Consider the following 137,200-nt stretch of genomic DNA (forward strand, 5'->3'; position numbering starts at 1 on the left):
CCATGCTGGGGGTGAGCAGCACCCAGCCCTTGAGCCCTGCCACATGCTTGCTTGCACGTGGGTTTAACGAGGGTGACAAACAGCCCCTGCCTGCTTGCATTTGCCTTTGGGAGAGCAGGCATGTGCGTAGAGCTGTGCAGGACCTGAAGAGAGAGGTGGAACAGGGCTAGGGCAATTTGCGCCTTGCTCCTGCTGCCCCCTCCCGCACAGTCCCGTCCCTCTCCCTGCCCACCCAGCAGAATTTATCCCTCGCCCTGGGAGAGATCCAGGCACCGGATCCCTGGATCCCATGGAGATGTGGTGATGGAGGTGTCCCCTTGCCATGGTGCCTCCCTCTCGTCCTCCCTGCCTGGGGGCTTTCCGAGAGCCAGAAGCCACCAGAGCCCCCTGTGCTGGCAGCAGGGTGCACGGGGACAGCCCCATTTCCAAGGTGCTGGGAGTGGGGCAGGACCCTGAGAAGGCAAATCAGGGCTGTGAGCCCTTCTCCATCGTATCTGGACACCGAAGGGCCTGGGGCACGTTCTGCTCCTCGCCCACTGCTCCTCTCCCAGCACAAAGCACGCAGGATGGCTGTGGAAAAGACCAGAAATGCAAAGTCAAGGCTTCCGAGCCTCCTTCCTCTGTTCGGGAATAGGAACACCAGGGTTGGCGCGAGCTGCTCCTGCCTGACCCCGGAGCACACACAGCAGTGGGGACGTCCCCTCTGATGTCCCCCCCCCCCCAGCCCACAGAGATGTGCGGGGCCCCGCTATTTCCATCCGCTGCGTGTGCGTGAGTCACTCATTTGTCTCTCTTTGATATTAAACCGTGCCAGCACCGAGGGGGGGGGGGAGCAAGCAGCAGCAAAGGATTTAAAATAAAGCTCTCCCTGCAGGCAGGAGGAGGGGCAGGACGCAGCCCACAGACCCCCTCCAGCCCAGCCCCAGCCCTGCCAACCTCCTTTCTCCAGGCACCACCGTCCCCAACACGCTCCAGTCCCCTCCCAAAGGGACGGCCGGGGTGGGGGACCCCCGCTTGGCAAGAGCTGACTCTGCCCCCGCGTCCGAGCATGCCCCAAGCAGCATTTCTACATTTTCTATGCCAACGAGGAGATTTTCCCCATGCACCTCATCCCCCTGCAAAATGCTGGCGGCAGGGAGGCTGTGAGCAAAGCCACACGTTGGCACCCATGCATGCGTGGGCGTGGGTGTGTGTGCGTGCCACCCTCGTGCCTGCAAGTGTGAATTTGCAGGTGAAACATCCCTGAGGATGCACACAGACACTGTGTGTGCGATGGCAGCACCAGGCCCTGCCAGCCCCAGCTCTGGCTGGACCCGAGGGGTTCAGGTCCTCCTCCTCCTCCTTCCAGCTCCTGCCCCAGGGGAAGGTGTCTGTCCTTCCCCCAGGTACGGCTGTGGTGACCCCAGAGAAAAGCGTCACCTCCAGCATCTTTCCTGCTCCCCTTTAGGCAGTTTTTTTCCCAAGTCCCACAGCCTCACGCTGTGCAACAGGTCATGGACCCGTTCAGGATTGGATCTAGGTGTCCCCCGACAGGTTCCCTGGGAGGCACCATGGGGCGAGGAGAGCAGGGGGTGGTGGGACCTGGGCTCTGTGCCCACCTCCCTTGCTGTGCCAGGAGCAGAGCCAAGCCCTCGTGGCTGGATCAATGCAGCGATGCAGGCTGCAGCAAGCAGCTCTCTGCACTGGGAGCCCCAAAAAACCCCAGCAGTGCCAGTGTGGGGCCAGGCATGAGGCAGCTCCACGCATGGCCCCCACACTCGGTGCACGACTGGCCAGCATCCCTGGAGATGGGAGCATGAGTTCAGGGCATGCCCACAGCCCCGGTAACCAGCCTGCATCCCGCAGCACCCCCACGACACTCCTAATCGCCGTAATCCTTTGAAACAAAATATTAATCCCGCCGAGCTCGGCAGAGCAGCGCGGGGTGGCTGCACCATGCGATGGCTGAGCGGTGCTTCTAATCCGGCACAAAACACTCTAATCCCGGCCCAAGTCCCCCTGCCCCCCCCCCCCGCCAGCACATCTGCAACCGATCGGTGCTGTGGGGCAGTGCTGTGGGGCTGGGACCCCCGCGTGGGAGGGGGGTCCCCATGCTGCAAGCGGGATATAGGGTCTGGGGGCATCAGAGCAGCCATGGCTTGTGGCCAGGGTCGTGCTGGGCTCCTGCCCGCCCCATCGATCGCCTTCAGCAATATTTAAAGCTCCCGTTTAATTTCCAAATGGAGAGGAGTGCCTTCCACTCAGCTGCCTGGCTGCGAGCGCTTCCAGGTCTGCAGGGCTACGACGCCTGCACCGCGGGGAGGATGCGGAGCCGGGGGCCAAGGGGCCTGGACCCAACTCCCCGGGATGAGGCTGCTCGGAGCAGGGCGTGAGCGCAGTGCTGGAGCCGCAGAGCCCGGGGTGGCCGAGCCACGCATGCCTGGCTGCCTGCCTGCGGGGCCATTTCAGTGCACGGGCAGGCTCTGTGAGCCGGAATTGCCTCCTGCTCCCCACCAGCCGGGAGGAAACGAGTCCTCTGGGGGCTTCGCGCCCTCCCCTTGCAATGCTTGTCAGAGTCATCGCAGCACCGGGCGGCTGCAGCCCCCCAGCAGCGCCCACGTCTCCCCAGGGCGTAGTGGCTGGTCCCAAAGCCCTGCGTCCTGTGCAGCTAGGGGTGTCTGCTGTCGCTTTGGGGGCCCTGTCCCTACCCATCTGCAGCAGAAATTTGCATCACCCAATCTGGAATGAGGCAAGAAGAGCTCCCCAGGGAGCAGTCCTCGCACCCCGCTCCGTAATTCACTCTGACCAACGTGATTCAGCCCCTGTTCGTGTAAATCTGTTCCCCTAATAGCCTCCGAAGCCCGTGGACGCAGTTAAAATAGCGGCTGAAATATTTATTGAGTCAATTTTCAACTAACATAAACTCTGTGCTTACTAAGTGAAAAAAAAATAATAATAATTAAAAAAAACCAAAACACTCTCCTTTTCCGTGAGAAATGCGAGCAGAGCTCCGCAGCCGGCTGCCCCACGGCTGCCCCACACCCGGGGCCGTGGGGCGATGCGGCAGCAGGGGGGGTGCCGTGCCCCCCGCCTTGTGCCCGGCTGCATCTGCTCCTCGCACAAGGCAGCTTTGTTCCCCGCCCTGGCTTTCGGACCCCGGCGCTGCAAACCCCGTGCCGTGCATCCTGCTGCGGCTGCTGGCTGCGCCCAGGATCCGTCCCTGCGCTGGAGCCTTTGTCTCCGGCGGAGGGGAGATTTGCAATGGAAATGGAGTGGTTGCTATTTGAATATCCCCAGCAAAAGAGCCATTAGCGCTAATAACAGCTTTCAGCGCGGTGCAGAGGGCACTCCCCAGCCGCAGCACTTTGCAGCCCCGTTTCCCAGCACCAGCACCTTCCCGCAGCGCTGCCCCACATCCCTGCCCCACGGCCACGTCCTGGCGGTGGCTGTGGGCAGGTGGCACTGCCCCTGTCCCCTCCGCCTGCTGTCCCCATGGGAAGGTGCCCGGGGGGCTCCGGGTTGTGTGGCCCACCCTGCACCGGGTCCCCTGGGCACGGAGGGTGGGATGAGCTGAGTGGAGGGACCCCCACCGGGACCCCCACCCACCCCGTGAGACCCACGGAGCCGGGGACATCATCCCCCCCATGCCAGGGGGTGGCAGAGGAGCGGGTGGGGAGGTTTCCAGGTGAGAACCACGAGCCTGGAGCTGAGCTTTTGGAGCGGGGCAGGGAGCGGACGGGGCCGCGTGCGCTGCGGGCGTGCAGCGTGCAGGGCCGGGGTATTTTTATCCCGTGCTTGATGGATCGGTGCACGGCTTCGCTGCTGCCAGATGATTTTCCACCGGTTCCATCACATAGCAATTTAAGGTTAGTCCTGACTGCCAGAATGAGTCAAAAGCTTTTAAAAAGCCTATAAAACGGGCATCTATCTCGCCCTGGTTTTATTCTGCTGCTTTGTTTATCGCTGAGGTCACCGGCTCGTGCCTCGGGGAGGGATCCAGGTCGTGGGTGGTGGTGGCGTGTGGCGAGGGGACGCTCCCGGCTGGGTCGTGCAGGGGCTGGGGCACCTCTGCTGTGGGTGCTCGTGGCACTGGCTGCATGCCCGGGGACGGGGGCCCTGCTTTTGGAGAGCAGCGATGCTGAAAGGTTGTGAGCCGCAGAGAGCTGCAGGAGCCGGGATTGGAGGCAGGGAGAGGAGGCTGAGAAGGGTTTAAGGGAGCAGGAGGCTTGGCTGGAGGATGCTGGAGATGCTCTGCCCTTGGGTTTTGGGAGGTGCAGGGTAGTTTTTTTCTCCCCCAAAGCAGCCCTGGGTCTGCTGTCAGGTCGGGTGCTGGTGGGATGCCCCCTGGGGGCACCCTGAGGGTGCACAGAGGCTCAGGGATGCTCACTGTGCTCCACGCACCTTCAGGCAGTGGTTTAGGCTCAGCATGGCCAGAGAACAGCCTGCAGTCCTGTGCCAGCTCTCCCTCTCTCCATTTCCTCCTTCCAGGTGTAATCCCACAGGTTTCCCAGTGCAGCATCTCTGTAACTGCCCTCATACATCCCCAGACTTCATCCTCTGCCTCCCTCTTACTGGCGGGGGCACAGCATCCCCTGACATGGCAAGTACCCGGCTCTGTCCCCCTGCTGCCAGCATTTTGGGGAGGAAACAGCAGCTCCAAGCCTGGTTCATGCAGAGAGGCCAGGCTATATATAAGTGCATGGGCGAGCTCACACACCCATCCGGGCTTGGCTGTGCCCGTGCCAAGCCAGGCTGGGGTTTGGGAGCTATTTTTAAGGCAGCTGATTTGGGGATCTGGCCGGCGGAGAGGATCATGCAGGGTCAGTGCCACTTAACGGGAGCAGAGTGTGGTCTGGGGAGGGGATGGAGCAGGCTGACGGGCAGGATCCTCACCGCTGGCATTGCTGGGGTTTGCAGGGGATCCCAGCTCACTGCTGTTGAAATCCAGCCCAGCCCCAGTCCCGCTGTGACCCCTCCAAGGGGGGCACAGCACCTGCACACTGCCTCCCGCAGCACCCAAACCCTCCACAGGATGCGCGCAAAATGCTTGCGAGCCTCTACCCCCTCCTTGAGCGTGTGAGCGGCCCCGAGGGAAAAATGCGTGAGAAATCACCAGCCCTCAGTCACTTGCAAAAGCAAATCTGCACAAGATTACCTCAAAAAAGCACCGAAGCTTGAAAAAACACTGGGGAGAGGGTGGCGGAGTGGGGCAGGGCGCTGGTGCCTGCTGGGTGCGAGCAGGGGGCTCCCCAATTCCTGCAGCACAGGGAAGGAATGGGCAATGGGATGCTGGAGCATCCGGACCACAATTTGGGGTAAAGAATAGGGTTAATCATCCTGCAGGATGACCTCCAAGCTCCAGGAAAGGATGGGGGCTGCCTGGTACCCCGAGGTTTAGGGCTGAGCACTGCCCGGGTCCCCCCGGATCCTCACAGTGCCCGAGTGGCAGCGAGCCCCGGGAGCCGGGAGCGGCGCCGTGTCCACCCATTTGTCTGTAATTAAAAGTTGTGTGTAGAGATTTCCTGTGACACGTCCCGCGAGTCCAGCTGCAGACACGGCGCCGCCGAAACCAGGAGATGCTAATGAGTGCTTGTGCATATTAAATACCTTGTTTACACGCAGACAACAGCCGGTGTAGCTGGGGGAGGCAGAGGAGGTGGCTGCGATCTTCACGCCTGCTTCCTGCCCCTGCAGCCTTCTGCTGAGCCGGCGTTTGGCTGGGAACCGGCTGCTGGGATGGCCCAGGGCTGCTGGCAGTGCTGCCACTGCCCCAGCTCGCCCCGTGTTTTGGATCCATCCCTTGTCATCGTCTTCTTCTCGGTGGCGGGTGGCTGAGGCAGGGTGCTCCGTGGTGCTGGATCTGGGGCAACGAGGGGGCAGGGGGCTCAGCACAGCCCCTCGCTGCCCTGTCTGCAGGGACCACTGCAGAGATGGGCAGGAGGGTGCTGGGGTTCCAGAGGAGTGGGAGATTTGCTTGCTCCCACCACCCTGAAACCTCATCTTTGGCTCTGCCACCTTCAGGAGCACACCTCGCCGCCCCACACGTGCCCGCACACGTGCTGCTCGCCGTCCTTGCCCAGAGATATCCCAGACCCTGCAGGACACGTCCCGGGAGGACAGCCCGGGCTGAGTGATGGATGTGAGCACCGTGGAAGTGTTTCTTCCTCCAGTTTCCTCCAGGGACAGGTGAGCACCAGTGCCGGGAGCTGCAGACCTGGCACCGATGCTGCCTGCAGGGGAAAGCTGAGCCTGGTGTCCTTAGGGACAGGACCCCAGGGATGGGGCTGCAGGTCCCAATTCCCCAGGCACCTCCAGGGCTGGTGCCTGCCCTCGTTCCCAGTAATCCCTGGAGCAACTCCTCGGAGTGTGGTCCCCTGACACAAGCAAGCGAAGCGGGGGCAAAGCACACTAAGGATGCAGCCGATGCCTCCAGGGGAGGGAGATGCAGGAGCAGCAGGGCTGTGGGGCTGGGATAACACGTGGGGGCTGCAGAGGCATCCCCGGTGCTCTCCATGGCACTTCCACCCCACAGAGAGGCCCCGTTACCTCCCATCACTGCTTCCCCCATGTGTCTGACACCTGGCAGGGGCTTGCATCCTCACCCACTCCCCTGTGAGCTCTTTCCCTCCTCCTGCAGGCACACACCCCTATGAACAGCCCCCACGGAGCTCCCTAGGGTGTCACCAAGCCCACGGGGCAGCAAGGAGCCAAGTGCCACCCAGTGCTCACCCAGGTGCCAGGGCGATGCCTTCCCCTGGCACCCCCTGCGATGGTCCCACCAGGGGGACCCCCCAGCTTGCCCCCCCGGCCGTGCCCTCCCACCCCCAGCCCACCCAGGCCTCGCTTTGTACCAAGTTGCCACTCGCGAGCGCTTTAAATGTTAATGACGACGTTTCAGATTTGTAGTGGAAACTAATTAAAATTGTTATTGTTAGCGGGTTTGAATTGCCCAGGTGTGAATCATTATCCTCATTAAAATAATCAGGGAGACGGGGATGTGACAGGAGAGCAGATGGATGAGAAGCAGCCGGAGCCAGCGCCCCGGGTGGCTGGGGAGCCCTGGTGCCCATGGGGAGCGGGGGGACCCCTGCCCAGGGGGCACCAGCACCCAGGGGCTGTGAGCAGGGCGCTGTGGGACACGCGGGTGTCCGTCCCTCCCACCAAAAGTCCCCTTCCCAACTGGCCATAGCACTGCTCACCACCAGTTATGGGATGGAGAGGCCAGGAGAGGGCCTGCCCTGATGGGTGGTGGCACAGCCCCGTGTCCTGAGCATGTCCCCAAGCACGGACCAGGCTGTGGCTGGTGCTCCCGGATGGACCTGCCCCACTGCAGGATGGTGTCTGTGCCCCCCATGTGTGGGGCAGAGCCATGGAAGCACCACCACACTGGTGTAGTGATGGAGCCTGGGGAGGTGACAGTCCCCTGGGTGGTGGCACCGTCACGGGAGCACCAGCACCGCTCCATCCCAGCCCCAGGAGAGGAGCGGGCGCTGGGTGCCCTGCCCATGCTGCCGGCCGTGGGAAGCAGCGGGGGGCTCCTCGCCCAGCCCCGCTGGAGCCAGCCGGGGCCGCCGTGCGCCCCGGGGGCTGATCCTGCCCCGGGTGGACCCGCGCCGTGCAGCTGCCCGGTCCCCGCCGCCCGTCTGCAGGGAACAAGGGCCCCTTTCTAAGGGATGAATGGGCTCAGTGTGCTTGGCCCCCCTTCTCCCACCCCAGCAGACCCCCAGCCCTGGGGCGGATGGCCGGGGTCAGCGTGCCCTGTGGCAGGGCAGCTATTTGGGGAAAGAGCTCGGCCGATGCTCAAGGTCGCCTTTGTGGCCTGCGCCCCAGGGCAGGGGCTCCCCAGGGGACGGCGGTGACACCAAAGGGAGGAGTGATGGCACGCGGCCAGCGCGGGGGCCTCTTGCCACCCCTTGTTCCCTCCAGCCATGCAGAGATGCTCGTGGTGGTCCCAGCAGAACGGCAGCACTGGGGGCTGCTGGTGGCCACTGGCCACGGGCGGCTGTGGGGACGCGCTGGCCAGGTGGCACTCAAGGCTCATTTGTCCGATGATGTTTTCATCTATTGACAAATCTATTATTGATGATCCACTCTCCTGCACTTGGCAGAGCGCTGTCCATGCTCCGATCGTATCCATCAAGCAAAGCTCTGCCGGGCTCTGTCATCGCTGCTGAATTAATTATCCCCAGATTGTTTTTTCATAAATATTTGACAAGCACTAACAATGCAAGGCGTGAAGCCCCCTGGTACTTCTGCGGCTCCAAATTGCCCCTAAACGTGGTGGTCACCGCCCACCCTGCCCCCACTGGGGGCCCTCTGCTCCTCCAAGGGCACAAAGGAGGTGTGAACGGGGCACAGCACCCAGACCCACCTCATCCGTGCATCAAAAGCAACCTGAAACAACAAGGACAGCAAACTGTCCCCACGGGGAAGGACAGGAGCTGGGTGGGAAGGGGATGCCCTGTGGGTGACCCTGGAAAAGCACCAGGGCACGGGCTGGGGGCAGGAGGGTGAAGCTGCAGGTGGGGCACGGGACAGGGAGGGGCAGCCCCAATCTGGCGCTAGGAGTTATCAGACAATTAAAGATGTGATAAATTTAGCCATTGGAACAGGAAATTGGCAATAATGCAGAAATGAGAGGAAGCAGTTGAGCTAACTGCTGGGCACTCTACAAAATTGGCTATAAAAAAGAAGGACTGCCATAAATATAAGGGCAGCCCGGAGAGGACACTGCTGGTAATGAAACCCCCACTCCTGATGCGGGAAGCAGGGAGACGCGGAGCTGGGGGCTCCTGGATCTCAGCTCTTGGCTCCTCAGGGCGCACAGCCCGGCGGCGGTGATGGAAAGCCAGGAGCAGAGTGCAGGGCTAGCTCACTCCTGCTCTGAGCTGGTGGTGTCAGAGCAAGAAAAGCTTAAAACCTTTTAAAAACCCACCCACCGTGCTATGGGTGCTGACCAGAGCGACGGCACGGGCTGCGTGGGGGAGCCCCCAGGAACGGGACCCGGTGCATGCCGGCGAAACGCCAGAGTGGGGCCGGGACAGGCAGCAGGATAACGGCTGGGCTAATTGCCTGGGACTGCATCGCATCAAAGGAGCGTGTAATAGACGCAGGGCTGGGGTCAGGAGAGTGCAGCCGGGGAAATTTGCTGCCGGGGGCAGAGCCCAGCCAGCAGAGGACTGGGGGAGCTCCGGCACCGCCCCTGTGGGGGCTTCGTGGAGAAAACAGAGGGGTGAGGGTGGCTGGGGCCACGGCCAGCCCATCCAGGGCAAGGCACACAGCAAAATTCCAGCTGCAGGAGGAAACAATACCATCTGCTTCACGTCCAGGAGTCGTGTCAGCAGCTGCGGAGAGGAACGGGATGGAGGAGTGGCGAGGGTGGGCAGGGGAAAGTGGGAACGCATGGGGAGAAGTGGCTGCCCGCTGCCCTGGGGTGCCCTGCTGATTGCAGGCTGCGGCTCCTGCTCATAGAGGGGGCTTCTCCAGACCTGGCTCTGCCTCGTGCAGAGGTGAAGAAGGAAAAGCTGCACTGCAGCACGCACCCAGCCCACCCAAACAGCCGCCCCCATGCCCTAGGGCAGCCAAGCCCAGCAGTCCCCCTGCAGGAATCCCTCCTGCTCCATCCCCAGGAGAAGCTGGTACCACCACCAGTGCCCCAGGCTGCTGCACCGCCTGCATGGGCATGGTCCCACTCAGTCCTGGGGGCCCTGCAAAGCCCCTGGGGTCCCCTTGGGACGGCAGGGAGCAGTGGATGATGTCTCTGGCTCGCTGGCAGCCCCCACGCACCCCTCCACCAGCTGGCCCAGCTGCCTGGGCACCAATGGGTAATCCATCTGCTGAACACGCTACAGGCCATTAGCTTTAACTAGAGGGAGTAGCGGGGAGAATCATTAAAGAGAAAGTTCACAAAGCAATTAATAAAGCACCTCATTAGGTCTCCTTCCCATATGAGCACGCAGCTCCTGCTACAGGCTGCTGCAGGGCTCGCGCTCCTGCTCCCCACGAGGAGACACCCGATGGCTGGGCGCTGGGGGGGACACGGTTTTCCCTCATCCAGGCTCCATGCAGGACACCTCCCTGTGGCCAGGGCACACCAAGGGGACACGGTGGTGCACCACAGCTGCGTGATGGGGCTGGTGACCCCATGTGGGACTGGTGTTAGCCCAAGTGCACCCCTGCTGGGACTGAGGGTTGGTCTCGGGGCTTCATTCCAACTCCAGTGGTGCTCTGGATCCCCTCCAGCTCCCTTTGTGCTTCACCACACGTGTCCCTTCGGGGAAGGTCTTCTACACTTTCCAGGAGATGCAGAGGAGACTGAGGATTTGGGGATTTGCCACCCGGAGCCTCCTGCAGCACTGAGGTCTCCAGCGTTGGTTCCTGCTGACCCCAGGCTGTGCTGGTGGGCAGCTGGAGCTGGTGGCCCCCTGCAGGGCTCTGTGGCCAGCCTGGGCCACTGCAGGGCATGGGGTCTGCTTGCAGAGGCCGGGTCTGTCCCTGCTCTTCAGACTGTGTCCCTCAGCTTCCCAAGGTCCCTTCGCTCTCCTCTCCCAGCCACAGCAGGCGCCCAGGCCCTGCTCCCAGAGGTGTCCGCATGGCCCCCGGGGGGACATGGCTTGGAAGCACCACGGGAGCTGGTGCCAGCTCCAGCTGCTCTTTTTGCTCCACTCGGCTGCTCATTGTCAGGTTTCCTGCATCCTCCCTCACCCCTGAAACTCTCCGAGGCCAGTGCCATGGGGCTGGGTGCTGCCCATCCTGGTACCAAAGCTGCGCTTCAGGGCAAGAACTGGAGCCCATCTGAGCTGGGAAATGTCCCAGGCAAGAGGGAAGGTGAGCTTCTCTTGGAGAAGTGGCACAGAAAGCCTCAATGGTACTGGAGGTGGATGGCTGTGGGAAGGGAAGAAGGGAATGGTGAATATTGGCATCCCTCTGCAGCTGCAGGCTGCACTATGGGTGCATCCAGTGAGGAGTGGAGTGGGGCAGAGAGGAGATGAGACCCAGCAGGGGGATATTCAGGTGGTCCTGTACCAGAGATGGGATCTCTGTGGGCAGCAGGATGGGCAGGGGGCACATCTACCTGCTGCTGGGGGCCTTGCTGCTGCAGGGCACACTGGGGCCCTCCTGCACCAAGAGATGCTGGAGCACCTGGGCAGGGCAGCAAGGAAGCAGCAGTAGATTTCACATCCAAATCAGGCTCCTTCACTGCCTAATCTCAGCCTGTACAAGTGGCTTAACCCATAGGACCCACTCCAAATCCTTCTGTCCTCCCCCTGATCCTACCTAACCCCAGTTTTCCCCCCTTGATAATCCCAGACTTAGTGGGATCACAGGGTTGCTCTGCCAACTGCACAAACCCAGACCCTCAGCTGCTCTGCGGGTACCCAGATGGGAAGGGATGCAGGTGAAGGACCTTACAGCTCTCACCCTGCTCCCCAGCACTGCCCCAGTCCTGCTGCTTCTGTCCTTTCTGCCCTGTGCCCAAGCATAAGGCACACTCTGCTCTTCCAGCCGTGCCCTGCAGGACCTGCACAGCACCCTGGCTTCACAGCCTCTTGCTTCTCAGCCTGCTTCACCCGTGGGCACTGCCATGGGATGCCCTGACCCCAAGCAACGCTCTCACCCCTCTCCATCCCCTTCCCTGCTCCCACCCCAGGGTTTGTGGGGTGACAGGGGTGTGTGCTGCATGCCGTGACACGCTGCAAAACCCCTGGCTGGCTCACCAACACCCCTCTCCTGCAGGGCAGCCTACCTGGGGTGGCCACTCTGTACAACCCCCTCTGAGCAGTGAAGCCCCTGCCTGCCGGGAATTTACCACTCACAGCCACTCTGAAGGTGTTTCCTTCACATCCTCTGTTTGCCTCTATTTTTCATCCCCTCGTTCCCTCTGACATTTTTCACCCAAGAGCTTTTTGGCTTTGGAAATCAGGGCAGAGCACACAGCATCCCCACAGCACCGTGCCCGGCAGCGGCAGAGCCCCCAGCAGCGGCTGCGGGAGCAGGGTGGGCTCGGCTCCGCTCTCGCGTGGGGCTTTCCTTCATCTCCCCCGCACCAGCCTCCCGACTAATGACGTTTGTCTAATTAGAAACATGCCCGATTGTTTCACGCAGTAGGAGAACGGGCTGTTTGGCAACGCCGATGCGTATCGCAGCGATGAGGGGTGTGCAGAGCCCTGAAACAGATGAGATTTAGATGAGAGAGAAAGATTATATTCAGGTGCGCTGCTCTGTCAGAGAGCCTTTGATTTGGTGGATTGTGTAGCATGAAAGGCCAGGCTTGTTACAGCCTTTGTGTGACTAAGAGTAGGATATTAAAGTTTGATGCACTGCTCTGGGAGACGCTACGTGATGGATAGAGAAGCCTTGCCAGGCATTGTAGGAGCTGTGTAGGGCCCTTAGGATCTTTGGGGGCTGTTTGTTATATATTTCCTTGCCTAATGGCTTGCGCGTGAGCAGAGAGCTAAGGTCGGAGCTGGGACTGCTGGCGTGACCTTGGCATACGATTTTCATACGCAGGAACATTCGGCTCCGCGCAGCGAGCGGCTCCTCATGAATTGCATGCGGTGACCCTGGGTGTCAGCGAGCAGCCTCACTCATTTCATTCCTTGCACTTTGGAGAGAGTGATGGCTCCTGCTACGGGGAGGTTTTCTCTGCCTGGGATCCTGGTGGGTGGGAAGGCTGCTCGGAGGGCCCTGCTGCTCCCTCGGGTCTTCCTCCAGTTCCCTGTGGTGGCACCAGGCTGAGCCTTGGCCATGTGCAGGGCAGAGCCTCCCTCATCCTCCTGGTGAGCTCTGGGGGGGAGTGCACAGGGCTGGGTTTGCAACAGCCCACCTCAACCTGCTGCTGATGGTGTGGCACGTCTCCCCTTCTGCCACCTGTGGGTGGGGGGACAGATGGAGCAGGACCGGGTGACCGCCTCTCGACTCCCCAGGCCCTTGGTCCTGTGTTCCCCAACAAGGGGCTGGGGAGCTCCTGGTGTGGAAGCCACCTGAGGCTTCCCAAGTGATGTATCCTGGCCAAGTGTGCACCCAGCACAGCCAGAGAAGACTCCTGCACCAGGCTGGGGGGCTCAGAGCCTGCTGGGCAGGGCGTCCTCCCCAGAGCTGCCTGGCTCACATCCCTGGAGCATCCCATGGGTGTTCTTGCAGGTTTCTGCTTCTGCTTGAACGATGGCGTCGAGCTCCAAGCCTTTTCTCCAGCCACTCAGCAGTGCAGAGCAGTGGATGAGTGCATCTCCTGCACGTGTGCCCCCTGCCAGCTCCAATCCTGCCCAGCACCGGGCACTGGGGCACTGGGTGATCCCTGGGGAGCTCAGGACTGCTGGCTACAGAGCTCGGGCAGCCAGGAAGCAGGGAGGCAACGATCCATCCCTGCTGCCCAGCCGTGTCACCTTCCCTAGGACTGAGCTTTCCATTCGTGCGTTAACCTTTTCTGGTGACTCGCGGTGCCTCCGTTAAACAACGATCTGCCTGCAACATGACAGTGATTTGTTTAAAGAGCCCACACTTGTCCTTGTTAGCGCTCACTCGGCGCGCTGACAGTCCTGTCAAAAGCCTCTGTGCTTTTCTCAGTTCTCTCCCTCATTTGCTCCTGTCACCATGGGGAAGCATCCAGATAACAACGGCCCTGGTGGCATTTGAGCAGCTCGGGGGCCTTGGCTCAGCTCCTGCCCTGGTCTCACTCTGCATGGCCAGATCCTGGGGACGGCCAGGGGAAGGAGCAGGCTCTGATTCCCTTCGAGCTGGAGATTTGGGCATTAGACAGCCCAAATTTGGTTTCCCAGCTAAAAAAGAAGGGCGAGGAGCCTGGGAGCCACCAGCAGATGGCTGTGCAGAAAGGGGACTCTGCTGTCACCAGATCTGGCTGCCAGGCTTCAACCTGCAGGTAGCCAGTGTGGGGCGAGCACTAGCCACACAGAGACCCCCGGTGCCTCCCCACCCCGCTCCTCTGCCTGCATCAGGGGCTGGCTCATGTCCACCGAGCTGCAGGGAGGCGGCTGGCCCAGAGAAGCCCATTTCCCAGAGATAATGTTACGTTTCCAGAGTGCATGTAGACAAACACGGCCAAATGTTCCCCTCCCTGAAGCCATCAAAGCACCAATGACTCCGTAATATTTAATGGCTTGTTTTGCTCCCTAAATGATACAATGAAAAGGATTATTAATGTTAATAGCGTTCTTATCATATTTTAATAGCATCATGTATAACCGAAATGTCATCTCAGCACATATTTCTCTTGCTCTCACCCAGGGCGCGGAGCAATCACACTCCAGAGATGCGGCGAAGGAAGAGACATCGGGCAACAGGGTGGGAAGGGGGGCCGGGGCCCACGGTGAGCTCAGCTCGGCTGAACGGAGAGGGGATGCAAAGCCAGGCAAAGAGCTGCGCCACGACAGCAGGAGAGGGACGAGAAACCAAAGGGCTGCGAGGGGAGACAGACAGGGGAAGGATGCATGGGATGGGCAGAGGATACAGGGGATGGACAAAGGAAGGATGTGTGGGATGAACAAGATGAAGATGCAGGTGATGAGAAGGGGAAGGATGCAGGAGATGGATGAGGTGAGGATGCACCAGGCGGCTCCGTCCAGGCCCCATGCTGCCCGCACACAAGGTGTGGAGATGCCCTCAGCCCTGCAGGAGGAGGTGCAGCCGATGCCCCTGGGTCCCCCGAGAGCTGCCAACCATGCTCCCACCACCACTTCTTTCCTTGACATATCGGGCTCCACCAAGAACAGCTGTCAGCAAAGTACTCCAATTTTCAGCATATCGTTTTACAGTCCAGTGAGCATTTCCTTTTTTTTTTTTTTTTCCTTCTTCTTCTTTTTTTTTTTTTTTTTCTTTTCCCAGTCCAATCCATCTGAAAGGTTAGTGTACCTAGGCTGAAAACCCGCATCTTTCATATGGGGTTGGGTTGCCCTCATTCCCTGCGGTGGCCGCAGGCTGGGCACACAGGGGCTGCTTTGAGCCCTTTGGAGGAGCCGAGCACAAGGACGGTGCCATTTCATCTTCCCTCATCCCAACACAAGCCCCTGCATTTCCACAAAGGAATCACAAAGAGAAGACCCAGAAAGGTTCATGGCACATCCTCAGCTTGCCAAATCAAGTGGCAGCAGCTTTGTGCCTGTAAAGGCTTTTCAGGAGGACACGGGCACAGCCCACAGCCGGGCACAACCTACGGCAGGGTCCTGGCTGCAGCCACCAGCACCTGCACACCCACGCTCACTGCCCATCCTCCCCCCAAGCATGGGGGCACTGCCTGGGCACAGACACATCTGCAGCTGCCCGGGGGCCTGGAGACCTCCCCCCAGATGTGTCCGCACGCCTGCGCACACATCCATGGCACCCCTCCCCGAGCCAGCCTGCCTGCACGCTGCGAGATGAAAGGGGGCAGCTCGGCTCTGACCTGCTCATATTTCACTAAAATGTTATTTTAACACTTAAAAGGGTAGAAAATACCATCGGCAGCTCTTCATTTATCAGATCGATGCGCGGGGAGCAGGGCACGCATGCTCTCCACATTAATGAGCCCGGAGCTGGCTGCAGCTTCCCGGCAGTGCCCTGGCACTCTGCGGAGGGGTGGGTGCTGCGTCCCAGGGGGCAGAGCTGTTTCCTTCCCTCTCCAGAACATTCTGGGTGCTCAGCAATGTCCCGTGGTGGCCTGAGGGAGATGGGAGGACAAAGCCAGCAGGAGATCAGCGATGGTGGAGACTTGATGGAGGACCCCAGCCCATCAGGAGAGGGGAACAATAGCATCCTGGTGTCCCCATTCTGCTCCCCAGGTCACGGGTGATTGCTGGAGCCAGGGATGCTTGCACAGAGCTTCTGCATCTCTGTGTGGGAAGCCAACAGCTCTCCTTCCCATTTGGAAGTATCCTAACAGCCAGGGGACCCCACACTTGATCCTTCTGCACCCCCGAGCACTGTACAGAACCTCCTTCAGGACAGGGTCACCTTCTCTCCTCCTTTCCCTGTTCCTTGTGGCACCACCTCCCTGTGTTCCATGTGGATACATGGGGAAGGGCAGAGGTAGGGCTGGTCTGCAGGACGTGGTGATGTGGTGAATGCTCAGCGAGGATCCAAAGCTGCCACATGGACACCGTCCTGCAGACAGCAACGATGCGAGGCTGTGCTCTTCTCCAGACAGCTGCAGGGGTGGGGATGCACACAGGATGCTCATCCTGCCCGGCAAAGCCACAGCCACATCAGGGACTCTGCCCCCAGGGTGGGAATCATTGCAGCAGTGCAGTCTGTGCCTTCTCTGGGAAGTCTTTGCTGATGGACTTACTGGTCCCTCAGTGTTGGCAAGGCATCCGACAATCCTCGAAGCAGAGGGCAGAGGACAATTATAAAATATTACAACAGGAAGCGTGGGGGAACCACAGGGACCAGTGTGAGGTTTGCTTGTTTAACACCTTCGTTAATAATCTTGGCAGAGAGAGTAAACAGAAGAACAAACTACCAGGGACGTGCAGGTACTTTCCAGGGTGAAAGCAATATTTTCCTGGGGTTGTTTCTCAGGGCCTGCAGGGTCCTTGTGCAAATGGTTTCAGGTCCAAAGGTCTCAGAGCTTTAGGGCAATGGTTTTACCCATCGCTCCTTCTTCTCTGACCCAGGAGATGCCCCATACACAGGCAGGTGGGGACGTCCCCATGGAGTCCTGCGCAGGGACAGGGGCACCAGGACCACTGAGCATTTGCACAGAAACTCTGGGAGGTGCCACATCTTGCCTGCTGGCACAGGGGACACGGGCTGAGGCATCAAATACAGAGACACCGCTTTGTGTGAGATGTCCTGCAATGCCTTCAGTGGCTGATGGGTCTCAGGGGACCTTTCTAGGCCGGGTCTTGAAGCATCCCATGACAGAACAAAGCCGAATCACTCCTGAACTGACTGCTGACATAATGTGCGGTATGGCTAGTGGCATATGAAATGTGCTCTCACAGTTTAGCTGAAAAATAATCAGAAAAATAATCAGGAGTTTCTTGCAGAAAGCTAGGGAAAAATGATTTAAAAACAGAAGCAAGAGCTGTATTACCAACCAGTGCTTGCTGCAATAGCAAGATGAACAGCTCTCCTTAACAACACCTTCCTGAAATTTGCAGATGAAACTGAATTGGAGAAGAGATCCAAATGCCAAGGAGGGGAGCGGACACACGAGCGGGTCCCGCTGAGCCCGCGGGCAGGCGGAGGCTGGAAGAACACAGCTGTGCCATTTGGGAGAAAATGATCCGAATCGGGCTGCGAGCCACCAGGAGGGAGAGTCCCGTGAGGCTGAGCGAGGCACGGCACGGGGTCTGCCACATCCGACATTTTCAGAGCAAAATATTGCTGGAAAATCCTTGCCCAGACCAAAATCCAGCCTCTGCCCCGTGTCGGAGGTGCAGGACATGGGTGAGCACCACCGTGGCATCCCCTCTCCCCCTGAGGCGAGCACAGAGGAGACCTGGCACAGCTCGGAGACGATCCGTGCTGTGGCTGTGCCGCATGCTCCGTGGGCATATGGCAAGCCATTCACTAAATAAAAAAATTAAATTACCCGAGACTATAAAACAGTCAATTTAGAGTGATATCCTGACTGTAATAGGGCAATAGCATTTTATTTACTGCTGTGACAGCGATCCTGCAAAGGAGAGCAGGTTTCGGGGGGTGGCACGGGCACCCCCAGCATGGGAGCGATGCTGTCCCTGCCAGGAGTGGCCCCAGGCTGGTGGCTCCCGTGGTGGCTGTGCCTGCCCTGGCCCCGCTGCTCGCTCAGGGGCTCCCCGCGGGCTCCCCCGTCTGCGCCACGCGGAGCATTAATGCCACATTAGCCTAATGGGCAGCTTTCTCATTTCCAGGTTCCACATCCTCATTTCCAGGGCGCGGATAAGATGTTTGCGCCACGGACGGCATCTTCTGTCAGCATGAAATCCCTCTCGTTGTTGGAGTGTGGAAAATGGAAGAATGCTTTGTAATCTGGTTACACGTAGCCTGCACATCTCAGGTCTCATACATTTTTGTAGCTGCTGATAGAAATGGGTCGAATCCTTGCCTGTATCGGAGGGATAGGAGGCCCGGGATGTTTACACCCCCTCCTTTCTCCAGGAGTGATGTGTCTGTAGGGCAGAGGACAAGGATAGGTGCCCCCTGAATGCTGGTGTAGCCCAGGGGGGCTGCAGAAGAGCTGTCCCCATCAGTGTCACACTTTCTGGCCTCCCGGCACACTTTGTGTGTGGCCTGGGAGGGGACAGGAGGGATGTGCCAGTTCTGCAATGCTGCTGGTGGAAACTTAGCCCAGGAGAAGTGACCAGGCACCTGGTCACACCAAGTGCCCTCACTGAGCCGTGTCCCCAGGCACCATGTCCACAAATCCCTCACACACCTCCAGGGTGGGGACCCCACCAGTGCCCCAGGCAGTCCATCCCAGTGCTCAGCCACCCTCTGCGGGACCAAGTTCTGCCTGAGGCCCGCTCTGGGCCTCCCCTGGTGCAGGCTGGGGGGTTCCCAGAGGAGCAGCCAGCTTGGATGAAGCCGTCTCCATCACCAACCCCCTGCCCATGCTGCTGCCCCAGCGTTTCAGGGCTGACGCAGGGCACTGCCTCTTGCCTTGCACTCACCTAAGATGGGCTGGAAAAATCCTCATGGAAGACTGTTAGTGGCTATTATAGCTTTCTTTCAAGCTGCCCTATTTATTTAATCCTACAGAGCAGATCCAAGCCAAGCTCCCATTGACATCTACTCCTGGAGAGGAGCTGGTTTGGTGCTTCAGTGGCGGGGAGAACCCCTATTTCCACCTCACCCTAGGCCACATGTTCCTGCCCCGTCATTCTTCATCACCACCACCATGGCCTTCATGATCTTGATAGTTTTTCCAACCTAGATGATTCTCAGTGCCCTGCTGAGCGTTTCCCACAGGGAGAGATGCTCCATCCTCCAGCCTGTTGTGATCAGAGCCTGTCCATGGCAGTTCTGCAGCACAGCCAAGGCAGGAGGCTCCTGTCTGCCTTCCCCTGGCTCCTGGCTCCTCCAGGAAGGGGACGGAGGGGGCCAAGGGCTGGGCATCTGTTTTGTGGTCCCATCTCCCTCCCCTGGGGACCCTGCCCTGGCCGAGGTGCACAGGGCCATGTCCAGCCTCAGGAACATGCCCGGTGGTCTTTTCTGGGCAGTTTCATGGTGCTGTGTGTGCTCGAGCCTGGGCATGGCTGCAGGGGTGCATCCTTGGCAAATCCTTGGCAAAATGCTGGGTTTTGAGCTCACCCATCCTCTGGAGAAGCTTTGAGAGTGGCTCCGGGGTGTTGCTCCCTTGCAGAGCAGATGAAGGGTGTGGGTCCCCGCGGGGATGGCGGCTCTGTGCCCTCCCAGGGACAACTTGTCTGGGACCTGGCGCTCACCCAGCAGCTCTCCTGCAAGGCTGCTGCCACCTGCGGCGGTTTGATCTGCCAAACAGCTCAGGAATTGCAGACTTAATCTGCTGTAATCTCCTCGGCGCGATTTGTCCCTTCAAAATAATGCCGTGTTTTGATGGGCTCGTGACAAGGGCATTTAATCCCACAAGAGGAGCCTTACTCTCTCTTGACCGGTGTCCCTCTCACGTCAACATCTTCAAGGCACCGAGCAAGGCCTCCAGCAACGCTGCTGCACTGAGGGACTGGTACCTGCAGGACTGGGGTTCAGGTTGGGGTTAGGGTTAGGGTTCAGGTTAGGGTTAGTGTTAGGGTTAGGGTTCAGGTTAGGGTTAGAGCTAGGGTTAGGGCTAGGGTGCAGATGGGATCCCTTCTCCCTGCCTGCACACACAGCAGGAGCCAGAGTTGTTGCTGATGAACTTCTAGGAGCCTCCTCACTGCAGAGCTGATGTTTGCGTTGGTTTATTTATTTATCGATCTGCTCCCTTCCCATGTAAAGGGAAAAAAAAAGATGGAAGAAAAAAAAAAAAGAAAAAAAAAAAAAAGAAAAGAAACCCAAAGAGAGGGAGATGAAGAAGGAGGAGGGGGTGGGAGGTCGGAGAGATGAGCGCCAGCTCAATCCCAGCTGCTGGGCTTTAATCAAAGGTTTCTATAAAAGGGAGACCAAATCTTTTCAGACATGTCCCTCGCCCTTTTGTCTGAAGCTCTGCCCCCCGTTGGCCAGCAGCATAGACCAAACGTCTGTCCCTGGAGGCCAGGTGCCCTTCAGACAGCGATGCAGGCTGCGGAGCTCCACAGAGAGAGGGGCGAGCTCCCTACGAGTGGGTCTCACAGAGTGCTGCCCCAGCGGGGTTTGATGGTGTGGCTGGCGACTGCACGCCCACGTTTGCCAAGCTGGCTGGCCGGGGAGGAAACGCGGCAGTGCCGCCTCTGCTCCATTGCAGATGGATTTCAGTGCACCCTCTGCGAAGGAGCTGATGGCCTGGACATCTTTGGGCCTGGACAGCCCCTGCTCTGGGAACACCTTGCTCCGTCCCATCAGGGACCCCAGCCCCACAGGGCAATGGGTGCCCCCACAACCCCAGCTCCAGCTCTTTCATGTGCTGCTGAGGGCCTTGTTGGCAGACGGGGTCAACCCTACAACACCCCGAGAGCACCCCCAACCCCCTTGCTGTTGATTTTAGGATGCTGAAGCTCCACTGGGATGCCCCTGACACCTCCTGCCACCCGGTGGGATGCTCCGAACCCCATCACCCCCTCCACGGGGATGTGGTGGCTACACATCCCCAGCGTGCCTCCAGGCTGCAGCCCCAAGGGTGGTCATCCCCAGCAGGGGAACGGGGACAGTCCTGCCAAACATCCCATGAGCAGCAGAATGCCAGCACACTCTGCTGCTCATGGGCTCGGTTTCTCCCCTCGTAGGCACTGGGGACCCTGGGTATGGGACAGAGGATGCCGAGTGTCCCTGCAGCAGCGGGTGGCCGTGTCCCCAGCCCCAGCGTGGCCGCCGTGTCGCTCGGCTCCTCGCTGGTGATCTGCACCGCCGAGCTGGGAGCTGGGAAGGAAGTATTTGTGAAATTAATTAAGACAACAGAGGCCCGAAGAAAGGGAAAGTTAATTAGTCACGGCAATCAGTTAGATTTGATCCAAAAGAACAAACAAAGAGTTAGAAGCGTGTCACTGGCGGGCTGCTTCTCTGGAAAAGGGATTACGCGGAGATTTCCACCGAAGGGAATGGCTTTGTACTGCTGCTCCTTATGTAATTGGGGATTTAAAAGCGGCACAAAGAGTCATTACCACAAAATTTCTTTGTATGGGAAAAAAAAAAAAAAAAAAGTTGACATTTACGAAGCACAGGAGGGAGCAGCCAAAGAAGAGGAATCAATGGGAGAGGGGCTGCAGGGTGTGATGCTGGGGGCCGGGCAGTGCCAGGGGCCTGCAGTGCAGCCCGGCTTTTCTGCTGCCCTGGGCTCTGCTCCCTGCTCCGCACTGCCCACCAGGATGCCTGCTGGTGCTCACATCAGGCTGCCTGGGGCTCAGGTCACCACCTGGATCCACAAGGGGTCGAAGAAGACATCGTGCTGCCCATGGGGCTGTCACAAATGTGGGGTGTCCCCAGGCCACACAAGGCACAAACGTGTGCACTGAGACATCAGTGCTGTGATGGTGTCCCACATCCTCGCCATGCCCACATGCCTGTCCTGGGTACCTGGGTCCCCCTTGTGATCATGGGCACTCCTCCAGAGCTTGTGGTTCCCAAACCCATTATAAACCTCCCACCACCCTCCTGGGCTCGGCAGAGTCACAGAATCACCAAACCACGGGGTGGATGAAGCTGGGACCCCTCTGGCCCCTGCTGGTCCAAGCCCAGCTCGAGCAGGTGCCCAGGACCACGTCCAGCTGGGATTGCAGCTCTCCAAGGAAGAGACCCCACAGCCTTGGGCATCCTGTGCCAGGGCTCCACCACACAGTCACAGAACGTTAGGGACTGGGAGAGACCTTGAAAGATCACCTGGTGCAATTTCCCTGCTGCAGCAGGAACACCTCGATCAGGTCACACAGGAACACATCCAGGCGGGTTTGGGATGTCTCCAGAGAAGGACACTCTACAACCCCTCTGGGCAGCCTGTCCCAGTGCTCCGACACGCTCACCATGAAAATGTTTCTTCTCATATTTAAGCAGAACCCCCTATATTGCAGCTTGCACCCACTGCCCCTTATCCTACCATTAGGTGTCACCGAGAAGAGCCTGGCTCCATCCTCCTGACACTCACCCTTTACATATTTATAAGCATCAATGTCACCCCTCGGTCTCCTCCAGGCTAAAGACACCCAGCTCCCTCAGGCTCCTGTAATGGAGCCTTTCCACCCATCCCACTGCCTCTGGGCCCCTTCCTCCTGCCATGGTGAGGCTCAGGCTCCTTTCCCAAAGCACCTCACACCCTACACCCCATGTCCCCAGGAATCCCAGTATTGCCTGCCCAGCAGAACATCGCCCGGGCTCCAAACCCCATTTTTTGCAGGAAGAACCAAGCCCCAGGCTCCCAGCTCTTTGCTCAGGGCTCAGACAGTGTTTCCGGATGTCATTAGGGAAGCTGCTCATTAGTTTGTGAGCTGGGAAGCTTCTGACGCTGGCTCTGGAAGAGCAGAGGGTGCGCTTTCTCCAGGTCCCTCTCACAAATGCACTCAGCTTCCCTGCTTTGATATCTGCTCCCGTCTAGACGGCCCCAAAATCAAAGGTCTGGAAGACAGGGAACGTGGTGAAGGTTGGATTGCTCAGAGCCACCGGTCCCACAGCACTCTGCAGGAGGCTGGGCAGTGCTGGGACCCAGCAGGATCCAGCACGGGGCTGCAAGGGTGCTGGGAGATGCTGGGAGGATGCTGGGAGGATACTGGCATAATGCTGGGATGATGCTTGGAGGATGCTCGGAGTATACTGGGAAGATACTGGGAGATGTTGGGAGGATTCAGGGAGGATGCTGGGAAGATATTTGGGGGATGCTAGGAAGATGTGCAGATGATGCTGGGAGGATGCTTGGAGTACACTGGGAGGATGCCAGCATGACAGTGGGAGAATACTGGGAGGATGCTGGGAAGTTGCTAGGAGGACACTGGGATTTGTGGGGAGGATGCCAGGATAATGCTGGGAGATGCTGGGAGGATACTGGGATGACACAAAAAGGATATTGGGGAGACACTAGGAGGATACTGGGGTGATGCTGGGAGGATACTGGGGTGACAGTGGAAGGACACTGGGATGATGCTGGGAGATGCAGGGAGGATGTTGGAGGAGTCTGCCCATTCCTCAGCCAGCAATGCCCACCCTGCTGTGCTGTGCTGGCCCCGTGTCCCTGTCACAGTGACACTCACAGGGACACCCTTGAGCCTGGGTGCCACTGGGTACTCATTTTTGGAGGTGATCACGGGTTTTAATTAATCAGGTTTTAATTAATCGGGTTCGAAAGCCCTCACAGCTCCTCGGGGATGGGGACGGCAAGGCAGGCCGGGTGTGGGGACACGTCACCAGGTGCTGCTGAGCCGAGCTGCGGGTGTGAAAATCTGTCTGGAGGCTGGAGAGCGAGGCCGGATCCTGTCGGCGAGGGGCAGGGACGCGATGGGCTGTCAGCTCTGCTCCTCGCTGCTTTGCTTACTGACCGTGACCGGCAGCGGGCGAGGGTGGGCTCCGCGCCGCCCGGTTCGGAGCAGGCTTGGTTTGTTTGCAGCCCTCAGGCTCATGAAAAATGCAGCCGCCCATCGCCTCGTACATGGAATTGGTTTTAGCTCTGAATTCGCAGGTTTGGTGCCAAGAGAGGCCAGATCCATCCTCAGACAGCTCTGGGTGGAGATGGGTCCCCCCTGGCTGATTTTGGTCCCCCTCCATCTCCTGTCCTCCCATCCTCTGCACTGCCCAGACCTGCCAGGGCCACCGGAGGGGATGCAGGGGTCAAAGCTCCTGCCTTGTCCCTTCTCCAGCCCCGTCCTGGGCAGGGATGTGTGAAGGAGAGCTCATAAATGACACAAAAAGGGATGGGAAGCACTTCCCACCGCTGTGCCAGTGCTGCCACACGTGGACACGCACACACCTGATGTCACCTTGTGCTGCCACCCGCCTCCACCCCACACCCTGGTGTTTTGGGAAAGGGCTGGCAGTATTCCCTGTGGCTCCTGGAGGATGCGGGATGTGGGATGAGGGATGTGGGGTGAGGGATGTGGGGTGAGGGATGCAGGATGCAAGGTGCAGGATGTGGGTTGTGGGGTGCAGGGAGTGGGATGCAGGATGTGGGATGAGGGATGCAGGATGAGGGATGCAGGGAGTGGGATGCAGGGAGTGGGATGCAGAATGAGGGGTGCAGGGCAAGGTGCAGGCTGTAGGTTTCAGGATGTGGAGCGTGAGATGCTGAAGCCTCCTGAGAGGGTTTTCGGGCAGTGCTTGCTAGAGGAAGTTGCAGTGCTCAGAGCTCTGCAGCCTGGGGAGCCTGGAAAGAAATGAATGGATTTGCAAAAGGCAAGAGGGAAAAAAAAAAAAAAAAAAAAAAGCAGGTTGAAGAGAGTATAGAGGGGATCTGACAGTAACCACAGGCAACAGGGAGCTGGAGGGGCCAGAGGAGGGGGACGACCTGTGCAGGGGCAGCCAGTAGTGGAAGGCAAAGCTTTCTGCACCAGGCCTGGCCCGGGGCAGGCAGCCATAAGCGGCTGGGCAGGGGGATGCTGTCCCCAGCAGCTATGGGGACACCTGGAAGCTGGCCCCCTGGGCAGAGAATCTGTCCTGGAGCATCCCTGGAGGTGCTGGGGACACCCACAGCCCATGTGGTCCCAAGCCTGAACATGGGTGGGGTGGTGCCCTGCACTTCTGTGGTGGCACGGTGTGTCCCTGCTCCTCCTGCTGGGGACAGCCACCCCCAGTGAGACCCTAAGCCTGGTAAATGTCCTCGAGCTGTGTTGGTAGGACAGGCTGAGCTTCCTTCTGGTGAGCTATGGGGCACCCTGCATGCTCAGGGGCCCACCGAGGTGGGGTGGGATGCGATGATGGGAGGGCAGAAAGCAGTGCTCGGTGCTCAGAGCAGAAGGGACAGCGGTGTGGTGTGGCACAGTCCCCGTCCCCATGTGCCCTAGGACTGGAGGCAGTCCTCAGATGATGGTTCAGGAGGTGGCACGGGCTGACAGGTCACTCTCCAGGGGTTTTGGGGCAATCCCAACACCATCAGCATCCCCCAGGTGCAGCGATGGCACGGCACCACAGTCCCAGCTCGGTGATGGGGAATAAGCGAGCTCTGAGCTGCCCACACCTCTCTCTCCACCTGTTTTGGTGCACCAGCAGCAGCACCACATCTCCTCAGAATGTGACTGAGGCCGTGGTTCAGTGCTGGGACTCAACAGGTCAGGCTGATGGTTGGACTTCATGATCCTGGTCTTTTCCAGCCTATGTGGCTCTGTGATTCCGTGGTTCTTAATGCTTCTTGCACCGAAGGACAGCAGGAGGGGACTGGTGTCCTGCCAACACCTTACACCCACAGGGGCCGTGGATTCATCAGTCAATGTCCTCAATCAACCAAAATCTGGGTGCAGGGCGGTGAGGCCGCCGTCAGCCCGACGTTGGCAGGCGAGGAGGAATCGATCGCTGAGCGCCGAGGCTGCGGCCGCCTCGTGGCAGGGCTGGCAGCGAGCGGGCCACTTCCCCAAAGCTGAGAACAATTACCAGCTGAATCAGCTGGAAGAGCACATTTAAGCTGAAAAAAATTTGAATCATAATTCCGAGCGGCGGAGAATACTTTACCAAAGAGACAATCCCTCAATCAGGAGAGCAGGGGCCTGTTAAGGAAAGCGGGCGGCAGCAGACAAAAGTGAGCCCAGCTGTAGGCAATGAAAGCGGCGACGTGCGGCGATGGGGAGCGGAGGCGATCGTCGCCCCGCCGCCGGCGGACGAAACAGCCGAGGGAGACAATGGGGAGCGGCGCCGGGCATCTGCAGCATCAGCAGGGGTGGGGGAAATGGGGCTGGGGGCCAGCTTGGTCATCCCATGGGGCCTGGGGATAACAGGGAGGCATTTTGTGTTTGGGGGATGATGTCCAAAGGGTGATCCTGGCAGCACCGCTCTGCCCCAGCCCCAGGAAACGAGGAAAGGGCAGGAGGTGAGGACAGCAAGGAATTTGGGTGTAGGACACCTGGGAAAGGAGGACGGATGAGATGGAGCAGCAGCAGCTCACGAGCTGATTTGTCACCATCCCCTTCTATCGGGGTGCCCTGACGCTTCTCCGCACGGTCCCTGCCTGCATCCTTCCCCAGGGAGGTGTTAGTGAGGGTGCCATGGCAGCAAGCTCCAAGGGGGGCATTTTGTGGGGTCCCCACCCCATGGTGACAACACTGCCAGACTCCTCTTGCATTTGGCTGACAGGGCAATGCCTGGGGAACACCATGGGCTTTTGCAGGGAGTGAAAAACAAATGACAGCCTCCGATCTGGGAGGCAGCTATGGAGCACCCAGCACGGTGCTGTGGCGGAGAGGTGCTGGTGACAACGCACTGGTCCCTGAGCGCAACTAGCAGCGCTTGGCCCAGGGCACTGCTCCCTGGTGTGTTTTTTTTCTCTCTTCCCCTCATTTCTGCTCATAAAGGTCTGAGCTTAAGTAATGAGTTTTTTCTTTTTTTTTTTTTTTTTTTTTTTTTCTGCAGGAAGATACACAAGTGTGCCAATGTAAATTGCTCCATTTGGAGGGCTAATTGCACTAAAAGGCAGCCTGATCTGTGGTTTTTCTCTATTTTACATTAGCAGCTGAGCTGTCAGATCTGAAATGGAAACTCATTTTTAAGGCTTTGCATTTACAGTGGCTTCAACAATGAAAAATGTTCCCTGACAGTAATAGAAGGCAAACCTCATTAGAGAAACTTAAACCAAAGCGGCACAGTGCTAAAGCCCTCAGGCTGCTTCCAAGCATCTTAAGAGGGAAGGAGAGCATTTTTCACATGACTCTCCCTGCCCGTGGAGTGCTCTGGCTCTTCTCCACTACTGCTGTGCCCGCAGGAGCCGTGCATCTGACACGCACAGCGCTTCGCCGGAGATGGCAAATGGCTTTTTCTCGGGGGCACGCGCTGCCGAGACGTTTCGGGGTGCGCCAAGCAGCTGCTCCGCCCAGCCCCAGGCGAGGGAATCGGCCCGGGCTGGCTGCTCGGTGCAGGGCTGCACCCAGAAAGACTCGAAAACGCAGCCGGGGTGCTTTGTGGTGCCATGCACCGGCACCAGCAGGAAGCGGGGGTGATGCTGGGGAGTGGTGGGGACCCCCAGGCCCATCTGATTCCCTTCACCCCACTGGGGGCTTCCCCAGTGTGTGGGTGTATGGGGGATTGCCATCCCCTCTCTACTCTTCCCCTCTCCTTCTGTGCTTGTGCCCCTTGCAACCATGCCCCACGCCTCCCCGTGGCTTTCCAGCAGATGCTAAATCCTGTGTGCTGCCAGTTCAAGGTAAGTCTGGCCGGGCAGGGCGTCGCTGCCAGCTTTGCCAGGGCACATTTGCATCCGCACTAATACCCAGCTGGTGATTTGTGTGGCTATTTTTAAGCCGGGAGCTCAGCTCGCTCAGTTCAGAGCTCAGCCTGCCCTGGGGTCAGGGATCAGGCCCTGCCGGGCCACACCAGGGGTGCGCAGGGCTGGAAGAGTAGGAGGATGCTCAAGGCCATGGGGTTACTGGGGCAGCAGCGGGGTCAAAGGGAAACACACCACCAGTGTGAGGTCCCAAACCTCAGCGTGGTGGGGTGGCTGTGTCCCAGGGCATGGCACAGCCCCATGGTGGGGTCAGATAGGGGTCCAGGGCACGGCATGGTCCTGTGGTGGGGTCACACAGTGTCCCCAGCACTTGGCACAGCCACCCAGCCTGACTTTGCCAGCTTTCCCTCAGCTGAAGCCCCAGACAAAGCTCAAGGGACCAGGGATTCCCTGCCACCATCCCTCCTGGTGGGCATCCCATCCCATCCCATCCCATCCCATCCCATCCCATCCCATCCCATCCCATCCCATCCCATCCCATCCCATCCCATCCCACCCCTCTCCCGGCTGTGGCCCCAAGCTGACAGCACCCACAGACCAGCGGGGCTGCGCCCACCCAGCAGGACCCAACATCCTTGGGTGCCCCCGTGGGGTGATGCCTTCGGCACTGAGCAGCCTTCCAGCATCAGCGCTCGGAATTTTTTTTTCCCTGTAGCTGTTTTCCCTTGGAAAAACACATTTCAATTTGTGCTGTAAATTTTCGACAACGGTTTCTCTCTGCGTTTTCTGGGGATTTTCACGGGAAACAATTTTGACCAGCCAAAATATTTCACTTATTTGGTTTCCAAAAATCTCCGGCTCTTTCAATTGCTTGATAAAAACCCTGACAAATGTAATCAGTCACAGTCATTCCCTGCAGAAATGTTTTCGTTTGGCCAAAAAAAAAATACAGAGAAAAGAACAAATATTCATAGCAAAATACACTTGCCTTCTGCATTATGCTGCCTACCCATCCTGGCCTGAAGGGAATTGTGCTTGGATGCAGGCGTGCTACTGGAGTACTACAGGATGCACAAGGATGAACAAGGGTGTGCAAGGATGTACAAAGATATGCAAAGATGCACAAGGGTGTGCAAGGGTGAGCAAGGACGTGCAAGGGTGTGCAAGGATGCACAAGGGTGTGCAAGGATGCACTAAGATATGCAAGGGTGCACAAGGATATGCAAGGGTGTGCAAGGACATGCAGAGATATGCAAAGATGCACAAGGAAGTGCAAGGATGCACAAGGGTGTGCAGGGATGTGCAAGGCCCCGAGCTGCACCCACCACCCTGGGGTGCTGCCACCCCATCGGGACGCGTGGGGCACGGAGAGCTGCGGTGCCCCAGCTTCCCCAGGAGGCAACTTCCCGCTGCAGGGTCTCCGTGGTGCTGGGCCTGGCATGGCCCCTATGCCTTCACCATGCCCAAGGGATGCTCGGCCCTGTGTCAGGGCTTAAAATAAACTCCCTTGGCACCTTGGGGAAAAAGGAGGCAATTTCAGTGACAGCTCTGCCTAAACGTCTCTCCCCATGCGTGGCCTTGGCAAGGTTGCTCCTGCTCAAGATTTCACGCCACCGGGAGGCTTTGCTAAGGACATCCAACACACTTTTTACCTCTCCCGTCCCCAGACACAGCTTCAGCTCAAGAGCCATGGCCACAGCCCTCTTCTCCAGGTCCCTGGGAAGAGAGATGGGAGGCAGCAACGCAGGTACTGGCAGTACAGCATTTGTGTCCAGTGCTCAGTGCCCAGGCTCTGGGATGTTCCGCTCCCTCCTCCCAGGGTGTGCAGGAGACGTCTGCCTTCCCTCCCACTCCCTTATTACTCACCAGAGCCGATCTGGGCTCCAGATGGGCCGGAGCTGCTTTTCCTTGGTTAGGGTTTGGGGGGTGAGGGGCAGCAGCATGGTGCAGCCCCCTCATGGGATCACCCCAGGGGGTCTCAGCTTGGAGAGAGTGGGGCACGGGGCTGTGCGCCCCATAGCATGCACCTCAACGTGGGTCTGCAGGAGCAGGATGGGCTGTGAGCACCCCTCGCTTTTCCTTTCTGATGTATTCCTGGAGAATTCCTCCAGGCAGCATCTCCAGGCATCTCCTGAGGGCGCCCAGCTCTCCTCGCCACCCAGACTCTGCTTTTGTTGCTGCACCTTGGAGGTTTCAGGTCTCTCAGGGTCTCATCTTTCCATCTTTCTTTCCACCTTGACTGTCCTCTTCTTCCTCACTTGATCTTTAAAGTCCCTTCCAACCTGAACCCTTCTATGGTTACACGATTCCCTGTGTCCATCCCACCCACCCATGGCTGTTGGGGCTGGCCAGGAGCCATCACCCTCTCCCTAAAGAGCCTCACCCAGGAGGGGCAGCAGGGGCACCAAAAGTCCCACCCCGGTCCACTTCCCCCCTCCTGGGTGATGCTGAGCCTGGGTGCAGAAGGAGGAGGCCAGGAGGAAGGAACCCCTCATCCTCCTGGTCCTGTCCCCATGGTGGAGAGATGTTGGGTGTGCCAGGAGCCACCCCCCGCAGCTCCCCGGATGGTGGGTGGGTGGGTGGCAATCTCGGCAGCTTGGTGGTGGCAACTTGATGAATGGGCTGTAGAATTTGGTGAGATAATTAAAGAACCTGACTCTCACAATGCACCTGATAACAAATGAGGTGTCTCTTTTCCTTTTCTGTTTTGTGCGGTGAATTGTATTTCTGAAGATTAATGGATTTACCATTTCTATCCCAACAATGGTCCCACATCCCCCTCCTCCCCATCGCTGCACAGTGCGCCCCCTGCCTCCATCCCCAAGGGGTCTCAGCCCTGATTTTTTAGGGACACAGCTCTGGCAGCCCTCGGGGCCTGGTGGCACCACACCAGGCTGGGATGAGGACGTGTCAGGGAGCAAGAGGGGGCGCACAGCTTAGGTATCCCCAGTGCAGGGTGCCTCGGCTCTTTGGTGCTGGGTGCAAGGCTGGGCGATGGAGGCAGGTATGGGTGGTGGGGAGGAGGCTTGAGAACAGCCGTTTGGAGGGTTCCTCCAGTCCCTGGCACAGCTTTGGCCTTGCAGGCACCACCTGGATGTGGCACGGCCGAGGGGTGGGAAGGATGCTGCAGCCTGTGTGTGCCCAGGGGACTGCACCATCCTCTGTGCTGGTTGATCCTTCCCATCCCGCTCAGACCTTCCTCTAGTGACAAATGCCACGAGGGGAGATGCTTGGTGAGTACCTGGAGACACGGAGCAAGCTGTTGGGACCCCAGAGCAGACGTCTCCCATCCCCAGAACCACCACAGTGTGCCCCAGCACTGCAGTGGCACCAGCTAGCCGGGCTCACCAAGGCACCGCCACCCTCTCCGGACAGCGCAGGATGACCCAAGCCATCCAAGCATCCCCAAAATGCGCTTATATATTATATAGACATTTAAATTAGGTACCTGCGCAAATCAGCAGGTCATTAATCACCCACTCGTTTAATTGGTTTTCCTGCCAAATTGGTTACAGATAAATAATTAAAGCTAAAAAGTGGGTTTGGAGGCATTCTGCTGGAAAGCCGGGTCAGGAGCTGGAAGCAAAACGCTGCGACTCGTGTGCTGCTGCAGCCCATCCCACAGCAGGCACTGGGGGTGCTGGCTGAGGGGGTGCTGGGGTCCCCGGCACATGGGACCCTCCTTGTCCCAATGTCCCCAGGAGGAGGTGCCCACTGGGGGCACAGCTCCGGAGCCGGGGGCTCTGGCAGGGCAGCGAGCAGCTCGCTGCCGCGCGCGCAGAGTGTGGGTTTTTCAGTGCACTTGGCTGCTAATCATGCATAATAATCGCATTTGCAGAACACAAATGTCACTTGGCTGAGTGCTTTAATTTACTGCCCTGTAAACACACCCTGGGGACTGCCAGGCCCATCAAACATTGACGAGGGCCCTCATTTCCCGGATGCCGTTCCCCATGTGCCCCCGTGTCGTGGAGCATTCTGCACACAGGGCATCTTCCCAGCACAATGGGTCCTGCCCCACATCCCTGCCCAGCCCTGTCAAGGGACGTGCCCTCGTGTCCCCATGTCCCTGCCCTGTCCCACACGGCACACCCCACAACTTTGGTTCCCCAGGGAAGGAGCCCTACAGAGGGCCAAGGCTTGGCTTCTGCAGCATCCCAGCACCTCTCCACCTTCGGGTCCATGAGTGCCATGGATTACAGACCACGAAGGTCTTCGAAGTGTCCTGAGGGGGCCAGGGTGCTCACATGGCAGCAGTAGGGGACAGCCCTGCCTCCCCAGCTGGCCCTCCTGGCAGCACAGGGGATTTGGGGCATTTCTTCAGGACAGAAAATCCCCTTCCTAGCGAGGCGGGCCAGGCACTGTGGCAGATTCAGTGGGACTTCAGCGGGAGGGCGAACAGGGGCAGATCAGGAGCTGAGGCTCTCAGCTCACCAGGAACTAACGAATTATGGGGATGACCTCCTGGCTGCCAGCACCAGACCTACATGCAGGCACTGTGCTCGCTGCAGCCCGGTCCCCATCCCGGTCCCAGCACCCTGCGCTGCATTCGGGCATTTCAGCCGCTTTGCCTTGTTGTTCTCGTTAGTGGCAGGCCTCAATAAGTAGTTCACGAACTCAGCCGTTTGAAGATCATCATTAATTTACTATCCTTCCTCATTTATTAATGGGCCTACTTTGTCTTGGCTCTCCAGTATTTCCTTTTCCCCTTGATATATTTGTAAAAGCCCTTCCTATTCCCCTTAGCCGCATGGCTACCACTAATGTTTGCTTTTCCTGCTGGCTTTCACATTCCTCTTCAACCTTAAGTGGCTCGGGCCTCACTGTGGGGCTGCTGCCCACCCGTGCCATGGAGCATCCCCTGGGGACGTGGGCCCCCTGCCCACAGCACCCTCCTCCCGCAGCCCTGCTGTCCCCAGGTGGGATGCGGGGGGCGAGAGCAGCCAAAACGTTTTATCCAGGGCTGCGGAGCGGGCAGGAGCACACCCGAAAAGGATGCTCGGCCTCGCTGCGCTGTTGCCAGGGCGATGGGAAGCAGAGGGCTGGGGATGCGTCTGTTTACATAGGGATCGGTGATTAATGAACGTGCAGGCGAGATAACGGAGCAGGGCCGGGAGGCGGCCGAGCTCCCTCTCCATCACAAGGTGGGCGCTGAGCGCTTTGGCTGTGGGACCCCTGCTGGCATCCCCGTGGGACAGGGGACATGTCCCATCAGCTGTCCCCGGGTGAGACCCCCCAGAAAACACCAGAGTGGGCTGGAGGGAAGGCGGGGGGTGCAGAGGTCCCCGTGCTGTGACAGCCTCCAAAGCTACCAGCTTCCACATGAGGTCCTCCTGGGCCCTGCAGCTTCCAATGGGGCGGAGATTCTCCAGGATTTGCCCAAAATCTGTACACCGATCCACAGTGCCACTGCTCACCCAGCTGGGCACCTGGCCCTTGTTCCCATCCTCTCACCCCCCTGGGGGTCCTGTGGCAGGGGGATACAGGGGGCACCCACCCTGGGGACACAGAGGTGAGTCCGTGGGGGTCCTGCTGCAGCAGGGCTTGGGCCAGGTGGAGCCAGAGGTCCCTTACCCTCAGCCACTCCATCACACTGCGATCCTCAGGAGCCCGTCAGCCACGTTGGCATCCTGGGACCACAGGCTCGTGGCCAGGGGACATCTGGGGGACATCCACCCAGGTGTGGCCAACAGGGGCTGGGGGCACCGTGCGGGGGAGCAGGGGAAGGGTTGGGGACAGGGCCCCCAGCAGCCAGGGCTGATCCGGGCAGGCTTCCATGGCCCGTTCCAGCTGCAGCCCCGTGCAGGGCAGGATCAGTGTCCCCACACCCCCAGGCAGAGCAGGATGAGTGTCCCCATGGAGGACAAGGACCAGTGTCCCCATGCCCATTGGTGCCAGAGTTCCTATATCCCCATGCAAGCCAGGATCAGAGTCCCTGAGGTGACACACGTGCATGCTGGTGGCAGGGCAGGGAGGTGACACCGGTGGCCCCCTCCAGGACGCCCCTTGCTCACTCCAGGGTCCCTGCCCGGTCACTGTTGGTGACAGCTGGGTTTGGGCTGGGGCAGCCGCGGGGCTGGGCCACCCCTCCCCATGTCCCAGGGATGGGGAAGGAGTCACAGGAGTGCTGGGGACAACGGGGACCCCGGTGGCACTGCTGTACTGGGGCACCTTCACCTGGGGAACCCAGCAGTGTGGGGCTGGGGTTTGGTCCTGCCCGTGGTGCCTGTGGCCCTGGCTGTCCCTCGGTGCCTTGTCACACAGTGCCCTGTGGTGCTCCCTCCTGTGTCACCCCACAGAGCTCCACCTCGCAGTACTTCACCTTCTCCATCCCTTGTTACCCCTCAGGGCTGCACCCTGTGGTACCCCGTGGTACCCCAAGTTCTTCATCTCATGCCTTCCACTTTCTCCATCCCACAGCACCCCCTTTTTCTCCATCCCATAGCACTGCATATTCTCCATCCCATGGCAGCCCATGTTACCCATCCCTTCATACCCCGCATTCTCCATCGCATGGTATCCCACATTCTCCATCCCACAGCACCCCCCGTTCTCTATGCCACAGCACCCTATGTTTTCCATCCCACAGCACCCCACGTTCTCCATCCCATGTCACCTCACATTATCCAGCTTTTGCCACCCCACATTCTCCATCCCATGGCACCCCATGTTCTCTATCCCATGTTACCTCATATTCTCTATCCTACAGCACCCCATGTTGTCCACTCCATGGCACCCCATGTTCTCTCTCTCACGTTCCCCCATGTTTCCCATCCCACATCACCCCATATTCTCCATCCCATGGCACCCACGTTCTCCATCCTGCAGTACCTCATGCTCTCCATCCCATGACACCCCATGTTCTCCATCCCACAGCACCCCACTGTGCCCCACAGTTCCTCGCCATGCCCCACAGCCCCACCCGATGCCCCACACCCCAGCCACGACTCCTGCACACAATGCAGCCAGCCTGAAGGACCCGTCCCCATCAGCACCTGTGTCCACCACCAGATTGACCCTCCGGCAGGGGGCTGCAATTACCTCCCGTCTCCCCCTTCATAAATATGTAGGAACAAAAGCGGCGCGCTCCGCCGAGCCCACCACCTCTCGGCGGTGACCTTTCCGAAACAATATGTGCTGCGAGGCACACTCGCGCGCCGGGCGAGCGTTGCCATGGCGAAGCAGCAATTATGGGGAAAAACTCCCCGGCAGCCCCGCACCGGTGGTGGGAACATCGCCGGGACCATCTCCGTCCTCTGCTGGTGCAGAGCATCCCTCTAGAAGGCACCAAGGGGCAGCAGGGCCACCTGCATGGGGTTGGATTTGGGGACAGCAGCGCCGAGGGGACACCTCGCACTCCTGTCCCCTCGGCACCGCTGTCCCCAAAGTGTGCCACTGTGCAGAGTTACTGAGTGCTCCCGTCAGCTATTTATTTAACCTTGTTTTGGAGGCGGGTGAATTCCCTTCGCAGCCATGCGGAGCTTTATTGCCGCTGAGCCATAAATCAGGGAGTTTCTCTCCTCCCGGATGCCGGAGGGCTGCAATTAGCGGCCTGACACCGTGCGCAGGATGCTCCGTGCCCTAAAAAAAGAGGGTAGATGGTGGGAAGAGGGATGCTGCTTGGCATGGGGCAGCCCCCTGTGCATTGGGGGGTGGAGGGGGTCTTCTCCATTTGTTTGGGTTTTATTTTTTGCAAAGCCCGGTGGGATTTTTGAGGGGGGCAGGAGATGGGTGCAGAGATGCTGCCCACAGCAGGGATGCTCACCAGGGACACAAGCGCTGCTAGTGAGGAGCCGGGGTGCAGGGAGCTGGGGCTGGAGGTTGTGTTCGACTTCAAAGCAGCGCACGGCACAAATATTTCCCCGAGCCCCACACGGAGCAGCGAGAGCCAGGCACGCACAGAGGGAGCAGGCAGAGATGAAAGCGGCTCAGCTGGAGTAAGGCCAGAGCTCACCTGTGGGCTGTGTGCATCTTGGGTGCATGTGTGCAGGGGCTGGCACTGTCACCCCATGGCTGGGGACAGCACAGAGCCATCAACACAGCCCCAAGGGGTGGCAGGACCCACATGCCAGGGGGAGAGTGCCCCAGGGACCAGCTCATGCCTACAGATTAAAAGGAATAATTCATCTGCTTTGCCTTCAGGGAGGCACATGACTGGCACGGACAGTGGGGCACCACCAGGATGGGGGCTCCTGGGACTGTCCCCAGCCCAGGTGTGGGCACAGAACCCCTAAGGGGGTGGCCCCACTGGCAGTGTGATGCTCTCACCTCCCTCCTCTCCTTGGGCTTTTGCTGTGGTTCAACCTCTCGGTATGATGTCCCCACCCCATTTGCATTGCTCTTACTGGGTACATCTCAGGCGTTTCGGTGGCTCTGGGACAAGTGAGACCAACGAGGAGCTGCCTGCCTGATGCACCCGTGCATGCTGCAGCCACACTGCTGGCATCACCTGGCTGCGGGCTCACAGGGGGCAGTGCCAGCAGTGGGGCAGTGTCTGCAGTGGGGCAGTGCCTTACAACCCCTTCCACCTTTGAAATGGGGACAAGCAAGCCTTGGGGCACCCAGGGACACCCCCTGGAGGGGTCCTGCAGGGGAGGGGGCACGGCAGGGACCCAAAACCAGTGCCAGTTCCTTGCCGCACGCTGTGGGGTCCCGCACCCTTCCTCACCCCCCCGAACAGGTTTCGCTCTCCGGCACAGCTGCCGCCTCCAGATGTTGCAGGGATGCAGGGAGGCGGGCTGCTCAGCCCACAGCTGCTCCCTGCTTCGCTTGCAATTGCTTTTGGAAACGTTGTGCGCGCTCAGCTCTTCCGAGATAATCTCTGTCCTGCAGCCGGAGATGGATCCAGGCCCGGGGCCGGGTGAGCTGCCCACACCAGAGCCCCCACACCGGGCTGGGTGGGTGCAGTGCCGGGCACCAGCCCGCTCCCTTTCTGCCCGCTCGCCCCAGCCCAGCAGCTCCTGGAAGCGTCAGTGCGTGAGCGATCTCCTTGCTCGCTCGGCGCCATCCATCAGCCCCCTGGCAAACGCCGTGCGACGCCCCCCCGCTGATTTATCCGAGGCCAACGGAGTCAGGAAAAACAGCTGGTAAATCCTTCCCCAGCAGCCGGCTGGTTATTAATGCGGCCAAGTGTGGAGGCAGCCAGCGATGTGCAGGGGCTGGCGCTGGGGAGAGGCAGGGTACGGCCCCTGCCTGCAGGGTGCAGCGGCTCCGTGGCACCGTGAGAACAAGAGAGCACCGTGATGCTGCGGGGGGCAAAGTGTCCCCTGGATGGGGGGTGACAGGGGGTGAGGTGGCTGGGGATCAGGGTGGGAAGATGGAGAAGGTCGTGGCAGGGTGCTGAGCGAGGGTGCAGAGCCCCGGCTGGACTCATGGTGCTGGATGCAGACCCCAAGCTGTGACATGGGGACGTGCAGACCCCAGGCTATGACACAGGGACACGCAGGCTGTCCCACTCCCCACAGCCCATGACACCCATTGCACCCCCCTGCCCCATGGCAGGCAGGGGGCACCCTGCGGTGCAGCCCCCTTGCCCCCCCCCCCGTGTTCCTTGTGCCCCCCTGTGCCGACACAAGGGCTGGGGAAGGGGAAGCCAAGGGGGGCCGGGAGCGGCGCCCGGGCGGCTGCGTGCCGAGCAGGTGCAGCTGGCAATCAGCTCTCTTCCCAGCCTCTTCGTTTAGTTCCTCAAGGTTATTTCGAAAATTGAATATTCAATTAATGGCAGAGTGGCTTCGCAGGGCTCTCGGTGCTCTCGTCCCCGGGGCGCAGGCACCCTTGGGGACAGCACCTGCTGTGAGGAGGAAGCGTTTCCTCCTCCTCCTTCTCCTTCTCTTTCTCCTCCTTCTTCTCCTCCTCCTCCCCTTCCTCTCCTCACCCCATCCCCTCCAAGTGAGGGGGTTGCGTGCAGGCAGCATCCCCCCACCAAGGTGTCCCCAGGTGTCCCCAGGTGGCCGCAGCAGGCCGGGACCCCCCCTGCAGTGACAGGTGGGCGCTGGCTCCCACTACGCACACGGTGATGGGCGAGCGCTGAGAGATTTATGGCCAAGAGTTGTTCGGTGTGTGCCCCCCTCCCCAAAAATCCTGCTGCGTGGGCCCTTTGCAAGGTGCTTGGCAAGGACAGGGGCCGCAGCCCCCCCCTGGCTGCCCTGCAGGTGTCCCTGCAAGGTGCCCTGGTGTGATGTCCCCATGGCTGGGTGACACCCTGGGGACAGCGCACCCCCCACAGCAGGGCTCCCTCCCATGTCCCTGGGGCCAGCAACGAGGTGTCCCAAGCCCTGGGCAAGCAGGTAGAGGGCTTTGGTTGCTCCCCTGAGGCTTAGAAATGAAGTTAGGGCAAGGGCAAGGGACAAAGCACCCAGCCCCAAGTGCACTCTGAGGTCCAGGGACAGTGGCGCCAGGGTGGCAGCCACCCCATGCAGGGACAGGGGTCTGCACAGGCATGGCCAGGGCTCAGGGTCCATGCAGGGCAATGGGGATTGTGCTGGGTGGGCACCCCTGGTGCCGTGTCACCCCCAGGCACATGTGTTGTGCTTGGGAGGGCACAGATGGGTGTCTGCTGTGGGGTCCAGGCGCTGTGCGGGCTCTGCTGGGTGCAGGATCCATCCGATGCCAGCACCCATGGGTGCACCTTCCAGCCCTGTGTGCACCCCGGGGAGCTGCTGGCAGGCTGTGCAAGCCCTGGGGCCGTGGCTGTCACCTCGTGGAGCTGCCCAGCAATCTGTGTGCCCAGTGGGCTCAGCACCATGCCCACGGCACCTCCCCGGCACGCCTTCGGCCGGTGCCAGCTCCCGGCGCTGCAGAGCGGTGGCCACGGTGCTGTAATTAGCCAGGTACAGCGGGAAGGCGCTCGCAGCCTGACAGCTCTTCTGGAGCCGAATGGGAGCCAATTAATCTAATTAAAGCGGCCACCGGCTCGTTAGCCCTGCCCAGCTTGCGGGTTCATGAAGGCTCCGCATCCTCGCACCGTGCCTACCCACGGGTGGGTGCCCACGGGCGGGTGCATCCCACGGGTCCGGGATGCCCAGGGTGCTGCAGAGGGAACGGGGACACCAAAGGGTGCCTGGGGATGCTGAGACCAGGCTGGGGGTGCCCACGGGATCCAGGTGCCCTGTGAGGATGCGGGGACATTGGGCTACGGTGACAGCAGTGCCACCCCCCGCCTTGGCACGTCCCAAGAAGGGTGGCAGCATCCTGCAAGCTAATTAGGAGGCAGGCCGAGGAGGAGGCACGCCGCACAGGTGGCTGTCAGCAGGGCGCTGGCACTCACACCGCCTAATTAGAGGCCCTGCCAACCTTTAATGAGGACAAATGAGAGGGCAGCCAGCACGGGGCTGGGCTGTGGCACCCGCACCCCGTCCCATGTGCAGCCCTGGCTCGGTGCCCTTGGGCTCAGCCTCCCGTTGTCCTCTCCTCCACCCCACAGCTGCAGCTGCCCCACGGGGCACCCCACGGCACGGGCAGTGCCACCTCTGTGCCTCAACCATGCAGCTGCACCCGGCTGCACCATGGGGCTCCGTCCCTCCTTGTGCACAGCCCCTAGCCCTCGTGTGGCTGTGCAAGCCTGCACACCTCTTCTTCCCATGTGCATCCCTTCTTCCCATGTGCATGCCTTCTGCACAAGTGCATCCCTTCTCCTCTGTCACATCCCCTCTCTGCGTGCACATTCCTTCTCCATATGAGCACGTCTTCTACCTGTGTGTGTCCTCTCTCCTCATGTGCATCCATTCTCCTTATGTGCATCCCTTCTCATATGCATCCTTTTGCCCTTTGTGCATCCCTTCTCCTCATGCACATCCCTGTTCTTCATACGCTTCCCTTCTCATTTTGTGCATCACTTCTCCACATGTGCATCCCTTCCCCACATGCACATCCCTTCTCTCCATACGCATCCCTTCTCCCTTTGTGCATCCCTTCTCCTTGTGTGCATCCCTTCTCCCCATATGTGTCCTTTCTCCCCATATGCATCCCTTCTGCTCATGTGCATCCCTTCTCCACTTGTGCATCCCTTCTCCCCGCAGGCTCCCATCATGACACAATGTCTGGGGGCAGTGCAGCCTCCCGGGAACCATCCGGACCCTGCCTGGCCATGGGGGCTCCATGCCCGGGCACCCCAGGGCCAGCTGGGCTGGGCAGGGGTCCTGCAGCCCCAGTGCCCTGCCTGCTGGATTTGGCCTGCAGGGATGATGGAGCAGATGATGCTCTTGGTCTGAGGCAGAGCAGGGTTGCCATGGAGACCAGCGATGTCATTTTAAGGAGGCGCGGAGGCGTTCGCACCCATCCGTCTGGGATGCAGCCGGTGGCGGGAGCGAGGGGAGCGCGGACAGCGGGATCCCCTTAAATCCTGGGATCCCCTTAAATCCCAGTGTGGGGACAGCTGGTACCCGCAGTGTCACCCCGTCCCCATGGGGACAGCTGGGAGCAACTGGTGGCACTGGGGCTGAGCGCCAGCCTCAGCTGGTCACAGGGGAGGGACTGCAAGTTGCAGGGATCAGCCTGTGCCCCCTCCTAAAATTTCCCCTGCTCAGGAGGGGAAAGGGGCTGGGGTGAGGTTTGGGGTGATGGTGGCAGTGCCCTGGTTTCCTTCACTGTGTAAGCTTTAATTAAACTGAGGCTTTATATATTTGCAAGCTGCAGGAGCAGTGTTGGCCTCTGCCGGAGCCCCCCTGCATTGCCACAGCTCCTTTGCACCGAGGGGGAAAGTACTGGAGGGGGGGGGATAGATGCAGCAGGACCTCCAACATGGCAAAGCAGCCCTAAATTCAGAGGCAAATAAAGGGACACACCAATGCTCCCCTTGCCCTGTGAGCAATATCAGGCTTGTGCTGATCCCTGGGGCTGGCGCTCGCTGCCTGCAGATTGCAGCAGGTCCCCTGCAGCCCCGTGGCCAGTGGCTCTGAGCTGCTGCCAGCCCTGGGGTGGAGGAGAAGCAGCACGGCCACACAGTGAGTGTGCAGATGGTGTGGGCACGCAGGCTGCAGGGGAGGTGCGAGTGTGCAGAGAGAGAGAGGCGTGAATGCACCCAGTGTTCATGCAGGGCGAGCTGCATGAGGCCCTGCTGCAGCTGCAGCAGCACCAGGAGCGTTGTGTGTGCGGCGCAAGGAGCGTGCACGCCTGCAGCACGGCGTGTGCAGTGAGCTGGCAGTCTGCCCTGCAGCCTGAAACGCGAGGTGAGTGCGTGCAGTGCGAGCTCACCGTGGGAGCTGCAAGCTGTGCAATGAGTGTATGCCATGCACGCTCACTGTGGGAAGCGTGAGCTGTGCAGTGCAACAAGGTGTGTGCATGCAGTGTGTGCAGCAGGAAGCATGAGATGTGCAGTGTGGAATGCAGTGTGAGGTGTATGCATGCAGTGTGCACAGTGCAAGGTGCAAGCTGTGCAGTGCAGAGAGGTTGTGCATGCAGTGCACACTCACTGGGAGGTGTGAGCTGTGCAATGTGATGCACAATGCAACGTGTGCGCATGCAGTGTGTGCAGCAGGAATTGAGTCGTGCAGCGTGGTGTTCAATGAAAGGTGTGTGTGTGCAGCATGCACGGTGCAGGGTATGAGCTGTGCATTGCAGTGAGGTGCATGCACACATTGTGTAGAGGAGGAGGTGTGAGCAGAGCAGTGAGGTGTGTGCATGCAGTGCGTGCAGTGGGAACTGAGTGTGGCACATGCTGCGAGGTGTGTGCATGCAGCGTGCACACTGCAATGTGCAAGCTGTGCAGTGCAGAGGTTGTGCGTGCAGTGTGTGCAGTGCAAGGTGCAACCTGTGCTGTGCAGTGAGGCGGTGCATGCAGCGTGCACAGTGCAAGGCGCATCCCGTGCAGTGCAGTGAGCATGCAGTGTGCGCGGTGCAAATTGCAAGCTGTGCAGTGCAGAGAGGCTGAGCATGCAGTGCACACGACTGGGAGGTGTGAGCTGTGTGATGCGATGCACACTGCGGGGTTTGTGCATGCAGTGTGTGCAGTGCAAGGTCCGTCCTGCCCTCAGCAGCCCCTGGGCAGCTCCAGGAGGGGCAGCAGAAGCAGCTCCTGCCCTGCCTGCCAAGACTCCCACTGATGCTCTACGACAGCAGAAAAGGGAACAAAAATTCACGTTTTCACATTTAGCTTCCTTTGTACTCAGCTAATTAGCGCCTGAGTCTGGTGATGTCATTAAAGCAGCACTAAGTCTTTATTGGGGTAATTTAATTTTCCCTTTCATATCAGGATGATTTCCTTTGTTGGGGTAGGTGCTGGGGAGGGGGAAGGGCCCGTGCAGACAATTCCTATTGTCGGGATAAATAATTCCCCTGCGGATTGACAGGGGGGCGGCGGGCTGGGGGCTGGGCGCTGTCACTCACTGGGTGCCAGCAGGAGCTGGGTGCTGTGGGGTGCTGTGAGGTTCTGTGGGGTGCTGTGGGGTGCTGTGCCTCCTCCAAACCATGCAGCCTCCAGGCTCAGGAGAATGCTGGGTCCTTTTTGGGGGTCCCCCATGCAGCATGGGAGCCGGATGGGTGGGTGATGGGGAACCCCATTTTCTGCTCACCCCCAGCACCGGATCCCCAAGGAACGGGGTCCCTGCAGCCCTCCTGCAGCCCACCCCAGTGGTCCCACTTTTCCCAAAACTCCCAAGCGAGGGGGAGAGGGGCTGCAGCGGGGGGACGTCACGCCCGGAACGCAGCCACCGGCTTGCGGGTAATTAGCAGCCGCTTCAAGAGGAGTGATGAGGAACCAGTGACAGGCGGGCGGGTTGCTATTAAAAGCTGCCACGTGTGATCTTCCCCGAGCCTGCCGGCCCCTCCTTACCTAGCACACGGGGGGGAATCAGATGCAAACCTGACATTATCGCGCCGTTCGGGGCCAGCTCTAATTGCAGGAGCCAGGGCTTGGGGGGAAGGCAGCCGGGCGATGGAGCCCTCGCCTTTGGGTGCCGAGGGGGGAGGCACGAGGCGGCTGCAGCATTTCGGTGCCCCGTGGGTCCCCGTGAGCGCAGGCACTCTCCAAAATGTTAAGGGCTTGTTTGCATCCAGCGGAAGGGAAGCGCCAGCGGAGGGCCGGCGTGCCAAGTGCTCCCGCGTGCCTTCCGGAGCCGAGGGGCCGTGAGGAGCTCATCCACGCTGGGAAGCATCCTCGAGTGGCTCCTCCACATGCTCAGCCCCTGAAATGCCTCTTTCCAGCCTCACAGGGCTTGTTTTCCCCGGTCTAAAGGCTTTCCAGGGCATCCTGGGCATCAGAGGAGGTGTGAGCATGGAGAGGGTGAGGGAGGGGGTGCATGGTGATGGGGTGGGCACTGCCCTGGCACCCACGTACCGGGGGATGCTCAGGGCAGCAGCTCCTGGTCTGGGCTCAGGGGGATCCACCAGCAGTGGGAGGTAACCTAATTGTGTCTTGGTGAGATTGGCTGCCCCCATCCCTGCTCCGGGATTTGAGAGTGAGCAATTGCAGTCTGAGCAGCGAAGGAGGGCATCGGCCCAAGGAGATGTACCTGGGGCTCCTGGTGAGCTGCCCGGGAGTGACGTGGGCTTTTCTGCAGGGCTGTGGGGCTGCCTGGTCAGAAACCTGCTCCCAGCAAGGGGATGGGAAGCTCCTTCCACACCGGGTCCCCTGCCTGTGCAGCCGTGGCTCTCGGTCAGTGAGGGACCTTCCTGCTCCTGGTGCGGGGTGGAGATGCTGCGGGAAGGCAGACACGTGTCTGGGGACATCATTGGCCCCTGCTGCTGAGGCAACCTCAGCCCAGCAGGAAAACCCCAGTGAGGGTGCTTCGGGGTGGCCAGGAACATCTCCAGGGGTTATTACCCAAAGCAGTCCCACAGGGCCCCTCTGGGGAAAGGTCTGCAGGGGCTGCCCGTGTCCTAGGGCTGGGGACAGCCACGAGGCAGCATCTCCTCACTGGGTCTGCCCTGGACCCTTTCTGCAGACCCCAAGCATTGGCAGGGTGCTGTGGTGTCCCCTGTGGATGGTGGCACCTTCTTCTTCCCCCACCTGCTGTCCACGTTGCCCTCATCACAGCCTGGAGCTTCGGGCACTCCCTTGGTTCCTGCCTGGTGCTCGGGTAGGGGCTTGGCCATGCTCTTGTCCTCGCTTTGGGGTGACCCCCTGGGGCCATCCCCCTGTTTCTGCCACCTCTCCCTCCACACTCAGCCCCCTGTTTTAATCCTGGGGCATGCACTGGGGCTGCTTTGAGGTCCCCACCCCATCATCTGAAGCCACCAACTGAAGCCTGCCTGCTGTGGAGGGGCCAGCGTGGTGGGGATGCTCCACGTGAGCTGGAGCGGAGAGCCCAGGGAAGGTGTCTCCAGCCCAGGAGGTGCTAGGGCGGGGGCCACAAGTGGAGGAGGTGACAGGGAAGTGCCCAAACTGGAGGTGATGCTTGCGGGCAGGCACCAGCTCCATCCCGAGGAGCTGGGGATGGAGCTGGGGACAGATCTCCATCCTCATCTCCTGCAGCACCTGTCCCCACGTCCCTTGCTGACCCAGGCAACCCAGACAGGGTGCCAGGAGGTGGCACTGCCACTGCACAAGGCAGGGAGAGGCACGGGGAGCCGAGCAGGGACACAGAGGGGTCCTGCCTCGGATAGAGGGGCGAGGAGCACGAGGAGAGGTCCTCAGCCCCGTGCTGCGCAGGAGATGGAGCACCAGGGGCCCTTGAGTGCCTGCAGGCAAGGAAAGGCGGGGAAAGGGGGGGGAGAGATCTTTTCATCTAAAAGGTTACATTTGTCCTACTTCCTCCCATCTCCAGCAATTAACTTGAAGGGAGACATCATTGCTAATTGAGCAGTGAAGATCAGGAGCAACAATTACGCCTTTTGACAAGAGACAGCACAAGAGGGACTGCTCCGAGGCTGAGAATGGTAGGGAACGGTTTCTATGGCAATATAACTTTCCTCTCTTCCTCTCCAGCCATAGAAATGATAAAAATGTAGATTTCTCCCTGATTAATGATTTAATGAAAATAAAGAAAATTCTTAAAAAAAATGAAAAGGGGGGGGGAAGAAAAAAAAAAACGAAAAGGAAAAATCGATAGAATGCAATGGTTAGCACGAGTCTGTGGCTGCGGGGAGAATCAATGTCCTTCTGGAGGCTGGACGCAGTGAAATCTATTACGGCAACGTGCCGAGGACTCGAGGCGGCCCCGCCGCTCGGTAATTAGGCAGCGGGCTCACACGGGGAAACGTGAGGGCTCTATTCAGATCTCTGATCAAAGGAGCTGCCCATCAAAGCGCTCCTCACACCGGCTTCTCCAGCAAACCTTCTCACTCGCTCCACGTCTCCCTTCCTTTCTCCTGCCTGCCTCCCCTCACCCCTCCCCGAAATCATTATTTTTAATGTTAATTATTCAGCCCGCTCCCTTTGCGAGGCAGCGGCGTCCCCCCGGGCGGGATGCTACACCCATGCAAGGTGCGCAGTGCGCACAGCAGGGCGTCGGTGCAGAGCCCTGCATAAGCACCCATGGCTGTGCCACGCGCTCTGCTGCCCATCTGCTCAGAGGAGCAAATTGGGGCAGTTTGGGGTAAATTTTTCCATTTCAGGAGGCAGCAGCCCTGCCGTTCCCCATCACTTGCAAGGAGCTGGTGGGGCCCCGGGACAAACATCTCCAGCCCAGGCACACGGAGGGACTTTCCCACCTCCTCAGCTCCTGTTTTATTGCCAAACCGAAGCATAAAACACACATAAACAAACCCAACGGCAAGAAATGGGTTGCTACCAAATCAACAAATTAATCTAATTACAGGGCTGATTAAATCGTAGCGGATAAACCGCCGGCTCCTTCCCAGCGCTCCTCAGCCCCGTTCGGCTCTGTCCCCGCCGCCGTGGGGACGTGGTGGCCGGGTAGCAGCCGAGGTGGGGACGTGGTGGCTGAGTGGCAGCCGTGGTGCCCGGCGGAGCAGGGGCAGCCCCCGTCACAGCCAGCTCGGCTGCAGATGTGAATGGCAAAGGCAGATGCAAAGCGCCTGATTCCCTGGGATTAAAGATGCAGCTCCAGCCTGCGAAATGTATGCGGGAGCCGTCTTTGGAGCGAGATTGCTTAAACCTAAGCCTGCTTTAGGTATTTGAGGAACAATTTTATCAGTGCTGTTTGCAGAGCTTTGCCGGGGCCGCTTGTGCTTCGCCGTGCGCCTGCACATGCCCGCACACACGTGCTCATCCCGGTGCGCTCGTGCAGCAGCTCGCACACACAACGCCCTCCCTGCCCGTGTGCAAGGCAAAAATTTCATTTACAGCTAATCTGTGGTGAGGGCTGTGAGTGCAGGACTGCAGCAAGAGCCAGGCGGGCACCAGGTGGCTGCAGGTGTTTGCTGGAGCTGGCAGGCTTCACGGCTTCGTGCCCTGGCTGCGCTCACTGCTCCCTGTGGGTGCTGAACTTCAGCTCCTGCCTCTTGTGAACCTGCAGAGGGGGTGTGGGGAGCAGCAGGTGCCTGCCAGCATGAGGTAGGGTGAGCTCCCCACGGGCTTCCACTGCGCTACAACATCTCAGAGCATCTCGGAAAACCTCGGTGCATCTCAGAGCATCTCAGTGCATGTCAGTGCGTCTTGGTGCATCTCAGTGCCAGCGTGCACGCTCAGTGGCAAAAACCTTTTAAAAAACAAGTGTTGGGTCTGGTTTCACACACCCTGGAGGGTGGCAGTGATTTCGCCGCCAGCAGCAAGTTGTTTTCCTCTTTCCAGGGCATCCTTTGTTCCTTGCCATCGGTTCTATCAGCTGTTATTCCTCTCTTGCTCTTGTCCTGGCCGTGTTGCTCTGTCCTAGGAAGAAGGGGGTCGAGCAGCAACCCCTCGTTCCCCAGTGGAGGATTATAGCAGAGTGCTGTCAAGCTCAGGAGAAGATAAGAGGAGCTGCAGAGCCTGGCACGGTGCAGAACTCCCTCCCCTCTCGGTGCTCCCTGCAGGACCTGCGTTGCCATAAGGTCAAATAATCAGCAGTGGGGCAAAGCAGAGCATCACCCACCTCAAGGGCTCGGAGGACTGGCAGGGAGCATGGGAGGTGTGAGGTGGTGCTGTCCTAACACACGAGCTCTCAGCTTGATTTTATTTTTTATTTATTTTTTTTAATTTTATTTTTTTTTAATTTATTAATAAATCAATCCTTAACCTGTCCTGGGTACAGACCAGCCCCTTGCTTGCACCCGGCTGCTGCAGCAGTTTGCAAGCTTCCTTCTGCATGCCCATGGAAACGTTCGTGTAGAGCTATATGCTGGTGTCCCTACACATACATGTGCACACGTGTGCACACGCGTGTGCATGCCCGTGTGTGCCCGCGTGAGCGCCGGGTGAGCAGTGCTGTGCAGGCAGGGGCGGGGGAGCTTGATGGAGAGGAACTGTTTTCCAGCCCGCGCTGATGTAGTGTAGCAATCAGAATAACTTCGCTGATGAATATTTAAGCCGAGTGCTGAATATTTAAAGCATTCAATTATTTTAATGGCTTCTAAGTGTGACAGCGGGAGGGGACGGGGGGCTGGCTGTCCCCGGGTCCGGCGGGCTGTGGGGCTGTGCTGTCCCTGGCGTGATGGTGGCACCGTGGTGCGGTGCCGGAGCACGGCTGTGCCGGGCCCTCCTGGCACGCCAAGCAGTGTCCCGGTGCCCTCATTCTTCCTGCATGCCAGCGCCACGCAGTGCCAGTGGCTCCTCTATGACCAGGCACTCCCTGGCCACCAGCTGCCACCTCCCCAGTGCCTGCTGCCACCTCCCCATGCCGTGGGGACAGCTCGGTGGCACAGTGCACGGCAGCCCCATGGGCACCCAAGCGACACGGGCACTCAGCTGGGTGCTGCAGCCCCCAGTCCCCGATGTCCCCTGGAACAGGAGGTGTCAGGGAGCACAGAGGAGCACTTTCCCACTGCAGCCATAAATATTCATAGTCTTCTACTAATTTTCCATGTACTTTTCTGTCACATCCAATTTTATTTTAATTTCCCTTTATAAACCTTCGCAGCTAATGCACTCTGTGCTCCCATGATTACCCCAATCAGGCGGCACTTTCAGCACAGTCCCTGCTGGCAGCTCCTGGTGGAAGCTCTGGGATGGCCACATGTCCCTGCCGCATGCACTTGTGTCCTGCGCGGGGACACGGCTGTCCCCGTCACTGCTTCTCCTGCGCCTGCACCCAGCGCGCTGATGCTGCGGGTCCTGCTCCTGCTGCTCCTTTGGGATGGGCAGGAGGGAGATCGGGACACACCGTGCAGTGGCAGCATGCTGGGCTGTGCCATCCCTGCAATGCTGTGCCGTGCTGTGCCATGCCATGCTGTGCTGTGCCATGCTCTGCTGTGCCATGCCATGCTGTGCTGTGCCGTGCTGTGCTCTGCTGTGCCATGGCATGCTCTGCTGTGCCACACTGGTCACCCAGGCTCAGAGGTGTCATCCCCGCAAGGCTGTGCCATGCTGTGCTGCGCAGGCTGCCCTAGCTCCACAGCTTCATCCTTGCTGTGCTGTGCTGTGCCGTGCCATGCCATTCAGGCTGCCCAGGCTCAGCGGTGCCACCCCTGCAGGGCTGGACCATACAGTGCCGTGCCACGCTGCCCCTTGCCCCGCCATGCCGTGCTGTGCCATGCCGTGCTGTGCAAACTGCCCAGGCTTGGTGGTGCTGTGCTTTCCAGGAGGCACTGAGAGCTGCAGGACAGCATGTGTGTGGCTGTGCATGGGCTGTACACGTGTGGCTGGCCCATGCCAGCCCATTCCAAGGCTGGTGCCTGAGCTGTGCCCTGCCTGGTCGCCACACAGCCCAGGACCCATGCTGCATGTGTCCCCTCCTGCACACCACTGGCTCCCCAGCACATCTCAGTGCCACCGCTGCTCTCACCACACCACCAGACACAGAAGCTGTGCAAAGGCTCAGCCAGCACCAGGGACACCAGGGATGTCATCGGTGTCCCACCTGCAGCATGTCAGCCTGACCAGGGGACAGATCCCCACCCCGTGTGCTGGGACAGAACACGTCCACAGAAAGTCAGGAGACACCCCCGGTGGGACAGGACACGTCCCCTCGGCAGGGTCACACAACAGCAGGCGATGGGAAGCACCGCTGGCAGAAGGAAACGGCGTGGATGAAAATTTGTTCCTTGCCATCCACGGGGACATGAATTAAGGATGCTCTGGGAGCCAGCACTGATTTCCTCCTGGGGGTCCCATGAGCCCCCCCCTCCCCGGGCAGGGCCACGCTGTCCCCCCGCTCCTGCCAGCCGCGGGAAGCCGCGCAGGCTGCGCCAGCTCACTTCTGAAGACCTCTTGATAAACATTTATAAACATTTGTAGTATTTTAAATTTCCCCTCAATAATTTATGACTAGTTATTTTATATACTTTAAAGTGGGTAATAATGTAAAATTCATAAGGCGGGAGCGCTCGGAGTGGCAGCGCGGCGTCGTGGGGCTGGGAGCGAGGCGCAGCCTTCCCCGCCTCCCGCAGCCCAGCTCCGGTGGAAACTTTGAAGGCTGCAGCAGCGGCGTCAAACAGGGATGCGGAGGTGACGAGGGGCATGGGGGCGAGGGGACAGGGCAGGCAGCGTGGAGGCTGGACCGTGGTGGGGTGGGATGAGGGAGGGATGGAGAGGAGAGGAAGCTGGGGATGGAGGGGACGGGTGGTGGGGTGAAGAGAAGGGAAGCACGGTGAGGTGCAGGAGGCTGAGCAGAAGCGGGGAGGAGGGATGTGTGCGAGGCAGTGATAACCACGGCGAGAGAGTGGGGAGAAGGAGGGACAGGGGCTGCAGCGGGGAGGGGCGAGAGCAGCTGGGAGACGAAGATAAAGCAGGAGGAGAAGGGTGCCCGGCACTGGGCACGGGGAGACGGACAGACGGACAGACGGATGTGGGGGTGGACAGGGATGAGCAGAGATTTGGGAGAGGAATCTGCAGGGCTGTGCATGGGTAGGGTGCTTGCATAGGTAGGGTGCATGCAACGGTAGGGTGCGTGCATGGGTAGGGTGTGCATGAGCAAGGTTTAGGGTCTGAGGGCACGGGGCTACTGGTGTGTGTGCAAAGTGTGACTGAGTGGCAGAGCACAGGTACAAAGTGCACAAGTGCAAGGGCAGGAACGTACACACAGGCCACAGGTGCATGAGGGAGAGATAAGCATGTGTGCAAGGGTGTGCAAGGCATGAAGAATTGTGCAAGGGCTGCGTGTGCACCCTGTGCATGAGCAGGGCAGGAATGCTCGTGCAGGGGTGCGCGTGCACGTGCTGCGGCAGTGCACGGGGTGGGCATGCACGTGCTGAACGTGCAGAGCATGAGTGCACGTGCATCTGGTGGCACCGAGGTGGCCGTGTGACGCATGGAGGTGCCCACCCCCTGTCCCCGCTGCCACCAAGGCCCTCCAAGGCAGAACCCCGGCTGCCTCAGACATCCAAAATGCCCAAGAAAAATCCATCAGGAGCTGGCAGACACAGAGAGAGCCCTGCCATAGAATGATCCCATCTTCCGTGCTATATATAGTGCTGCCTTTACCTCCACACACAGATATATATTTATGTGTTCTGCTTCAAGGAGGGTGTCAGGGAGAAGGGCAGTACGCAGGCAGGGCATGTGCAGGACAGCGGGGGAGAGGTGTGCAAGGTGTGAGTTATGGTATGAGTGTATGTGCAAAATATGAGAGCCTGTGCAAGGTGTGAGCACACACATAAGGCAGGAGGAGCGTGCAAAGCGTGGGTGCTTGTGCAAGGTGTGCGAGCTGTCTGCATGCAGGGCACAGGCAGGGCAGGTGCATGCAGGTCTGCAAGCTGTCTTTGCAGGTTTCAAGTCCGCATGCACACGAGTGTGTGCAAAGGGCCAGCAGCTGTTTGCAGGTGGGAGGGCGCTGGACCCCAAATCCCTGTCCTCCCCCACCTGCTGCCCCTGCAGCATTTTGCTCCCCATCTCCAAAAGCTTTTGCAGAAATGGGGTGTAGTGCAGGAGGTCTGGGCACCGCGTCTCCAGCAGGGACAGCAACGCCACTGCAGGACCCAGGGTTCATGAGGTGCAGTGGGAAGCAGGGAAGGGTCACCCAGGGTGCCCAGCGTGGGAAGGAGTGCTGTCAGCAAGGGGAGGATGTCTGTATTTTGATGATAATTTCCCGTGTTCGTGGCTGTCAGGTTCCTGGTTAGCAGCTCCCCCTCCGCAGAGCTGCTCCGAGGGTTTGACACCGCAATTGTTTTCTGAAGAGAACACGCGACTCCCTTCTTATGTATTCCCTTTCCCGGTGTTTGTATTTGCTTCAAAGTCTCCTCATCACCCTGTTTGGTGACAAAAACTCATGTCTGGAGATCAGGGTAATGTGTTGCTTTTCAAAGTCGGTGGAGGAGGGGGGTGGCAGACACGTGTTTTGCTGCGTTATTTACTTCCCTGCGGTGCCCACCTGCCCCCCCGGCACCCACCCTGCCCGCCGGGGTACTCATCCTCCTGCTTGGGGCACCCAGGCGCTGCTCCATGAGGATGCTGAGCCCACCCCGCTCAGAGAGACAGGAGTGCATGGGCATGCTCCAGGGAGCTGGCACCCCGGCCCCAGCTGCTGGTGTCACCTTGGATGGTGGCTGTCCCCTCCACTGTGACCCTGTGGCTGGTGAGAAAACTGGGTGGGAACTGGGGTGTGGGACACCGTGGTGTGTGCAGTTCTGGGGCTCAGCGTGTGCCCGCCGCAGCAGTGGGCAGGCATAGGGAGTGCACAGGGGTGTGCACAGCTGGGTGCGCACCCCATACAGCTGGGTGTGCACAGCTGGGTGTGCACCGTATACAGCTGGGTGTGCACCCAAGAGAACCAGGTGTGCATGGCTGGGTGTGCACGGCTGGGTATGCACTGCATTCAGCTGGGTGTGCACAGCTGGGTGTGCACGGCTGGGTGTGCACGGCTGAGTGCACACCATGACCATGACCGGGTGTGAACTGCAGCACCCGCTCGCTGTGAGCTGGAACTGGCGCGCGGGCAGCTACACTGGCACTGCCTCCCCTCCGTGTGCATGCAGTGCCACGAGCACAGGCAGTTCTCTATCTAATGGATCAATTAATTATCTCCAGAATTCACCTGCATATTGGTTTTAGATGACGGGATAGGCTAACGAGCAGATTAGGCGTGTGTGCCTTCAAGGGAAGGGACGGTGATGGGAGACGGGGGGGTGCTGGCACCAGGGTGCAGCCACAGCGGTGCAGAGGTGCTGAGCTGCAGGGGGGTGCTCCAGGAACGATGCTGAGGCAGAGGACGCTGCAGGACTGGTGGTGCTGAGGCAGAGGTGCTGCTGTGGCACAATGGGGGTGCCCCACCGCAGCATCAGCCCCCTCTTCCCCCCAGCCAGGACCTCTCGGCAGTGCCTGGTGGCTCCGAGCCCCCAGGGATGGCCCGAGGAGGTGGCTGCAGGTGTCAGCCCTGCCGCCCCGTACGGGGGCTCATTAGTGGGACAGGCTGTCACTCAGGCTGCAGCCAGCCCTGGGGACACCCCTGGGGCTGTAGGGACCCCCCGGCCACCCGCAGGCAGGTGGCTTCACACCACGGTGCTGTGGGGATGGCAGGGAGGCTGCACGCTGTCACCAATCCCCACGGGCACCCACCCGGGCAGTGCCACCCTGCAGGGACAGGGATGCAAACGGGGCAAGGCGCAGGAGGCTGCGTGTGGGCAGGGGTGTGGCAGTGCCTGCCACTGTCCCTGCCTGTCCCCATCCCCTGTCCCCAGCCCTGAGAGCACAGCAGCACCGCAGCCCCCGTGGCACTGTGGGCACGGGGTGTGACAGTCCCTGGTGACCTCCTGGTGCAGCAGGGCTGTGGACATCGGGGAGGGACAGCAGATGATGGGCTTCCATCGCTGTCACCTGCACTTTGGAAGCCAGAAAGCCACCCGACATGGTCCAGCCACCTCCCATGCCATGCCTCAGCGTGCACACATGCACATACACACCTGTGTACACACACACACACACACATACAAACACAAGCACAAACCCTGTGCTCTGCAAACCTGCATCGTTTGCACACGGTATAACTCACAAACACGCACACCCAGCGTGCACACGGATCCTGCATGCACCCAGCAGGGAGCTGCACGCACGGAGCTGTGCACACATCCTACATCCCTTGTGCACGCTGCTGGTGCACGCAGACTCACATGTGTACACATCCCTTGCTCTGGGGGCATTCGGCACCAAGATGTGCCCAGGTGCTCATACACATCACACACACACCGATACACACTTCCCTGGGAACGTGTGCTTGCACACCCAGCCTGAAGCACACAAACACACCCATGCAGTGCTCTCAGACCCATCACCTCCATCGGGCACACAGCTGCGGGTCAGGAGCACATGGACGCCCTTGAAGGGCTCACAAGGCACCAGCACATCCCAAACCACCCATATGGGGATTCTGGCCTGACCCTGCAGAGCCTGGCTCTGCTCACATCACCCCAAAACCTACCTGGGGAGGATGTGTGTGTCCCAGATGTGCAAGGATCATGTGTGAGTGTGCACAGATGTGTGCCCATCCTGCTACTGGGCTGCTGTCGCATCCCTCAAACGATTGCTCGGTGCAATGAGGGATTTGAGGACCTTTTCCCAGCTGCAGTAGTGTGAGCAGCACTACGCACAAATCTGTGTACCCACCCCTTAGGGAGAGAGGGAATTAAAAAGGGAGATGGTGTTCGCCATGCAGGGCATCCCAGGTTTCATGCAGCATCTGTCTTTATCCTCTCCTGTGAGTGGAGAATTTTTTGCTGGAAGCTTTTTTCGGAACAGCAGAGGGTGGGAACAGCCTCGGTGAGGGACCTTCCCTGGAGACCCGGGGTCCTGGGCCACTGCTAGCCTGGGTACAGGCACACTGAGCCCAGTGCGTGGAGCTTCACCCCTTCCGAGTGTAATATCAAAAAATGAAAAACCCGAGTGAGTGATGGGGCCGTAGCGAGGCAAATCAATAGTTGACACAGCCAACGACATCTCCGCTCACATTAGCACTGAATGAAGCTGTTTACTCCAACTTTCCCCGCACAAGGAGAGCCGGAGCCAGCACAGGAGCAGAAGATGGATGGCGTGCTGGGGGGCCGGGGGGATTTGTCTTGCCGTGACAGACAGCTTGCAGCAGCAGCCGTGTCCCCGTGTCCCCACCTGCCTGTGGCTGGGGAGCGGGGTGCGGGCACGGTGGAAGCAGGGCTGGCACCGTTTTGTCCTGGTTCATGTCACCAGCAGAAATCTGGGGGAAGATCAAAAGGAGCAGGGGGCTCAGGTCAAACCCAGCCTCCAAGGTCCAGCTCCTGTCCCCGGGTGCAGAACATCACCAGGACGCTGGCGCCCGGCGACACGGGTGACAAGTGGGCACAGGAGGGGGCCAGCACCCACCTCCTCCTCCTTTTAATAAAACATGAACGAGGTGCCAGCATGGATTAGATTCACTTCCCCAGTGACAGAAAATCAAAGGCTTCTCCCATCTTTTCTAGAGGCGCGTTCCTGATTGATCTGGAAGCAGCAGCTCGGTGCGAGGGAAGGAGTCTATACACACCGCAACAGCTCTTTAATTTCTTAATTTAATATCTGACACGTAAAGATTCTCATTAAGCCAGTCAATGAAGCCTGGAAATACAATTTTCGTGCAAACTGTCGCTATCATAACTTACACGAAACTTCAGCTGGTGCCCTGTAAGCGGCGTGATTAAAACCATTCATCTTCCCTGTCAGCCTCCCCGTCACCGCGACACCCGTGCCCAGCGCCGTGCCACCGCCGCACAGGGCCCATGGGTGCTGGGTCCAACGCTGCAGCCCCAGCACCCACGGGTGGGGGCCTGAGGGGCCGGATCCTGCGGGGAGGCGTCCCCAGGGTGGGAGGTGCGCAGGAGGGAGGCCTTGCCAGAGATGCTAATTAGGGAAATGAATTCCTGTTGAGTCTCAGCTCTTCTCGGCCATAGGGAAGATAAAAAGCATTGTGCTTCAGTGCTGATTAAATCCCGAAGACCGAGGCAGGGATTAGTGCCGAAGCTGCTCCTCGGGGTGTCTGCAGCACGTGCACCAAGCGAGGGGCTGGGGGACACGGGGCTCACATGGGGACATGGGCGGTGACATCGCCATCCCAACGGGCAGGGGCTGAGGAAGAGGAGGGGACCCAAGTGTGCAGCTTGGGGTTTGTTCCAGAGGGGTTCACTCTGCAGGATAGTTGGTTTGTGGGGCGCTCAGCTGCAGGTGAGGGACCTGTGGGCTGCACCCATGGTGCTGGGGCACTGCCGTGTCCCATTGCTGGTGGTGCTGTCGGGTAACACCAAGCACTGCCCCCCAGCCAAAGCTGTCCCCACATGCCTTCCCAGTGGAGACGGGGAGCATCCCTGCATCCACACCAGGTCCCTGTCTCTGCACCTGTGCTGTGTCCCCATCCCTGCACCCACACCCCGTGCCCATCCCTGCACCCGCATCACATTCCCATCCCCACCGTGCCCCAGCTCCAGCTGCAGGTTGGCTCCAAAAGCTTCCAGCCCCCATGTCCCACCACCCAGGGCACCCCAAAGGAGAGCTCCACGTCCCCAGGAGGGCACCTTGTGGGTGGCCCCAAGGGAAAGGCTCTGCAGGACGGGAGCCGCTTCCCTCGCCTTCCTCCTGCCTGTTATCTCCAGCCGTCGGAGCTGCCAGCTCCTGCCAGCGCTCGTGCAGCCTGACGCTGGTGCAGCTTGAAAGTGCCGCGTGGCGTGTTTGATGTCAGGATTACCGGCTGGCTGTATTGTAAATGCTAAAATGAAATAAGAAGATTAGAGAAGAAAAGCGCCGCTCCGCAGCGCGCGCCTGCCGATTGCCGCCCGCCGGATCCCCTGCGGGTGACGGGGGCTCAGGCGTCACGCGGCGCAGGCGGTGGGGCCACGCAAAGGGTTAAAAAGGGCCACGAGCACTGTCTTCCAGCCCAGGCAGGGGCAAAAGGCAGGAGGGAGCCTTTTGTGTGTCCCCAGAGCCCTCCACGGGGCAGGTGGGTGCTCCCCAGTTCCCCACCCGTGCAGTGGGAGCCGCTGGAGCTGGCCCCGTGCAGCACCATGCACCTGCCTCCCCCCTTCTCCAGCATCTGTTCCTGATCACGGCATCGTTTCAATCTGTTTGGGAGAACATTTCTCCCCCCGGTTCCTCGCCGGCTACCAAATGCTATTGTTTTTCTGTAGGTGTGGATGCTCGGCACCTGCCCGAATCAGCCACATGTGGGCACGAGCCTCGAGTGGGGACAGAGCCAGTGGCACCCCAAGGGGTCGGAAAAGTGAATTGGAACAACTGATGCAGCAGCTGGACTGTCTGTCCCCAAAATGCAGCGGCCTTGGGGCTCCCAGCACCGCCCCTGTTCCCTGCCCTCAGTGCCTCCGAGGTGGCAGGGCCATGGTGGTAATGAAGTCCGCAAGGGTCAGGGCTGCGGGTGTCGGGAGGCGGGGTTGTAAATGCTATTTTCTAGCTCAGTGCCCTGTAACTCTCCCCGACGACGGTTGTGCTTAAATAAAGCAAATGGTGCATTTTAATCACCTTCACCATCCCAGCCCTGCTCCCTTCCACAGGGCACAGGGCAGGAGGGGGGGACACCCAGGGGTGTCCTGCAGTGCTGCTGGGGCTGCCCATGGTGGCACTGCGGGATGGGGACAGAGGTCACCACGGTGCAGCACCCATCCCTGAGTGGCAGGGCAGTGGTGGGCTCAGTCACTGCTCTGCCAGCGATGGGAGAGGAGCCCCGGTACCCATTTGTGGCCATGTGTGTGTCTGCATGCACGCTCACGTGGGCAGGAGCATGAGTGTGCAAGTGCATGCATGTGCAGGTGCATTTATGCAAGTGTGAGTGTGTGCACAAGCAGTTGTGTGCACACAGAGATGCACGTGCACGTGTGAATCTATATACACACGTCTGCATGTGCGTGCACACTCATGAGGCACACCCATGCCTGCACGGGACACTCATGCACAGATATGTTTGCACCAAGCATGGGCGCACACATGCACAGCCTGTGTTTGCTTGTTGTGCACTCAGGTGTGCTTGCACAGCTCCCCACACCGCACGTTTGCAGCAGCCTTCAGCGCTGAAATCTCGGGGAAATTTCTCCTGGTTTTGCTGGCGGACGGGGCTGGGCGCGGGAGCAGCAGCAGCTGGCACAGCGCGCCCGCGCCGCAGATAAGTTCCTGCCACCAAGTTTCCTTCCCCTGCTCATTTTCTGATTAGCCCCTGTCTGATGCGTCGGCAGCCGCGCTGCACGGAGCTTATTCAAAGGCGGCGTAATCTTTGCAAAGCAGCAAACAGGGGGCAGGGACGCATCCAGCTCCCAGCAGTCGGAGGTAATAACTCCTCGGGGACGCGCTGACAAGCCGCCGGGAGGGCTGTGGAAATCCTTTCTGCGGCTGAGCCGAGAGGATTCTCCTGCTATCCCCTAAAGCCTGCGTGTCACCTAGTCCAATAAATGGCATTATCGGGAAGGTGGCACTTTGTTCCGGCGTATCTCGGCGCTATGTTGGCTTTGCATGAGAAAGTGAGGCTTAGGGGGTGGGGGTGAGCGGGTGGCCGAGGGAGCTGGGGATGGGGACGGCACGGAGACATCGCCCTGGGGTGGCCCTGGTTGTCCCATGTCCCTGCATCCTGCCTGGTCCTGGTGCCGCTGGGCACCATGCGGGCCAATAACTTCAAAACAACGTGGAGATTTGCAGCCAAATCCTCTCGTGAAGAGATTTAGGAGGGTGACGGAGATAATTAACCATCTCTCCCCAAGCATTGACTTGCGGCTGAAAGGGGGAAAAATAACGATGTTTTTCACACGCCTCTTAAATCACCCTGATGCCCAGCCGGGGTGTGGTGCAAACGCAGCTCAGCACAGCAGCTGTGGGGCTGGGAAAGCCGGGGTGGAGCTGAGCAGAGAAGGGATTTGGGTACAGGGGGACAGCCAGGGATGGGGACACCTCGCAGGCCACCTGCACAGGAGGAGCTGTCTGGGGAGAGACCTGCCCTGGCCCTGCATCAGCTGTAGGATGCCGAGGGGTGGCACAGAGGTGCACAGCTACTTCAGGAGGCTTGGTGACACATCACCCAGTGACCCATCTCTGCTGGGACCCGCAGCCCTGCCCATGCCAGCAGGAGGTGGACCCACCACTGTGGGTGCTGCCCTGGCTCTTTCACCAGCTGGGGACACAGGTGAAGGGGAGCTGACTCCACGAGGGGAGGAGGGCAGGGAGAGGTGTCTGAACCTTCCCCCAGCAGCCTGTGTGAGCCACCTGAACCCCAAGCAGGGGACAGTGCTCCAACAAGGCTGTCCCACCACTGTCCCCTTGTCCTGCAGTGTTTCTCCATGCCAGCCCCTGGGGACAGGGAAGTGACCCAACAGGGCTTGATACCCTGGGTGTGCTGGGCGTTATGGGGGGCAGAACGTCCCCTCCTGCCTCTCAAAACATTTCCCTGCTGCCCAAAGCCCCCAAAGTGGCAGCAGATGCCCCGCGTTGGGGCACGGAGGAGATGCCCACCGGCAGCATCCAGCTGCACGGTGACACCCAGAGCTGTCCCCGCCCTGTCCCCCCCTCCCTGGCAGGGCTCGGGGCGGCCAAGGAGGGGACCGTGGGTGGCTTCAGGCCCTGCCAGGAGCGGGGGGGACGTAGAGCAGAGCGAGGAGGAGGAGGAGGAGGAGGAGGAAGGCCGTCGGTGCTCCATCCCACCCCCTGCCTGACGGCGAAACGCAGGCGGCTCCCCCCGGCCGCGGCTCGCCCCCACCTCCCGGCCCTCCCCCGGCCTCTCCCTGTCGCTGTCACCGGTGGAGCACGCGTGACACCCAGTGGGCGACCCACGGACTGCAGGGCCGGGAGCCGGGGACGCCCCGAGCCCAGCCCCAGCCGGGGGCCGGCCCCGATCGCTCCCCGCGGCTCGGCCGCTCCGGGCGCATCCAGCCCCAGGACGGCCCCGGCACCCCCCTGGGGTCGATCCTGCGGGGACAGCCTGTGCAGGGCTTCACCGCCCTCATGGTAAAGAGTTTCTTCCTAATACCTCGTCTCAATCCCTCCTTTTTTAATTTAAAACCACCCCACTCATCCGAGCACTGCGTGTCCTGGTAAAGTCCCTCCCCAGCTCCTTGCAGCCCCCTTCACACCCCCTTGGCCCCTCTCCAGCAGCCCCGAGCAGCCCCCGAGGGCAGCGCTGTGGGGGCAGCAGGGACAGTCCCTCCCTCACCCGCTGGCCTCGCTGCTTGGGGTGCAGCCCAGGATGTGGTCGGCTTTCCGAGCTGCTCACACACACGTTGCTGGCTCGCCTTGCGCTTCTCATCCACCAGCACCCCCGGGTTGCTGGGGGCCGCTCTCAGCCCATTCCCTGCCCAGCCCACGCTCACGTTTTGGGTGGCCCCGACCCCAGCACAGCACCTTGCACTTGGCCCTGCTCAGCCTCGCGAGGTTCCCGTGGGCACACCGAAGCCCTCAGTGACCCTGCAGTGGGGCCTCACAAACCAGGGGGTGGTTTTGGTGACTTTGGTTGTGCAGCTGAGCAGCTGGGGAGCTCCTTCCAGGGGCGTTTGCCCAAGTGAGGGTGCCTCGATGCCTGCTTGGTGGCTGGGCTCAAGCTGGGTGCCGCAGGGTGAGGGCTGGGGCTGTGTTCAGCTTCCCCCTGTGGGTTGGTTGGGGACCCACGTCACCCGTGGCACAGCCCTGCAGGCGAGGCTGCACTGGGAGTGCAGCACAGGCCGAGCCTCAGCCCAGGTGGACACCAAGAAGCTCAAAATTGTGACCAACGGGGAGCTCATGGACATCGCCCAGGTGGGACAGGTAACGCCAGATTCCACCCAGAGCATGGGCAGGGTCCCAGCAAAAAGCACCGGGGACAAGGTAGCAGACAAGAGGGTGACAACTGGGGCAAGCTGTGTCCTGGGACACGGCAGGCGCGAGGCCAGCAGCACGAGGGATGGGGCTGTCCCCTGCTGGATGCCAAGGAGGGCACAGCTGGGTGCTGCATCTCCTCCTCTGTGCTCCTGCCAGCGAGCTGCTGCTGCGAAGTCAGGCTCAGAGATTGCCAGGGGATGGCAGGGACGACAGGGACGGGGACACAGGGGGCCAGGGGCAGCTCTGCCCTGAGAACCGAGCCACCCGCGTGCTGCTACCTGCTGAATAATAGAGGAGCCGGCGGGCAGCCGGAGAGAAACGTGATCCCGGAGAGCCTGGGAAGACATCTGAGCTGCTGGCAGCTGCCGTAGCACCCGCAGGGCAGGAGCCTTCCTCCCCGCCGTGCCGTGTGGCCGCAGGGCTCTGTGCATCCTCGGGGCCGTGAGGATGAGGATGGCCGCGTGAGCCGCGCGCAGGAGCTGGCTCCCCGGGCGGTGAGGCAGAAGGAGCCTCCCTCAGCTCAGCCCTCATGTCCAGGGCGGGGGAGATGGTTTATATCCCGGATGATTCCGACTTCAGCTCCTTCAGGGAGCAGTGCGAGAGCCTGGAGGGCTGGCACTGCCACTACAACAAGGCTGGCATCACCGTCTGGAGCCAGGGCCAGGAGGAAAGCCGCACCGTGCAGAAAATCAAGGTGAGCCCTCCCCTGCGTGCCCCCTGCCACACCAGCGCCCTGCTGCAGCCCACCCCAAACACCGGGGCTTGGGGGATTTGGCCCCAAAAGCACTTCTGCAGCTGGCAAGATGCTCCGTGGGCTCTCTGCCTGCCCCACGCTCTCAGCATCTGGACCAGGATGCTGCTGCAGCGTGTAAATGTGCCCGGGGCACACCCCTGTGTGCTCACCCTGCTGCTGCCCTTGCTCCAGACACATGTGGGAATGACCTTGTGGAGATGGCCTTGTCTGGAACCCCTGGGGCATGAGATGGGCAGGTCGGTGCCTCTCCCCCGGCCGTGCCATCCTGGAGCCCATTGCCTCACGTCCCACACCAGCCGAGCATCCCTGAGGGTTTCGGATGCCCCACGTGCTGTGCCGGGGACTTTGCTGCCTGCCAGGGGATGGATCTGGGATGCTGTCCCTGGGGCTGTCACACCGTGCTGCTCACACCTGTGACAGTGCTGGGTGACCCCGAGTGTATCAAGAGTGGCTGTGGGGTGAGGGAGTCCCATCACATCCTCAGTCCCACTGGTGGGAGCATCCTGTGGGGCAGCGCTCAGCTCCAGAGCACTGTTGTGGCTTTTCTGGCACAGGATCCTCACCGAGGATCAGACAGGGATGGGATCTGCCAGAGCAAGTGTGGCTGGAGCACCTGACCAAGGGGCTGACCTGGCAAGGAGGGCTTCTAGCTAGGAGCACCAGGGAAGGGTGACCACGACCTGGAGAGCTGGGAGGCACAGGGAGGTGGAGAGGAGGCACCTGAGGTAGAGGATGCTGGAGGAGCCTCTTGCACCGCTCTCCTGATCTCAGAGCGGCCGCAGCCCAGCGTGACACCAGGAGGAGGCTGCGGATGCCCCATCCCTGGGGGTGCTCAAGGCCCTGGGCAACCTGATCCAGTGGGTGGCATCCCTGCCCGTGGCAAGTGGCTGGAACAAGGTGATTTTAAGGTCCCCTCCAACCCCAAGCATTCTGTGATTCCTTGAGGAGCTGGGCATGCAGGCACATGGTGATTGCGATGCTGCTGTGGATGGGGGCCCATCATGGTCAAGGCGATGAGGAAGAGGAGGAGGAGAAGAGGCAGGGATGCAGCTCTGACATGGGACGGGTGGTGAGCCAGGGCAAGCTCCCAGGCCAGGACCGAGCAGCACACAAGCCAGCTGGGCATTCACAAGTCCACAGGACTGTGTAGGATGCACCCAAGGGTGCTAAGGGGCCTGGCTGAAGTCATGGAGACTGCAGGAGGTCCCTGATAACCAGCAAGAGGCAAACATCACATCCACAAGGGCAAGAAGGAGGCTGCAGGGCTCCATCCCCGTACAGGAGGTGAAGCACAGCCACGTGTAGGCACCCGATGGACAAGAAGGGACATGGGGACAGCAGCAGGGACTTCGGCACAGTGGTCAGGATAGGCTGGCAGGGCCCTGGCGAAGTCCAGCCCTGTTCAAACAAGCACAGCCCGGCAGAGGATGCAGCATTATAGCTCCCCTTTCCACCACTGAGCCCCATAGAGAAGGGGTCCCAGGAGGGATTGGGGGGCTGAGCATCGTCACGCCATCGCCCAGCCGGGGGCACTGCCAACAGCTCCTTAGTGCATATTTTGGTTGGGCTGCAGGAGGATGGGCAGTACGCTTTAGGGGGGGATTTTGGGGGTGCAGTGATCCCACTGGGGCACCCAGTGCTTCCAGGAGGATGTGTGGGCCCCTCCTGCAGTAGCAGGTCCGGGTGAGGACGGGCTGGGTGCTCCCACCCCACGGAGCCCCACGGGCACAGCTCCAGCCCCGCGGGGCAGGCACCTCACCCCGGGGAAAGCTGGCCCGAGATTGATGGGACCTGCCACCCGCGTTCAAAGGGCCGTCTCCCATTACACGGCGCTGCCGCGCACCTCATCAAAGATGCAAGGCCTCTAACGAGGAGCAGATGACATCTCCTTCCTCCAGCGCCAGGAGGAGCAGGGATGGGGCCATCAATAATGCACGCGCCTGCACCCGCAGGTGGCTCCGGTTGCAGCTGGACCAGCCAACAGGAGCAGCCTCAAGACCCCGTCCCCGGGGGTGGGCACGGTCCCGGGGACCCGAGGGGGACCCCAGGGGGACTTGAGGGGGGACCTGACCACCCGTCTCCCCACAGACCCGCATCTCCTGCAAGGACGTCCCCGCCGAGACGCTCTACGACGTGCTGCACGACACCGGCTACCGCAAGAAGTGGGACTCGCACGTCATCGAGACCTACGACATCGGGCGCCTGACCGCCAACGCCGACGTGGGATACTACTCCTGTGAGCAGCCCCCAGACCCCCCCCCTGCACCCCTGGGTGCCCCCCAGCCGGGCTGTAACCGGGTGTCTCCGCAGGGAAGTGCCCCAGCCCCCTGAAGAACCGGGATTTCGTCACGCTGCGCTCCTGGCTGCCCCTGGGCGATGACTACATCATCCTCAACTATAGCGTCAAGCACCCGGTGGGTGCCCGCGGCCCCGGGGCAGCCCTGGGCAGCTGCTCGGGCAGGCTCTGAAGCTTGTGGGGTCTTTTTGCAGAAATTCCCTCCCCGGAAGGATTTTGTCAGGGCCGTGTCCCTGCAGACCGGTTACCTGATCAAGGCCAACGGCACCGGCGCCTGCGTCCTCTATTATCTCACCCAGGTGGACCCCCGAGGTGAGAGCCGGGAGGGGATGCTGCGGCGTGCTCCCATGGGGATGGGTCTCCAGAGCTGAGAGCCGTGGCACTGCAGAGTGGTTGCACTGTGGGGTTGGAGTGGAAGGGACCCTAAAGCCCACCCAGTGCCACCCCTGCCATGAGCAGGGACATCTCCCACCAGCCCGGGCTGTCCCCAGCCCCATCCAGCCTGACCTCGGGCACTGCAGGGATGGGGCACCCACAGCTCCTCAGGCAGCCTGTGCCAGGGCCTCGCCTCCCTCAGAGGGAAGGATTTCCTCATTAGAGTGAATCTAAACCTATTTTCTTCCAGTTTAAAACCATTACCCCTTGTCCTATCTCTACAGGCCCTTGTACAAAGGGCCCCATCTTTCTTATAAGCCCCTTTAGGTACTGGATGGGGAACCCTCCAGGGCACGGCATGGGGCAGTAACCATCAGACCTGGGGGTCTTGGTCCAGCACCGGGCGCTGCATTTTGGCCAATGCACCCAGCAGGGATTTTGGAGGCTTGTGGCATCTCCAGCTTGGCTCCATGATGGGGCTTTGGTTCTTCCAGGGTCGCTGCCGAAGTGGGTGGTGAACCGGGTCTCGCAGTTCGTGGCACCCAAGGTAAGCAGGGCGTGGGGCCGGTGGTGGGGCCCCAAAGCAGCCATGGGACTGGGGGTACCGAGGGGCTGGTGTCCCAAACCCAGCCCAGCCCCCTGGAGAAGCAAGCGGTGGTGCGGCGCGGGGTGGCCGTGACGGGCTGGACCGGCTCTTCCCGCAGGCGATGAAGAAGATCTACAAGGCAGGGCTGAAGTACCCCGAGTGGAAGCGCAGGCACGACCCCGGATACAAGCCCTGGGTGTACCCGGAGCAGAGCACGCTGCCCAGCCTCAGCCTGGCCGAGCTCTCCCTGCAGCACGCCGACTCGCTGGAGCGCATCGACGAGACCGGGCTGACCGAGGACCACCTGAGCACCAGCGACCACGAGGCCTGACGGGCCCCCACAGCGAGGGGGGGTGGTGGGAACGTGGCACTGGTGCCCCCCAAATCCTCCGTCAGTCCTCCTGTGGGAGCCTGCAGCATGGGTGCTGGGAAGGGGGCAGGACCACCCTGGTGCCCATGCGCAGGGTGCCTGTGGAGATGTCCCCACGCAGGTGGCAGAGTGGGATGTGGGAGTGGGTGCCCCAGGGAGGCAAAAAAAAGGGGGGAGGAGACAACCTGGGGTGGGAAGGAGCTTGGTCTTGCTGCTCTGAGACCTTCTGGGTGTGCTCCTCACACTCCTGTGTGGGACCTGCCCAGGCTTGGCAGCAGCACAGGATGGGACCGTCCCTCTCTGTCCCGAGGTCCTGCCCTGCCAGCCCCACTCCAGGTCCCCCCCGGGCTCTGTGTGACCCCCATCTCCAGGAGCCCCCCAGGTCCCTTCCTGGGTGACAGGTTCACTGCCTCTAGAGTTTGCTGCTGCTGTGGTTTCTGGCACAACAATAAAGGCGTTGGTGTGTGCACAGCCACCGAGCTGCAGGACAGCGTGGGGCACCGAGCACCCCCGGGCTGCGCTGGGTGCCAGCACCCCAGGGTGCTCACCCAGCGGGTGCAGGGGCTGGGAGGGGGCAGAAAGGGGGACGCTGGGCTCTGCACATCTGGAGGGAGCAATGCTGGGCTCTGCACATCTGCACGGCCGCGGGTGGGTGTGCGTGGGCACGGGGCGGCTTCCGCCGGACAGCGGGAAGTTTGTCTGGACAGACGGCGCGGGGGGAACAAGCTGACGAGTGCTGGATTTTTCCACCCACCCGTTTGCTGCAGGATTCCTGCCTCGGAGAGGTTCCAGCCTGCTCTGTGCCGATGCAAACAGGGACGTCACTGCCAACGGGGCTGGGCCCGAGACCTGTCCCAGCAAGGTTAAGGGTAGGGGACATGGGCCAGGACGTGGTGGCCCCCATGAGGATAACCCCCAGGGCCTGCAGAGCCACCAGCCCCTGGGGTTTGGGGTCCCTCTGATCCCCCAGCCTCCCTCTGAGTGCCTCTGCCCTGTGCTCACTGTGCCTTGTGCTGCCCCTTTTGTGCTTCTCCCCATCTCATCCGGCCGCCCACCCCGGCATCCCGGACACAGATGCTCACTGCCCCCCTTTAGCCACCCCACAGCATCACCCATGTCCCCTGTGGGATAAACTCCCCTGGGTGCTGCCCTGATGGGCACCCAGACCCCGCAAGGCGCTGAGATGAAGACCACCCCGCATGGTCGCAGCCTCCCCTTGCTCCTCAGGTGTTTCTCTTCCATAACCAGGCTGCACCTTCTCCTGCGGGGGCATTTTCAGTGAATTTTCTGTGATTTCCAGCCAGCCCTCAGTAGGGGTGAGGAGCTGCTGCCTGAGCGCCAGGAGGCTGGGGGGGAGTCCCTGGTACCCAGCCCATGATGCTGCCCCAAATGTCCGGGGTGACGGTGGCACCGGGTGCACGGGGAGGACAGGAGGGGTGTTGGGGACAGGGACCCGCAGCCAGCGCCAGGCTGTGACCGAGCTCCCAGCATCAAAAGGCCTGGGGGGCCTTGTGATACCCGTGGGGCTGGGAAGGGGACACCCACAACTTTCTGGGGTGCTGGACCCCCAGCATGACATTTTCACCCCAAAAACACCTCGCTGATAGTTTCCCCAGCAAGGGGCCACATGCCAGCATCCCCCAAGCGAGGGAGGGGGCAGGCAGGGTGCCAAGAGGGAGTGTGGGGGGACCGGAGCCCCCCTGGGTGCCCTTGCTGGGATTATGGGGGCGCGGGCAGCGGGGGCTGCGGCTCCCCAGGAGAGTGCATCTGGCCGGCTCTTCCTGCCTGGCCCCAGTGCAGGGATTGGAAAGGAAACGGGAAGCTGCTGCTGGGGGAGAGATTAGTTCAGCAGCAAGCGATGTCAGCCAGCCCCACGGATGGGGGGGGGGGCGCAGGGCCCGTGCTGCCCCCGTGCACCAAAGTATCCGGTGTCCCAAATGTCACCGGGCTAGGGGAGGGTGTCGCCCTGTCCCCGGGCTCTCACGCTTTGCAGGTGACATCTCCTGAGCAGGCAGGGGGGTCCCGTCCCCACCACCCACACTGGGAGCAATGGGGCCCCCCGAGCAGGCTGCCCCCTGTCCCCCCTGCAGCAGGTCTGCGAGAGCGCTGCCTCCAGCCCCCTGTCCTGCTCCTCACCCTCCCTGCCCCTCTGCCGTGCCCCACAAAACCCCTGGGGCCGCTCAGCCCCATGCTTCCAGCTCCCCCATGGGGTAATCGCCCTGAGCCCCCCACCCTCTGCTGCTCCTGCGTGGAGGGACAGAGGGAGGGATGGAGGGATATAGGGATGTATGGAAGGAAGGAGAGGTGGCCGGGCAGCTGCACACATGGACCTTGGGGCAGTGTCATCATGGGGTTTCCTAGAGGCTGGAAGGAGCAGGCCAACATGCTGGAAGGATCCTAAATTCACTTTGATCTTAACTTCCTCCAACCCTTGCCTGCATGTTCGCTAAGCCCAGTCCCCTACCCCAGAGCTGTTTTCCCCAACCCCAGAGCTGTTTTCCACTCCTGCCCATCTTCCTCCCCCCAGGAGTGGGTGAGACCTTCCTGTTGTTGTCAGAGCCTCTAAATATAGATCCCATCAGCAGGTTGGCAGGTGCCAAAGCGATCAAGTGGAGTCCTTGAAAGCTGCACAGTAAGAGGCGGGCAGGTCGGAACCCCCCGAGGACCTGCATGTGCCCTGCCTCCACCTGGGTGCACAGGGCTGGGAGGTGCTGCGGGGTGCCGCGAGCACGGGTCGGTCCCACACAGCACTGCCCCTAGAACACGTGCCTCCAGCACTGCGGGATTGAAACCGCATCCTTTGCTGCCACCACAGCCTCCATGTGCAGCCAAGGGGCTTCTGCAATGAGGCACAGGGCACGGGGTGGGTTCGGAGGGTCCCTGAGCACCCTGAGGGTCCCTGGGTGCCCTGCCTCTGCACTCTGCCATGGGGAGGACCATGGGCACCCCCCGTGCCATCCCCAGCCCCAGAGCACCCAGTGGGGACAGGGGAGGAAGGGGGGGCTGCACCGGGGCTGTCACTGAGTTCTGCTTCTGCTTTGCAGGAGCAAGCCTGCGAGAAGGAGAAGCTGCATTTCCCCCCCTTGCAGCATGCACAGGCTCAGACAGGGTGGCTCTCGCACGCCAGGGGGGATCCCCACAACCTCCCCGCAGGAAATTCTGGAGCTGCAGGGATTAGAGGCGGCCCCGAGGTGCAGCACAGGGAGCCCCCAGGGCATGGAGCAATTATCAGCCTGGCCACAGGGCGCAGAGAAAGGCTGGAGGCAGTGAGATACCATCTCAGATAAGGGCAGGGTTGGGTAACAGCAGAGCTGGGCTAACTGTACGAGACTCTTGCAAAAAGCGTTGTGCTAGGAGCAGCCAGGTGGGTGAACGAGCAGGGTCCGTGCCGGGCAGGACCACCTGAGCCCCCCTAACCCATCCCCGTGGCCATGCCATCACCACCCCCTGGTCACAGCAGTGGGATGCAGGGTTGTACCCACAGAATCCCTTGTGGGAATCCCAGTTTTTCACCCGCCCAGTGCCCATCCACCTAAATGCCCTCAATGGCCTCGTTGTAGCCTCTTTTAGCCTGATTTGGCCAAGCTTTCCACAGCCTTCCCAGCACGCCAGTGTGGGACCGTGGTGGATGTGGCGATGCCTCCCACCACCTGCAGCACATAGGGCTGGGTGCACGCAGCAGCTTCAGGGATGTGCGGGTGCAGGGGGGCACCCAGGCTCCCCCCAGCCGTGCCATGGGAGCGGGACCCTCGCTGGGAAGAGGCAAGGGGAAGAGAGCATCGGGGGCAGCACCCAAAGGAGGGCAGAGCCTGGAGAGGGGCAGGTCAGGAGGGTGGGGACAGGGCTGGGGACCAGAGGGCTGGCCGGGAGGAGGGACCGGCAGTGGGAGGCGCAGGCTGGGTGCTGCCATCGCCGCGGGCTGAGCCCCCCGCGGCCGGCGGGGACACCTTGGCATCACCCCTGTCACCATGCTGCCACCGCGCTGGAGCCGGCCCCGCTGAGCCCAGAGGTGAGGGAGAGCCCCAGAGGGCATGGGACGGGCAGGCTTGGGGACAGGGGCTCTGCGGGAAGGGCCCATGCCCAGTGCTTGGTATGGGCTGGCGGGGATGCGGAGGGTGGCAAGGTGACAGCCGGGCTGTCCCCAAGAGCCCCCCAGCCAGCAGGGAGCCCCAAGGGGAGGTCTCAGGGCAGGAAAGAAGAGCTGGCCGCAGATCCCCCGGGGTGATACGGCCACGAGAAAGGGGGAAATTGCCCCATTTCAGCAGCAAGCTGGCAGGCAGAAGCGGGGACATCACCCTCCACCCTCCCCACCCCAGACTTTCATGTAGGTCCTACATCAACAAGCCACTTTCCTGCGGTGATGTCCCCATACCCTGCTCCCTGCGCCCATCCCGGCCACCTCCTGCTGCGTGCCTGTCACCGTCACCACGGGCTGTCACACAGCCATCCCCTTGCACCCTTATGTGTGCATTGCTCCCAGAGCACCGTGCTCCCCCCACGTGCTCCCCACGCAGCCCCTGCCCACAGTCCCACCGGCGGCAGCGGTGCCAAAGCGCCGGCGGCGGCGCAAGCAGGAGCCTGGGACGGCCGGGATACGGCCCCCGCCGGAGGGGGCAGGGGGATGCGTGGGAGAGCGCAGGCAGCAGGAAGGAAGCCTGCGCTGAACAATAGCGGGAAATGGAGGAACTGGAAAAAAAGAGCCTGTGGCAGCACACTCAGCACAGATGGTTTCGTGCGGAGCAGCGTGATTCATGGGAAAAAGGCCCTCAGCGCCCCGCGGCTCCCTCCGGCGAGGAATTTGGGGATGGGGGTCCCCGGGTGGGTGGGCACAGTGCTGGGCGCCAGCCCTGCGGCTCGCCCCGCGCAGTGCATCTCTCCCAGCCCGTGAGTCATGCTGAACTCTCCCATGCCCTCGCTGGCAGCCGGATAGATTATGGTCTGGCCCTTCCGGCAGCAGAGCCCTCCCTGAGTTGGCCGGCACCAGAGCTCGTCCCCTGGGAGGGGCCCGGCTGCTGCCCCTCTATCGCCGGCGGCAGCCCCCCTCCGACGTGCCTCATCCCTTCCCGACGAGCCCCGAGCAGCCCTGAGCTGCGGCCCCCGGCCTCGGCTCACCCGTGGTGCCCCCTGCTCGGTGCTGGCAGCCCCGGGGAGGGGCAGAGGAGAGGCTTTGGGCTGAGAAACAACAGGATGCGGTCCTGGCTTCGGGTGCTAGAGGTGAGAGGTTCTGGGCAGGGTGGCGAGGACGGGGGGGCCTCCAGGAGCATCCTCTGCGTGGGCAAGCCCCCGGCCTCCCCTCCTGCTGCCTCCTCACCTTTTCCTGCCTCCTTCCCCAGATGATGGGCTGAGCATCCGTCCCGGAGGCACCCCAGGGCCATGAGCTCGCCGTTCGGTCCTGACTCGGACATCGCAGACTGGCTGGCCACCATCCACCTGGAGAGGTACCGGGACGTTTTCAAGCAGCATGGGATCCACGTGGTCCGAGATGCCCTCACACTGGATGGCGATCACCTGCAGCAGCTCGGCATCACCGCCACCGGGCACCGCAAGAGGATCCTGAACCTGGCGCAGCAGACACGGTTGCGTGCGCAGCCCCGGGCAGGAGGCCCCCAACCCCGAGCCCCCCCGATGGGTGAGGATGCCATGAAAGCTGAGCCAGGAGCAGCCACCGATGCTTTTGGGATGCAGCAACGCGGCGCGATGCCCAGCCACGCATCATCCCTAGAGAAGGACCCATCCCCTCCCCTGGTGAAGCCCGTCCCCAAGCCCAGGACTGTTTTTTATCGCCCCAAGTCGGAGCCAGGCTCGGCACCCACACCGCCAGCACGCACCACGGCACCGGCACAGAGCCCCGATGGGGCACCCACAGCCTTCGTGGTGCTGGAGGGCTTCGTGCCAGGGGAGAGCTCCACGGACATGGAGAGCCCAGGGACAGCCACAGCCATGGGCACGGGGACATCCCGGCTGGAGGCACGGCTCCCCGCGGCCCCGGATCACGGACAAGCCCTGGATGTGTCAGAGAAACCCTTCCTGGGGGTCCCATCTGTCCCACCACGGCTCAGCCACAGGGTCGCAGTGGCCGAGCCCAGCCCTGCGAGCACCCCAGAGGGACGCCCCTCGCTGCCGGGCGCGGGGCAGGGCAGGCTGGAGATGGTGTCCAACGTCATCTATGAGGGGCTCAAGCCACCACCAGCACCCACGGAGGAATTGAGAGGGGAGAATGGTCCCCAGCACCGGGATCTTGCTCAGGAGCTGACCCCACAGGAGCTGACCCAGCTGGCCGAGAAGCCTGAGTAAGCAGATGCTTTCCTTTAGGGAGGGGAGGGGAGGCAGATCAGCCAGAACCGAGGACCCCCTACCCCACGGGACCCCAACCCTTGGGAGAATCACCCTCCCTGTGCCTTCCCCGGGCTCTGCATGGAGAGATCAGGAGGGAAACACATCCCGTGGGAAGCTGGGTCCCGGAGGGCTCATTCAGGTTTGGGGTGGAGGATGCTGCTGTCCCTCCTCGGCCCCCCAGGGCAATAGGGCTGGGGTCCCAAGCATGGTGAGGGGATGGCTGAGGGCTGGCTGGGAGCAAGGAGGGAGATGTTAGAGGGGATCAGGATGGAGGGGGTGGAAATGTATCCCCGGGAGATGCATCCTCAGTGGGGAGAAGGGAGCAGGCAGCAGGGCAGGGATGCTGCACATCCCATGGGGACAAACCCAGGCTCAGCCCTGGGCAGACGCGGCCCCCAGCCCACCAAAAAACAAGGAGGAACCCCTCCAGCTGCCATGAGCCCCCACCCGCAGCCAGAGTAACCCCTCTTCTGTTTTTCCAGCAGTCCCAGCTGGCCCACGGGGGTGCTCCCCCCTGTCCCACTGAGACCCACCGGCAAGCCAGGTAAGAGCCCCGCGCCCCCCGTGCACAGTGGGGACCCCTGGGGAGGGTGTCCCCAGGGACATGGGGACCCCCCATGTCCCATCATGCTGCATGCCCTGGATGGATGGAGCTTGCTGGGGGGTGGGGGGATCAGCTTGAGGGGGTCCACAGGGGTCCCCCAGGGTTGGCAGGTCACTGTCCTTCGTCAGGCACCGCTGATGGCCTTTCCTTCCCGTGTCCCTGCCCGCAGAGGTCGGCGAGCCGCCCATCAGCCCCTACAGTGAAACCACCTTTGTGCATGCAGCCCTGGCCCGGGAGCAGAAGGTGAGAGGGGGCAGCGGGGACAGCGTCCTTCCCCTGCCATCGCTCTGTGTCCCCCCAGACCCTGCGCACCGCGGTGGATGCAGCTGGTGGGGCCACGGTGCCTGGCTGAGCATCGCTGCTGGGCAGGGTGGGGGGCACGGGCTGAGCGCCCTGGCGGGGTGCTAGGGGGTCTGGGGCAGGGATGTGACCACTGCTTCCCCGCAGGGCACGGGCATCCCCTTGGGGCAGAGCTACGAGGCGGTGGCCGAGCTGGAGCTGGAGCGAGAAGCCCGCAGGTAGGCATGGGGGCAGCGAGGGTGCATGGGGCACCTTAAAAATACGCTTCTGAGACGTACTTTCCGTGAGTCCTGATAGCATCTCAGAAAGAGGAAGGAAAGCTGCTCTTCCCATTTCGGACGGGGAGGGTTCCTTTTCCTGTGTTGCTTACAGAGAGGGAGGGAGCTGAGCCATGGCTCTGCATCCCCCAGCTCCTGCAGCCAGCGTGTCCCTGCTGCCCCCTGCTTCGGGCTGGTGCTGCCCCGGGCTGGGCACGTGGTGTGCCTCGAACTTGGGCTGCGGTCAGCCCCAGCACTGCAGGCATGTGGGCTGCAGGGGGGAACTGAAAATACCTGGGAACGGGCTGAAGAAAAAGACCGAAATCCCCGACCTCCTCTGGAGCTGCAGCGCAGGGCCGGGCGCTGGTCGTGGTCTCTGCTGGGGGCTCACAGGGAGCCGGGACCCCCAGCACCCCAGGCACAGCACCGGGCACCCACTGCACTGCCCACACCTCCTGCAAGCATGGGCCTGCTGGTCAGAGGCAGGATGCGGCCGCCTTCAGGGTGTCAGAGGCAGCATTCACAGGTTTTCACCCCTGGTGGGGCTGCAGCGGGTTGAGCAAGAGACACAAAACCTCCAAAGACCTTTTGGGCTGTGCCCCTGGGCCCCATCAGCCAGGTGCCCCAGCGCTTTCCTTCCCAGATACCCATCCTGACGCCCCAGGAAAAGAAACCCTGGGCACGGTGTGACCCCAGCAGCTCATCATGTACCTCCCTGCCGGCCCCAGGTGCCCACCAGCAGGCTGACTGCCTGGCCCCGAGCCCCCAGCTGCAGCAAGCAGCCCCATCAGCAGCTCCTCAGTCCCGATGTCCCCCCTCCATCCCTGATCCTCCGTCCTCCTCCAGCTGTCCCACATGAGCAGCAGCAGTCTGAGATCACCCCAACTCGGTGCACCTCAGGTGTCACCCTCCAGGCTCAGCAGATCTGGAAATACCTCCGGTAAAGGGGCCTTCCCTGCTGAAGAAGCTGGACACCGGGCTGGGACTCCAGCCAGGCAAATCACCCGGCCAGAGCTCTGTTATGATAATTAAATAGCAATTCTGGCTGAGCTCTGAGCCTCCCAGCCCCTCGTGGCCATTTCCCGAATTTTGTGCAGACACTGGAGCCAGACGGGCCATTGTCCCTCCCAAGCCACCTCCTCAGCCCCGATGCGGGACACCCGGTCAGGACCCTCTCCCAGACCATGCTCAGTGTTCCCTTTGGTGAGGCCTGGGGCTGTCCCTTCACTGCTGTCCCTGGTGCTCCAGCCCCAGCCTCCCCTCCCTTGGCCCCAATTCACCGCAGTGGCGGCGGACCTTGCATAAAGGCAAACCATTTTGTGTGGTTTCAGCCCAGCATCTTCGCAGGCCAACTTCAAGCCTTGCTTCGAGCCTGTGGTTCAGGGAGATCTGATGTCTGATGGCCTCACAAGGACACACGAATGGCCCAGGTCAAAGCACAGGTCCACGCAACACCTTGGCTCCCATGATGAGGTGCTGAAAAGCAGATCTTTGGAGAATTTATGATGGGGGGAGTGCATGGGATAATTCTCCTCCTCTGAAAGCATTTCTAGACCATGAACTTGTAAGCTGGAGGAGGTTTCTCATGTGCAGTAGCCCCCAGTGGATTTCTCCACAAATTTCTCCATTTACAACACCTCAAGCATGGGGACTCCCCCACACAGCCTCTTTCTATCTGGCTCTGGACCCCACTCCTGTTGGTGCTGTCTGGGACAGCATCCCTCTCCTGCATCCCTCTCCTCATCCTGGTGCTCGGTGCCGGTGCTGCCGCCTCCTGCCCATCGCCATAGTGCCTGGGCAGCTCCCCCGTGACCATCAGACATTTTCCAGTCCGCTTCCTTTCAGGGAATGAAAAGCAGCTCTCTGAGGAAGGGGCAGGCGCAGTGGTTTATTTTTATGATTTCCTTTTATTGTTATGGCTGGATGGTCTCGACAGGCCTCTCCTCACCGGGGCTCCCCAAGAAAACAAACTGACGCCAGAGCTCCCCCTGCACATTGTTTTTTTCCCAGACCCTGTAGCTGGGCATGAGGGGGACACCCCGGGGCCACAAATACTAGTGGGGCTTGGGGAGAGACCATCCTGGGAGCCAGGATGGGGGCAGCTCTTACCCAAGGTGCAGAAGACCCTTTTACCAACTGCCCCCAGCCTCGCCATCAGGCAGGGAGGGCTGCTGGTGGCCATGGGGCTGGTGAGCACCAAGCCCTCATCCCGCCCCACTCATGGAGATGCAGAAACCCAAGGGGCTGGGTGTCCCGAGGAGCCCAGGATGAGGCCAGGAGCAGTGAGGAACATCTCCTGATGGTCCCACGGCCCCGTTCCTCGCAGGACGAGCAGCGAGTGCAGCAGCGAGGGGAGGAGCGAGGACGAGGAGACGCGCACCAGGCTCATCAAACGCATCGCCCAGAACGACACGGAGGGGTACTCCACCGTGGAGGCTCCGCGGGCCGAGGGCACCCCGTTCAGCCTGCCACCACATCTCTACCCCGACGAGGTGCTGGATGACCTGACCATCTCCCCCTACGCGAGCTACACCTCGCTCTCCGAGCCCCGGCCCACCATGCTCAGCGGTTGGCTGGACAAGCTGTCCCCACAAGGGTACGTGCCCACCACGGGGCGGTGATGGGTCCCCACGGTGAAGCCCCCTTGGGCAGGGTTGGTGAGGTGGGCACAGGGGTCTCAGAGCCATCCAGAGCTGCTTGGGTTCTGGGTCCCGTCAGTGTGCTGTGAGGGTCCTTGTGCAGCACCTCTGGGGTCTGTGTGTGGATGTGGGGCCCTCAGGGGACCACCCTTCTCCTAACAGCCCATTTTTCTGCCATCCCAAAAGGAACTATGTCTTCCAGAGGCGCTACGTCCGCTTCGATGGGAAGAACCTGATGTACTTCAGCAGTGAGAAGGTGAGAGGGGGCAGGAGGGGGCTGCACTGTGCTGCCTAAGCAGGAGAGGCTGAGAGCTGGGAGTTTCAGCCTGGGGAAGGCACAAAATAAACCAGAGGAGGCTCTCTCTGAACACCTGAAGGATTTCTGTGCTCTGTGGGTGACTCAGAACTGGCAAAGGTTGCCCAGAGAGGCTGTGAAGTCTCCATCCTTGGAGTCTCCAGTCCACACCCTGGAATATCTTCAAAAACCACCTGGATGTGGTCCTGGGCAACCTGCTTGAGCAGGGGTTGAAGCAAGTGGACCCAGAGGTCCCTGCCAGCCTCTGTGACCCTGTGGCACAACATCAGCTGCCACTGCCCCTTGTCCACCTTCTGCAAGGAGTCGGCACAGCCCCAGCATCACCAGGGTCAAGCTGCCGTGTCCCTGCACCCAGGGGACCTGCCTGGCCCTGAGTCAGTGGCACCGAGGGGAAAGGGCCCATGTGTGGCCCCAGAGCAGCTGCTATTGCTGGGGGCTCCTGCCCATTACCAGTGTTTGGTACTGGTGTGCCCAGTGAGGCAGGTGCGGGGGTCCCAGGGCACAGCAGGGTGACCCCCCCCGGGTCTGCTTTCAGGAGTCCTACCCCAAGGGTGTGATCCCGCTGTCCGTCGTCGAGATGGTCCGTGCCAGCAAGGACAACAAGTTCCAGGTGGTCACCAGCCACCGGATCTTCGTCTTCCGTGCCGAGAACGAGGGTAAGCCAAAACCTGGGCTGGGGCCATCGGTCCCCAGGGACCCATCCCTGCCTCTGTCCCACAGCTTCCCCAGGGCAGCCCTGTCCCCACAGCGGCCGTGCTGAGCAGGGGACGCCCGTCCCCACCATGCTCTGCCCCATAGCAGGGCAGAGGGAAGGGCTCGGGGCTGCCCCCTCAGCCCTGCCCTCCCCATGCAGCCCAGAGGAACGAGTGGTGCTCCACGCTGCAGAAGAAGGTGACTGACCAGCGCCTGGGGGGCTCCCGGCCACGGCCCCCCAACACGGCACACTGCCAGAAGTCGGGGACCCTGGAGCTGAAGGGCCAGAAGTCCAAGGTGTTCGCAGCCCTCAGCCTGCCCGAGATGTGGCTGTACAAGAGCGAGCAGGTTGGTGGCATTGCCCCGGCACCCACAGCAAACCCCACAGAAATCCCACCTCCTGTCTGCTGAAGTTTCTCAGCATCGTTTGCTTTTTTTGGCCAGTTTTCCTGGTGTGCACTAAGCCACCCCAAGCGGTTTTTGCTCAGGCTGATACTTGCTGTATGAGTGTTCTTGGCTCGGTGATGCCTTTTGTTTTAAGATGTGACCTATCTGCAGGATGCTTAAGCCAGACCGGGCAGGATGGGTTGGAAGGTGTGGGTGCCAGCTCTAGGTGGGCCAGGCAGCGCAGGGATACAAGGCTGGAGGTGCTGGGTGCGTCCACCGCGGCTGTGGGCAGAGCCAGCACCGGCGTCGCTCTCATCTGCAGTTCTTCAAGATGGGCATCGGCATCTGCGTGATCGAGATGCGCGGTTCCACCATCCGCGAGGCCAAGAACCGCAGCTTCGAGCTCATCACCCCCTCCAAGATATTCAGGTACTGGTGGCGGGAGGGACGGGGACAGGGACAGGGACAAGGAAGGGGACAGGGACGGGGACAGGGACAGGGACAGGGATGGGGACGGGGATGGGGACAGGGACGGGGACAGGGATGGGGATGGGGATGGGGACAGGGACGGGGACAGGGATGGGGATGGGGATGGGGACAGGGACGGGGACAGGGATGGGGATGGGGAGCAGCTGGCTGCTGGAGCCAGGATCTCTGTGAGCATTGGCCGCTTGTGCCCACAGCTTTGTGGCAGAATCGGAGCGGGATAAGCGGGAGTGGATGGAGGCCCTGCAGGAGGCCATAGCTGAGATGCTCTACGACTACGAGGTGGCAGAAAAGATCTGGTCCAACAAAGCCAACAAGTACTGTGCAGATTGCCAGGCTCAGAACCCCGACTGGGCGTCCATCAACCTCTGCGTGGTCATCTGCAAGCAGTGCGCAGGCCAGTGCATCGCCCCGGGGGTGGGCAGGGTGCGGGTACCACCTGGCAGCAGTTCCCCTGGCCCTGCCAGAGGATGCTCACCTGCCTGCTCCCCCCACAGGACAGCACCGCAGCCTGGGCTCCAACATCTCCAAGGTGCAAAGCCTGAAGCTCGACACCAGCGTCTGGTCCAATGAAATCGTGCAGGTAGAGGCACTCAGGGTCCCTGGGGCAGAGCAGCAGCCCCGGGAGCTCCATGGGGACACAGGGATGCCGGGCATCCCCTTCTACCTGCTGCTCACCCTCACTGTGGGACTCTCCCCCAGCTCTTCATCGTGCTGGGCAATGACCGAGCCAACCGATTTTGGGCTGCCCGCCTCCCCCCCGCCGAGGCTCTCCACCCAGATGCCAGTGCCGAGCAGAGACGGGACTTCATCGCCCGCAAGTACCGGGACGGGCGGTACCGCCTGCCCCATCCCCACTACGCCACCCAGGAGGAAGTGCTCCAGGTAGGGGCCACCACGGGGTGCCTGCAAGGTGCTGGGGGGCTGGGAATGACCCCGGATCTCCACATCTGAGATGCCAACACCTTCTGCTTGGTTGATGTGCCTATGTTCCCATGCTGGGCTGCCCCATGGGTGTGGGGGTCATTGTGTCCAGCTTTGAGCACCCCAGCAGCGGGATGGGGCTCTCCATTAGCCAGGACGTGGTCCCTACGGGTGCCTGTCTCGTTCCAGGCACTGTGCGCTGCGGTGGCAGCCCCAGGCTTGCTCAAGACTATCCTGCAGTTCTTCTCCTCCTCGGAGGCTGGGCTGGCTGCTGAACCTGCAGCCTACGAGATGGCCCCAGGGGCTGACCCATGGTGGGATCTGGAGAGCAAAAGGCCCAGGAACCATTCAGGTAACTCGAGCCCCTTCAAACTGTGATGGGGGTCTTCCTCCTTGCTGCTGCCCCTGTGCACCGGGGCTAGGGACAGCCAGGGCATCGGGGCATGCCCAAGGGCACCCCTCCTTTGGGGTGGGGCAGGGTGGTGGCTACCTCTGGAGCCCCTTTTTTGGGAGCCCCCATGCCTGGAGCATCCCTTTGCCTACACCTATATGAGTGGGGGTGTCACTGCCCCTGGTACCCACATTTTGGTAGGTGCCTCCTCACAGTGCTGTTCCTCACAGGGGAACCAGGTCCGGAGGGCGTCTACAACGAAATCACGCAGCCGGTGACACACAGCGGGTACCTGCACCGGGCCACGGCTCCCCCCCGGCTCCCGGGCACCAGGAAGAGCAGAGAAGGTAAGTGTGGGGTGCATGGGAGAGTGTGGGGTTCCCACCCCACCAGCACTAACTCCACCATCCCACAGACTTCCAGCGCGTCTGGTGCTCGCTGGAGAAATCCCTGCTCTTCTTCGAGACGGAGAAATGCACCGAGCCCCTGGGCCACATCGAGAGCGGGGAGCTCCTCTCCCTGGGCGTGAGCAGAGCCCAGGCACCCACCAACCCAGGCACCACTGAGAGGTATCCCCAGGGTGCCCCCTCCTCGGCATGGGTGGACCTGCAAGGCTGGGGAGCCCATGGGCATGCAGAGGGCAGGGATGGGCACCGCAATTTGCTTGGTGGCTGGGCACATCCCGAGCATCTCTGGGTGCAGGGAGGGAGCAGCCCTGATGGTTTCTCATCCTCCGCAGGTTTCGCTTCACCCTCGAGCTCTTCCTCACTGGGGAAAAAGTGCAGCAACTGGGGGCTGAAAGTCCCGAGACGCTGCAGGCATGGGCAAGCACCATCGGCAAGGTGAGCCGGGCACCGTGCTCGGTGGGGACCTGTCCCCGTCCTGAGCCCTGCCTTTGCCCATCTCATCTCTTGTTCCATCCCACAGTGGTTCACTCCCGTGAGCTGTCACTGCCTGCTGGGCTACGAATTCCAGCGAGCGGGCCAGCTGCGCTACAAGTGCATGCTCAACCCCGAGCGCTGGCAGCAAGCCTTCTTCATCCTGCAGAAAGCCCACCTCTTCATCTGCCCCGCCGAGGAGGACGGGGCCGAGGACAGCATCAACCTGCGGCGGCTGCAGGAGCTCAGTGAGTGCCCGGGCTGGGTGCATGGTGCGTGGCCGTGTCCCCCTCTGAGCCCTCTGCTTCTCGCCCCCACGCAGGTCTGGTGCCCCCCACAGATACACCGGAGAAGAGGGAGATGCTGCTGCTGGTGGAGATGGGGAGGTGAGAGCTGGATGTGGGATGGATGGGGAAGGTGCTGAGCAAGCTCGGCTGATGCTGGGATGAAGACATTGGTGTGGGGGCCGAGGATGATCCTGAGCCCACCACGGAGATGCTGCGGGGGTGGAGGCATGGTCATGGACAAGGGGCTTGCAGAGGTCACCCTGGCTGGGGGTCTCTAAGGGTTGGGTGCCCTTTGGCTCAGGCTGGCACGTGGGGCAGGAGGGGACAACCCAGCTCCCTGGCAGCCTTCATTCCCAGTTCTCCACCCTTGTTGTTCTCAGGACGTTTTACCTGCAGGGCTTGTCACGGGCGGACACAGCTGCATGGTACGCTGACATCCAGGCAGCAGCAGGGGGCCGGGGCAACGCGCTGCGGGACCAGCAGCTGAGCCGTGGGGACATCCCCATCATCGTGGACAGCTGCATCGCCTTCATCACGCAGTACGGTGAGCGCGGGACCCACCCCAGCACTCATGGGGTGGCCGAGGGGCACGGATAAGAAGCCCCTCTCTCTGGACACCAGCCCTGGTGGGGACATGCTGGGCAGGAGCAGGCCCCGTGACGCTGCGCCCCTTCCCCAGGGCTGCGGCACGAGGGGATTTACCGCAAGAACGGAGCCAAGTCCCGCATCAAGGTACTGATGGAGGAGTTCCGGCGGGACGCCCGCAACGTCAAGCTGCGCATCAGCGACAACTTCATCGAGGACGTCACCGACGTGCTGAAGAGGTTCTTCCGCGAGCTGGAGGACCCTGTCTTCACCCATGAGCTGCACCCGCAGTGGAAGGAGGCTGCGAGTACGTCCCTGATCCCGTGCTGGGTGTGCAAACAGTGTCCTGTGGGACGGGGTCCCAGTGCCAGGCCGGCTCTGGGCCCACCAGCCCCAGTGATGGTCCGTGGCTTGTTCTCCTCCCTGCAGAGATCTCCTCCAAGCCCCAGCGCCTGGAGCGGTACAAGGAGCTCATCCATCGCCTGCCTCGCCTGAACCGCAAGACCCTGGCTGCCCTGATCGGGCACCTCTACAGGTCAGCGTGCCACCTCCCCAAGGGGTCCCCCAGGGTGGCACCTCCCCGGGGAACGCTGGATCCAACCCCTGAGAGCCAGGCAGAGCCCAGTGCCCCTGGGACAGTGCTGGGAAATGCGGGAACATCTGGGACAGCTCAGACGTTCCCAAGGTTGTCCTGCAGTAGGAGGGAGGTTTGGGACTAGGGGACACCCCCTTGTAGGACGTCGACTTCACCCAGTGCCCAAAAAAGGGGAAAGAAAGTAAATTCCCACCCCTGACTCAGCGCACGGCAGGATGGCAGCTGGCAGTCCTGGAAACAGGAACTGCCCAGCGGGAAGTTCCCAGTCCTGGTGATCCGGGGAGCTGGGGAGAAACAGGCTGGTTTTGGGGTAGAAGAGGGTGGCTGGGGCCAATGGCCCCTCCAGAGCGGAGCCAGCCCCTCACTGCCTCTCTCCCTGCCCCAGGGTGCAGAAATGCGCAGACCTCAACCAGATGACCACCAAGAACCTGTCGCTGCTCTTCGCACCCAGCCTCTTCCAGACCGATGGCAAAGGCGAGCACGAGGTGAAGGTGATGGAAGACCTCATTGACAACTACGTCAGCATCTTCAATGTGAGTGCTCTGCAGGTCCCCCCTCCGTGCTGGCCCTGTCCTTGTCCCTGCGTGTCCTCCCACGCTGGCCCCTGTCCCTCAACCTGCATCACCCATCCTGGCCCTGTGGCCCCCGCCCGCTCCACACTGACCCCATGTGTCCCCTCTCTCTCCCCATCCTTTCTTCCTCTGGCAGATTGACGAGGACCAGGTGTCCCAGATGGAGCTGGAGAACAGTCTGATCACCACCTGGAAGGACACCCAGGTACTAGGGATGCACTGACCTTCAGCACGACAGGGCCCTGGGCTGGTGGGATGGATGGGGATGCACCCCGCTGCATGCTCTGGGTCCCTGCTGTCCCACACCTGGGACCTCCCCGTGGTGAGGCCAGACATTTGGGGAAGGATCTTCTCCCCCTTGTCTCCCTGTCATCCATCACCTTGAGGCTGAAGCCCAGCTCCAGCTCCTCAAGATGCCATCCCCAGCCCCTGGGGAGCGGGGACGTGCACAGCACCTGTGCCATCACGGCACCAAAGCCACCCCTCTCCCACAGCTCTCGCAGGCTGGGGATCTCATCATCGAGGTGTACCTGGAGCAGAAGCTGCCCGACTGCTGCGTCACCCTGAAGGTGAGTCCCAGAGGACGGCCGTGCTGAGGAGGGGTGGTGGGACGTGGCCTCCTGGTGCAGCCTGTGCCTGGGTCCCTTCCTGCCACCGCCCACCGCAGCTCCCCCCTGTGTGTCCGGCCCCAGGTGTCCCCCACGATGACAGCGGAGGAGCTCACCAACCAGGTGCTGGAGATGCGCAACGTGGCGACCAGCCTGGACATCTGGCTGACCTTCGAGGTCCTGGAGAACGGGGAGCTGGGTGAGCACCAGGGGGCTGGGGATGCTTGGGGGAAGGTTTGCTGCCAGGAGCAAGGGGGACGGTGGCTGGAAAAGGGAAGGAACATGGTAGTGACAGTGTCCCTGCCCCCTCAGAGCGGCCCCTGCACCCCAAGGAGAAGGTGCTGGAGCAGGCGTTGCAGTGGTGCAAGCTCCCGGAGCCCAGCTCTGCGTACCTGCTGGTGAGGAAGGTCCCCATCAGTGAGGCCAGCTGCCTCTTCACAGGTGAGGTGATCACAGAGGGACACAGCACCCATGGGTGGCCCCAGCCAGAACCCATAGTGGGAGCCCCCTGTGATTAATCCCAGCCCCCTGACCCCCATCTTTTCCACCGGGCAGGGGCCAAGCGCGAGACCCCCAAGTGTGGGCTGCTGAAATGCCGCGAGGAGCCCCCCAAGCTGCTGGGGAGCAAGTTCCAGGAGCGCTACTTCGTCATCCGGGACCGGCAGCTGCTGCTGCTCAAGGAGAAGAGGGTATGGAGGGCTCAGAGAGGGGGACCTCGGGGACCACAGTGGCATGGTGGTGGCCACAGAGGTCAGCCGGGCTCTCTGTCCCCAGAGTGCCAAGCCGGAGCGCGAGTGGCCGCTGGACGCAGCCAAGGTTTACATGGGCATTAAGAAGAAGCTGAAGCCACCAGCACAGTAAGTGGCAGCCTCCTGGATGTGGCCCTGGGGCACGCACCCCCCCCAAAAGCTGTGCCAACAGCAGGCTGTGGGGCAACCTGACCCCTGCGCCCCGCTGCGTTGGGTGATGCCGCCCCACTGCCTGCCTCTTCCCTTCCCCAGGTGGGGCTTCACACTGAGCCTGGACAAGCAGCAGCTGTGAGTATCTGCACCAGCTGTCCTGGGGCTGGGGGTCCCCTTGTTTAATGGGGCCAGGATGGCCAGGTTCCATCCTGCAGGGTCCTGAGGGCAGGGCAGAGCTGGTGGGACACTTGAGGGACAAAGCGGTGTGTCCCCATGCTCCCTGGCACAAGCTGGGGACCAGGCTAGGGGGGGAATCCACCTCCCCTTCCTCGCCAGCACCCCTGGGAGATGCATCTCCAAGTACTGGGCTCTGGTGGGACCTGCCCAGGTGGGTGTGCCACCCGTGTGGCTGTGTCCCCATGCAGCCAAAACCAGGCTGGTGCTGTGTTCTGAGCTGAGCTGCCTCAGGGGGGCTGGGTTAGCTCTTGCCTTGCACCAAAGCAGTTGTTTGGACATGCAGGGTGTTTTTGGGGGGTGCCCCACCAAGAGGAGTTGTGCTGGCAGCCCCTGACTCACAGGCAAGGTGACAAGGGGACCCAAACCCCACTGTCCCTGCTGCCTGGCAGCTCCTCAGCTGTCTCCTCTGCAGGTACCTGGTGTGCTCGGGGCAGGCTGAGCTGTGGGACTGGACCACCAGCATCCTCAAGGCTCAGGTGGGTGCAGGCAGGGCTGGGTGGGGAGGGGGCCGGCCACGCAGCCTGGTGTGACCCCCCCCTTTCTGGCTCTCAGCACGACGACCTGCGCCCCGTCATCATGCGCCGGCGCTCCTCCTCCGACCTCGCCAAGCAGAAATTCGGCACCATGCCCCTGGTGCCCCTGCACGGGGACAGCACCGACGCCACCATGCTCTCTGCCAACCAGACCCTGGTAAGACCCCGGCACCGACCCGACCCTCGGGTGCTCCTGCACCCACCCGTGTCTGTGCACCCACCCAGGAGCCGAGCGGGTGCTTCAGGTGTGCGTCCCCATGCCTGGTGTGTCTGCATGCTGTGCTCGTGTCCGCTGCCCCTCCGTGCCCCCCCTGCCCAGGCAGGTCTCCCTGCACCCCCGCCCCGCTCTGTGCTATCAGGTGCTTATCTCTGCCTGTCTCCTCTGTTTCCAGCTCCGCCTGCACACACGAAGGACTTTGTCCATGTTTTTTGTAAGTACCCGCATGCGTGGGGCGTGTTCGTGCTTTGCGTTGTGCATCCCGGCTCCGGGGGGCGAGGGCTCGCCCACAGCATCCCGCTGCCACCCGGGGACGTGCCCGCACCGCCCTGCTCACGCTGTGCCCACCGTCCTGTGTGTCCCACCCCAGGGCTGGGGGCTCTGCGTGGTCCTGGTGTGCGCAGCCAAGAGCAGGGATGTCCAGTCCAGGTCCTAGCACCTCCCCAGAGGGGCTGGATGTAAGAAATGTGAGGAAGTAGGGTTGGGTGCTGCTCTCCATCAGGTTATTTTTGCCTGGCCATGTGTCATCTTGCCTCACTTGGCTTTGTGTGTGGGCACCCGTGGCCTTTTCCCCCCCGCATTACCACTGCCAGGGGCTGTGGGACAATGCCCCCACTTGGTGACACTGATCTGGCCCCACTGGAGCCCAAAGTGCCCCATCTCTGCTAGCCAAAAGGGCAGCAGGGACGTGTCCAGGGACCCAAAGCAGGGCCAGTGCCCCACAGGGGCTCTGCCTGGAGCATCAGCCCCACAGAAGGAGGGCAAAACTCCCCGGGCAGCACCCTTGTGCGGGCACACGGGCACTGCCCTCACCCCACTCCCCGTCCCCCCCAGCCCATGAAGGTCCACCAGGACTCCCTGGAGGAGGAGCAGCAGGAGAACGAGGCAGACACCGAGCCCGTCTACGAGGAGGTGGGAAACTTCCCCGAGCTGGAGGCGCTGGAGCTGGAGCGGGGGCTGCTGGCGGACCCCTCGGCCGTGCCCCCCGTGGACAGGTCCAAGAAGCCGACCCCGAGCCCCGAGCACCCCCCGGCCCCGGCGCTGCGCTCCTCGCTGCCCGCCAGCCCCGCGCAGAGGCCGCCGGGCCTCACCGTCACCAAAGCACTGTCCCTCGAGTGGGGGCTGAACCTGGAGTGTGACACGGCCCCGTCCTGCGGGCCCAGAGCCACCCACACAGCCTCTCTGGAGAGGAACACGGAGCCGTCCGCGGCACCGGCTGGGGACCAGGAGCCAGTGGCCGTGCTGGAGAGCAGCCCCGGCACCGAGAGCTCGGTCAGCAGGAAGAGGAGCATGCAGCTCTCCGCGTCCATCAACGAGAAGCTCATCCAGGAGCTCAGCAGCATCATCCTCAGGAAGAACGAGGGCCAGCCGCCAGCGACGGGGCCAGGCCAGCCGGTGACATGACCCGGGGTGGCACCGACCTGGGGGTCAAGTCACATCTGGTGGCAGCAGTGACGGGGAGGGGACTGCAGAGCCAGCACCCTCCTCCTCCTCCTCCCGGCCTCCCCCCGGGGCCGGGCTGGGAGCAGGGACAGGTGGGGACCAGCAGCCGGCACGGTGCCACCCCCCTTGGGGGCACAGGGGACGATGACGTGTGTGTCTGCGTGTGTGGACAGGACACCCGCTGCTGCCGGGCTCAGCGCCGAGGGGAGCGAGTCATAGGGAAAATAAAAGCAGAACTGCGATGCTCGTGAGCATCAGACGGGGCACGTGGTGCCAGGGACACGGGGTGCACAGGGTGCAGCCTTCCTCCCGCGTGAGCTCTGCCCAATGTCTCCTCCCCAGCCCCGGTCCCCTGGCACAGGGTCGAGGCACCCGTGTGCCCCCCCTTTCCCTTCCTGCACGCATCGTGGGGCATTTTTGGGGGGTGTCCAGCAGCGGGGCTGGCCGCGTGTGCCCGGTGCGTGGTCCTGGCGATGGAGGACAGCTCCTGCCCAGCTGGGGCGTTTATACCTGCTCCTTGCACCAGCAGGGAGAAATAAAGGTTTATTTGGACTCTGGGGGGTTTGGTCACCGCAGGACGAGCGGTGGGGGACACCGGGTGGGGAGGGACCCACGGGACAGGGGCACGGAGGTGGCAGCACCAGGAATGGGGCAGTGGGGACCGTGCTGCCGAAGGTTTCGGGGCAGCAGCTCTGTCCCCCCTTGGGTCATTCCCAGCTGGGGACGGGGGGCTCGGCGGGGGTGAGCCCTCTGCACAGGGGACACAGCCCCACGTCCCCAGCCCCACCTAGAGCTGGGTCTGCTCGCTGGACCTCAGGCATGAGGCTGCCTTCTCCCACCCCCTCCGCGTCCGGAGCCGCTGGGGGCAGCAGCTGTTGCGGACCCAGCCCCGAAAATCCCGGGAGACGTAGAAGTAGATGAAGGGATCGAAGCAGTTGTTGAAGGCGCTGAAGGCCAGGGCCAGCGTGTACCAGATGTAGGCGGTGTTGCTGCACACCCTGTCCTGCAGCAGGTAGTGGATGAAGAGCAGCACGTTGCTGGGGGTGAAGCAGAGGATGAAGACGAGGAAGACCACGGCCAGGACGCACACCACGTGCCGGTAGTTTTTGTTCTTGGCCAGCAGCCGGGCCAGGATGCAGCTGTAGAAGATGGTCATGAGCACAAAGGGCACGCCGAAGCCCAGCCCCACCAGCGAGAGGAAATAGGACTTAAAGAACTTTTGCTCGTCCTTTTCAAGGACATCATGGCACGTCGTGATGTTCAGCTGCGAGTTGTGCTTTGTCTGGGGGTAGAAGAGCAGGGGGCTCATGCCCAGCACCACCAGCAGCCAGATGCCCACGCAGACGCCCGCCTTGCCCCACGTCCACCTGGAGCCCCTCAGCGCAAACGGGTGGACCACGGAGACGTAGCGCTCCAGGCCGATGCAGGTGAGGAAGAGGATGGAGCTGTACATGTTCCCGTAGAAGAGGGACACCGTGGCGCGGCACAGGTAGTCCCCGAAGAGCCAGTGGTTGCCCAAGAGGTGGTAGCAGATCTTGAAGGGCAGCAGGAGGACGAAGAGGAGGTCGGCGCCGGCCAGGTTGAGCAGGAAGAGGGAGCTGGAGCACCTCCTGAAGTTGGCCGCCAGGACCCAGCAGGCCACAGCGTTGGCCGGCAGCGCCACGAGCAGCACCACGGAGTAGAGGGCGGGCAGGACGCGGGTGGACATGGTGCCGTTGAGGAAAGCTTCCACGGAGGCGCTGGGGCACTTGGCTTCTTCCTGGGGGGTGAGGGGCCACAGGACGCGCCCCTTGCCACGGGCTGCGGAGGACACGAGGCGTGGGGATGGGCTGAGAGCACCTCCCGGTGCCCCTTCCCCACGGGGACCCCCAGGAGCTGTCACCTCTCCCAGCGGAGGTGGCTCCCTGCAGCGTGGGCACCCAGGAACCCGAGCACCCCGCTGGGTGCAACCCGGGGTGCCTGGGATGAGGGACCCTGGGGGGTCTCCCCCAGGTTGGGGGGCACAGGACACGGCCACCCACACCAGGACAGGGCTGGGACGAAGCCACCAGGGTCCTGCCTCCTCCTCCTCTTCCTCCCGGTGCAGCCCTGGCCGCACGCAGCTCGCCGGCTCCCTGTGGTCGGAGGCTTTTCCCCTGACGCAGCAGCAGGGAACAAGCAGGGACCCAAAAAAGCCACCGCCGAGCAAGTGACAGCCGGCCCCTTCCTGCAGCCGGGGCACCGCAGCCCCCCCAGACCTCCCCCTGAATTTGGGCCACCGCATGCCTGGATGTGCCCCTGGGACCCTGCATGGGGACAAGGTGCCCTGCGAACCCTGCCACCACTCCCGGGACAGGGGACAGGGGACAGCGTGTTGCTTTTTGGTGCCGGGAGGGGAAGTTGTCCCCCAGCACACCTGGACCAGATGTCCCCTGGGCTCAGGGGTCTGCACCACCAGAGCTGTCACCATGTCACACAGCCACCCCCTCCGACTGCCAAGTGTCGTCCCCCCCGTCCCGCTGCGCCCAGCCCCATATCACCCGTGTCACCGCGCCAGGGGACAGCCACCAGGACACTTACCCAGGGGGAGCTGGGTGGCCAAGCCGAGCAGGAAGGTGGCGGCGGCGGTGGCAGCACCAGGAGAAGTCACCGGCAGGGACATTTCGGCAGGGTGGCCTCCACCAGAGCTGCGTGCCCTCGAGAGCCACGGCCAGGGCTGGCCCCGCCGTGCGTCACCGCGGCTGGACGGCCACCGGCTCCCTTCCTCTTCCTCCCCTGCCACGTGCGTGCTCGCTGCCCCCGTTCCCGGCAGCCCGGCGGGATGCGGTGGCCGGGGGTGACTCCTGGGGACGGGGGGTGACCCCCCCCCCCCGGGGATGTCACCGGCTGTGGGGGACAGGGGGGTTCCCAGCCTCCTGCATGGACGGGCTGGGGAGGAGGAAGCAGGCACTGGTGGCTGCGGGGGAGACGATTTGCAAACCGCAGCAGGGAGGTGACACGCGACGTTCGCCAGTGGCGCAGGGACATGCTGGGAACAGATGTCCCCGGGTCTGGTGGCTTCGGATGAGCCTGTTCCACACCGCCAGTGGGATATCCTGCCATCCCCTTCCTGCGCCCAGCCCGGTGCTGTGTGGCCCCTGGGACATTGCCCTGGCTCCCCATGTCACCCCGCAGCTGGTGACAGCTGGTGACACGGCACAGAGCAAAGCGTCACTGGGCAAAGGGACAAAATGCCCCCCAAAATTCCCTGAGGGGGCAACAGGGATGGCAGGGAGCCCCCCAGGGACAGAGCACGGGACGAAAGGGCCAGCAGAAAGAGAAGAGAGGGGCAATGGGGACAGGGGGACATGGGGACAGGACAGGGGGGTGAGGGTTGAGGGGACCCTCATGGCACTGTCCCCCCCACCCGTGTCCCTGCAGCAGGGGCTGGCTGGGCCAGGGTCCCGGCACCCTTGCTGCAAGGGGTGGCAGTGTCCCCACACCCCACATGTCCCCGCACCCCACATGTCCCTGTGTCCCCCTGTCCCTGTGTCCCCATGTCCCCATCTCTCTGTCCCCGTGCCCCCTGTCCCAATGTCTCTTTGTCCCCTGTCCCTGTGCCCCTGTGTCCAAACCTCGGTGTCTCCATGTCCCACTGTCCCCCTGTCCCCATGTCTCCCCATCCCCATGTCCCTTTGTCCCCATATCCCCATGTCCCACTGTCTGTGTCCCCCCGTCCTCTATCCCTGTGTCCCCACATCCCCCTGTCCCTGTCCCCGTGTCCCTATTTTGGTGTTCCCATGTTCCTGTGTCCCCTGTCCCCGTGTCCCCTTGTCCCCATGTCCCACTGTCCCATTGTCTCCATGTCCCATTGTCCCCATGTCCCCATCTCAGTGTCCCCATCCCCCTTTTTCACCCTTTTTCCCCCGACCTCTGTCCCCATGTCCCTATCTCGGTGTCCCCATGTCCCCCCAACCTCCCCATGCCCGCATTGGGTGTGGGGGGGAGGTGACAGCACAGGGGGCGGAGCTTACCCCGGTGGGCGGGGCTTATCGGGCGGGGAACATACCGAGTGGGCGGGGCTTCATGGGGGGGTGTGGCTGTGTGGGCGGTGCCGAACGCGCGCGGGGGGGGCGTGGCCTATTGAGGAGGGGCGGTGCCTAACGCGAGGGGGCGTGGCCTAACGCATAGGGGGCGTGGCCTATTGCGGAGGGGGGCGGTGTCTAACGCGGAGGGGGCGGTGTCTAACTCATAGGGGGCGTGGTCTGGTGCGGAGGGGGGCGGGGCTTGTTGCGGAGGGGGCGGGGCTTTCCGGGGGCGGGGCGGGGCCGCAGTTCCGGGCCCGGCAGCCGCGGGGGTCGGGTCCGGGGGTACCGGGGGGTGCCGCGGGGATGCAGCCGCCGCCGCGCAAGGTGGGCGCGGGGCCGGGGAGGGGATGGGGATGGGGATGGGGATGGGGATGGGGATGGGGATGGGGATGGGGACGGGGGGTCCGTGGCGTGCCCCGGGGCTGAGCCGAGCCGTGCCGTGCCCGCAGGGTAAGCTGAGCCAGGAGGTGAAGCTGCACTTCCTCGAGCAGCTCTGCGGGCTGCAGGGCAAGCAGCAGCGGGACGCCGAGCTGCTGGAGGACATCAGGTACCGGGGGGACGGGGGGTACCGGGAGGGTACCGGAGGGGTACCGGGGGGGTGCCGGGGTCTGCCACCAGCCCCGCTGCCCCCCTGCTTCTCCCGCAGGTCGTACAGCAAGCAGCGCGCTGCCATCGAGCGGGAGTACGGGCAGGTGAGGACGGGGCCGGGCTGTCGGGAACGGCCCCGGCCCCTCGGGGGGGCTCCCGGTGCCTCCCCGGGGTGCGCGGCCCTGCGGGGATGGGCACGGGGAGGGGGGGGTGGCGGCCCGGCCCGGCCTGTGCTGGGTCATCGCGGGGCTCCAGCACCGCAGCACGGCCCCGCTGTGTCCCTCGGGGTCGCGCTGTGCACAGCCGGCACCCCGCGACCCTCACCTCGTGTCCCCTCTGCCACAGCCCCTAAGGTTGTGGCAGTGCCACCACGCCTGGCACCCCCTGCCCTGACCCCTCTGACCTCCCTGACCCCTCTGACCCCGTGACCTCCCTGACCCTCCAACCTCCCTGACCCCCTCTTCTCTCCCCCAGCAGCACCCAAGGGGCTCCAGGGGGTCTCGTCCCCCCGCTGTGCTGCACCTCCTGCCTCCCTCCTGCTGCTGCCCCGCTGCTTTCCCGGCCGCTCGCCTGCTCTGTGCTCTCGGTGGACTCTCCGGTGGGTGCAGCACCCCGCGGGGACTGTCCCCATGTCCCCCCGCGGGGCTCAAATCGCTCTGTGCTTGGCTTTGTTGGGGCTCCTCTACTCTGCCTTCGCAGCTAGCATCCCTCACCGATGTCCCCTTCCTGGTCCTTGCTCCTTGTTCCTGAAAGCCACCACCTTGGGGGCTTTCCTTTACCCTCCGCACACCCTGGTGCTGCCTTGGGGCCAGCCTTTGCCTCCTTTCCCTGCACGGGCTGCCTTCTGCCCCCAGCCTGGCCCCCCGGGGACACCCACAGGGTGGGCAGCCAGCCCCAGGGACCTGCTCTCACCCCCGGGGTGGGTGGCAGGGTGCCGGGGTGCCCAGCGAGGGAGCAGCAGTGACAGCGGGTCTGTCCGCAGGCCCTGCAGAGGCTGGCCAGCCAGTTCGTGAAGAGGGACTGGCAGCGGGGCCGCAGCGATGCCGGTGACTCCAGGTGAGCTACAGGGGGATGGGGACAAGGGGCAGGGGTTGATACATGGCCCTCCCGGATTGGAGATGGCAAATGCTGGCCAGGATTTGGGTGCCTCAGGGATGCAGCCGTGGGTGGGATGTCCCCATGGATGCGGTACGCGGCTCAGCGGGGATGGCAGGGGCTGGTTTTGCTGTTTTTTGGGCATCCCCAGAAGCACAGGAGCCCCACGGTGTGGCTGATCCCCTGCCCTCATCCCTGCAGGGGCGTCCTCACTGTCTGGAAGGGCATCATCGAGGGCACCACGTACGCCGGGCAGGCCCGCGTCAACGCCTCCGAGAGCTACCGCAGCCTCGCCACCGAGGCCGCCAAGACCGCCCGCCTGTCCAAGGAGAGGATGCTCAAAAAGGTACGGGCTGAGGGCACGTCCCCACCCCGGGACAGGGTAAGGGCAGTGGGGATGTGTCCCAGGGCTGACGTCCCCCTCCCAGAGCATCGAGCAGCTGCAGAAGGCGCAGGCAGAGCTGCTGGAGACGGTGAAGGAGCTGGACAAGGCGAAGAAGGAGTTCACCCACCTCCAGCGCAGCAGCGAGGTGGCCAAGGACAAGGCGGCCGACGTGGAGGCACGGTGAGGAGGGGACAGGGGCTGCAGCGGGAGTGGTGGGGACATGAAGGGGGGGGGTCACGCTGTCCCCGTCCTCCCCAGGCTCCGCAAGAGCGACCGGAGGATTTTCCACACCAAGGCCAGCCTGCAGAAACTCAGCGCCAAGGTGGGCAGCGCGGGGACGGCGAGGTGCCCGGGCACGGGGGTGGCACGGGGCGGTGTCCCCCACCTCGTCACCACCCCTCGCTGTCCCCCGTCCCCCAGTTCTCCGCGCAGCTGGCCGAGTACTCGAGGCAGCTGGTGGGCGTGCAGAACGAGTACGTCCTGACGCTGGTGTCCGCCAATGCCCACCTGGACCACTACTACCGCGTGGAGCTGCCCGCCGTCATGCAGGTGGGAGCTCTGGGGGGACACAGCCCCTGGGCAGGGCACGGCGGGGGTCTCGCAGGGCTGGGACAGGTCCCTGTGCTGTCAGCGTGGTCCCCTGCCCTGTCCCTGAGGGGACACGGGGGCCGTGTGGGGGTCTGCCACTGTCTTTCCGCAGGCCCTGGACGGCGACCTCTACGAGCGGCTGCGGGACCACTTGAGCACGGCGGGCCAGGCGGAGGTGGAGACCTGCAGGGCCACGCAGGAGTGGTTCCAGAGCGTTTCGGAGGCGGCCACGCGGGTAACGCCACCCGTCCCCGGGTCCCCGATGGCTGGCAGGTGGGGACGGGTGAGCATCCCTCCCCCAGCCCCCTGCTTCTCCCCGCCGCAGGTGTGCCGGGAGCAGGACCTGCTCCTCTTCCTGCAGGACCACGCCGCCTTCACGCTGGCACCCGAGCAGCGTTTCCAGCTCACCGGCATCCCTGAAGTAGGTTTGGGGGGCAGTACAACACGGGCAGGCCGCACACCCAGACCCTTCCCAGCCACCCTGTCCTCGCCCAGGTGTCCCTGCTGGAGCCGGAGGACGGCGGGGCCAGCCTGGAGAAGGAGGCCCGGCGCTGGGCCACGCGGGTGACCCGGGACAGCAAGAACAAAGCACACGGCGAGGAGGTGGGTGAGCGGCCGAGGCCGTCCCTCCTGGGGGTCTCAAGGAGGGGCAGCAGCCGCAGCCCCATCCCACCGCCCCCCGTCCCGACCTGCCCCAGGTGCTGCAGAGGCTGGAGGCCAGGAGGCAGCAGGTCTCCGAGGCGGAGGTGGCCACTGTCGAGCGGCAGATGGAGGAGGTGCGAGAAAATATCCGGAAGGCAGAGGTGGGTCCCGAACGTGCTCGGGGTGGCCTCGAGGTTTGTCAGCCCCGAGGGGTTTTGGGAACGGGGGATACAGGGACATGGAGCTGCAGTGGCAGCACGGTGCTGGGATGCTGTGCCACGTAACAGCCATGCTGGGGGCCGGGTGCTTGGGGATGGGGCTTGGCTGTCCCCCACCCCACAGCGGTCACCTTATCCCTTGAAAACATCCCTCCCCATCCCTGCCCTGTCCGTGCCATTATCCCCTCCTGGTCCGTGCATCAGGTCGGCAAGGCGAAGGCAGAGGCTCGGCTGGCCCTGCTGCGTGCAGCGGGGCTGGATGTGGACGCCTGGCTGGCTGGGGCTGTGAGGGCGGGCGAGGAGCACCCACGGACCCCCAGCAGCACCCGGCCAGGCGAGGAGGAGCCCGCGGGGCTGGACCCTGCTGAGTTCGATGACTACGACAGCGACGAGACGTTCGAGGATGCTGAGCCCAGCCACGCCGCCCGCACCTACCCCTACACCTGCCGGGTCATCTTTGGGTACCAGGTAAAGCAACGGGTGCCCTGCCCGCATGGGGATGGCACAGCCAGCCTGGCTGTGACACTTTGTCCCCTATCCTGGCTGTGACACGCTGTCCCCTGTCCCCCGCAGGGCCGCCAGGCGGATGAGCTGTCCATCGCGCAGGGAGAGGAGCTGGAGGTCATCGAGGATGGTGACATGGAGGAGTGGGTGAAGGTGGGTGTGGGCAGCCGGAGTGGACCGGGGTCTGCCCTCGGGCTCATCCCAAAGCTGGGGGCAGTTTTGGAGGGTTCTGTGCCAGGGGGACCCGAATGCCATCATGTCACTGGGATGGTAGCGTGGCTTCTGCCCCACCAGGCTCGGAACAAGGCAGGCCAGATCGGCTACGTCCCCGAGAAGTACCTGCTGTCCCTGGGCTGTGTGGGCAGCGAGCCGAGTTTGGCCACTGGGACCGGTGTCGTGGGCCCCTCGGGGGCCGCCCTGCAGCGGCAGCTCTCCAGCATCATGACTGCGGAGCTGGTCCTGGAGCCCGGAGGTGGGTGTGTGGGGCATCATCACCCCGGGATGGGGCTGTGGCACCTCGTCCCATGGTGCTGAGCCCCCTCCCCGCAGCCTGGCTGGTGAGAGCCCTCTACGACTACGAGGGGCAGAGCCCCGAGGAGCTGAGCTTCCCCGAGGGTGCCATCATCCGCGTGCTGCCCCGCGCCGAGGACGAGGTGGACGACGGCTTCTGGACGGGGGACTTCGACGGCCGTGTCGGCGTCTTCCCCTCGCTGGTGGTGGAGGAGCTCACCGGGGCTCGGGGGACAGCTGGGCAGGTTGGTGACAGTGGCCATGGCTGCAGGGGGGTCCCGGTGCTGCCAGCCCTGCTCCAACACTTGGCTCTGTGCTCGCAGGAGCTGCCCTCGCCGTCCCCGCCGCCCTTTTCCCCACCCGGCCTCGTGCCTGGCACCAGCCTGGGCTCCAACCCATCTCCCGAAACTCTGCTGGGAGGTGAGTGCTGGGGGTTGAGGGGTGTCTGGGAGGGCCCACACAGCGTGTCTGAGCTCCTGCGTGGGTCCAGCTGGCAGGCAGGAGGGCACGGGCAGCGGGCAGAGCTCTCCGGACCTGTCGGCCACCCGCATCCGTCCGGTAAGTGCCCCTTCACTGCGATGATCTCCTCCCCAAATCCTGTCCCGGGTCCCCACAAAGGGGTTGTGCATCCCCACAGCCTCTGTACTGTGGGTCAGGGCAATGGGGAGCCCCCAGCCTCAGTCTGTGGGCATCTCCTCTCCTCTCCTGGCAGCTCCGTGCGCCTCCCCCACCGCCCGGCAGAGCCCCCGAGCCCGAGCTGGACTTCAGCTGACCCTGGGGGTGTCCCTGGCCCTCCCCGGGCTGCACAATCTTCACCTGAGCGAAACGTGCCCCCCACCCTCGGGCTGCTCCCCTGGGGCAGGAGGTGGTGTGGAGGGGAGCAGGACCTGCCCTGCACCCCGCTGTTCCCCGAGCTGGTCTCTCTGGGGGCCGCATCCTGCCCAGTGCTGCTTGCAGGGTGCTCCTGCACCCCTGTATGGCACCGGGCAGCCGTGCCCCTGCCCCTCGCCCACAGCATTACTTCCCCAGGCCCCTCTGCCCCTCCTCGTGCTGGGCACCGCACCGTGTTCGCTGCGGGCAGGGGGTGGCCGTGCCCCAATAAAACCAGTTCGCTCCACCACTGTGTTCAGCAGCTTTAATGGTTTTAGCTCGTCTATTTACAGTGCACTTTAACACCAAAGCTCGCCTTGGGGGCCGGGTTGCCCTGTGCCAGGGCAGGGCTGGAGGCTCCCATCTCCATCAGCGTCCCCCGGGTGCTGCGCAGTCCCTCCCCAGTGGCGCTGGGGGCTTCGTGCCGGCGGGTGCTGCGCCGCGTCCTGCTCGGTGGCACCGCCGGGGCTGTGCTCTGCGGTGAGTTGGGGGATGCGGGGGGCTCGAGCTGGTGCCACTGCCCCTGCAGCATCCCTACAGCATCCTTCTGGGGGGTGCGGGGACCGGGTGGCAGCGGGGTGCTGGGGGAGGGGGAATCCCCACTTGTGCCAGGCTGGGGGGACCCCCGGGGTGGGGGGTGTTGGTGGTGGGTGGGAGTAGGGTAACTATTGCTGATGGGATGAGGTCTGTAATGTCCGCGCGTCGCTCTGGCCATGCCAAGCTGCTCGCCCAGGCTGGGGCTGGGGCCAGGGCCGGCTGCCCCCCGCGGCAGAGCCCCCAGCCCGGTGTGGGGCCGGGGGGCCCCGTCCCTTCCGTCGGCTGCTGTGGCCGGGAGTGGAGAGGAGCTGCGGGGAGAGAGAAGTGGGATGGGGCTGGCCCACGGCCACCGGCGGTGGCCAGCCGGGTACCCCCCGCAGGTCGATGGGCGCTCTGCACCGCTCGGCCCCTCTCTGCAGCCGTGCCCCCCTGCCCCACCCCAGGACCTGGACTTGGGGCTGGGGACGAGCACTCACGTCACACGGTGGCTCCTCGGTCCTGTACCATGGTGCTGGGCTCCTGCAGGAGGGGGAGAGATGCAGGCGTGAGGCAGTGCTCCTGGGGGGACCTGGGGGACCCAGGACCTGGTGGCTGTGACCCCGCTGACTTACAGCCCCATCCCCATTTCTCTGCCCTTCTGCTGCCTGCAGGACGTGCCAGGCAGCAGATGACAGCCCTCAGGTGGCCCTGGCAGGGATCTAAGGGACAGGGTAGCTGCTGAGCAGCTCCAGAGCTTGGTGGCCAACATCTCATTGACGTCCCATCGCTGTCCTCCCTGTGGCCCCGTGTCCCTGATCGTGCCAAAGCAACACCACAAAGCCCAGTGGAGTGGCCCCAGGGCTGGGTGCTTGGCTGTGCCCAGGGCTGTTCGTGCTTCTCCTGCCCCACATCTCAACCTTCTGCTTTGTCCACCCTGCCCCTTCCCTGCTCTCCTCAACGGTGAACCAAAGGGAAGATGAGCAGAAGGAAAGGGCTGCATGCTGGGCCACTGGAGGAAGAAGGACCTCCTGCTGCCTCTGCAGTCCTCTGGAGAGGCCTCTGAAGGAAGGCTGCAGCCCACCAGCCCATCCTAAGGGCCTTTCCACATTCACGTCCATCCTCCTTCCTTCAAGCAGACTCCCAGCCCTGGGACAAGTCCCCAGCACTGAGACGCACAGGTTCTTTCCCCAAACCCTTTGTTTCCCTCCTCCTCTAGCAGGTAAGAGCCTGGAGGCAGCAACGGGGAGCGGGCTAGCCCACTGGGGTCCAAGCACCCCATCTCTTCACCGGTGTTGCCCAGAGCTCACTAGCAGCTCCAGCATGGTGTCAGGTGGGGAGGCTGGGAGCTGCCCAGGTGCTGCTCCCTGCTCCAAGCACCAAGGTGGGAAGAACAACCAAGCCTCAGCCAGGTGGCTTCACCCCTTCCCAGGCTTCAAGGCCAGAAGGGCTCTTGGGGGCATCTTGCCCTGCCTGCACGCTGCTGGCTGTGGTGAGCTCCAGAGGAGAATAAGCCCTGTGCAGAGGAGAAGGTGACTTCCCAGGGAGAAGTCACGTCTCCTCAGACCCATCCCATTAGAAGCACTCAGAGGGTGTCCGTGGAACGAGAGCACCCCTCTTTGCCATTAGGCATTAGAAAAAGGATGGGAAAATCCAGCTAGGGAAAGGGAGCAGGGTGTGTGGGACATGGAGCAGGTCCCACACCGCAGCCAGCCCCAGCTCCTTGGTCCCTGCAGTGGGGCTCACACTGCTGTGTGGAAAAGAGGAGCCCCCAGGAGACCTCGTTGTGGCCTTCCCATGTATGAAGGGGCTCACAAGAAAGATGGAGGAAGACCTTGTCCTAGGGCTTGTAGTGACGGGATGAGGGGCAATGGTTTTAAACTGAAAGAGGGTGGATTTCAATTTGGATCAGCCCCTCCAACCCAGACGACCACCGGGGGACGAGGAAGAGGAGGAACCCACCTGTTGCCCCATGGCCTCCACTGCGGGCTGTCTTCTGCTGCTCTCCTCCCTTCCCAGCTCCTCCGCCCCTTCGTGTAGGCTCAGGCTCCCGTGAATATCCGACACCTCATCTGCTGACCCCAGTCCGGCCTCCTCCTGGCAGATGCTGCCCCTCTGCCCTCCTTCCTGCCCCAGCAGCCCCGGGATGCTGGGGCTCGACCCTCCCAGATCCCGACGGCTCAGGTGCCTCCGCTGGTGACTTGTGCTGCCGGGAGAGCTGCCCACCCTGCCCGCCGCTCTGCCGTCCCGGCTGCCGGGCGTGTTTGGAGCTGGGGTGCTGGAGCGGCTCAGCTCCGTGCTTTTTGCTCCCCCCTGGACGGCCCCGTTCTCCAGGCCACCCGTGGGGACAGTCCCGTTGCGAGCCCGCTCCCTCCGCAGCCGCTCGCTGCTGTGCTCCAGCTCCTCCGTGCTCGGCTCCCTGCTGCCGTCGTGCTGGGTGCCATCCTGCGGCTCAGGGAAGGTGGGCTTCTTCCCGATGTGCGTGACACGAAACCTGCAACGGGACGAGCAGGTCAAAAGCTCTTCCCTCCATTCTCTCACTGTTTTCTTCCCAACACTATTTCCAGCTTGCCTCCAGCTTGGGATCCTCTCTCTTTGTCGCCGACCCGTGCTGATCTCCAAACCCTCAGACCTGTTCAGCATTGACACCCACCCCAGCCATGCCCTGGCCACCTCACCCCAGATTTCCTTAATTTTCTGCGGAAAGCAGACCCAGTACAAAGTGCTGGTAAAGAGAAGGATGAAAAGGCCAATACAGACATTGGTGCCAGTCCTGATGGTTTGTCATCCTGCAGCACTACGGGTGACAGCCCTGAGATGCAGTCTGGCCAAAGAGGGGCTTGTGCAGAGCCTTGGATGTGGATTTGGCGCATTTTGGGCTGATCCCAGGGGGGAAGGGATGTGTGTGAGGGGCTGCAGGGCCGCTCTGCCAGCTGGGGCTGAAAGAAGAGCAAGACCTGAATGTAAAGCTAATGGTCATCCCAAAGGAGGACGCTGAGAAGGAAGGTCCAAGAAAGAACAGATCCAGGATGAGCTGCCGGAGCGAGTGAGTGAAGGAGACCACCAGTGGTCCTGTGTCAGGAACAAGGAAGGACAGGCCAGCAAGCAGAGGACAGCAACGAGGAATGTGACTTCAAGAAGATATTTGGGTTACCCAGTGGTCGTTCTTAAGCCCTCTTCAAGCATGGGGGAGCTCCAGACAGAGGCAGTGCAGGCCTCAGCAGATGGCCAGAGCACCAGGTGGCCAGAACCGTAAATAACATCACCAGGGTAGGCAATACAGACTCCTCAGCATCACAGCTTGAAACGCTGCTCATAAATTGGGAGGGTTGAGAAGGGAAATGCTCCAGCTCAGCATGATGTTCCCAGAGGACTGCTGGGGTTGGGCTGAGCCACAGCAAATGTGACCTTTGAGGTCTATCCAGGTATCTGGAGGCAGGGCACCAGCACGGTGATACGAGAAGGCCACAGAATGCTCCAGTCCCCAAAAGGGACCAGGAGGAGGCAGAAATGATGGGATCATTTCTCAGTAACACCTTTGAGCAGTGTCAGCCTGAAGGAGACGGGGAGGCACTCAGAGGAGGAGGCAGGATTCAGGCTGGAGAGGACACAAGAAAAACCTCCCTCCGGATCACGAGGAGAAGGGCAGGAGCATTTTGGTGTCTGCCTCGTCAGCACGGCTAGGGCACGTGATCCAACAGGACACGATGTGCTGCAGTGGAGCGAGCCAGGGATGAGACCTCTGTGAGATGTGGATGGGCTGCGGACGAGCTCTGCCGCTGGCAGGTTGGTGCGTGGTGAGGGAAGGCTCCTCTGATGTGGCCGCTCATTAGCATGGTAGTGATGGCAAAGATGAAAGGTTTAGGAAAGCCCTAAAATAGATGGTAAATTATTCAATAATATGAGAGTACAGATCATTTAAACCTGAATACTGCAGAATTAGAGGACAGTTTAGGTGGGAAAGGCCTCTGGTACAACACTCTGCTCAAGATGGAGCCATCTTCCACCCTTGGTCAGGCTGCTCGGGGCTCTCCAAAACCTCTCCAGCTGGGTTTGGAGATCCCCAAGGATGGCAATCCCCCTGCTGCTTGGGGCCACAGGGCAGCACAATTCACTGGGCGCAATGCTTCCTCTTTGTGCCTCATCCAGATTTCTCTAGGTACAACTTGCAGCTGCTGCCTCTTGCCCTTCTTGGTGCATCTCGGAGAGGAGTCTAGCTCCATCTTCACTTAAACTCCCCTCGCCCCTCTGAGTGGTTTCAGAGCAATTAGATCCCCGCTAGACCTCTCCAGGCCAAACAAACCCCATTCCCTCAGCAGCTCCTCACACACCGCGTGCTCCAGCCCCTGACAGCCTCTGTGGACCCACTCCGACCACTCCGGACCTGGTTAATAGGAAAGGGGATCAGACTCCCAGCCTCTGTCTCCAAGGCAAAAGTGACAGCCAAAAATGGATGAACAAGACCTGAGGGCTGCAAAGAGAAGCAGGTTAAAGTGGAGTTTTTGTGTGTGGTCATGAATCAAGGTGGCTTGTGCAATCAGGATACTCATAGCAAGACACAGCAAGGGCACTCCCTGAAAAGTCATCAGGGAACTGGAAGAGCAGAGAGGCCAGCTGGGAAACACGAGCCAGAATTTGGAGGTAGTTTTGTACCTCACAGACACACAGGCCCCTTAGCAGTTGGACCTCATATCAAGGAGATTCAGGAAGTGGAAACTTCTAACATATAACCTTGGAAAAGGCTTATGTGATACGGGAACTTAACAAGGATAAGGAGAGAAAATAAGGATGTGAGGGAAGGCACGTTTAGGAGGGGATCATCTTCTCCAGGCACACAGAGCTGAGTGAGAGGAGACTGAGAAGAACATGGGTGAAGGACACAGAGGAGCAGAAGGAGCTGGGCTCCAGCCAGGGAAGATTAACCATGAACACACAGCTGTGCAGAGATCTGGCTTACCAACCACCAGCCCTGACACCAAGGACAGCTGGCAGCAACCAGCCCGGAGGAAGCCAGAAGCTTTCCTCCTGCAGAAAGGGGTGATCTCAGCCAGAGCTTGGCACGGGGAGGTCCTCCCCTTTACCAGCTCCCCATAAAGCTCCCAATTCACCTCGCTTCTGAGATTTCTGGCTCCGATGGTGAAAACAACCCCTCCCAATGCCCCATCTGGCTCATCGTCACCATGGCAGGACCAGACCTTTCTGCTGGGGAATGGGGCAACCTGGGCAGGGTCGCAGATTGTATCAAAGGTTGATGACTGCTCAGAGACCACAGGCAGCTCTGGGAGTCCCTTGAGGTGAGAACAGATGGGGGCTGGGAGACTCTTTGTGGGAAGTGTCAAGTACACTCCCCTGCTCTCATATTCCTCCCACAGCATCTGATTACAGTCATCATTGCAGGCGAAGACCTGGAGGAGAATAGCCACTCTTTCATTCTGATGGTGGCAACTTGCAACAGGGACCTGTGTCACCTCCTCCCTCTCCTCATCAGATCCCTAAAACCTGGGGCCACTGCCCCTACAGCAAGAAGGACCCCAAGTCACATGTAGGTAGGACAACAGGCTTTGAAGGGACATGGATTTGGGACTCTGCCTGGTTCTGAGTCAGCAGAGCAACCTAGGCCTGAGTCACCTTGTGGAGAAGGAAGGGGAAAGGCACCCATGCGTCACGGCCTGCTGCACACCACGGGAATTTGGAGGTGCAGGAGGCATGTGGCACGTGGCTTGAGCAAGGGATATCTGGCACAGGGTAAGTAGGGAAGGGGAACTGAGAAGTCTCTCTGTAATGCTTGCTCCATCAGAGCAAGGCTCATTCCAGTACCTGCCCACTGAGAAGACGGTGGTCTCTCCAGGATGCATCCTGCCTTTGCCATCCTTGGACCTTCCTTGCCGGTGCAGCGGGTGCCTCTTCCTCTTGCTGCAGTGGATGCAGGGGGCCTGCGTGGAGCCCAGATGCACCGTGTGGTGGTGTGGTGGGCCCCCGTCCTGGCTGTTGCGGTGGGGACAAAGGCTGCAAGAGAAAAAGGATGTGACAGGTCGTGATATCTGAAGGAGCCTTCCCTACCCTGGTGCAGCCTCAGCGCAGCAAGCCCTGAAAAGCAGCAGTTGCTGAGGGGACCTCCTATGAGGGCAACAGGATATTTCTGTTGGCAAAAAAGTGAAGCAGTCCTCACAACCCCCATGTCCCAGGGGAGAGGGACTTCTTGTTGGGAAGATGCTTTGTAACAAGCTGCCGACATGGGAAGGGGCTGGGTGCAGAGTCTGAGGACCCAGGTGATGCCCAGCGGTTGCTTCTCCCTTACTGTGGAAGAGCCACAAGCTGGAATTGGCTTCCCTCACCTGGGCACTGGCAATGGGATGTCCCCTTCATTGTCCCCCAGCATCTCCTTGAGGGCCTCTGCATTGGCTGGAGAGAGAGGAAAAAGGCAGCGTGTCAGCCAAAGCGGTCAGCAAGGCTCCGAGCCAGCCCAAGGAAACGCTCACCTTCATTTTGGATGATGCATCTCACGATCTTCTCCACGGTGTCCTCGTTCAGCTCCTCCTCTTCATCTGAAAGGAGAAAGCATGGCACTGAGGGCGTGGGGCTGGGAGGCCCAGCTCAGCAGGAGCTGTGAGTGCCGACAGAGTCCCGAGGAGCTGCAAGTCCCCACGGCTGCAGGAGGAACCTGAGGAACTTCAGAGCTCCACCCTGGAAAGGAGGGAGGCTGAAATGGCAGCCAGTGGTGTGGCGAGGTGGGGGCACGTTGCTCCTTCTGGGTAGCATCCAAGGACACGAGTGGGTAGCAGGTTTGGAACAAGCTCCAAGAGGAGGCTCCTCGTGAGGACAGTTCAGCCCTGGGGCTGCCACCTTCAGGATGCTGCGGTGCTAAAGGCCTCCAAGGGTAAATGGGACAGGTTCACAGCCAAGAAAACCATGGGGGGCTTGCTAAATACATAGAAACAACCTCTGATGGAGAAAGTCCCTGAGCTAGAGTGTTAGAAGCTTAAAGGAGCGTGCTGGGGAAACTTGGCTGGATGTCTGCCCTGTTGTGGCACCCGTCGTCAGAATTCATCACAACCTGCTTTGAGGGGGCAGGGGACTTGGCTGAGGTCTGGTGGGCAGCTGCCCTGCACAGCACGGTCAGTGGCCGCTGCTGCACTCCTGGAAGCCCGCAGAGATGTTTCCCTGGGCTGTGGCATCTCCAGCAGGCAAAGCCAACCTGGAAACTTCACACAGTGTCTTCATGCCCAGCCAACTCAAGCCGCAAGCTCTGGCGTGTGCCCACGGGGCACAGCTCGGGGCTGCACGGACTCTGCGAGCACGTGGTGGGGACAGGCCCTGGGGAAAAGGGTGGGCACCACATCCCACCACAGGGTCCCCAGCCACCCCCAACCCATACCTGAGGGTTGAATTTAAGGAGCACCAAAGGGCAGCGCCGCAGCCCCCCGGCACCCCGCTGCCCGTACTCACTGGCCTGGAGCTCCGCCAGCACGTCCTTGTTATCTGGGTCGAGCTCGTCCCGGAAAGTCCGGCAGCGGTAGCCCTTCTTCTTCAGGACATGGCAGATCAGGAATCCTACCAGCCCCATGATGAAGAAGACGAGGACAAGGAGGAAGACCATGGACAGGCTGTGCTGGGGGTCGGACTCCCCATCATCGCTGCTGCTCTGGTCGGACATGCGGATCTAGGAGAAGGGGGAAGGCGGCTCGGAGACCCCCAGCAGGCTCCCTGCGCCTCCTCCTCTTCCTCCTCCTCCTCCTCCTCGTGTCCTCTGCGCTGCTGCCAGGCCCTGCTGGGTCAGACCCAGCTCCCAGCTCGGGATGAGGGCTCATCCCCGGCCCCGCCATGGCCGGCCCAGCGCGGTTTCCCAAGGACACATCGCAGCCGCCAAAGCATCCCAAGGGCAGCAGCGGCACCAGCCCGGAGGCTGCTGCATCGCCCCCCCCACCCCGCCGCAGGCAGCACCCCAAGGACACAGGGCCCCCAGCATCGCCCTTGCTGGAGCCCCTCGCCCCTCTGGCTACTCACGGCAGGGAGCGGTGGCGGCGAAGGGCCGAGCCAGCCGCCAGCTCCCGCATCCTCCACCGGTCCCCCCGCAGCTCCTTCCCTCCGCCGCCGCCGCCTGCTCTGCGCGGGGGCTCCGGGGGCCCTCCTGTCCCCATCCCCGTCCCCGCAGCAGGGCTGCGGCGGTACCTGGGCCTGCGGTGCTCTGCAGCGCTGTCCCCGTCACCTTCACCTGCCTCCTAGCAACCCCGCATCCCCACGGCTGGGGACCGCCGCGAGCATCCTCCGCTGCCCTGGCTTCCTCGGGAAGGAGCCAAGCGGCTTCTGCCTGCCGAGGCAGCGCCTGCCAGGCAAAGCACCCGCTTGTCCTCAGCTCGAGCTCTCCGGAGCGGCTGCGGCGGGGGCAGGCTGCAGGGGAGCTCAGGGAAATGCTGCTGGCAGCTGCAGCAAGGGGCAAACGGGAGCGCCGGGTGCTGGCGCGCTGCTCCCTGCCCCAGGGTAGCCTCACCTCACCCCAGCTCTGTCCGGGCAGCTCAGCTTTCCCAGCACCATCCTTTTTGGGCAGTTTTTGGGGGAGCAGGGTGGAAGGCGTCTCGGCACGGGGGGTGAGGTGTGTTTATCTGCACCAGTGGGAGCGTGGCAAAGGAGCCCCCACACCCCAATACCCCACACTGGGGACACTGGCTCTCCCTCTTTCCCCAAAAAAGGACCGAGCTGTTCAACATCCCCAGCTGTGGCAGTGCCATGACCTCCTCCTCCTCATCTATCCTCAATCCAGGAGGCTTTACCCAAATCTACTTTGCTGCAGTACATGAAGCCTCTGGGTCCTTCGACCGGTGCTGGTCCTCCACCCCAAAAGCACGTCACCTCTGCAAGCCCTGGTGACACTGACCCTCCTGTCCCACTGCCACCGAGCCTCCTCCAGCTCAAGGACAGCTGAACCAGCCCATGAGGATGGGTACAGGTGAGGAAACCCGTAACCTATCCACCGGCTGTACCACCGTGACAGCTCCCGTCTCCATCCAAAAGTGGCCAGGAGAGCCCTGGCAGTGGCCACAAGGAGCCCAGGACCCTCCTCCACCCCCATGACTTCACGGGGTCACCATGTTTTAGGTGCCACCCTCCTGCGTGCTGTCCCGGCAGGGAGACAGGCTGGGATGGAGGCAGAGCAGCCACAGCAGGAGAAGACCACGGGCAGTGGGACAGGAGAGGGCTCCTGCTGCCGGTCCAGCACGCTGCGATGAGCCACAGCATGGCACGATCTGCTGTCAGGATGTTAACAGAGGTTTGCTCCGTGGTCAAAGAGGGGCTCCTCGTATCTCCCGAGCCCTGGGGTGAGGCTGACTCCTTCTGCTCTCACGCCCACGCTGTCCTGCACAATAAATCCTTTCTGCTCCCCAGCACTTCCACCCACCCGGTGCATTTCTGTGTGGCAATCCTACAGGGGACGGAAACAAGCTCCGGTCCTGCCATCCCCCTTCCCACAGCCGGGGCCACCCTGCATGGGGAGGAGGAGGTGGAAGCAGGGCTCTGCTCCTGCCTGGCTCCTTGCAGGGTACTCCCAGCCCGTGGTGTTTCTCCTCCCATCCATCCTTCCTTCCACCAACAGTTATAGGGCAGCGCTGGGGCATGGAGTGGTGGTCCTGGTCACAACATCCCTGTGGAGCTGCTGCATCCCCGTGGAGCTGCATCCCCCACCCCTGCTCAGTCCCTTCAGAAGCCTTCGAGGCTTTGAAGCTGGAGGCTCCGGTCCCCTCTGGGAAATTGCAGCAGCTCTGCCCCACAACCAGCCCTGGTCCCAGCCCATCACCGTGCCCCCTGTCCCCTGCTCTCACCGCAGCGGGGTGGCAGCCCCCAGGACACCACCCGTCTGCGCCGTGCTCGGCGTCCCCGTGGCAGCTAACGGGGACAGGTGTGGAAATCCCACAGGCGGGCTCCTCCTGGGGTCTCTGCTGCAACGCTCAGTGCGGAAATTGCCATAATTTCTATAAAAACGCTACGGCCAAAACCAACTCTCGCCAGACGCTTTGCCCAATCTTAACCCCCCTGTAAGATTTCCAGACGTCGCTGGCACGTCAGTGGCCTTTAAAACGAGGGTGTTTTCATTTCTGGGGCCCGAGCCCCCCCCCCCGTGCTGCCGCTGTGACGCCTGAGCAGCCCCGTGGGCCCGTCCGGGCGTTATCTGCCCCCCGCACCTTGAGGTGCCAGCGGGGGCGGCCCCGAGAGCTTTATCCCGGGGATCCCAGGGGTGGGACGAGTGTCACAGCACGTCCCCAGTGCCCCACAGCTGTGTCCCTGCGCCCCGTCCTGCAGCGCCTGCGGCTGGGCAAGGGGCAGGGGAGAAGGGGGATATGGGGGGGGGGGATACTGGGAGCAGCTGGGAGCTAACTGGGGGTAGGTAGGGGGTAACTGGGAGCTGATGGGGGGGAACAGTGGGCAGTTGGGGGTAACTGGGAGCTGATGGGGGTAACTGGGAGTGACTGGTGGGTGGTTGGAAGCACCTGGGAGTAACTGGGGGTAGCTGGGGGGTAACTGGGGGCAGCTGGGGGGTAATTGGGAGCAGCTGGGGTAACTGGGAGCAGCTGGGGGGTAACTGGGGGCAGCTGGGGGGTAATTGGGAGTAGCTGGGGGGTAACTGGGGGCAGCTGGGGGGGTAATTGGGAGCAGCTGGGGTAATTGGGACCAGCTGGGGGTAACTAGAAACAGCTGGGGGTAACTGGGAGCAACTGGGAAGCAACTGGGGGAGTAACTGGGGAGTAACTGGGGAGTAACTGGAGGCAGCTGAAAGGTACCTGGGGGCAGCTGGGAGTAAGTGGAAGCATCTGGGGGTAACTGGGAGATAACTGGGAGCGACTGGTGGCAACTGGGGGGCAGTTGTGGGGTTAACTGGAAGCAACTGGGAGGTGACTGGAAGCAGGTGGGGGCAACGGGGAGGTAACTGGGGGCAGCTGCGAGCAACTGGAGGGTAACTGGGAGGTAAGTGTGAGGTAAGTGTGAGCTAACTGGGATGTAACTGGGAGCTAACTGGGGGTTAACTGGCGCTGACTGGGGGGTAGGCCCCGCCCCTCGGGCGGGCCGTGCCCCACAGCGCGGCGCGATGACGCAGCGGCGCCATGACGTAGCGGGGCGCGCGCGGCGGCGGCGGCGGCGGCCGGGCGGCCATGGCGAAAACCGTGGCCTACTTCTACGACCCCGACGTCGGCAACTTCCATTACGGTGCGGGGGGGGGGGCGGGCCCGGGAGGGGGCGGCGGGAGCCCCGGGAGCCCCGGTGAGCGCCCCCTGACCCCCCCCCTTCTGTCGCTGTGGTTGCAGGAGCCGGGCACCCCATGAAGCCGCACCGCCTGGCGCTCACCCACAGCCTGGTGCTGCACTACGGCCTCTACAAGAAGATGATCGTGAGCGGGGCTGGGGGGGCGTGAATATAAAGAATAATTGATTTTATAATTAGTATAAGCGATATGTTGATTATAATTGATGTAAACAGTGATTAATGTTTGTAATTGTTGAAAGGGGGAGGGGTTGGGGAGAGGTAGGCCCTCCTGGGGGGCGGCCTGTGGCAGGGTGAGGGGCGGTGGGTGCGGGCTGTGGCACAGGGAAAATAAATTCCTGTTTTAATAGGAAAATAAATATTTTCACGGTGAGGGTGACGGGACGTGGGACAGGTTGCTCAGGGGCTGTGTGGGCTCCTTCGCCAAAGATATCCCAAGCCTGGGTGTGTTCCTGCGTGGCCTGGTCCAGGTGTGCCTGCCCCATCGGGGAAATCGCACCAGGTGGCCTCTCGAGGTGCCCCCCAGTCCCTAATGCGCTGTTCTGCTGTGTTGCTGCGGGATGGCAGCCTCCTGTGCAGCCTCTGCTCACAGTGCTCTGACTGGGGGTGGAGCGGCAATGCTGGACCTGAAGCACCCATGGCTGCAGCTGCTTGGCCAGCACTGTGTGAGCGTAACTGGTGAAGCTGAGAAAAGCTCCTCAGAAGGCTACCCAGTTCATCTTGGTGCCCAAATGGGGTTCATTAATCCTGTCTTATGCCTAATAAGCAATCTTCACAGTCCTTACTGACCACGCAGTTCCCACGGTCTAGGCCAGTGCATTCCTGGTGTCACTGTTAGAAGGATGTTGTCTTCCTGAACTCTGACCTGATAAAATGTGACTAGTGTTTAGTGATGACCAGAAAGAAAATTTAAATCTTCACATGTTTGAAGAACAAGATTAGTTTGGGAATAATAGAATATCAGGACAAGTATGTGGTACCCCTGTTGTGCACTACTTTATTTCACTAGTGCGAGGGGAGATGAACTGAGCCCCTTCCTTTCCAAGGCCCTGTTCCCTTTGCTGCCCACTCTTCCAGCATGGGGCATGCAATGTAGCACCTCGCAGTACCAAGGCAGGGCTGGTGAGATGCATGTGCTTGCCCGTTACTTCTGAGATGGCTGCTGCACGCTTTGACCTGCAGAATTTGACGTCTTCAGCTGCTGCGTGCTTTGGGGCAGCTTATTCTCAGCTTCAGTACTGCAGGATGGCTTCTGGACTGCTTTGGGACAGGATTCCTGTGACAGGCAGCACAGTTCCAGCTCCCAGGTCACGGTGTCTGTGTGTGAGGCCAGGTCTGAGTGCTGCCTGCTGTCCCCAGAGCCTGAAATCTGCCTGATGTGCCCTGGGGAAGGACCGTGCTGCAGCTCCAGGCCCATCTGTCTGTGTGTGTGGTGTCCTCTCAGGGGAATTACCTCATTAAAAGGAGCGAAGAGCACTTCTGTCACTGGCATCATCACTCATGGTTAGCACACAGGGTGTAAAACCAGGGGTGTTGCTCCTTCCCCTCTGTTCCTGCACCCCAGCAGCGTTCCTTGCAAAGTCTCTGGGATGCTCCAGATTCCTGTGTTGCTGGTGTCTGAGCTGGGTGACCAGGGGGTTACACTGATGCAGGCATTCTCAAAATGATTGTAGGCAATTACAAGTCACTGATAAAGCAAAAATAATCAGGACTTACTCTAAAGTTGTGAAGAAGAAAGCCTGGTCAGGCTCCGGGATGTGTTCTCAGGTTTGCAGCCTGCTTTAGGGGCAGCTCATGAGCTGCTGTAAAAACCCTGTGGCTGCGCGTTTCTTTGCCACTGCTCTGTGCAAGCAGCACTCTCCAGGTAGGCCAGGCAGCTCCCAGGTTCCTTCGTCCCCAGCATCCGAAGCTAAGCACCACTAGCCAGCTCCCGCTGTGCTTTCAGGGACATGGCTACATATTTAGCTGTGACTGCAGAGCAGGGCTGTCCTTAAGGGACGCTGGCCAAGCTCTTGAGAATCGGGTGATGTTGGATCGAAGCTGTGTTACTGTGAGCACAAGAGAGCAGTGGAGATCCTGGCGCATCGTACTCCAGCGTGTTTGCAGTGTCTTCTGCAGGATATGAGGCAGGGCACAGTGCAAAATTCTTGCAGGTGTGATAGCAATGCAGTTTTCCTGCTCTTTTTTTTTTTTTCGTGGCAAAGTGTGAGCAGCCAAACCAATACCAGTGCCTGGCATTTGGAGCAGGCTCAAATTCAAGCTCCTCCATTCTCTATGCTGAGAGACCTGGCAGGAAACAGAAAATGAGCTGTCCCCAAATTAACACGCAATACCAGTTTTTAAAAGGACATGTTAAAATGGACCAGTGAAACTGTTCCGTAATGCAATAAGTGAAATTAATTTGGTATGCTTAAACTTTTTTTTTTTTTTTTTTAAAGCTTTCTGTTGGAATTTATACAATTCCAGTAGCTTGATATCTGGTAACATCACATCCTTTGGATTTTTTGGCTGCCCTCATAGGAGCTTTTGCAGGCGTAGTAACCCATGGCTGCTGAGTGTCGTGCCCTCTGTAGGGTCCAGCCTGGTGCGAGATGATTTCCCAGTGCCCGCTGGCTGAAGTAAAAGCATTGGGAAGCCAGTCCCTGCTTCATGCACTGGCAGGATGCAGCACCTTCTGCATTTAGCTTTCCCTGTCTTGCTTTCCGATCCTTTGTGTCCCCTGTCCTATCTGATCTCTTCCCAGCTCCTGGCCCTTGTCACCCAACTTGCCTTTCCGTTTGATTTTCTTGTCCCCCTCTCCTGCCCTGCTCTCCTGCTGGTCTTCTTCCTCTTTCCAACCTTGGATACTTCTGTCTGTTCCCCCTTTCCTTTTTCTTTTCTTCTCAGATGCATCTCTGCCTTTTAATCAAACTGCTCTCTCCTGTCTTGCCTGGGTACCAACACTTGAGACCACTGAAACAACAGAAATTGCCCCGTTCCTGCTGTGCTCCCAAGGGAGATCTGGCTGGAGTGCACTCAAAGCGTGCAAGATCTTGGCAGAATTTAGCTTTCAAATGTTTACTGCAAATGTATGAACATGTATGAGTAGCTTCTTTAAAGTTTTTTTTTTTTCCTGCAGAAATGACAGAAAGCACGTTCTGTCATGGCACTGCTGTGTCAGGTCCCTGTCTGGATGAGGCAGTAGGCAGGGCTGTGCACTTTGCTGTGTTTTTAGCCTTGAAAAGTTTCTTTTTGGTTATATTTTCCACAAAATGTCATCACGAAGCTGCAAACCGCAGAGGAAACTTCATCCTGAGCAGTCAGCAGCTGGCAGAGTGACAAGCAAATAAAAGCAGGGGATTATTGGCCGGCTGTGCCTATAAAAGGCCCTGTTGACTTCGTGTTTTGGTTGCATCATTATCTGCCTCCCAGCCTTCTCCAAGCAAGAGGCTGCTGTTTTGTCGAGGTAGCTGAAGTGGGGTTTGCCTCTTCCCAGTTTATTTATGGCTGTGGTGAACAGATCCTTAGGGCTCAGCGTTGCTGAAGGAGAGTGTCTGCTCAGCTGTGTATCTTCCCTGCTCCTCAGCTGCGTGTTCCTGCTGCCTTGTGCCACGTCTGGGTCTGTGCGAGAGCTGCTGTGACCTGGTCGCTCGGCAGAAGCAGGGGAGCCCGGTGCTGAGCTGGCAGAGTGGGGTGCTGAGCACCAGGGCCTGCCCCAGAAACTGGGTGGGATCCTGTGGGCAACGGGCACGGAGGGGAAGGAGTCAGCTTTCTCCTGCTGCCAGCAGCTGAGTCAGGCTTGAAGCTTTCCGTCTTGTTTTTATTCCCCCCTCCCTTTTCTGCTTTGAATTCCACGTCCCTGCTTTTCCTTGCCCAAGAGAGCCTCTTGATACCCCATGAGGGTGGCTTCTTTTCCGTGGCGATTCTTCAGTGTTGCTTTTGGTCCTGCTGGAGCTGGTGTCTCGGGGAGGGTCTGGCCTCCACCTTAAGCTGCTGCAGTGTCATCCCATCCTCCTTGTCCCAGGCAGCAGCCTCTGAGAAACACCAAACCCTGCACATTTGTCTGGAAAACGCTGCGCTGCACAGGTCCGTACAGTTGTGCACTACAGGAGATGTTACGTGGCTTAGGCTCTATTTTCCCTCTGAAAATCAGCAGGTCTCTGCGGGGTCCTGCATAGCACAGGGAGCAGGCGTGCTGTGGGAGTTGCCCTGACACATTTTCCCTCTGGAGACAAGCTCGTTTCATATTATTTTCATCTTCCCACTGTTCTATTAAGTGCGCAGTTTTAATTAAGACAAGTTGTGAAACACCGAAGATCTCTTATTGATTTCAGCCTAGCTTTAATTTCCTCTTACGGGGTACGTGGTGTTGACTTTTAACTTCCTGGATGTTGAGGTATGTGTGGTAAGTGCCAAACTGGCAAGCGCGTGTTGTCACGAGAACTTCAGTTTGAATCCACCCAGCTCCATGGTTGTTTCTTGCTGACTTTCCAAAGGAAACAAAGCTTATGCGTATGTTCCATCTATCCCTGAGCCTGCTGCAAACAACTTTCTGAACTCACCAGCCTGCTGCAGGCTGATCCGATGGAGGGACAGAAACCCCTCTTACATTAAGGTGGTTTGGGTTTTGTGACAGATGAGGGGCTAGTGCTCCCCAGTGAAGAAAAATCTCAAGTTTAGAGTCAGCTGTTTTCTTTTGCTAGCTGGAAAGCCATGGGCTGAGGGGGTGTGTTGGTGAAAAGAAGGGATCAGAGAGTATAAGTGAAAAGCTGCAGTTGTTACAGGAGGCAGGAGACGCTCTCATGGCCAGAAGATAGACATCAGTAGGCAAACAGGCTTTGTGGAGCAGCTTGCTGCATTTAAATAAACGTGAATGTCAGGAAGCCAGTGTGCTGGCCCACTTCTAGATACACCTCGTGCGGGTCATTTGTCAGCCTGGGACTTCTTGCGGCCAAAGCAAGCACAGCTTTGAATGGGAAATAAGTCTTGTCTTCCTGTCTTGAAGGTTTTCAAGCCGTACCAGGCATCCCAGCACGACATGTGCCGGTTCCACTCCGAGGACTACATAGACTTCCTGCAGAGAGTGAGCCCCAACAACATGCAGGGGTTCACCAAGAGCCTCAACGCCTTCAACGTGGGCGATGACTGGTGAGTGCTCTGTGCCTCCTGAGAACCGGGACCAGAAAGGCTGAAGTGATCCTGCTGGGTTTATGTCTGCAGAGCTCTGATAGCATGTGCTGGTTTTTATTTTCTTTAAACAGATGGAGGTGCAAGCCCCTCCTGAGTATATCAGATTATCAGAACCTCCTTAATTCATTTCCCTTCTTTTTGGATCTTGCTGTCGATCTTTTTAGATCTATATTTGCACTAAGCTTGTTGAGTTAGAGACTGTATGTCTACTTGTTCTTGCAGAACCTCCAGTTCTCCTTGAGCATGCTATTTTTTTTAAATAATTGCCTCTCTTTTCATCTACCTTTATATGTGCATGTTAAATTCAAGGCAGCTCTGAGAGCCTGATTTTCAGGTAGGACAGAAGAGAGTTTCAAGCTTCTGTATAAAACCACATGAGATCTTGTTGAGAATATTCAATTCCAGCCTTTCATGTTCATAAGAGATGAAACTTGAAAGAAAAGTGTGGACGGGCTCTCTGGGTGACTGAGGAAGCAGACAGGTTGAGGAAAACGTCTGTCTGAGAATAGGATTGTTCTTTGTATTCTTTGGAAGGCAAAGCTCTAAGTACAAGCACAAGAGGAGTTATGTTACATAGAGAACAGTGTTGTCCCAAAAAAGTATCAGTATAGCCTGGTTTTTAATATTTAGGCTGGAATTGGAAGACTGTTCTGTAATGTCACTGCTCTGATGATCAGAAACCATCTTATCAGAATAGAGGAGGAAAAAAACAACACCACAGTTCTTAAGCCGTTGCTTGTCCATGACTGGTTTTAAACTAAATGGTTTTAAACCAATGGTTTTAGTTTCATTTTAGTTTTAAATGAAGAGAGGAGATTTAGATTAGAGGTCGGAAGGAAACTTTTCACTCAGAGGGTGGTGAGGCACTGAAACAGAGGGGCTGTGGATGCCCCGTCCCTGGAGGTGTTCAAGGCCAGGTTAGATGAGGCCCTGGGCAACCTGATCTGGGGGGTGGCATCCCTGCCTGTGGCAGGGGGTTGGCACGGGGTGATCTGTGAGGTCCTTTCCAACCCAGGCCGTTCTACAAATGACATTTGTAACATGCTGCCTGTGAGGGGGTGACACAGGGTCTCAGTGTCCTCTGTTCCTATGCTCTCCCAGAGATCCTGGTGCCTGGGCTGGCTCTGCATGTGGGTTGGTTGTGCCTCAGCTCAGCCCTAAGAGCAGTGTTTGGCTCTGCAGCGTTGTGCCTGATGTGCAGGGAGGCTGAGGGGGCCTGTGGGGACATGGTGTGGGAGTGATTCTCCTTCCTCCCGTGTCATGTCCTAGTTCCAGGCACACGTCCATGGACCCTGGCGTGTGTTGTGGGCAGGGGAAGCCTTTTCTGTGCTGGCTTGGAAGCTTTGGTAATCGTTACCAGATTCACTAAGTTTGCCATTGTGTTTGCAGTCAGATTTCTACCTGCTGGTACTCCGTGTTATAAGCAGGGTCAGAATGATCCCAAATTAACCTTGTCACGGAGAGTGAGTTTTGCTATTGATCAAGTAATGTCCCTAGACAATTTTATTCCTGGCTTTGCTCTGGAAAAACTGGGAGGAATGAAGTGTTCTTTGTTTGAATCATAATTTTTGTGTGTGTCTTTTTTTTTTTTTTTTTTTCCAGCCCCGTGTTTCCAGGTCTCTTTGAATTTTGCTCTCGCTATACTGGAGCCTCCCTGCAGGGAGCAACACAGCTGAACAACAAGGTAACTGAGCTGATGGGCTTGCCTTTGAAACACAGGTATAAGCTGACTGGTTATCAGCTTAAGGATAACCCCATGGATGTGTTTTGTATAACACCATAGTAAGCACTGCCGTGTTGCAGTGTAAATTTTTAGCACTGCAGGACTGTGGAGTTTGAGACCACTCCTGTGCTGTCAGAAGCAGCCTTTTAGTAGATGTTTAATCCTGAGGGAGCCACAGGTCATTAATACTACAGGATTATAGTCACAAAGTACTCTCAGCAATGTAGAACAACAAACCTGGGATCTTCAGTGAACCCAACTAATTTGGCATGGACGTGTTGTAACAGTGGGCTAATGAGCAAGATGAAGCTTTGGAAAAGCCTCCATAGGTAGAGGAAGGGGTAAAAAGGTGTGTGCGGGACACAGCGCTGTGCTGGCTGAAGTCCCTTTTGACTGGGGAAGTGGGTGCAAGGTGGTTGTTACCATGCTGTCATCTCTAACTTATTTTTCCTTCCTTAGATCTGTGATATTGCGATAAACTGGGCAGGGGGCCTGCATCATGCCAAAAAGTTTGAGGTAATGAGGTGAATCTGCAGCCTGCTCTGTCTTTTTGAGTCTGTGTTCTGGGCTGATCCTGTTCTAATGTGAATTGGTTTTCTTTGTATTGCAGGCTTCTGGGTTTTGTTACGTCAATGACATAGTTATTGGCATCCTGGAGCTGCTCAAGTAAGGACATGGGGCACGTGCAGTACTGCTGGGGATGGTGCTTTCCTGCTCTTCTCTGCTGAATCTCTCTCCTTGTGTGTCTGGTGGCTGTGTCTTTCTAGAGTCCAGGGAGGCCAACAGATTGATCTCTTGGCCTGATGCCTTCTTTAGGCACAAGAAGGGGTCTTGAGAATTGGAATATCTGACTCCAGTTTTGTTGTATGTTGCTCAAGTGATATGGGAAAAGTTAAACTTTGTTACTCTTTAACAATCTGTGAAATATCCATTCCAGGGTCTCCCAAATCAGGGTTTTTGCCACAGTGAGCCTTTTGTAGGTAAATGCAAAGTGTGGCTTACTGGAGACAGAATAAAATGGCCTGCATCTGTCTTGATTTGCTTGACTGGCTTAAGAGCCAGGACTTGGGCAACACGTGTTTGATCAAAGGACACTTGCTGTGTGTAGAAAACTTCTTTTGTTGTTCTTAGAAATCAAAAATTTGAATGAGAGGAAAAGGTACCAAAATACTTTGAATTCCTTGGCTTAGTCTGTAAAGTTTTTTTATACTTTCAAATACCCTGTTTATTGCTGAATATGAAACAAGATGCTATGGAATTTAAAAAGAAAAAGTTCTTTTTAGGGTTGACTGGAGAATAGGTATGTGACCGGTGGCAAACTTACTTGTTTGCAAAGTCAGATTTATGGAATGTACTGGCATTTCTTCTACCTCCTTCCTCTCTGCCAGTCTTCCCTATTTTGTTTTTGGAACCTCAGGTCTTTACAGTTTATCTACAGACCTATTTTCTAGTCTCACATGAGTCCTATTTATTGGAGGCATCAAATATAGCCCAGTTACCCCTCATGGGAGGTTATGATATATCTATTCTCTTGTTTCCTGTTCTGGTGAACCATTTCCGCAGGAGGTGGTTGCGTGCTTGAGTTTGCTGCCCTGTGGTCCCTCTGCTCTTAGGAGGTCCCTTCTTCCATTTACCAGGGTGTGAAGGCTGGGTGCTTGCAGCCTCTTTTTCTCTTAGCCATCATTTGTCTCTAGGGATAAATCTGGACAATTTATATGGTCTGTGTCTCTGGGAGGCTGTAATGAGGTACTGATTTGCTAATCAGCACGGCTCAGTGCCATCAGTCAGCATGATTAGGTCACTGCAGATACACTGAATGCCACGCTTCCAGTGGACAGATGGCATGAGCCACATGCTCCTCCTCTCTGTTTCAGTGTTGTCTTGTTCTCTTGGATCTCTCCCTGTAGGGTTTTGGCATGGATGTCAAATTCCCTGCTCTTTGGGGACTGACCAGATGCAGCGTTTCCTAAGGAAACATTGCAGAAGTTCTCTGCAGCTGAGCAGGCAGCTCTAGATATGGTGGGCAGGGCATGGCTTTAGGGCCCTGTCTCCAGTGCTGTCACCTGCGTGTCACCTTTGACCATTACACCGACACTATTACTTGTGGTGATCTCCCTTTCTTCATTCCCTGTCTGTGACCCAGACAGCTTCTCCTCCAGTAAACATCGTGCCTGCAATACCTGTTTGGATGGCTGAGCCAAAGGAGCCTGGTTAAGTCCGGTTACCCTTCTTTCCCCTTCTGTCTGAACGTCTGTTCTGACTTGCGCTGTGCTCAGTGCTTCTCTTACCCCTGCAGTTGTTGATCAACCTCTCACCATCCTCACAGTGTTGCCCCAGGGCTGATCCCTACCCTTTGGGAGTGACAGGGCTCTGCCTGGACTTCCACGGCCAGCAGGAGCTGTGCCCCAGGCTCCTGCTCCTTGTTCAGAGCAAGGCAGCCTCTGCAGTCCACCCCAGTGGTGTTGGTGCAGTGAGGCATTAAGCACTCCTTGGCTAGCTTAACATTCAGTTCCAGATACGGTTAAATATTTTTGGAGCTCTTAAAGATTAACTAGCTGGAAAATTGTTTGCAGGGAGGGGACACACACACATACACAAAAAAAAAAAAAAAAAGAAGAGCTTTCTAACCCCATATGTTTTAAATAGATTTTATGTGGTTTCTAAGATATCTGTGGCTCTATCTGAAAACCTTCTGTGCTATCTTTTTTGAAGCATATCAGAAGAAAATGTTTTACTGGGTGTGTGTTTAAGTGGACACTATACAAATGTAACATGTAAAGCTGTTTGATACACCTGGGGTGGGACAAATGAGCTCTAGCAAGTGGGCTTGCAGGTTAACTTCAGCAGTGATTTTCTGAGCTCTAAGTGATACTAAGCCTTGTGGGTAGGAGTGTGGTTGGGTGCAGAGCAGACAATAATGCTGCTTTTCCTCCTGTTTGTAGATACCACCCACGTGTTCTGTATATTGATATTGATATCCATCACGGAGATGGTGTGCAGGAGGCCTTCTACTTGACGGACCGTGTCATGACAGTGTCGTTCCATAAATACGGGAACTACTTCTTCCCTGGCACAGGTATGCAGTTTCCTTTATAACCTGAACCTGGCCTTGTTTCAGGGTCCTTCAGAGGTGCTGCTGGAGTCTGGGGGTATAAAATCACAAAATGGCAACTGCAGGGAGCAAAGGAGGAAGAAAAGGCATGGAGGAGCAAGTAGAGAGGAACAGAACTAAAGCTGCCTCTAAGAAAGGGGGATCCTAGCTAGGGTATCAGAGGTCTCATTCCAGACCAGATCTGATGTTCCAGCACCTCTGGAGTCTTGGAGCTGTTGTGACTCTCCTGTCTTTCCTTGGCCAGGGGACATGTATGAAGTTGGTGCAGAGAGCGGCCGCTATTACTGTCTCAACGTGCCGCTACGAGATGGCATCGATGACCAAAGTACGTAGCTGTCCCCTGCCTTTCCCCCTTGCCCAGGTGTGTGCTGGTCCTTCTCTCCAGAGCCATGACAAACCTGTCTTTCTCTCCAAAGGTTATAAACACCTCTTCCAGCCAGTCATTAACCAGGTGGTAGATTACTATCAGCCCACCTGCATAGTGCTGCAGGTAAGAAACTGAGCCTCTGTGCATATGTACCTCCCTGTACAGAGGCTGTAGGTTGGTGGGGCATTTCTTGATTGGGTTACCTGCTGTTCACAGGGGTCGGGGGCAGTGTGTCCTAGCCGAGCTGCTGTCTGTCCCTCTGGTGAATGCAGGTGGCAGAGGGGTAGGATGGTGATGCAGAAAGCAGTGGTTATGTAGCCAAAATTCAGCTGTTCTTTTTCTCTTCCCCAGTGTGGTGCTGATTCTCTGGGTTGCGACCGTTTGGGTTGTTTTAACCTCAGTATAAGAGGGCATGGGTAAGTACAGCAGGGCTGGGGCACAGCAGTTAGCTGAAAGACTGTCCTTTAGTCTGAAGGGCTGCAGAGTGTCCTCTGCTGTGAGACCTTGACTTTGGCCTTCAGCCACACCAACGGTTTTTGGGGTTTGTTGGTTTGTGTGGGTTCTTCTGTCTTTTTCTTTTTTTAAACCCTTGTGTGATGGGAGGGGTTCTCAGAATGGGACTCTGACCAAGAGCAGCAGTTCACAGAGTAGCACCTGGCTCAGTTTCCCAGGGTAGGAGCCCTGAGTCCCAGGTGTGTCACATGAGCCGTGGTGGTGTTTGAGCACACAGTGACGCTTCTGATGTGAGCACGTGCTGCAATTAGCAGCTCAGACATGTTTGTTTGGGATTTCTAGGGAATGCGTGGAGTATGTGAAGAGCTTCAACATCCCCTTACTGGTACTGGGAGGAGGCGGTTACACAGTCCGCAACGTGGCACGGTGCTGGTGAGTCTTTTCCATCCTAGTTGAAGGTCACAGGTTAAGCAGTCGCTGTGGTCTTTGCCCCTGCATGCACTGTGTAGCTTTCTGTGGGCTGAGCCCATGTTATTTCATGTTTTTAGGACTTATGAAACGTCGTTGCTTGTAGATGAAGCAATTAGTGAAGAGCTCCCATACAGTGGTAAGTTAGAGTTCCTGTATTTTCTCCACTCGTTGAGCTGAAGTATGTCATGTCAGATAAAAAAAAAAAAAAAAAAATAGCACTTCTGCATTGACCACAGATAAGCAGGGCCAAAGTGACAGCGCTTCCTGATCTCAGAGATAACCCTGGTTCCCTTCTACCTCCTGCTCGTAGGCTTTGCTGGGCAGGCACACCCTGACCGTGTGATGTGCTATTTAATGTGGTTCACTTCCTCTTGGGTGATCTGAGTGTTACTCTTGCTGACTCTGCAAGGAATGGTATGGAACAGCTGCAGAGCTGTACGTCGCTGTGGTTTTTAGAGTCTGGTCACCTCTGGCATGGTGGGAAAGTGAGTTCAGCTGCTCTGCAGCTGGTGGCTGGCTCCCTTGCCTCTGTGCTTTAACCATTGTGCTTGTGCTATTGCAGAGTACTTTGAATACTTTGCTCCAGACTTCACCCTTCACCCTGACGTCAGTACGAGGATTGAAAACCAGAACTCCAGGCAGGTGAGTGCTCGCAGCCTCGCTGCGGTGTCCAGCTGTGTAACCCCAAAAACCCTGCAGTTGATGCTTTTGTGAAACCACTTGGGACCCAGGCAAAGGATTATTGTGGGAGCAGAAAGCTGACAAAGAGCAAGCACAGCCTTTCCTCCTGGATGTCAGAAAGTCTCAAAGGGATGATAGTATTTGAGAACATGGTTGGATTGTCTTATTGTTTTCTAAGTGCAGGAGCCTCAGTGATTGAATTAACCCTCTTACCTCCTCTGTTCTGATAAATAGTTCTTTTTTTGTTAAATGCATTTCTCATGGCCACCACATAGGTGGTGCAGGCAGGTTGTAGTGCTAACAGCTGTAGCTCTGTCTGTGTAAAGTACTAGATCTGACAATGATGATCCTTCTCTGTTTTCTCTAAGTAGTACTTGGATCAGATCAGGCAGACGATATTTGAGAATCTGAAGATGTTGAACCATGCTCCCAGCGTGCAGATCCACGATGTCCCTTCTGACTTGCTCAGCTACGATCGCACAGATGAGCCTGATCCAGAGGAAAGAGGCTCTGAGGAAAACTACAGCAGGTATCAACTCTTGTTCTGGAGAAACGGGCTTCCCTTTCAGTCCCTGCTGGGATGGGTAGAGTACATACTGGAGACCATTTCCTGGAACAGATACAAACTCACTTTTGAGTCTGCTTTTTATCCAGGGATCCTCTCTGTAAATGTGTGGTCTCCTCACAAAACAGTTCTTGAGGTATTTGGGTGCAAGGCATCTTCTGACGTGCAGTGAGACCTGTGGGCATTCTTCTTTGTCCCAAGGGTGCCAGGACTCTTCACTAATGATGATTGTCTCTTCCCCCAGGCCTGAAGCTGCCAACGAGTTTTATGATGGTGACCACGATAACGACAAAGAGAGCGATGTCGAGATCTGAGGGCTCTGGTGTGGGACTCTGGACTGTGGGGGGGACCCACCTTGATGCTTGGTGCAGTTAACTGGGCTGCACGGGTGCCAGCGAGCCCTCCCTTTGTATTTGGTTGCAAGCGGTGGCAGCAGAAACAGCACCACTGCAGACTTCTGCTGTCTGCAAGGCAGAGAGCAGTGAAATGTGTTCCTTACTTTCCACCACACGTCACGGTTCCAACTGTCACCGCTCGGGGAAATGGAAACTCAAGTAGCGCTCAGATCTGTGCCGCGTGCCCGCTGGCAGCCACACAGCTGCTGAGCCCGACCTGCACCGGCCCAGTCAGCTCCTGTAACTCCGTGCGGGTTTCTGCCAGAAGGTGGGAGCTGGAGCTTGTGCCTCAACCTCTGCCTCTCGTCAGCAACACACCTGCCGCATCCTGGTCTCCCCAGCCCTCTGCTCAGGTACCCAGTCAGTTGTCCTCTGAAGCCTGCGCTGAGGCTTGCTTCCCCATCCCCTTTCTGACCATCTGATGCTCCACAGCTCAAGGAAAACCGTTCAAGAAGACAAGGCCAGTTCTGGGGTAGGGGTCAGGAGGGTGACTGGAGCAGGGAGCAGCTTGCTGGAGCAAGGTGGAAGAATGTATGCAGAGCGTAGCCTTGTTTGTTTCCCCCCATACTCAGTTTTGCGTTCACAAATGAGTACTGCAACACTTTGCCAAGCTGGACCTAACTCCCCCATTTTCCTCATTCTGTGAGAGGCTAAAATCACTGCGGAACAGCAGTTTGGTTGCCAAGGTCAGTACACGGTGCGTCTTGCACCTCTAACGCAGCTTCCAGCTGTTTTCCAAATTCACGCGTGGCCCTTCTGTGTGTTTGCAAGAGATTTGGAGCCCAAGCCACTCCCTCATGACTGCCCAGGAGATGTCACTCTGCTCATGGGTGAGGGAAGCTGCCTGCTGCAGGTCCTGTCGTCTTGCTTTCACACAGCAGAGGTTTCCCAAATCCCAGACTGCTGCTGCTCCTTCTCCCGTGTTGTCACCTGGTCCTGTCATGGTTTGGAGGGTGCTGTTTGGGGAGAGGGGACGGGTTTAGCCTCTTACTGTGCATACTGTTGTTTGTTTACTGATGTCTTTAAACATTAAATGAAGAGGCAGTATTTTTCTTACCTGACCTGTCATTTGTCTGTTTAATGCTCGCGCCTTTTGGCTCCCGTACTCCGGTGACTGAGGATGTGTGTGTTGTCCCTGGCAGCGTGGTGTCCTGCGCTGTCTGACCTGTCAAAACGAACGGAGGAGCTCCTCGAGGTGTACACCAGTGTGTGCTCAGCACCACTGTGCAGTGAGGAGAGCCCTGGGTTCCTGTAAAAAGACTAGTCCAGAGGGCTCATCACCGCTCCTGCTTGTGCCCCTGGTTACAGAGAAAGCAGGTGCCCGCAGAGCTCACATTTCAAAAACATCACACCTTTAAAAACAGATTCTTTGAGTTGCACGCTCTGTGAGAGCTGCTCTTTGCCTCGTGGTATTCCCACAGCCCATGTCAGTGGCTGTTCCTCTCTGGTCTCGCAGCCATGTCCCCATCGCTCCATTATCCCCATTGTGCTGGCGGGTGGTGGGCTCGTGAATGTTCATCTCTGTGTGGGGCCAGGTGGTGGCACAGCGATGCCGTGACCTGCAAAAGGCTCATCCCACGGTCACAGGCATGCAGTAGGTAAGCAACCCCACACACACCATCTGGAGGCCCAGAGGGCTTTGGCCTCCCCCAGTGCCAGGCCCTCAGAGGCCGGTGGTGCTGGAGACCAGGACTCACCAGAGCCTACAAGCAGCCCGGCTTCCCTCCTGCCACTCCCGAGGCTCCAGCAGCCAGCTTCGTGCTGCAGCTTGGGCTGATCTCAGCCAGCTCCAGTGACAGAGGCCCACCGTGGCTCAGCGCAGGACCTCCAGCTCAGGTAAGGTCTGCTCGTGAAGCCTGCTTTAGCCTCAGCAGCTGCTCGTTGCTGTATCTCCACTCCTCTCAAACACTTTTGCACAATTTGATTTTTGCTTCGTCTGAGTGTGGCTGATGATTAAATGCAATGTAATCAATTTCCATTGTTTGCAAGCATGCACTGTCTGCAAGCTTGCACGTTGTCCCCTCTTTATCAGATGCCTGTTCGCTGCTGTGTGCTCAGGCTTTCAGGTGAGTCTTTCCTGCTCCTGTCATGGCCCAGCCTCTCTGTTGCAGCACCTTTTCTATCCCAAATCCAGCTCCTGAGGCTGTTCTGCCTCATAAAGGAACAAGGGGCAGTGCAAAAAGCTGAGCTCTGCTGTGCATTTGTAGCATTTGCATCTCCATTGGAAGAAACGTGTGGAATAAATGCCTACATGATGTTAAAAATAATAATCAAAAATAATTATTAAAATCATCAATTATAATTAATAGAATTAAACTAATTTTCTTCAGAACACGTAGTTAAGCTGGTCTATTTTTATTCCTTACCTTGCCTTCAGGATCATGTCTAATACCAAAACAGTTGAGCACTGTGGTACCCACGCTGTTCCCTATCATTTTGTTTCAGGTTTCCATCAATGGAAACCCCAAGTCCAGCCTCGGAAGCTTCTCCAGAGCTCGCCTGTGGTGCCAAGAGGGGAGGCAGGGCCCCAGCCTGATTCGGTGAGGACGGTGACGACAGGTCGGTGGCTGGTTCCTGCTCCTCACCCTGCCCAGCCATCCCGTGGCATTCAGCTCCAGGAGCTGCTGAGCTCGCTTGGAAGTGACCGAGTGTCCGGGTGGTACTGACAGAAATCTTCATGTCCTCTGAGGAGGGGGAGGCAAGTCACTGGCTGGTCTCTGCCTTTAGTCTGCAGTTAGTGAGAAAACTGGGGGGCTTCAGGCTCCGATCAGGTAATTTAAGAGCTTTTTTCCCCTTGGTGAAGAGAGCTTTGTGCTCATAAAATCTCCTCTTCCAGTTCCTGGAAATGCTGGATTGGGCAATGGTTAATAATTACAGAGCAAGTTTTCCTAGTGGCACACAGAAACTAATGATGCCTTCTTGTTTCTTGTTCGTCTCACTCAGCAGCCTTTGATGTGATCCACGCCCCGCACCGTGGGTAGGATTTTCCTGTTTCTGCTCTCCACTGCCCAGTGTGGGCTGGAAGGCAGGCTTCCCTCCTGTTCGTGTTTTTGGAATCAAGAAAACAACAAACTCACCTCTTCCAGCCGAAACACAGCTCTGTGAAATCACATCCGTAGTAGGGGAAGGTAAGTTTTAAAAAACAGGGCTGGGACACTGAGCAATGCCCCCTCCCTCGGGGCTTGGGGCTGTGCCCTGCTCACACGGTGCAGCTGGGCCAGGAGGTTCTGGTGCTCCTGGAGCCTGTCTCCTCCCCGTGTCAGCCTCCTGTCCCCTGCTTGGGCTTGGACAGAGCCGGGACCTTTCCTTCCTTGTTAGTTTGCTTTTTATTTGTGTTTAAAAGGTTTATTGTAGCTCTTTGGATTATCGTTTTATAGACTAAAATAGAGGAAGTGTCAAGGATTTCTACCTAGGCATTAGATGTCCTTGTACCTTGCTGTAAGCCTTTGGCCTAATCTCGTAATGGTGTATGTTTAATGCTAATTTAATTCAATTAACTTTTAAATCTACAAGATTTGCCCTTGCCCCTGCTATTTCAGGGCTAATTCGCAACAGGTCATAAACTATGTTCTGCTGTGCTTTACCAGTTCAAAACAATACATAACCAAAAATGTCTTAGTGCCCGCAGCAGTGAGCCTGTGCCTGCTTTGGGCAGCTCCACACCACAGGGAATTAATTAATTGTGGCCTGATCCCCAGCAGCAGTGCGTGTCTGAGCCCAGCGGCTGCTCCCTGACTCTTCACGGCGGGGTGAAGGCGGCTGAAGGCTGGATCCTGTGCGAGCGGGTGTTGGACCAGGTCAGGCATCACCAAAAAGCTACTTGCGAGGTACCCTGCGTGCCTCTGGATGTGGGGGTGCGTGGCTCCTTCCTTGCGTGGTCTCGGTGCAGGGTGCTGGGAGGCGATCACCAGCCGTGGTGTTTGTGGTCCTGGGGGGAGGCTCACCTGCTGAGGTTTGTATGGTGTTTCTAATTCTGCTTCTAGGTTTTCCCATTAATGTTTTGAAAATGGTTTCCCTTCGTAGCTCTGATACCTTTTTTCTTTTTTTTTTATGGCACCTGAATTGCTCATTCTCTTCTAGAAACCCCATAAATAGTTTTGGGGTTTACCTGGGAAATGGATTATTCTTCTGACAGTGTTTAGGGGAAAGAAAGCAAACTTGCCCCCATAGGCTGAAAGCAGTTTTTGGGTAAAGCCACATCTCTGGCTTCTCCCCCAGTGTATTTTAGCTCTCAAATGAGACTACAAATATTGGATAAGTTTAATAGGAGCTGTATCTGGCACCACCCTTGTGTAATAGCATCTGTCCTAAATGGTAAACGGTGCTTTGCTTCTGAGCATGGCTCCAAGAGTTTTACAGCTGCTGTGCTTTTATTCAGTGGGCTCTTCAGTAATATATTGCACCACAATTATTTGGTTGGTTGCTTATGGAAGCTTTGCAGCAGGACTTCAGAGACGTGGTGGATCTTGCAGTAATTAGGTCAATCTTTAATTGTAGTAAAGGTTCTGCTTTATTTGTCCTCTGTTTCTTCACTTGGTCATCCTCCTTAGCTTGGTTTTACAAGAACAGAAGGAACTATGGAGTTCTGCACCTAGGTACCATGAGGTATCTCTTAACAGTTTTTATATGTTTCTGAAAGTATTCTCTGTTGTTCAGTAAAAAATGTTTGTCTATTAAGAAATCCCTGATGTGTTATGAGTGTTTTGGATATCCCTCAATTAGTTTAAAATGGATTCTTAGCAAGAGAGGAGACAGATGGAGAGGCAGTACCTTATATCGTTGGAGGTGTCAAAGAATGAAAAATAAATTCAGACTTTGAGGAATGGCCCTATTGCCACATACTGGCCTGGAGAGCATACCTTACTAAAAGGCAGATTTTTGATCTTGCAGATCTGTTGCCCAGACTGGTTGTAGATTCCCCGATCCCTGGAGGTGTTCAAGGCCAGGTTGGATGGGGCCTTGGCCAACCTGATCTCTGGTGGGTTGTGTCACCCAGTTGGACCTGGGTGTTGAGCCATTCTATGATTCAGATGGCCCCAACCTTCTTTCAGTAGATGGTAAACAGAATCCTCCACATCCTTCCCATACCTGTATGACTTGCTTTTAAACCTTTTTTTTTTTTTTTTCCTCTCTCTTCACCATGTTTGTACTTGAAGAAGTTCTGGCTAGCTTGCTTGCTAGCTCGTCCATCATGGAGAACCATTTCTATGTTTTTCTTATTTAATTGTGTGATCTTATTCTCTGAAATCTTTAAAAATTGATTTGGCACATTTACAAAAGCTTGCCAACAGATACTTCACTGTAAGAATATTAATGTTTTGTTGCTTTGTCTCCTGCCACAGACCTCACAGTTAGAAGTTGATTGGTGAATGTGTCTCACAAATGATGCTGTACAAGAACGGAGCTGTTCCTGGCTTCACGTGCAAGCACCTTGCCAGGAACGTTGAGTGGTTGGTGGGTAAGTCCCTTCACTGGTTGTAGTGCAGATGAAACCTGCCCTGTCGATTATGGTTCTAGAGCAAATCCTGTTTCTTCATCCCTGTCCTCACTGGACCTGTTGGTCATCTAAGCTTTCTGCTTTTTTTCCCCATGTTTTTTCCTCGAGCTGAGCTGTTTGTTGTCTTGGTATTTGTTTTCTGCTCCCACCCCTACCCTGCACACAGGACAGGGCTCCAGGCTACTGTTCACTACCCTCTTTGGGCCATGCCTCCCCCTGGCTTGAGGCACAGCGATGCCACTCATACCAGATCCAGGATGCTGCTGTGTCTGGGCTGGGAGCGCTGCCAGGGTTTAGTGTTTTTATTGACAGCAGCTTCCAAAAGAAGCCAATATCTTGCCGTGTCCTCCCACGGGGAAGGGCAAGTCAGTCTGCAGGCAGAGGTGCTGCAGTAGCAGTATGAGAGTGGGCAGATGGGGTTTGCTGGCAGGGGCAGAGCACAGCCCTGCAGGGAGTGGTTTGGGGTATTGTGGGCTTGTGGCAATACTGCAGAAAGAAAAGGGGAATGTGTTTACAACAGTGTTTTTTTATTTGTCTTTCCCTTCCTTTCCTTTTTAGGTAACTGAATTGATAAACCAGATGAAGCCAGAGTGGTGGAACTGGAGAAAATGGGTTTTGGTGAGGTTGGATAACAGCGAGGATAGCAGGAATCAAAATGAAGCCTGTTGTACCCGATGCTGGACTACAAGTGTTGCCAGTCACTCCTGCTTAATTAATTACTGCTGTACACGTTATGCTTGACCTCTCTGAGGAAGAGCATGTGTTTGCATCTTAATTAACAAAAATGTTGCATCTGTCACAATGAGGGAAAACAACATCTGAGCTGTGGGCATGGGGCTTCCCTGCCTTGAGCTCACAGCCAGTCAGACAGTCACCTGCAATTTGACAGGAAACTGAAGCTGTGATGGGATGTAATTGAAAAATACAGTTCCTGTCACTGCCAGGTGAGCAGCAGTCTCCAGGCTGTGCCAAATCTGACTTCTTCCCATCAAGCAAGGTGTTGCTGCACCAGTGTATGTGATCTGGGAAGCCTGGGGTCCATCCCTACTGGAGTGGAGATCAGCTATGAGTTATTTTGGCCTCTTGGATTAGATAGCTAATCTGCATGATGGCCAGGTGGTTGAGGTTTTAGAGGTTTTGGAGAGCAAAAATAGGATGCCCCCCTCCCTATCCATACATATTCCTTGTACATCCCTGCTCAGCCCATCTGTTCGTTGCCTCTGCAGCTGGACCCAGAACTGATGGACTGCGCAGCAAGAGCTGTAAATCCAAATGAAGAGGATGAAAAGGGACTTCATGGAGCAAGTACTTGATGCATGTGGTGAGGAGATCCCAGATGTGAAGAAACAGCAAGTGGCTGAGGAGAAGCAGGAACTGGAAAGGAAATTCTCCTGTTTGAGTGAGGAGGTACATCATGGGCTGGGGCATGGGCTGGTAAGTTGGGAGTGGGTTACAGCAAAACCGAACTCTGGTCCTCTGTGCAGGAGGAGAAATAATGATGAGTCCACTGGTCAGTGATATTGATGGACTGCCCTCAGGATGCCCTAACCCACCTCTGCTTTAGCAGGTGGATTTAGGGGAAAGATGAAGAGGCTGAATGGTGCTGGGCTGCTTCTAGCTGCTTGCAGTTTCCCTTTTCTCTTAACAGTAGCCATAGACCTGAGGCAAAAAGGATCAGTCCGCAGACAACTACTTCATTTCTCCCTCGTCCAGATGTCTTTGGGTAGGCATTCTCTGAGTTGAGTCTTGCCCTGCTCTTCTGTTCCACAGGCAGCTCTGGAGTTTTGATGTGTGCTGAAAGGGTTTGAATCACACATTTAACACGAATAATGTTGTCTGTCTTGAATATTGTATTTTGTTGAGCACTCCCCTCACACACTTATTCCAGCCCAGCATCTCTCAGCTCTGAGCTGCAGTGACCCGGCTTCTGTGGGACAGGCCCTCGTGTCTTGGCTTTTCCACAGACACCCAGCCTCCTCCAGAAGTTGCTAAGCATATTCTAAAGGTTGTGCTTTTTTTCCTCTCTGTATTATCAAAGAAAAAGTGTGGGAGGCTTGCTCCTAAGACTGCCATGCTCTCCTTCCTCTGTGTGAGGAGGAAAAAAGCAGAAATGCGGTGGGTGTCTGGCAAGGAGCCACATTTCAGTATCCTCAGCTCCTGCGGATGCACCGAATGCTGCGCTTTGCCTGGAGCACTGGCAGGCTGTGCACACTTGGGTTTGCTCTCTGCTTTCAATGCAGACGCTTCTGCCTCCTAAATCCTTTGTCTGATAAAAAAAAACAAAATGCGTGCTGTTCTTTGGAAATGTATCGACTTTATTGGCAAGAGAAACAGGGAGCAAGATAAAGCCCGTGGCAGTTATCCAAAGCAAGCAGTGTTGAAATGGAAACTTTATTGAAATCCCTTTCTTGGTGACAACGCGCTTTTGTAAGTGACTGCTCTGTTGGAGGAGAGGAAGAAAAACATCTCTGTTACTGAGTTTCCTCACTCTGGCTGTTTACCTTGGAGAAGATGAGAACAGATCTGAGCGAGGGCAGCGTTCAGCTCGCTGCAGCTTGGGCTGCCTCGGACTGGCGGCGGGCTGTGGCAGCCCTGGCTGAGGCTGGGGACTGCAGGACAGAGGCTTCATCAGGCTTGTGCTGGCTGATACCTGTGTCAGGTCAAAAGCTAAGGGAGATCAGGAGGGGAGATGGTGGAAAGGGGTCCAGCTGTCCAGGAGAAGGCCTGGCAGGGTCTCTGGTAGGTGAGACAGCAAGGACTGCAGGCTGGCAGTGGTGTGAACATGAGCAGAAGAGCACAGGTTCTGGCTGTCCTGCAGATCCCTTGTCCCAGTCCAAAGGCAGGCGCTTTGGGGAAAAGCAGGGACTTTGGGAAGAAATGCCCCTCAAGTGATTTCTTCTCTAAGACTTTTTTTTTCAGGATATTTTTCTCATCTGTACACAACAAGTCAGTACAAGTGCTGGGCTATTAATCACTGTTATTTCTGCTTCAGCTCATAACTCGGAGCCTCAGTGCAGTTACTGAGTCTCTGCAGGAGCCTTTTTGTCCACACCTGCATAGAATTTCTTCCCTTTTTATATTCACTGGCATTAGGATCAGCAGATAGGGAGAAATCTCCATTCTGTTTGCACTCTTTTACAGAGCATATCTAGCAGGCTGCTGTTTGACATCCATAGGCATGAGTTGCTGGGGGGTTACTTTTATTTATTTATATATATTGAGGCAGACCTATAAACCACCACACCTGAGACCCGTTTCAACCACTGATTTCTGGGGGCACTGTTATGCTTCCTGCTGTAGCCTGCCAGCCAGACCTCTTCGGAGGTCACCCTGCTGCAGGGATGCATCTTTCCCTGCACCAGCTCCTGGGAAGAGGATTTCCAGCCCCTAAGTGATCATGCAGGTCACCTACAGTGCTGCCTTCTGCTCTCATGTGTCATTGAGAAGGGAATGTGATGGCATCTTGTGATGGAAAGAACAGGAATTTGAGATCATGTTTCCCAGGTGATCTGTCCTCATGTTTGGTGCCTTTTGCTCTGTGACACTGAGCTCTTCACCGTGTTCTCCATGTTTCTGCTTTAGGTCAATGGGCTGAAAAAAAAAGAACTTGAGGACGCCAAGAGAGAAATGGCTCCTGCTGCTGCACTTCCAGGCACTGCGGGGATCATCCAGCCACCACCAGCACCTCTGCTGCCAGGGAGCTCCAGCACCCCTCAGCCTCCACCCGGAGTGGCCGTTCTCCCCCTTTCATCTGGCCTTGGATTCAGGGCAGCCTCCACACCTCGGGTGCGTCCGTGGGGATCGTCCCTACAGCGGGTTTGTGAGCCAGCAGAATGGCTGCAGAGACCAAATTGGTAAGACCTGCCTGTAAAGGCTGCCTTGCACCTTTCACTCAAGCAAACTCCTCCTTCCTTGTGTCTCACATCACCCTTTTTGAGGCTTTTCATGGCACTGCTTCCTACAGTCTATAGGAAAGTGTTTTCTGCAGAGGGAGGTGATTTCATCACAACTTCTGTGTGCAGAGAGGGTGAGGCAGAGCAGCACAGAGAGCAGAAATCCTTGGTGGCTGTGGGGGTTGCAGGTGGGCCAGATGCCCTTTGCAGCATGACGTGCCCTTTTCCATGTGTCAAGACAAGAGGTGCAGACTGTTCCTTAGCCTGTAGCCTCTGATGAATGCACTCTGGTATTTAATGAAGTTTATATTTCTGGTGTTAACTGAAGGCTTTCAGCCTTCTGTCCTGCAGAAAGTGTTCTGAGGTGGCTTTGTGATAGTGCCCTGTTCAGTAATCCCAGCTATATTAATATGGAAGCAGCAGGTAACCACACTGCTTGATAAAAGTACATAATATGGTGATGGTAAAGAGAGACCAGCATTTGGTTGTGTGGTTCTGGGCTGTCTCTTGCCAGGACTCTGCTGGCTCCTTGTAGGGATCTGGATCCCCTACCTGGAGGGAGGCTGGGCTAGCTCTATACCTGCAGCCAGGTGCCTACCTCCCATCTGCAGGCCCTCCAGTTTGCAGCCTGCTGGTTTGTGCTTTCCTCTGCCACCTTTTGAAGGCTCTGGTGGGCTCAGAGGTCTTCATCGCTGGCCTGAGGTGTGTCAGCTGTGTGAGAGTTGGCTTAATAAGCTGTCAGTACTTAGTAAGATCTTGAGAAGGTTTTGGAAGCCCTTCAGAACAGCCAGATCCTCTCCAGCCAGGAGTTTCCTGGCTCTGTGCCTACATCTTGGTGTGACTTGAAGCAGATTGTGAGGCAGAGCAGGAGTCAGCTGTAGGCAGTGTTCATGCTGGTGGCAGAGGGCAGGCTGTGCAGTGATGAACTCCATGGCAGGACCAACGGCAGGAAAAGAGAGCAGTCAGCCTTCCTCAGGAGTCTGTGCAGTAGCTGGAGATGGTCCAGGCTGCACTAGCTGGGCTTACTGGCCAGAAAACGGGTGAGAGAAGTGAGGTCCTTGCGCTGCTTTGAGCTAGAGCTGACTGAGTAATATCCCCTGTCCACCACGAGCCTCCCCTGGGCTTTTGTTATTTCCCTTCCTTTGTGCATGGGGAAGAACAGCAGGAGCCAGGCAGCTGCACGAGCACGCTGCCTGGGCACAGAGAGCCTGCCGTGCCTGTGCTCTCTGCCCTCTGCTCCTCCTGGAGCTCCAGCCCTGCCCTTTGCAGGGAGCTTGTCCCCATCCTCACCACAGGGTTTGTAGCTGTGTTCTGTCCTGATGCTTCGGGCAGGCCCTGAGCCCCTGCGGTAGAGGGGATGCATAAATGCGAGGGCTGGAAGGTGGTGAGCACAGACAGCTCCCTTATGTGCATCACAGGGTGGATGTGAGGAAGAGGCTCCTGCCTTTGAGCTTCCCTTCTCTCTTAAAACGACCTTGGTCATGGGAAGGGAGCTGCATATTCCTCAGAGACCTGTTCTTCCCCAGACACACATCCTGACATCCACAGGCCAGGCCTCAGCAGAGAGCAGGCTGCCTTGCAGTGGCCACCAGGTGGTGCTTGCAGTCTGGATGCAGCCCCTTTTCCTAATGCTTCCTTCCATAAATTCCTAATGCTTCCTTCTGTGACTTCCTGGCTTCCCCAGCACATCTCAGCCTCTCTGGGCAGGTGATGTTTGCTCTGATATCCAGGAATTTGTAATATGAGATCCAGAGCACGCAAACGTGCTGCAAGGCTGTGGTACATCATCTCAACTGTTTTGTTCCACATGTGTAGGCAGGGATAGGGTGAGGGAAGGGCCAGGGAAGCTTCTGGGGGCAGCAGACAGCTTGTTGTGCTACCTGTGCCTTCCTGGGGCTGTGTGTAGGGCCATGTTTAGTCTCTTAAATGGCTGCAGCATCAGTTGGAGACAGTTTTCCACTCCGTGTCTGCATGGTAACGCAAAAAGCATTACACATCCCATCCACGTTCTGCCTTCTGGCATCGATGCAAGAGGATGTTTAGCTTCCAGGTTATTCTGCTGTTCTGGAGTTCACAGTGATAAGGAAGGACCTGGAAATTCCCAGGCAGAAATGATATCTGTCTGTGTTTCTGGAAGCATCTGTGCTTTCTCATCTTCCCTCTGCTGCCCAGTGCCTCATCCCTTACCCAGCCTGGCTGTAGGCGGGTCTGTAAGCAGTTATTGAATCCTGCAGGGCTGGCTGTGTATGGGGTTAATGGCCCGTGCAGCGTGGGCATCTCTGGAATGCTGATCTCAGGGTCTGCTCGGCTCCCACATGCTGAAGGAGCACAAAATTTAACAGCCTTCATGAGCTCCCATTGCTCTCAGTGCCTGTTAAGGACCCTATTAGCTTCTGAGCACAGCTTAAATTAATTGGGCCCAGAGTTAGCCCCAGGCCCTGCACCATTTCTGCTCTGCTGAGCAACTGGGAGCCGGGGGTGGCGTGGGAAATTAATGAGGTGGTTTGTGTCCCCCATGCTGGGAGCCATGCCAGGCCCCAAAATACAGCACACCAGGGTTTGTCAACCTTGCTGTTGCTCTCAGCCCTTGGGCTCTTAAGCAGGAGCTGTGGTACGAGCTGGGAGAAGGTCTGTGCATCCTCCTGAAGAGAAAATTCTTGTTGCTTTAGGTCTGTACCCTGTCATTTATTCTCATAATTAATGGGACTGCCTCACTGGGACCCTTGCCCTTTCTTCAGCTGTGCTGGGATGGGTCATTTGCATCTCTGCTCTGCCTTAGTTTTCCTTCCTCCTAGTTACGCAGAGCAAGCACAACTTGCTAGCCTAGCCAAATGGAGAGAAAGCCCTGTGAAAGGGACCACAGATGAAGCGTAGGGATGAGATGCCCTCCAAAACTGAGGGAGCTCCTGTCTGTAGGAGCAGAATTTGGGACCCTGCGTGGTCAGGGCAGAGCAGTGGCGGGGGTCACCCTGCATCTTGCTGCTGCCAGGAGCTTGTACCTAATTTTTCAGAGGACATTAGAGCATTCTGGCCTAAATATGCTGTCATGCCTTCAGAAACAGACCTGGAAATGCTGTCACTAAGTTTCCAGACCAGTTTTCAGGATGGCTGTGGGTACCCTCCCCTGTCTCGCTGCACCCAGCCTGTCTGAGCAGGGAAAGCTGTAGTCAGCACACCCTGGTGCTGCCAGGGCCTGGTTTTGGTGCATGCTGCCTAGCTACACCCGGCCTTTGTGCCCTAAAGCATCTTTCCCACCCTCTCCACCCCTTGGAAGGAGGTGAGACCTGCCATGCCTGGGCTGTGTTAGTGCCCAGAAGACTGGCACATTTGCAGGCTAGTCACACTGGTGTCATCTTCTCCCCATCCCGTCTCTTGTAGGGCTGAAAGTCTGGGGAGCAGAGAAGTGCTTGGCAGTCATCTCCCCTCATGCTGGGTGTGACAGGAATGTAATGGGAGCAGACGGTCTCCTTGGAAGTTTTCTCGGGAGAAGAGTAGGGACCAGTAGGGCCGAGCATCCCCTGCAGATGTCCTGGAACAGCTTCAGGGAGTAGTGGCATGTTCTGGTGATCCTCTGCTACAAAACTGACATAGGAACGGGGCTGGCCTGCCTGATTCTGGAGGTGCAGTGCCACGTGTGTGCTGTGTCTGCTCTCCAGCACCAGAAGCAGTTTGGTGCTTTGCCCCAGGGCCAACCCTAGCTGCTCTGGCTGCTGATGGCCCAGCACCTGCCTGTGTGATGCCACCAGCTGTAGGGAGAGCAAGACTTTGCTGTAAGGCCACTTGAAGCTGCCTCTCCATCAGCAGCAACTTGTTCTGTTGCTCTGCAGTGTCCCCAGACTTCAGTCACAGCAGCTGCTCGCACTGGAAGCATCCACTTTGTGTTTCCCTTCTTGGTTTATAGGCTGAGAGCTGCTTTTCTGAATGTCCTTTTTATTTTTTTAATTTAAATTAAGCTTTGTAGTTTGAGCCTATAGGACTCGGAAGCCTGGCAAACTGTTGCCTCAGAAATGACCTGGGAGGACAACATGGGTGTTTTCTGACGATCTGCACTCTGATGTACAGGTCTTTATGATGGACAGGGTGGCACCCTGTGTTACTGCAGCTGAGCAGGGGGTTGTTTGTCCTGGTGGTGATATTATTTAAGTTTTAAACTTTAAAAATCTGTTAGCAATTCAGGTCACAGTGCAGATCTGCTTTTGGACACCAGGTGGCACATGGATCTCTTGCTTTCAATGGAGGCTTTGTCCCCATGCTGCAGCATGGTGTTTACAAACATAATTCAGGGACTTAGGGCAAATTTCCAGTCCTGGATGCGGATTTTTAGGGAGAGCAGGGCCCTGGCTGTGTTCCCTGTGAGAGGTCTGGTGGTTGTTGCACCCTGCAGAGCCTGCTAGAGGCAGGTTTCTTGCTCTGCTGTCACCAGGCTGTGCAGGAGCAGAATTTACTCACCAAAACAAACAAGTGTCCCTCCTGGGTCACTTCTATGCTGGCCACACACGCCCCAGCACGTGTTTGTGGCCAGCTTGGCCACCAGAGTGTGGTGCTCTGCCTCAGGTGTGGTTCCTTCCACATTGGCATTTTTTTTTTTTTTTTACTTTATGTGATTTTTTTTTTTTAATTTTTTTTTTTTTTTTTTACATCCTCCAGCCACGGGGAGCTGTGCTTGCCCGGGCTGCACAGGTAACACAGTGTGGGCTGGAGGTTCAGCCTCAGATACACTGTCCAAATAATGCATTCAAGCACACGCAGTCGCTTTCTGTATTAGGCTGTTTTCTGAGCTAAAAAGCTTGTGGGAAAAGTTCCTTCTGTATTTATCTGTTTTATTTTCTGCTAGGAGTAATATAGAGAGGCAGGAGGCAGTGATACTGAAAGATTCAGAGCTTTACTGGAAATCAGAGGCTCATTAGCTCCAAGGCCAGATCCGCAAAGGTATTCAGCTCCTAATACATGGAAATGTAATGTCCCATTACAGTTGGAGGGACTTCAAACACCCAGTAAGGGGGCAAGGCCATGAATACCTGATGTACACACCAAACCCAAGTATGTTCTAAGAATGAAACTGTTTCTCTCTGAAAATGCCCAGCACTTTTGAGCAAGATAACTTTTTAACAAAATGGCTTTTTAACCAGAAGCTAGCTGGTGTGTCCAGGCACTCACAGATGCAGTAAAGCTTCCCCACATGCTCTTTATACATCCTCAGATTTGCAGGACATTGTGAGGCTTTGCTTCCCCTGTTCACATGTTCCTTACTGCAGGTAGCCAGGGCGTGATGTCTGCCCTAACCAAAACCTCCCTTTCTTCTCCCTTTTCAGCCCAGACCTCTGTATCTAGTAAAGCAGAGGCCTTCAAGATCCTGAAGCCATTTCTTCTGTCTTCTAGCAGATGTGTGTTTTGTGCTGCTGTTGCCTGAAAAATGGCACTGAACTGGAACAGAAATTTTTCTCTTCCTCTCTTGCTTAGAAATATTCTTGGACAAAATGGAAATCCCACCCCTCCAGGCCTGTGAGTTAGTAAGTTCTGGTTTAAAACTGTCTGCTGAGGAGAGTGAGTGGGGGAACTCACCTGGTGTCCTTACAGCATTGCAGAGTAACACAGATTCACTCCGAAGTTACCTGTGCTTCCTTCTTCGGTGTTAACCACCCTTGTGAAAATAATTCAGCTTATATTGTCAGGATATCCCTTGTTGGAAGTGGTGGCTATTCTCTCTTAAAAAATTTCGCTGCTCTTGCTTCCTATTTTCTCCTGGCATGATGCTGGATAACCATGCGGGGTGGTGTCACACTGAGGGCTACCACCACTCCACTCTCTCAATCTCCTCACCAGTTACCAGCAGACTCAGCATAGGGAGATTAATGTAATTTATTACCTATTGCTAACAAGCCAGAGCAGTGAGAAACTAAAAAACATCCTCCCTCCATTCACCTCCCACTCCCTCCTTCCCCCCAAATGGTGCAGGGGAACGGGGCCTGGGGCCTGTGGTCAGACCCTGGTGCTTCATCTCCACCATTCCCTCATGGTATTTCTCTGCCCCTGCTCCCCGTGGGGACCCTCCCACGGGATGCCTTCCTTCCCAAACTGAGCATGTGGGGGCTGCCCACAGGCAGCAGCTCTTCAAGCACTGCTCCCACACGGCTCCGTACCACGGGGTCCATCCCCCAGGAGCAAACTGCTCCAGCACGGGTCCCCCATGGGCTGCAGCTCCGGCCCAGGGCCTGCTCCTGCGGGGGCTCTCCATGGGCCGCAGCCTCCTCCAGGCCACATCCACCTGCTCCACCAGGGGCTCCTCCACCCATGGGGGGGCTGCAGCGTGGAGATGTGCTCCGTGTGGGACCCATGGGTGCAGGGGGACAGCCTGCTCCACCAGGGGCCTCTCCACAGGCCGCAGAGGAACTGCTGCTGCCTGCCTGGAGGACCTCCTGCACTGACCTTGGTGGCAGCAGGGCTGCTTCTCTCTCCTTTCTCACCCCTCTCTCCCAGCTGCTGTTTTCAGCTTTTTTTCCCTTTTTCCACTGTGCTCTCCCAGAGGCCCAACCAGCACTGCTCCTGGCTTGGCTCTGCCCAGCAGCAGGTCCTTTTGGAGCAGGCTCTCATCTAACACACAGCAGCTGCTGGGCTGTGCTCACAGAGTTACCCCTGCAGTCCCCCCGCTACCAAAACCTTGCCACATGAGCCCAATAAAACATCCTAACAGCACCACTGTACTGTGACAGGGTTTGGGAAACAGCACTTTTGGAAAACTGAAGTTTTGTTTCTCAAAGGAGGCAGAATCTGTGTGGAGGGCTTCCTTCTTAGGGTACTGTCAGTGTTTCATCTCCATGGGTTACATGAGGTTCTTGATCCTTGTGTGATGTCATAGGAAAGGGTTTGGGGCCTGTACACTGAAACTGCGGTTCCCAGAAGCTGGAGTCACTTCTCATTGCCAGCACACCACTGAGAAGTACAGGTGCACGCAGTGCCGGCTGGGCTGGGAGGTACGTGCACAATGCCACCGCTTCCACCTGCATGTCCCTGCTCAGAAGCTTTATGTAACACAGCCTTGTATTTTAGCAGCTGATGTTTTTGCCTTGTACCAAGCGTTGGTGTGGTCTGTACACCTGGGACTGACCTTTCCTTACGTTCCCTGTCCTATTACAGCATCACCCGTTAGGCACCCACTGCCCTCCGGCCGCAGCAGGGGTCCTGGTGCTGTGCTTTGCCTGCTGCCGTGCTTTGTGTGTGCCATGCTTTGCCAGGTGATGTGGCATTTCAGGTGGAGGACATGTAGAAAAGTGAGTGGGAGTGAGATAAGGCTGTGCTGGGGGCTTCATCCGCAGGATAAGGTGCGTCTGCTTTCCCCCCTGGTGCTGGCACCACAGGGGGTGTTCGCCTTCAGGAACTGGCTGGCAGGACTGGGTGCTGCAGGGCAGCTCTGGGGAACTGCTGCCACCACGGGAAGCACCTGGGGGATACTGGTGGGCTGTGTGAAGGTGTGGGGTGCTTACTGGGGGGCACTGGGGCCTAGACTGTGTCCATACTGCTCGTCACACAGGGATGCCGGCACCAAGCTGTGGTTTGGTGGGCGAGACGCAGCCAGGTGAGCCCCAGCTGAGTGCCAGGGGTGCTCTAGGGTTTTGTGGCTTCACAGGGGTCGGGGGCCTCCTCTGGCCTGGAAAACTGGGGGGTTTTCTCTGGGGATACCTGTGGTCCCCTTGCTCTGAGCTGAAATTTCCAAGCTCCTTGCAGTACCACTTTCATGCGCCAGATGTGCGCAGTTGAGCCACGTTGGCTCGGAGCCTGGAAATGAGGTCAGGAGATGGGGATTGGGAGAAAAAATCAGCTGGTTGCTGACGGGGCTCTGATGCAGCAACAGCATCATCCCCAGCATCCTCTCCTGCATCCCCCCCGGCCCCCCCTGTGACCTCCTTTTCCAGACAAAGAGGGGAAAAGCCGGCTGCGCACGCAGCATCCCCCGCTGCCCCCTCCCTGCACCCGGCCTCTTGCAAGGAGCCTTTGTACTGCCAGACAGCCTGGCTCGGGACATTCCTGTTTCCTTTCTGGCTGTGTCAAGGCCGTGATTGGGAAGGGGAGGGGGTCCCCATCTGCTGCTGAGGGGCACAGGGGGGTCGTGGGGAATCTCCTGCCCTGGCACACAAAGGCAGCATCTCCAAAGCAGGAGCAGGGACCTGCAGGTTTTTTGTGTTGTTAAATAAAACACATCCCTGCGGAGTGTTATATAAGCCCTTCTCTCAATCCCTTTGCTCTCCATTGCAGGGCTCCCAGTGCTTTCCAGTGCACCCCACTCCAGTCCAGTGCTCTGAGCCTATGGCTGCTGTGCTGGTGGGGTGCTCCCCTTTTCCAGCTGCCCCCCGTGCCCTCCCCAGCTCCTGGTACGGGTCCAGGAGCCAGCGTACCCCAGTCCTCAGCTCCCAGCATTACTCCTGCCCTGTGGCACCATCCCACCGGGCTGGGGTCCACCCTGACATGTTGCCTGCTCCCATACTGAGTCACCCTGGGTGTGCTGGGAATGCCCCGGTGTTTAGTAGCCACAAAACTATGTTTTGCAGTTACTCATCCCCCCATTGCTCACAGGGTGAGATGTTCTGGCACTTTATCTTTCGATGCCCCTTCCTGGGCAGAAATGCTGTGCTGTGCACTGATGCTGCTGCCCCTCCTGCCCTTTTTGGCCAGCTCTGACCTGTGGAGCTCTCTGCTGTGCCGGAGCCAGGTTCGCTTATCCCCCTGTGTGCTGGGGATGTGTCTGTAATGTCTGTGACCAGCACAGTCTGCAGAGTGGCTGTAAGGTCAGGTCTGGGTGTCCCATCCAGGTGTCCTGCACCCAGGCATGCTGCTGTGGCAGGAGCATCACTGCAGAGCTCCGGCTGCAGCTCAGCCTGGCCATGATCCCCCAAAAGGGACTGTCCCCTCCCAAAAAAAGCCCTTGGTGGCTCTTTGAATTTGTCATGTAGCCAGAGTGACTTTCTGCGTGCAGCTTTATAGGGTGAGAGTACCAGTGCTCCCAGAACCAGCGTTGGCCAGGCTGGATGTGGTTATGGTGCCAAAATATGTTCTGGGCCCTCTGCTCCTGGGTGAATATAATGCGTTGGTGTTATAATTTTACTGCAGTTACCTATATGGGTGTTTTACCTGTGTTTTTCTCTCTGATGTTTTTAAATCCTTGCTTTGCTTTCTTATTCTCCTTGGTGTTTGCTCCAGTTGCCACAAAGGACATGGGAAGCTGAATCTTTTGGTGATTTTCCTCTCCTATCTTAATGATGCCTTCTGGCCCTTTCTGAATTCTGAACTGACCCTGGAAAACTTTCTATAAGGTTCACATCAGAATTTAAGCTTCAGATTCAGCTAGATTTGTCCCTAGGCTGATTTATTCCTGGCTTGAAAGCTGGAGGATCAGGGAACAGCTTGCAAGGTGTCCTTGGGCTGGTTTTGCATGTTCTCTTCGGCTCCTAGACCTTGCTGAGGGGCAGCACTCGGTCACTTCGGTTCAGTGTCATCTTTGTCCCTTCCTGCCACCCCTAGGCCTGGGTGCGTTCCCATGGGGGGTGACACACAGGACAGACCCTGCACTGAAGTTTTCCTGCTGTGGTATTTAACACAGGTAAAACTTAGTGCTTTTCTCAAACCTGGAAAAAATACATAAATTTGGAGGGTGACCTCTTTAGCTGTTGGGATTTGTTTATGTGAAAAGTGCCTGGTTTTGAAGCCTTTCCCTAAGAATTGTGGATGTAACACAGCGAGGAAAAACAGAATGGAAAAGGGCTACAGGGGAGAGGCAAGCAGGAAAGCTCAGGAGGAGCCCAGGATGCTAATGAGGTGTTTGGGGTGAATCTTTTGGCTGTGATGAGAAGTGATATGACCCACTGAATGCTGTTTGGGGTCTGTTTTCTGGCTGGAGCAGGGCTGGAGCATCATTTCCCCCCCCCAGGCCATCCAGCAGCAGAGGGTGCTCGTGCACTGCTGTGCAACTCCATCCTCTCCCTCAGCCATTTTAGACAAAGTGTTTTCCTTTCCTGCAGTCTCCATTTTATGTTTCTGACGCAGAAAATAAAAACCAGGTTCGGGAGAGGAGGGGGGAGTGAGGCCTG

General features: G+C 59.1%; 6 protein-coding genes across 7 annotated transcripts; 4 read left to right on the forward strand and 2 right to left on the reverse strand.

Moving 5' to 3' along the window:
* Positions 1 to 59,544: 59,544 nt before the first annotated feature.
* LOC311214637 (START domain-containing protein 10-like) lies at positions 59,545 to 63,357 on the forward strand (the record flags this gene model as incomplete). The annotated part of the gene is made up of 6 exons (XM_084295322.1): positions 59,545 to 59,709; positions 61,858 to 62,005; positions 62,080 to 62,183; positions 62,260 to 62,377; positions 62,935 to 62,987; positions 63,145 to 63,357. 6 exons carry the CDS (start codon positions 59,545 to 59,547, stop codon positions 63,355 to 63,357), a joined length of 801 nt encoding a protein of 266 aa, XP_084151448.1.
* A 3,927-nt stretch (positions 63,358 to 67,284) lies between these two features.
* Positions 67,285 to 84,138, forward strand: ARAP3 (ArfGAP with RhoGAP domain, ankyrin repeat and PH domain 3). Of its 2 annotated transcripts, none has more exons than XM_084295311.1 (34): positions 67,285 to 67,405; positions 68,730 to 69,686; positions 70,215 to 70,276; positions 70,506 to 70,579; positions 70,784 to 70,854; positions 73,220 to 73,489; positions 73,719 to 73,788; positions 74,384 to 74,504; positions 74,702 to 74,889; positions 75,251 to 75,357; positions 75,612 to 75,811; positions 75,912 to 75,997; positions 76,117 to 76,299; positions 76,528 to 76,690; positions 76,960 to 77,076; positions 77,145 to 77,298; positions 77,469 to 77,571; positions 77,657 to 77,855; positions 77,930 to 77,993; positions 78,275 to 78,438; positions 78,574 to 78,786; positions 78,909 to 79,014; positions 79,460 to 79,607; positions 79,783 to 79,851; positions 80,141 to 80,215; positions 80,339 to 80,453; positions 80,567 to 80,695; positions 80,810 to 80,943; positions 81,029 to 81,111; positions 81,256 to 81,291; positions 81,806 to 81,869; positions 81,946 to 82,083; positions 82,319 to 82,357; positions 82,978 to 84,138. In XM_084295311.1, the coding sequence occupies exons 2-34, from the start codon at positions 68,770 to 68,772 to the stop codon at positions 83,545 to 83,547; spliced, it is 5,232 nt and encodes a 1,743-aa protein (XP_084151437.1). In that variant the 5' UTR covers positions 67,285 to 67,405; positions 68,730 to 68,769; the 3' UTR covers positions 83,548 to 84,138. The 2 variants fall into 2 exon arrangements, with proteins under 2 accessions (XP_084151437.1, XP_084151438.1); XM_084295312.1 differs by having other exon boundaries at positions 70,218 to 70,276.
* A 235-nt stretch (positions 84,139 to 84,373) lies between these two features.
* On the reverse strand, positions 84,374 to 86,228 carry LOC311214688 (proteinase-activated receptor 3-like; the record flags this gene model as incomplete). The annotated part of the gene is made up of 2 exons (XM_084295414.1): positions 86,146 to 86,228; positions 84,374 to 85,386 (listed from the first exon to the last, which is right to left on the reverse strand). The coding sequence occupies exons 1-2, from the start codon at positions 86,225 to 86,227 to the stop codon at positions 84,374 to 84,376; spliced, it is 1,095 nt and encodes a 364-aa protein (XP_084151540.1). The 5' UTR covers position 86,228.
* A 1,661-nt stretch (positions 86,229 to 87,889) lies between these two features.
* FCHSD1 (FCH and double SH3 domains 1) lies at positions 87,890 to 93,076 on the forward strand. The gene is made up of 19 exons (XM_084295325.1): positions 87,890 to 87,956; positions 88,082 to 88,179; positions 88,279 to 88,324; positions 89,203 to 89,276; positions 89,517 to 89,661; positions 89,744 to 89,880; positions 89,959 to 90,022; positions 90,121 to 90,249; positions 90,401 to 90,523; positions 90,614 to 90,709; positions 90,784 to 90,891; positions 90,987 to 91,091; positions 91,353 to 91,616; positions 91,722 to 91,805; positions 91,947 to 92,124; positions 92,202 to 92,407; positions 92,486 to 92,582; positions 92,653 to 92,720; positions 92,875 to 93,076. The coding sequence occupies exons 1-19, from the start codon at positions 87,936 to 87,938 to the stop codon at positions 92,932 to 92,934; spliced, it is 2,103 nt and encodes a 700-aa protein (XP_084151451.1). The 5' UTR covers positions 87,890 to 87,935; the 3' UTR covers positions 92,935 to 93,076.
* A 970-nt stretch (positions 93,077 to 94,046) lies between these two features.
* RELL2 (RELT like 2) lies at positions 94,047 to 101,199 on the reverse strand (the record flags this gene model as incomplete). The annotated part of the gene is made up of 6 exons (XM_084295321.1): positions 94,047 to 94,088; positions 95,508 to 96,039; positions 99,363 to 99,551; positions 99,881 to 99,947; positions 100,025 to 100,090; positions 100,992 to 101,199. 6 exons carry the CDS (start codon positions 101,197 to 101,199, stop codon positions 94,047 to 94,049), a joined length of 1,104 nt encoding a protein of 367 aa, XP_084151447.1.
* A 3,405-nt stretch (positions 101,200 to 104,604) lies between these two features.
* HDAC3 (histone deacetylase 3) lies at positions 104,605 to 118,787 on the forward strand. Its single transcript, XM_084295320.1, has 15 exons — positions 104,605 to 104,741; positions 104,840 to 104,922; positions 109,780 to 109,922; positions 111,567 to 111,648; positions 112,147 to 112,203; positions 112,298 to 112,353; positions 114,630 to 114,763; positions 115,044 to 115,124; positions 115,216 to 115,289; positions 115,518 to 115,582; positions 115,962 to 116,051; positions 116,168 to 116,226; positions 116,653 to 116,732; positions 117,143 to 117,300; positions 117,581 to 118,787. The coding sequence occupies exons 1-15, from the start codon at positions 104,687 to 104,689 to the stop codon at positions 117,648 to 117,650; spliced, it is 1,287 nt and encodes a 428-aa protein (XP_084151446.1). The 5' UTR covers positions 104,605 to 104,686; the 3' UTR covers positions 117,651 to 118,787.
* Positions 118,788 to 137,200: the final 18,413 nt, after the last annotated feature.

The sequence above is a fragment of the Netta rufina genome (genome assembly GCF_964035555.1).
Source record: "Netta rufina genome assembly, chromosome: 14".
Classification (NCBI taxonomy): domain Eukaryota; kingdom Metazoa; phylum Chordata; class Aves; order Anseriformes; family Anatidae; genus Netta; species Netta rufina.

Coding starts and splice junctions, on each gene's coding strand:
- ARAP3 (XM_084295311.1), top strand. CDS start 68,770: ATGAGCTCGCCGTTCGGTCCTGACTCGGACATCGCAGACTGGCTGGCC. Junction 70,277..70,505: donor GAGACCCACCGGCAAGCCAG/GTAAGAGCCCCG, acceptor CCCTGCCCGCAG/AGGTCGGCGAGCCGCCCATC. Junction 80,216..80,338: donor ACTGCTGCGTCACCCTGAAG/GTGAGTCCCAGA, acceptor GTCCGGCCCCAG/GTGTCCCCCACGATGACAGC.
- FCHSD1 (XM_084295325.1), top strand. CDS start 87,936: ATGCAGCCGCCGCCGCGCAAG. Junction 87,957..88,081: donor TGCAGCCGCCGCCGCGCAAG/GTGGGCGCGGGG, acceptor CCGTGCCCGCAG/GGTAAGCTGAGCCAGGAGGT. Junction 90,892..90,986: donor ACAAAGCACACGGCGAGGAG/GTGGGTGAGCGG, acceptor GACCTGCCCCAG/GTGCTGCAGAGGCTGGAGGC.
- HDAC3 (XM_084295320.1), top strand. CDS start 104,687: ATGGCGAAAACCGTGGCCTACTTCTACGACCCCGACGTCGGCAACTTC. Junction 115,125..115,215: donor AGATGGCATCGATGACCAAA/GTACGTAGCTGT, acceptor TTCTCTCCAAAG/GTTATAAACACCTCTTCCAG. Junction 116,733..117,142: donor AAAACCAGAACTCCAGGCAG/GTGAGTGCTCGC, acceptor TTCTCTAAGTAG/TACTTGGATCAGATCAGGCA.